The sequence below is a fragment of the Eublepharis macularius genome, chromosome 12 (genome assembly GCF_028583425.1).
Source record: "Eublepharis macularius isolate TG4126 chromosome 12, MPM_Emac_v1.0, whole genome shotgun sequence".
Classification (NCBI taxonomy): Eukaryota; Metazoa; Chordata; class Lepidosauria; order Squamata; family Eublepharidae; genus Eublepharis; species Eublepharis macularius.
The window spans coordinates 59,289,019-59,424,269 of record NC_072801.1 but is presented as its reverse complement, the minus strand read 5'-3'; the positions used below and the strand labels follow the sequence as shown (position 1 = coordinate 59,424,269).

At 45.7% G+C, this 135,251-nt stretch overlaps 5 protein-coding genes across 5 annotated transcripts in view; 2 read left to right on the top strand and 3 right to left on the bottom strand.

Moving 5' to 3' along the window:
* Positions 1-9,425, bottom strand: part of LOC129339507 (17-beta-hydroxysteroid dehydrogenase 14-like) — a 15,061-nt gene extending 5,636 nt beyond the window's left edge. The window contains exons 1-4 of the mRNA XM_054994086.1: positions 9,338-9,425; positions 7,568-7,612; positions 5,774-5,874; positions 4,292-4,358 (exon numbers count right to left, since the gene is read on the bottom strand). Coding sequence (XP_054850061.1) covers positions 4,292-4,358; positions 5,774-5,874; positions 7,568-7,612; positions 9,338-9,425 — 301 coding nt within the window. The remainder of the gene's footprint in view (positions 1-4,291; positions 4,359-5,773; positions 5,875-7,567; positions 7,613-9,337) is intronic.
* A 4,623-nt stretch (positions 9,426-14,048) lies between these two features.
* On the bottom strand, positions 14,049-64,939 carry PLEKHA4 (pleckstrin homology domain containing A4). The gene is made up of 22 exons (XM_054993274.1): positions 64,854-64,939; positions 40,988-41,096; positions 39,586-39,696; positions 38,016-38,088; positions 36,173-36,273; positions 34,777-34,892; positions 33,658-33,912; positions 32,950-33,514; positions 32,793-32,870; positions 31,889-31,978; positions 30,528-30,596; positions 27,187-27,267; positions 25,524-25,673; positions 24,947-25,045; positions 24,513-24,615; positions 23,168-23,250; positions 22,260-22,409; positions 21,591-21,702; positions 19,393-19,448; positions 18,915-19,076; positions 17,939-18,101; positions 14,049-17,025 (listed from the first exon to the last, which is right to left on the bottom strand). Exons 2-22 carry the CDS (start codon positions 41,069-41,071, stop codon positions 16,427-16,429), a joined length of 3,300 nt encoding a protein of 1,099 aa, XP_054849249.1. The 5' UTR covers positions 41,072-41,096; positions 64,854-64,939; the 3' UTR covers positions 14,049-16,426.
* PPP1R15A (protein phosphatase 1 regulatory subunit 15A) lies at positions 63,223-72,551 on the top strand. The gene is made up of 3 exons (XM_054993275.1): positions 63,223-63,442; positions 66,015-67,491; positions 71,250-72,551. Exons 2-3 carry the CDS (start codon positions 66,022-66,024, stop codon positions 71,520-71,522), a joined length of 1,743 nt encoding a protein of 580 aa, XP_054849250.1. The 5' UTR covers positions 63,223-63,442; positions 66,015-66,021; the 3' UTR covers positions 71,523-72,551.
* Positions 72,552-78,359: 5,808 nt separating this feature from the next.
* Positions 78,360-93,627, bottom strand: NUCB1 (nucleobindin 1). The gene is made up of 13 exons (XM_054995414.1): positions 93,552-93,627; positions 92,095-92,221; positions 90,487-90,594; positions 90,089-90,221; positions 88,223-88,326; positions 85,660-85,845; positions 85,481-85,571; positions 84,644-84,702; positions 81,954-82,046; positions 81,416-81,505; positions 80,014-80,184; positions 79,363-79,477; positions 78,360-79,072 (listed from the first exon to the last, which is right to left on the bottom strand). Exons 2-13 carry the CDS (start codon positions 92,200-92,202, stop codon positions 78,963-78,965), a joined length of 1,368 nt encoding a protein of 455 aa, XP_054851389.1. The 5' UTR covers positions 92,203-92,221; positions 93,552-93,627; the 3' UTR covers positions 78,360-78,962.
* A 17,969-nt stretch (positions 93,628-111,596) lies between these two features.
* On the top strand, positions 111,597-132,063 carry TULP2 (TUB like protein 2). The gene is made up of 13 exons (XM_054994085.1): positions 111,597-111,725; positions 112,960-113,116; positions 114,803-114,916; positions 118,139-118,246; positions 119,690-119,791; positions 121,667-121,846; positions 122,811-122,941; positions 123,288-123,470; positions 124,654-124,766; positions 126,406-126,520; positions 128,478-128,576; positions 128,661-128,832; positions 131,930-132,063. Exons 1-13 carry the CDS (start codon positions 111,597-111,599, stop codon positions 132,061-132,063), a joined length of 1,737 nt encoding a protein of 578 aa, XP_054850060.1.
* Positions 132,064-135,251: the final 3,188 nt, after the last annotated feature.

Genomic DNA, 135,251 nt, shown 5'->3' with positions numbered 1-135,251 from the left:
GATGAAATAATAATACACTTAAAAATACAATGAAGTATATTTTGCATGATGGTGTGATGCCTGAATCTTGGAAAGAGGCTTTTATAACCTTAATACCCAAAGAAGGCCAGGATCTGATTTAGTAAAAAATTATAGACCAATTTCATTGTTGAATAATGACTATAAGATCTTTCCCACAATCTTAGCATAAAGGTTTAAAAGATTTTTACAAGACTATATCCACGAAGATCAATGTGGTTTGTTTTTTTTTACCAAAGAGGCAGTTGAAAGATAATCTAAGAATTGTATTAGATATCTTAGAGTAGTTTGAAAAACATAATGAAAAACAAGCTGCTTTATTTTTCCTAGATGCAGAGAAAGCATTTGATAAATTGAACTGGAATTTTATGTTTAAGTTGTTGGAAAATATGAATCTGGGGGAGAATTTTATAAAATGAGTAAAATCAATCTATATTTTACAATTGACAAAAATAATTGTTAATGGGGAATTGACAAAACCATGTGAAATCCAAAAAGGCAAAAGATAGCGTCCTTTGTCTTCCCTCTTGTTTATTTTGGTTTTGGAGGTTTTGAATAGAGACATAAGACAAGATGAAAATATTGAGGGAGTGAGGGTTACGAAACAAAACTTCATATTGAGAGCTTTTGCAGATGACTTAGATAAAACTTTAGACAGTGTTTTTTTTCTGGGGGTACGCAGGGGTACGCATACCCCTAAACATTTTGTGAATCTAACGGGAGAAAGTAAAAATTTTAAAATGTTAGAATTCCTGCTAAACCAACTCCAACTGAGAGTGCCCCTAAACATTTTTTTAGAAAAAAAGCACTGACTTTAAAAGATCCAATAAAAGGAGTGGATATTTTGATGCATAAATTAAAAGAATTTGGGTCATTAGCAGATTTCAAAATAAATAAACATATATCAAAAGATTTTAACAAAAATATGAAATTACAAGATCAAGTTGTTTTGACAGGAAAAACTGGTTTTAAGATTGAAAAGACAGTAATGTATCTGGGTATTATGTTGTCAAGTATGAATTATATGTTGTTTCACAATAATTATGCTAAGATATGGAAAGATATTAAGGATTTAATAAGAAGGGGAAAACTATTGTTGGGAAGAATATCTGTAATTAAACAATGTCTTACCTGGAATGTTATTTTTGTTTCAAATAATACCAGTATTGACATCTGATATACCATTTAAACAATGGCAGACGGACATATCTGAGTTTGTTTGGTAAGGGAAGAAACCACGGGTTAAACTTAAAATATTGCAAGATGCAAAGGAAAGAGGGGGATTAGGTATACCCAGTTTGAAGATAAATTTTGATGCTTGTTGTTTGGTTTGACTGAAAGAGTGCTTATTGTTGAGAAGTGTAAGATTATTGGAGTTAGAGGGACTCTAAATATAAGATTATTGGAGTTAGAGGGACATGGTTTAAGATTTGGATGGCATGCTTATTTGTGGTATGATAAAGTTAAAGTAAATTTGGATTTTAAAAATTATTACATAAGATGTGCCATTTGGAGAGTATGAAATAAATATAAATCTATACACTACTTTGGATCTCACCTCAAGAGGTGTTTTTTAGGAGAGAAATGATATGGTTGACATATCAGGATATGTTAGATTTTCTGCAAGGTGAATGCAAAATGAAATTGAGAGAAGATTTGAATATACAAGGATTTGCATGTCAATGGGAGTTTTATACACAATTAACAGAGAGATTTAAAGTTGATAAAAAGATTTGGATTTGATCAGACTCTGGCAGTATTCGAAACTGAACTTTGTACAACTGTTGACCATGTTATTGCTAAAATGTATAAATGTTTGTTGAGACTGGATACAGAAGAAGAACACATTAAAGCATGTACGATAAAATGGGCAAAGAACTATGGATATATACAACATGAACAATGGGAGAAGATGTGGTTGAATGGTCTTAAATTTACGCTAAATTCGGGTCTGAATGAAAATTTTCATAAAATGATGTATAGATGGTATACATCACCAGAAAAACAAGCAACAATGTATAAGATTGTTTCAAATACATGTTGGGAATGTGAACAATTTTATCATCTTTGGTGGACATGTAACAAAGCAAAAAAGTATTGGAAACAAATGCATTCAATTATTCAGAAGATTCTAACGATTAATGTTCAAATGAAACCAGAGGCATTTTTGCTAATAGACAAACAGCTGGAAGGTAAACATGCCACAGTTTTGTATACGATAACAGCAGCAAGACTTTTAGATGCTTAAAAATGGAAAACTACAATATTACCTACAGTAGAAAAGCGGCTGGAGAAAATGATGGACTATGCCGAGATGGCTAAACTGATGTTGTTGATCAGGGAAAAGAATTTAGATAAATTTCTCACTATATGGAAGCCCCTTATAAACTTTTTGCATGAAACAGAACGTGATGAACTAAGGACTTGTGCTTTTGGAGAAGGAAGGAACATGTAGATGAAAATGCAAACTTCTACTCATTTCAGCAAGTCCATAAGACAAAAACAGCCACCAAATGAATACGCAAATGAAATAAAATGAACAAGAGAGTTAATATTTTTAATTTTTTGCAATCTTTTTCTATCCTAGTGACTGTCACCGGGGGCAGGGAGGCAGTTGATCAATAGATTGCTAGATCCCTAAGAGTATATAAGTGTGGTAAGCCATCCTTGTGAAGGAGAATGAAAGCAGAAGACGCATGCCTGTAAACAGCAATGTTCACCTCTTAGTGGGAAATACTCTAATCGACCAGCTTGTGGAAGCATAGACACCCAGAGAGAAGCAAGCCTCCCCACCCACCCACCAGAGTCAGGTGGGCTTGGGAAAGAACTGTGCCATTGGGCAGAGACCCAGGATGCCTGCTGAGCACCTCGAACTCTCAGAAGGCCCAAAGTGGAATGGTGCTTGCCGATCAGCAGGGGATTCTACCGCAGGCAGAGTTTTTAATGGATTTTATGTTTTTATGATTTTATCTTGTGAGCCTTGTTGAGCACATCTCTAAAACATATCCATGTTTTAAACAAACAGAAGAATAAAAATAATATTTTCTCCAGCTTTAAATTTTAGCCAAAGGGCCTCTGAAAAAAAACAACACAGCATCAGCAGCTTCTTCTTTTTTTATATAATTGCCAGTACTGAGGCTTCTAAATGCCAGTACTGAGGAGACCAAATAAACCTCCTCAAGCAGGGAGCTACACAACTTTGGTGTCACCACCAAGAAGGCACTGACAGCCAGCTGCAAGTTCAGAGAAAGCTCTCATATAGAAAACTTCCTTAGCTTATTCTATGAGGGGTGATATTTGAGAAGAGACAAAGTGCCCATGACCCTGGCTAGAAAAGTCAGAGGTAAGTCATGGACAGCAGGAGGAAAAACAGGAGAAGATAACAGATGGTAGTTAAACCCCCACTCTAATTCTGAGGCTATTGGGAAAGAATGGCAGAAGGCCAAGTGGAAACTTTTCATAAACTTGGAGAGGGTGGGTTGATGGTGACCTCTGGAGGAAGAAAGAGGCCATGCAGCTACATGCGGTTTATGCAAGAGGCCATGCAGTTTATGCAAGAGGCCATGCTACATGCAGTTTATTCAAAGCACTTGCAGCAACGTGGCACCTGGCTCACCGCCAGATGGGTGGGGTCGAGGCCAGGAGGCGGGCACTTTCAAAGCCCAGCCTGCAATGGGGGCAGTGTCGAAAAGGAGCTGGAAGAGCAGTGGGAAGAGGCAGGAGCTAGAGACAAGGGAGACAGCAGCTGGCAAAGGTGTGCCTGGGAGAAGGCACTGAGGCCCCAGACCCAAAGCATGGGCCAGGAGGGAAGTGATACACCCCAGAGGTCCGAGAGCGGCAAGTGAGGCAGGAGACAGAACTGACTGGGACCAGGTGGCAATAGCCAGCCAGAGCAGCACCTTCCAGCCCAAACGCCTGTCTCCCTGGTGCCTATCCCCGCCCCCTGCCCCCAGCCACTGCAGAATGATAGACTCACAAGTGAAGGTGGCACGGGGAAATAAGGAGGTAGCACCAGCACAGGAGGGCCAATGATGAGATAAGGGAGCAGCTGCCTGGAGTAAGAGCCTCGAACCTACTCTTAGGTTCCAGGGAACATCACAGTACTATTATTAGACTGGAATTTATCTTCTCTATAAACAACCACCCTGGAAGCTTTATTTTTTCTGTACTGAACAACTCTCTTTTGGCCTTGAACAATCAAGAAACATGATCACACCTAGGTGCACACATTACGTTTCTTCTCAGAGCCCCAAGAATTTTGCAAGTAACTCACGTTCTGCAGCATTGTTCACCAAGCAGTCCAGGCGTCCATAACGCTCTATAGTCACGCGAACCAACCTCTGCAGAGACAGAAATAAAAGAGATCCAAGGCAAGGCAAGGATAACAACAGAATCAAGAAAGAAAGAAAGAAAGAAAGAAAGAAAGAAAGAAAGAAAGAAAGAAAGAAAGAAAGAAAGAAAGAAAGAAAGAAAGAAAGAAAGAAAGAAAGAAAGAAAGAAAGAAAGAAAGAAAGAAAGAAAGAAAGAAAGAAAGAAAGAAAGAAAGAAAGAGCAACCAAAGAAGATGGCACATAATGGAATGGGGGACAAGGCCAGTTGTAGCTTGGGGTGGGTACTCAGGCACCATATCAATGAGGGTCTCGGAACTGTGTGTTGCCTCTAACTCAACTGGACTAGAGATGGGCACAAACAGCAATACAAACTAAAAAAACCCACGAATAGCCCAATCTGCTGTTTGCGAACAAGCTGTTCGTGAGGCCCCATTCTAAATGAATAGGTGGCCATTGCAAGCCTCCTTCGTTGCTGTTCCTTGCTGTTCGTCAAGCTAGACAGTCTGGCACCTGCAATCAATTCCCATGGCAACTCAGGCAGGGATTGTCTGAACTCTGTCTGAACTCCTGCTGTTGCCCTGGAAACCCCAATCTAAGTCCAATTTTGCTTGATAGGCAGGTCTTCCTTCCAAGTGTGGACTGGAGCTCCAGATTTGTTACAAGAGGAAAAGACCAGGGGGGAGGGGGGCTCCCAGCTCTGGCTTTCAGGGAGCGACCACTGCTGTTAGAGTGAGTGCATTGGAACTTGAATTTTCTTTGTGTGTGGTGGGATAGGGATCTACCCCTTCAGGTTCCAGGGCTGCTGCCAGGCTCTGGGGCCAAGCTATTATTTATTATTGGTACCTTTCCTGCTGCCTGCTCAGGTAGGGTTTCTGGGAGTGGTGCGGTAGGGATCTTGATGGCTGGAGGAGAGCCTACTTGCCCCCACAAACAACGAACAACGAACATGTTTGTGAACATGATCCTGTTCATCAGTGGATGGCAACAAACAGCAAACACCATGTTCGGGGTTTTTTTTTCTGTTCGTGCCCATGACTTTACTGGACCCAGGGTCAAGGTGGCAGTACTGCCCTGCCAATTGCCTGACTGCAAAAAGCTCTTGCACCAGCCATGGGAAGGGTATGCTATGTCACTGAGGTCAAGAAGCTTAAAGCTGATGCAGAAGCCAACAGGACTGAAGAGACACACAAAGCTGAATAGGCCTGCAAGCATATATGCATGAGACAAAATGTGCAGGAAAGCTATTGTGAATTTTCGGAAGAGGAGCATAAGGGGCCAAGAGAAGGATGTTATCACAGTTAAGATAACTGCAAATCAGAATACAGATAACCATTTTTCCTATAAGCAGGGAGAGGAAACAGCAGATCTTGGAGATGCCAGAGAAGCACCCCCAAATCACTGCTGTTACCCCGGTTCTGACCTACCTGAATGTCACTGTCAATGCGGAGATCGCAGACTTGGAAGTAGCCTTCCCCTGCGCACCCAGAATCTTGGATTTCTTTCTGAAGTACTTGTCCCTTTTCCGCTGCAAGGGAACAGAAGGGAGCAGTTGCAAACAGAAAAGGGCATAAGCCTTTGGTTTCTCCCTTAGTCTTCACTCCCAAGTGTGACTGGGTTCTCAGTACAAACAACTCCCCTCCCTTTGTCGTTTTCTCCATGGCCAGTTTTACACAGCAAGTTCCAAGGAGGCAGGGACCTGGGTTTTTGTGGTTACCTATATAACTAAAGACAACATACGGTATACTAAAAGAACCTGTACTGATAACAGCAGCACTGCAAGAAAGAAAAGAAGCACACACCTTTTCTGAATTACCCCATAGCATTCAAACTGCCTGCACAGGATTGCAATAAATCAACACACAGACATTCAGACGTTTTGTTTTCTACTAAGACAGACCTTTGGTCCATCCAGGTCTACACTGACTGGCTGCAGCTCTCCTGGGTCCCATATGGATGCATGGAATGTTATATACTGTCATACAGAAAAGCACATGCATATGTGCACATGCATATTATTTGTCTGTGCATATCATATACAAGTGTACATTCAGCAGTTGATACTCTCAAAGAAAATGCTTGTTATCACAGATCAGACATCATCTCAAATCTATTGAGAGCTTAAAGACTGAATTGTTCAGTAGTGAACACCTGTTGATTTTTTTTTTGCACTCAGCTGCTTGTTTACGTATTTTATACAGTTTGCAAATGATGCAATAGAAACTTAGATCTTGCTTTAGCCTTTTCTGTCTCTGTCAGGGCAAAAACTGTTTACCTTACACTCCTTTCCCTCACCTGCATACTTCTCTCACCTACTGGATTTGCTCCCACCCCTCGTATTCCCATGACATTAGCCAGACTGATAACATAAAGTTTCCAAGAGAAAGAGTTAACGGGATGAGGATTCCAACTCCAACCTGTGAACTTCGTCAGTCACATTATGTGTGTTCTCTGTTATGTACTGGGTTTAGAGCAAGGCCTCTAAAGTATTTACTGTATTGAATGTTATGCAGTGTGCTTAGCTTCAGGTTATGTCAAGGTTCCTAATGCCTGCATTCCCATTGGTTACATTTGCCTGCACTTCATATAGTTCATGCAAATGATGGCATTCTAAAGTACATGTTCCTATTGGTTAATGCCTGTTCTTGGGGTGGGATTTATGTGTATATATTGAGGCTTCTGTTCTGCTTAAGAGAGAGGGTCTGTAGTGTGTTACTATCTGCTGTCGTCTGTTCTGGCTTGCAATAAAGCACGTTATTTTGAGCTAAAATCACTCTGGGCTGAAGTCATTCTGCGCATTAGACTCAGTACATAATATTCTCCCCATTTGCACAGGCCCTGCTCTGGGTTGGGACCACCCTCCCCTCCCCACCAATGTTATCCCTGACAGAAAGAGTCATGGGAAGGGGGCAGTATTTGATCCATTGGAGAAAACCATGTGGCTATGTGTTCTTCCATAATGGACCAACTATTTTCTTCCCTGGACCATTTCTGTCTGGAGTAACAGTATGTGTGTGGGGCACAACTGAAGCTCTTTCTGCACTGTACTGTGGACTCAATCCAGAGTGGAGACTGTTAATTGGAAAAGAGGAGAACACACAAGTCACGTATCACTATGATGGACTCTCTACCCTATGAACTCCATCTTTTGGCAATTAGCCCCAAACATGTAGGGGGGGGGGCTGTCATCAAGGTTGTGGGGAGAGAGTCTCTAGTCTCACCTTCAGATTTTGGTGCACAGAATACCACCTTGGATCCTTGCCTAGCTGAGAAGAGGAAAGTTGAGGTTGGGGGGAATGAAAGGAAGACAAAAAGTTACACATGGATCTGCATCATTTGATTCTTTGTTTAAAAATTTATATTCCACCTTTCCTGCATTTACATCTTCTTAACATCTTACAAATGCCTTTTCAACAAAGTGGTTTTCAGTCTCAGTACAGGAAGAACTCCATAGGTAGTCCTTGTACTCTAGAACAAACCAAGAGTCTCAGTCTAACTACACCTAATGACTATCCCAAAAAGCCTGAACCCTTGGGCAGGATCCATTAACAAGGTGCCTGAAGTTGTGAAAGTGCATGCCTACCCGGAACCAAACACTCATACATGAACTAATTTGGCTGTGGTGCCTACAAGGTCTAGCCAGACATGTCCTTGGTGGCTTGATTTCTGTACACTCAGTAGTCCCTGGCAATCCAATTTATGAACGGATCCTTGAAAAGCACTGCGTTTCAAACAATGGGGTGGCCCATTTGAACAAGTTGACAATTGTCCTTAATGAATGTGCCCCTGGGAGCCAGCTTAGTACTTTGAAGAATTTCACAAGCAGCTCCCTTGCTCTATTCCAAAATCAGTTTTCACCCCCTGCAGCCATCACTGCTTACTCCAGCACAAGCCAGTTCAACTGGAAAACAAATCATCACCTGCTCTTGCACAAGTCGTACAGGATAGCCAGTTTGGTGTAGCAGTTAAGAGCAGCGGCACTCTAATCTGGAGAACCAGGTTAGATTCCTCCACTTGAAGCCAGCTGAGTGACCTTGGGTCAGTCACAGCTTCTAGGAGCTCTCTCAGCCCCACTCACCTCACTGGGAGATTGTTGCAGGGATAACAATGACATGCTTTGTAAACCGCTCTGGGTGTTGCATTAAGTTGTCCTGAAGGGCAGTTTATAAATCAAATGTTGTCGTTGAAAAAAAATCAAGGTGTGATGGGAAATTTGTGGACATCGCCACTTTCATTAGATGAGAACACAGAGATGTGCTGCAGCTCCTTCTAGCAGAACTTTCAACAGCAGCAGAGGAGGTGGCATTTGGAACAGCTTCTCTCACCCCCCCAAAAAGAAGAATCCCTCTGGATCACTCAAGATCCATCCAATCCAGCATTCTCTTCTCAATGCTGGCCAATCAGGTCACCTCAAGAAACCTACAAACCGGGCATGAAGGCAATGGGCTCCTTCACGTGTAAAAGAGGGAACTTTTCCACAGGGGCTTCAATGGTAGAAGGGTGTTTACAATTGCACTGCAGGTCTGTCCTTGTTCCTTCTGTTACACATGAAAGATTTATAGGCACCAGGGTCCAGTCTTCTTTCAAATCTGCACTTCCTATGCAAGTTTTTAACGAAGGTGGCTGTGCCCCTTTGACAGAGGCTCTGTTTGTTTTAAACTGAGCATTCCTGGGCAAATATTCAACAGCTAAACATTTCCCCATCACTGCACCCTCCTAGAAAAAAGGAGGCAAACTTATTCCTTAAATATATTCCGGCAGACTGCATCTAGGAGATGTTAGCAGAATACAAAAATCAAAACTATGCCACAATGAATTTTAAGATGCAACAAGGCTCCATTTGGTTTCTTCATATAAACAGCAGGTTGCCCTATCCTTAATTTCCCTGCACATCTGGACTAGGGAGCAAGTCTTCCAAAGCAGAAGCTTTGTCTTCATCATAGCACCTGTTTGCAAAACCTGCTCCATCCCCCCATTGCTTCCATTCTTACCAAATTCTCTGACCATGGCTGAACCAATGCCTCCAGTGCCCCCTGTCACTATGACCACCTTGCCCTGGTACCGCAATCCAGTTGTCATGCTGGCTGTTCCACACAGCTCCTCCTCAGGAATGAATGGAAACTGATGGCCCAGTTCAAGTTATTACACTGCTTTCCCCCACAGAGCATGCTCCACATCTTGAGAATGCTGGGAAATGTAGTCCTGGCCCTCTTGAGAACTCTGTTGCAGTAGAGTGCCTTTTGCCTAGGGAGGTTTTGTGCACCCCACCCTCCCTTGCCTAATTTCACGAGCTGACCATATTTCAAAGTCTCTGTCAAGAACAACTTGAAAACTCATTATGGATAGAACTTGTGCAGGGGGGAGGGGGGTTAATGCAAGGGAACAATTCCATGTCCCTACAAAAGTCCAGTTCAAATCTGTCACTCCTTTCAGGAAAATCGAAGAGTCCAGTAGCACCCAGACGAAGAGAACTGTGATTCTCGAAAGCTTATGCTACAGTAAAGTTGGTTAGTCTTAAAGGTGCTACTGGACTCTTTTCGATTTTGCTACTACAGACTAACACGGCTAAGTCATCTGGCTCTATCTCCTTTCAAGAAGGCAATCAGAGTATGTTTGCCAACCTCCAGGTGGGGCCTGGAGTTCTCCCGGAATTACAGTTGATCCCAGACTACAGAGGAAATGGTTCCTTTGGAGGGTGGGCTGTATGGCATCACATCTCTGCTGAGCTCCCTCCCCTCCCCAAAACTCTGCCCTCTTGGAGCACCACTCGCTCCAATCTCCAGGAATTTCCCAAGCCACAATTGGCAACCCTAGGCAGAGTGCCTTTATTAAATGACATTGACTTTAGCTGACAAGCAAGTTTTTATGAGATTAGGCCACCTTCAGATAGTTTAATTAGTCAGCATCAAAGACGCTGTGGTTTTATTACTTTATCATTAAATTTGCAACTTGTTTTCTAGCTTCATAATTAATATTATCAAAAATGAATGTGTGGGATGATTTTGTTGTCTTAACAAGTTTTGGGGTGTAGTACTTGTTTCGCCCTACTTGTGTCATGAACGAATGAATGAGTATAAATTATTTGTCCAATTAAAAAAATCCACTTGCCCTGACATGGATAGCCCAACTGAACCTGATTTTGTCAGATCTCAGAAGCTAAGCTGGGTCGGCCTTGGTTAGTAATTGGCTGGGAGACCTCCAATGAAGACCAGGGTTGCAGCGGCAGGCAATGGCAAACCACCTCTGTTAGTCTCTTGCCATGAAAACTCCACCATAAGTCAGGCATGACTTGAAGGCACTCCACCACTGCAAAAAATCCACTTAGCCCTCGTGCTGGATTTCAGTTGCAGACTTGGGGCATGTCTCATAAGTACATGAGAGCAGCCATGCTTGGTCAGACTAAGTGGTCCATCTAGAATCTGCATCACACAGTGGCAAACTAGATGTCCTCTGATGGTCTACAAATATAGCAGTGAGAGCCAAGACTGCTGTTAGCACCAGCACCGATATTCACAGGTTGACTGTCTCTGAACATGGAGGTTCCATTTAGGGCTGATTCACACATTTAAAAGCCCATGCCCCCCACACTGACATCATATGGATGTGTTCTGAGAGTTCCCAGTTGGGAATTTCATTCCCAAGCATGCATGGGCCTGATTAGAATCCTCCCATACAAGAGAAGGGGTTTGGGCTCAAATCCCTCCTTTCATCCCAAAGTTCCGAATTGGGGCCCTGCATGCCTATGAATTAAAACCCCACTTGGAACTCCAGGTACACATTGGTCCTAAAGTCTCCACGTGTCTGCCATAGGGACTGTGTACTGTATTAATTGGTTCTTAGTAGTCATCATGGCTGGTGGCCGTTGGTAGACCCGTGGTGGATCTATGAACTTGTACCCTTGGAAAGTGGGACACGTGGGTGTTTCTGAGCAAGAGAATGGTTCTGAGCATGCACAGGGAGCCCTTTACTCTCACCAGCAAGCCAGTCAATAAGCTTTGACTGAGATAGGGGCACCCAAACAAAATGCAGGTGCACCTCCTGCCCCTGAACTGATCAGTGCTGCAGCTTCTCCAGTACGTGGCCGAGAAGGGGAAAGGTGCAGGACCACAAACTGTTCAAGAGCTACAAGTGATCCTTGAACCAATGCAGCCAATCAGAGCTCAGTGGCTATGGAAAAAAGATTCTGGTGCTCTTATCTGTTTAGGAACACCATTTTACTTAATATTGTTCTGCTTGGCTGCTTAGATTGGCATGCTTATACTGACTGGTATAGCTTCATCTAACAAACTTGGTAAGAGATCAGGGGATTGACATAATGGGTTTTAATGGTCCTTAATGGCATAAGGTTTCTCTTTCTAGCCTTGATAATGTCACACTTAGGAAGCTTTTCTGGGGGTTAAGTTGTCTGAATTGGGGCTGTGTGCTGTATTTATTGTCTACATTATGTGAAGCATTACTAGAGACATGCACTCCACTTGCCACACATTATGGAGAGTTTGTGGGCTACAAAAGACCCACAGCCATTCAAAAAAGTTTCTCTGTCAGCGATAAGGATGGGAAACGAGAGCGGGTAATTACTCTCAAGCACACCCATCCTTTTCATGGTTCTCTCACACACCCAGTACTTAAGCAAATGGTTAAGCAAATGTTTCTGGCCTGAGGAGAACAACCAAAGATTCATCTTTCCAAGAATGAAACACTTAGGTGACAGAGACTTGTGGATGCCAAATGCTAGACCAGCAGGATTTCAATTCAGTGACACCCTAGAGGCCAACAAGATTTTCAGAGCAGGCTGTATCTATGACGGACCCCCCACCCTTCTCTCCCCCACTGTAAGGTAGATTTTCCCACCTAAATTAAAGTTTGCTCACTGTGGCCAAGCAGCCTCAAGTAGAGTGCCTCTGTTTATAGTTTAAAGTTCTTTTTGTCTTTTTGTTCTGAGAGGCAGTTATATTTTAGGCTTTTTAGCCTAGCCCAGGACCTGATAGAGGGAAAAACAGGAACCCCTCTTCCTTCTGTATATGAAATGGCGATGGATGCTGAATAATGTTCAAAAGAAACTTTATTGAACAGGCAGGGATGGAATAAAAGGTAACTTTAAGAATAAAGAACCTATCATAGAATAACAAGTTAGGGTATGTTGAGAGAAGGGACAGAGGAATGCACATATGCACATTTGTAACCTTGGCCATTTTCACACTGCTTACCTTCCCTCACGACGACTCGGAACGTCGCACAAAAAATGCAGAAGATCGCGTTTTCTCTTGCTCTATAGATGTGTGTGGACATTTTCTTGTTAATAAATTTCTTATTTTGAATGCTGGAAGTTTGTGTAATCACAGTAAGGCCCAATCAAACACATTATTAAAAAGGGTGCCAAGGGAAGGCAGGCAGTTAGTTTATAGATCACTCTGGGCAGCCAGCAGAAATACCTGAGAAAAGTGAAGAACCCCTCTGGGAGTCAGGTGGACTTAGGAAAGCAGTGCCCTCCCAGTCGGAGACCAAGGATAGCTACTGAGAGCCAAGCTACAAGTGACGCCTACACAGCTTGGACACTTGTCAGCTTACCTCAAGTTTTGATGGGAAATGTAGGCATCCTGGTTTTAAAGCTTGGCTCTCCATTACAGCTGCAAGACCAGGATGCCTACATTTCCCATCAAAACTTGAGGGAAGCTGACAAGTGTCCAACCTGTGTAAGGCGTCACTTGTAGCTTGACTCTGAAGTTGTCTCAACCTCTCAGAGGAGCCAAAATGGAATGGTGCTTGTAGGTCAGTGGGGCATCTTGCAACACATGACAGTGAAACAGTCTGCTTCCCTCCTCTGATATTTGTGTGCTTTGGTTTAGTCTCATGGGTGGAGTCCTTGCTCCTTAGTTTTAATTGTTAGTAAGAATAGTAGACTGCATGAGCTCTCTTGTCCTGCTACCAGTTGCTCCCATCCTTGTATCTCAATTCATGGATGTGGTGTTGAGTACACCCATCTCTGCTGTGCAAATCTAGAAGCAGGAACCCCAGTGAGTAACCTGATTTGCAAGCAAAAGGGAACATCACAGAGTGAGCGTGGAAGGCAGCAAGTTGTCTGAGGATTGTGCAGTTGTTGTTCTTTGTGGAAATCCAGAATGCTGGATTAAAAAGGCTGCTCCCAAAGTGCCCTGCAGGTAAACAGTTTTCATTGTAAACATATCCTCTGTTTCCAGGAATTTGATGACCTAAGGAAATGAAAGTCTCCAGTGATGCCTTTTGTAATTTTTTCCACTTGCAGAAACTCATAATTGGTGCATCATCTTTCCTCAGATGTAGCGGTTTTTCTCAGGTTCCCATTCTCAAATCCAGTGCTAGTTAAGAATAACCAGGGTGCCCAGTGAGCACTATAGCCTCTTCTCCCTGGCATTTTCCTGGACATATTTGGAATGAAAACAAAACAACAGAGTGGAATAGGTCAGGCTAGCCGAAATACCAACACTAGGAGATAGATAGCCCTGACCTGGATAGCCATGAGCCTGATCTCGTCAGATCTCAGAAGCTAAGCAGGGTTGGCCTTGGTTAGTAATTGGATGGGAGACCTCCAATGAAGACCAGGGTTGCAGCGGCAGGCAATGGCAAACCACCTCTGATAGTCTCTTGCCATGAAAACCCCGCCAGGAGTCGCCATAAGTCAGCTATGACTTGAGGGCACCACACACACACACACACACACAGGAGATGGGTAACATGAAGATTTTATTGAGTATACAACAACTTGGATCCAGCTGAACAAGGGAAGGGAGCAGTAGTAACTAAAATGCAAGGGAAGGTTGCAACTACCTCCCTGGTTACTCAAGTCCCTGTTCATACAGACGTCTCATCCCAAGCTGAGACGAAGCTGTGTGCAGGCTGCTGTTCAGAGATCCTTCCTCCAGCCTGCTCAGTCCTGATGTGTCTGAAACTGTTTGATCTCATAATTCTTTTCCTTTCAGAGCTTTGATTTCCCTGCATTGTTTGCTAAATCCAGATCCCTACTCTCTATCCAGGAAAGTGGGAAGCGGGCTGTCTCAGTGAAACTGGGGAAGCCAGTTTGGAGGATGGGTCCCTTCCAGAGCTATGAGAGCCCAAAACTATCCAATGTCCCTAGAGATGCCCATAGCTTTGTAACATCAGCAGTCCCCTGCTATCCCTCTACTTCTTCCTGAATTTCTCCAGCCACTGGCCTTCTCTCCGTCATTTCTCTCCCACCAAACCCAAAACCTTCCCTTACACGGATTCTCTTCTCCCCCCTCACCTCCTCCAATTGTCTCTCCTTCCACCAATTTTTCCCCTTCTTGATTGCCGCTCTGTGTTCAAGAGTTTGCTAGCACTAGAGGTTTTTGTGTGATTTGTTGCAAAACGTTAATGAATACTTTGGATTTCATTCATATCAAAGTTAATGCTTCATGTAACAGGCTCTAACCTTCATGCCATGTTCCTTGAGCATGTTTGGACAGGCATTCTGTAACTGTCCTGGCCACTGTCCCTGCACTATTGGAAGATAATTAATTTATTTTCCCCTTTGATATCACACAGCCTCAGTTACTTTGAAATCACAGTTTGCATTCCCTCTAATGTATGTGAAGGCCAACAATTATCCATTCACAATCTAAGTCAATTTTAATTTTTTTAAAAATTACATGATCAATTGAACAGTCTTGAGAGGACTCAAAATGCATTAGAGGGCAGCTGAGCCAAAGGAAAAAAAATTAACCCCCCAAACCATAAAAATACAGTTACAAACTGCTACTGAACCTTAATACAGTAGGCCTTTTTGTTTTCTCTCATGTTGGAAATTTACCATCTTTGCAGAAGACAACCACTGTGAAATCCTTTGCACATGCTTACAAATAGCCACTCACTTGGTCACCTATGGTAATTAATTAATTGCCTCCAGATGATCAAGCAGGGAATTTTTAGGATTTTTTTTTAGTAAGCTTTTTTCCCCCTTTAGGTCATTCATGTGCTACAAATGAACAACATCAGCATTTGTGGGTGGGAAGAACTATTTAAAAAATTCTATGATGCATAGCAGAATTGTCATGGAAGAAGACGCTGAGGTCGCATAATGGCTGAGAATGAGCTGGGAGGTCTCCAGTTCAAATCGTGCCTCTTTTAAAATTCTCATTTGATGACACTAATCATGTCACTTTTCCTCAGCTTCCTCCCATCAGCAGTATGGGGAATAATAGATACTGGCCTACCTTACAGACTATTGTAAGGATTCCCAATACGATAATGCACATGTGAAGCATTTTGGACACTTAAAGCTCTATACAAATACTATTATTATTATTATTATTATCACTCAAGCATTAATGTGTACCTCAGGAAAAGGTCTGAGTGGATGGGAAGGTGGGAACTTTTAAAAAGTAGGACCATGTTTGAACAACGATGCCCAATGGTGTGTTTGCACACCTGTGACAATGGATGTCTTATTCTTAAGAATCATAAGAGAAACCTTCCCCCAACCCTCTCCCTGCCCAAGGCCTAAAAGTCTGTAGTATGAAGAGGCCAACCCTTTGGCCTCCAACTCACTGCACAGACTTGGGGTTCCTTCCCTCCACCTGGAAAACAGGAATAACAGAATAGCAGGCAGTGAGAGGGCAGGATTCCCGGGGCTCCTGCTGCAGGGACATCTTGGCTCCGACATTAAGAGCCCCTCTCAGAGGGGTGCAAACACAGTTAGGGCTGAAAGAAAACTGCCTAGTAAAACATGTTTCTAAACTTGTGTGCGCAAATTAGTATAAAAGCAATAGGCTAGTGAACACTTGTGTCCATGTGGATAAATGCATGCTCAATAAAAAAATGGGGTGTGCGCGCACACACGTGCTTTCACGTGAGTGAGTATATGACAGCATCATTGGGTTTCTGAGACTGTACCTAGATCCTTGGGATTGAAACCAAGAGCTTTAAAGTGTGGTTACGAGGTGGTGAACCCTTTCGGGGATTTGAGCTCTCTTTGAGATGGCCACTGAATGAGCCTTGTCCCTGTCCCTTCACCATCTTTTTGTCAGATGGGAAAATACCGGAGTGTCGGGGCCCATTTCTTTATTCCTGCCATCTGCCCATTGGAGCTAAAAACTGGATTTCACTAGTGTGACCTTGATAGGCTGAGCAGTCTCATGAAGGTATGCTACCACCTGATGAGACTTATTCTCACCTCTCCACCTTGGGCACCTGCCATTGCTTGGGCCCTGATTCTGCACAAGGCTTTGCTCAGATGCCCACACTTCATAGTCCCAAAATGGAGATGGATCCCAACTGGTTGTTCTGGAGACAGACAAGTTCCGATTGGCTGATTGAGGCAGCGGTGCCATCAAAGGTGGACTCTTTAGAGACAGCTCCTCATTGGTAGATTCTGGATGGTGCAAAACAGACTTTGGAACCCTGGGCTGTGATGACACCCGATTGGACTCCTCTGGGAGAGGTAATGACCAATTGGAAACTTCTGAGGCACATGACATGTGATTGGATGCTTGGGATGAAGGCACTGTGTGATTTGCAGCTTTGGAGTCACCACCATAACTTAGGTTCTGGGTAGTTGTTTGGTTGTGCTTGGATGCCACACTGTTGGCTTCTAACTCAGAGTTATTGTCACTGGGGAGGTGATGATGGTCCAGGCTATCATGTGACCCAGGGAAATTGTCTAAGGAGGAGCGAGAGTTGGTCCTTCCTGTGGAGAAGGAAATGGGATTAGAAATCTCCATCCACTATCTAGACACCTAAATTCTAAGGGCAACAAACAGGATATCTTCACAAAAGGTTTGTGAACTGATGAATGATCCATAAAGTACAGAACATGGCCTAAAAGGCTGCTATTGAAATCCTGAGCTGTTATTCAACAGGCCCAGGGCTTAATCAATATTTATTCATTCATATTCCTCAAGCAAGTGGCTCATTCTTGCTTTAAAACATCAAGCACAATCCCATTAAGATACATTAATAACACCCCCAGGCCATTTCATGCTGGGAAAACAGCACAGGAGTTCCAGGGGATGGGGGGCACCAGGGAGAGAGTGCTTAGGGCCCTCCATGCCCACTACTAGGCTCCCCTTCTTGCCCTCCTACCCACATGCCCACACACCCTTTCCATGATGCTGCTGGGTAGAGAGTGCCGCTAGGAGTGCCCCTGCCAAGGCCACCAGGGATGCTGATGCTTTGTGCACCATAAACATGCTCTTCTTCAGCAGTGCTAGGCAGCATATGCAGCTGGGAGCAGAGGTGACAAAGCACTCACAAGCTGGGAGGACTTCAAGCCCCAGGTGGAGGTTAGCAACTCTGTCAGGTAAGCATCAGCTGCTGGGAACCAATCTCTCAAGTGCCACAGGGCCTGGTTTAGATTGGAATTGCAGAAGGGGTGGGAAAAAACAAGGCCTGTGTCAGCACAGCATGAGGTGGGGCAGCTTCCAGGGCTTGTGGCTTCTGGTGGGGCCCAATGCTGCTGACTGCCTACTCATGCATCTCCTCTGATGCTTGCCCTCAGCCCAGGTATGCCTCAGCTCTTACCCCCTTGATCCCTTCCCCAGAGCAGCACCTGACCTTCCCCATTCAGAGATTCCCAAAGTCCTACTTGCTTCTGCTAGTACCTGTGATGCGTTTCCCCCGCTGTGAAGCCTCTGCCGCCAGCGCGTAGGAAAGCTGGATTACTCGCTGTCGCTCCCACTCAGGGGTTGGGGGGCACCGAGGCTTGTTTCCCCCAGTTTGAACGCCCTCCTTGGGTGATGACTCAGGGGGGTTATTGGGGAGGGGCTGAAGGAGAGATTAAATCACTGGAGGGGGTGGGGAATGAACACAGAAGACAGTTCCATCCCCACACAACACCCCTTGTTACAAACCGAATCAGACACTAAGCACAGCAATAAAGATCTTCCCTGTGGTTTTAATTAAAGACCTGAATTATTCTTTTAATGGAAAAATGCCATTTGCTGGATAAAGCTGCAGGCTCCCAGGCTCTCCTAGGTAGAAACCTCTATATCCTATTAATTATCCTACAAATCTTGGGTCCCTGTGATCCCATCAATCCTATTCCTGTTTCAGAGGATCCGGAAGTACGAGCTCTACTTTCCCTGTACTAAGAGCCAAGCTACAAGTGACGAATTACACTTGCCTGGCAAGTGTACAGACTCATGTGTATTCCTCCCTGTTCACTTGCCATTCACTTGCACTCCAAGTGGAGCGCAAGTGAATGGCAAGTGAACAGGGAGGAATACACGTGAGTCTGTTCACTTGCTGTTCAAGTGTGATTCGTCACTTGTAGCTTGGCTCTCAATCATTAGACTCTCCCACTACTTTTCAGAGAAGAGTTCCATGTCTCAGCCATAATCTGCCCAACTGCCTGGCAGAAGAACCCAGGAGTTCTACCTCCTACCCCCCCTAGAACCGTCCACTAGAAACCATTCCCCACCCAGGGCACCCAGGTACCCTGGCTACCCTCCTTCCCTAAGCCCCGATATCGAGTCAAAGTCTTGGTGTCCCAATATAAAACTTGGCAGAGACTTCTCTGCTCTCCTTTGCTTCTTTCTGACGTCCAGAATCTCCCTCCTTGAAAGGCATTACACCCACCCGGCTAGACCCACGCTTGAGAGAGTCTCGCCAGTGACCCGAAGGGTTGAGCTGGGAGGCTTCCGATTTCCTTTGAGCTTCTTGGTTCCGTTGCATTCTGTCAAGCTGTTCCTGGGCACTCATGCGGGAACGACGGGGGGCAGTAGTATCAGAGGAGACCGCCTAGGAGAGTTGGGGGAGAGTTGGGAGAGTCATTGCCAGCATCTGTCTCCAGATCCCACATGGTTTCCCTGTTTATCAGCTGCTGTTAGGCTACTATTTAGCCACACTGGCATTCTACAACAGCTCCCAGCCATCTTTGTTAGAGTTTAAGGTGTGAATTTACCATCTTCTCGTCCTTGATGGCTTTGTTGAAATCCATTAGATTCATTCCACCCCTACCCCAAGAGTTCTTAAGCCCTAGGATTTTCCCCACCTTCAGCCTTCCAAGCTGCAAAAGTCTAGACTCTACTACCTGATCTTAACTGATCTCTCATACCTTGGCTCTGCTGTGGCCGCCGTCTTCACAGAGTATGTTGGTGTGGCTTCCATGGTCTATGCAGAGGGCAAGAGAAAACAAAAACAGGCCCTTCACCAGAGTGCCAATTTTGCTGCCTCTATATCAGCTTTTACTTCCACTGTCAAGGAGATGAACCCGCTAGTTACCCGGCACGCCAGGATTAGGAATTCCAGCTTGAATGGCTTCCTGTACTTATCAAGATGCATTTGTAAGGATCAGCGCAGGGCTGTGTGCCAGAAAAGCCTTGATACTTGGGCTTGCTGATCTTTTTCCTCATGCATCTTAAGCCTGGATCCTTCCCCCATCTTCTCAACACATTCCTCTCCCACCCCCAAACAACAGCCCTGTAGGAAAATTGCTCCTCTGGCCTTGCAAGGTTCAGGATCGAGTCTCCAAGACTGCAGAGGTGCCAAACTCTGTGGGCCACGCGGTTCTTTTGCTAGGGTGGGGGGAGGTGAGCAGAAATTAGCGTCCTGCTCCCTCACAACAGCACTATGGGGCATTTTTCCTTCTCTCTTATTATCCTGCATTCTGAAAGGAAGCTGGTGGCAAATTGCTTGCTTTCATGCAGTCTGTCAATAGGCAGAGGGAGAGCTGTAAATAAGCCATGTTTATTCTGCTTATTTTTGGCTTCTTCACCTTTGGGGGGGGGCGTGAAAGTGGAAACCCCTGGGTTTGGGGGGGGGGGGAGAGAAGTCCCTGAGTTAGTTTTAAAAGGTTTTCTTTTTTTCTACCTGAGTATGTCAAAGCCCTTGTTGTTCCTGTGTGTAGCTCCAGTGTGCAGATTTCATGACTGGCTGCCAACTCCAGGTTGGGAAATTCCTGGATATTTGGGGGCAGAGCCTAGGAGGGCAGGGTTTGGGGAAGGGAGCTCAGCAGGGTATAATGCTATAGAGTCCATCCTCCAAAGCAGCCATTTTCTCCAAGGGAACTGATTTCTGATATCTGGAGATCAGTTGTAATGACAGAAGATCTCCAAGCCCCATCTGGAGGTTGGCAACCCTGTAATTTGTATGACCTTCCCACTTTATTATTAGATACAGTGATGACAATAATTCAGCTTATTCACTATAACAGGCTGTATATATTTGGACAAAACATGTAGCCAAGATGAGACTAATGCTGAAAATAACAGCCCTACGCCGCCTCGTTTTCTCTGATGTTATCCTGTTGTCAGACCTTCCCTGTCCCACGGAGGACAGAAGAGGAGGAGACACAGGGCCACGGATGCTCGTGTGCCAGCGGCAATGAAATTCTACCTTCAATCTGTCATTCATTAGTATAAAGCCAGTCAGCTTTGTAATGCTGTTCTTAAGCTGTCGTGCTTCTGTTTCCAAAGCCTCCTGAACTGCTGGTGTCAATTACTCCTGCCTTTCTTCCTTTCCCTGGGAGACCCAAAGCATTCTTCGGGGGTAATTAGGGCCACTCTTCACAGTTTTAAAGGCCTCCTGTTTTGTTGGGCAATGACACAGGGACTCCTGCCTCAGATGTACAGTGGGAGTTTGCTTTCTCCTCAAAGCTAGGGCACATGGGCAGAAGTGGCAGCACAGCAGCCTCCTCCTCCCATGCCATTTTTACTTCCCCAAACTGCCCCCCAGAGCCCCGTATTGCCTCCGTTTGTGGAATCACATTACAGACATGGCCACATGTAAGTTCTGCAGTGGCACCAACACAGCTCCACAGGGCAGTTTGAGAAAAAGGGAAAGGCTGAAGGCATGTCTACCTGCACACTATAGTCACAAGGGGAAAACAGCACACTTGCGCCCAGACTCTCGTTAAATGTCTGATGCAAAGTCCTCGTGTGATCCACTAACAAAGATTTTGTGACGTGCAGATTGGCCCTAAAATATCCAAGTGAATGCAGACTTAAATTAAGCCTTGCCAATGGGCCAAAGGGTACATTTCCCTATCTGAGAGCTGCTGTAGCAAACTGGTTAAGTGGTCAAGCTGCAAGTCAGCACTCTGCTGGTTCAAATCCCACTCCTGCCATCAGCTCAGCAGGTGGCCTTGGGTAAGCCACTCCTCTCTGCCTCAACTTCCAAGCTGTATTGTGAGGATAATGATAACCCTGAACTTGTTCATCACTCTGAGTGGGCACTAATCTGTCCCGAAGGACAGTATATAAGCGCAGTTGTTGTTGTTGTTGCTGTTGTCATCATCATCAACATTTGACCCACCTGAACCAAGAGCATCTGTTTCCCTCGCAGGGCTCCTTTTCTCAATTTTCACTCGCTCACTGGAAGAATGCCATAATGCCCCCTGCTGCCCTCTGCTGGAAGAAGATGGATTCTGAGGGCAGGGAACACAAAAACATCAGTGTGGGGAACCAGAAGCCTGGCCATTGCTAAGGGCCAAAGTATAAGTTGCCATCAGTTAGATCTCATTTCTCCAACCCGACATTTAGACCCTCAGCCATGTTGCACAAGTCAGAACTCATTTCCCAAGTATACAGGGCCCTGATTCAGAGAAGGACTGTGGCATGAGGGAAGAAGGTGCTCTTTTCCCAACCCAAAATGGCCCCCGTTAGGGCCCTGCACACGTAGCCTATCAGTATATATGCAGCCACCCAGCTGGGCAAGTAGCACCCCCAGGAGCCATTTCAGGTCAGGAAAAAAGGCACAGGGGGAGGCTGAAATCTTCCTGGTGGTCCCAGTCCAAAGCAGGGCCCTGTGCAATTGGGAAATCCATGCTCAGCAATGTGACATGTGGCTGATGGTCTGAAAATCAGACTGGGGAACCCAGACCCAAACCATGAAAAAGCATAATGTCTAGTTTAGCTCTGAGGGGAGTGGGAACATCTGCAGAGGGGAACTGACAGAGATGCTTTTACACACACACACACTCACAGGCTGTTCTCCTCCACTGGGATTGTCCTGCTGCTTGCTTTCTGCTTGGCCCACAGTTCTGCCAGGCTCCTGTGTGACGAGCCCGTGGCTTGATATGGCTTCGTGGTAGAAAAGTGAGGATCCCGGAGGAGGAGCGGTTTCGGATTCTTTCTAGTTTCCCAGCAAGAGAAAGACTATAGTTAGTAACATATTTACAGTTTTCCTGTAAAGAAAATACTCAAAGCATGAGCCAAATAGATCAGCGGGGAAGAATTGCTTGTTCCTTTTGCGAAGTGTAGGGAAAGGATGCTCCAAACAGTGGATCTGACAACGGGTCTGACTAGCCCAGTTTCATATTTCCAGTAATGGCCAGGATGCCCATAATCAGGCCATGAAAATGACAGCCACTCCGTTTTTTGCTTCCAACCACCGGAGATTTAGAGGTAAACTACCTGGGAATATGAAGACTCCATTCCATCATAGCCAGCAGCACATAGACCTATCCTCCTGTTACCCTCCCCCGCACTATTTTTTTAATATAGTATATTTTTATTTGGAAAACCAGAATAGTAGAATGCTGGGATACAGAAAGAAAAAAGGGACTATATAACATAATTGTTATATAATCAGAGAGTTATATATAACAGAATATATAAAGCGCCAAGTATTTCACCCCACCATCCGCTCCATTAAATTTTTTGAAACACTTGTCGTTTTTTTATTTTTCCTTGTTTATCCATCATATATTCATAATTTATATGAGCAACGTCCCCTTTTAATGCCACATCAGCCTCCACAGAATAAAGAATAAAAGGGAGGAGACACTAAAGAAGCACAACTGGAGAGACTGGTATGGTTTAACTGGGCTATGCTTCCAAAGAGAGGGCAATTATCTAGCCTTTTCTCGTTCATGTAGATACCAACAATACCTCTTCTCCAGGACAGGGCAGCAGGGCATTATGGCTCATTCCCAGATGAGAATCCAGAACTGGAGTTGTGGCTGGAGATGCCCCTGCAATAGGGAAAACAAAAGATATTCACAAGGGCTCCTAACAGCCAGCAGCTGCAAAAGATCCCTTGCTAAATGGAACCTCCAAGTTCAGAGGCAGTCTACAGTGCTGACTATTATCAGGAGGCACACTGCCCACAGCAGCTGGCCTTCTGTTGGGCTGACTGACATTCCTGGTGCCCAGAGAAACAAAAAAAATACATTTGCAGAGCACAGAAGACTTGAAAGGTCTGCCAGAGCTTGGGAAATAGGGCATTCTTGCTTTTCAGTGGTTACCCATGCCAGCACCTCCACTGCTCCCAGAAGGAGCAGTGGGCACTAACACTTCTGACCTGCAGTGAAGAATAAGCCAGTGTGACCTCCACTGGTGGCTAGTTATTGCAGAAGAAATGGGCTAGTTTTAGCCACTGAGGCTTTTTTGCCAGAATGAATGGCTCACAAGTGTGACTTGGCACATGGAGACACTGCAGAGCTGGCTTTGCTGTCTGGGTGGGCATGTGGAGAACAGCATTGCTGTGCTGGAGACAGCCAAGAGCCTTATGTTACCAACCCCAGGAAAGGGTTATAAGTAACAAGGAGGTCCCCGTGAAATAGAACCATCCTCATTCTGGCATTAAAATAGTCACTTGTCTGCCTTCCCTGTCCCAGCACTATGGATGGTCCCTCTCTTCCACCATGCAGCGGGAACTGCTATCAGGGGGTGGAGCATCTGCCTCAATCATTTCTTGTACGCTACCACTCTGATCTCACACACACATACGCATGGGTTCCCCCAGCGTTGCCAGCTCCAGGTTGGGACATTCCTGGAAGTTTTGGAGGTGGAGCCTGGGAAGGGTGGGGTTTGTGGAGGGAAGAGCCCTTAGCAGGGTATAATGCCATAGAATCCACCCTCCAAAGCAGCCATTTTCTCCTGGGAAACTAATCTCTATGGCCTGGAGAACAATTGTAATTCCAGGAGATCTCCAGCCACCACCTGGATGCTGGCAACCCTAGTCCCCCCCTTCCTCTTTAGCACAACTCCTTCTCATCACTTGCAGCAGATTCCCCCCTCCCTCAGGCCTAGTGCTTCCTACTCCACTGTCCGGGAGAGCCAGGTTTGAATTCCCATTCTGGGTGAATTCAGGACCCCTCCAAGGGTCACCTACCTCACAGGGTTGTTGTTATGAGGCCAAAATGGAGGAGGGGAGAACAATGTCATAAGCTGCTTTGGGTCCCCATTGGGAACAAAAGCAAGGGAGAAATATCTTAGATAAATAAATAAGCACCCGTCCGCCTGCTTTCCAAGGTGAGATAGTTTGCTGGGCTGGCTCTCAGACCGGCTAGGATGTCATGTATCCTCCACAAATCTTGCTGAGCAGATGCTTGGTCCTTTAAAAAAAAAAAAGGATTGGATCAGATCAATGGAGCCAGGCTAGTCCAGTACCACGCCTCTGCCAGCCCAGCCGCCAATTGTGCCATAAGTTTCTGAAGCAGGCAATTCACCGCGAATTATATCCAGGGCTGTGGGTATTGTGCGAGACTGAAATCCCATGGTGCAAAATTCAGTAACCGAATGCAGAATTCAGCATCCTCTTGGCATTAGTTTATTTTAAAAAGTAAGTTTTTCAGCATGAAAGATCCTCAGCCCAAATGATGTCATGGTCCCAAAATGGTAGACCAAGATTTCAGTCTGACAGGGGGAGGGGACTGATGCTCTCACCTGGGGGTGCCCTACATTCCGGATGTGCTCTAAGGAGCCCTTCAGCAACTGCAGCTCACTTTCCAAGCCTGAATAATCTTCCCATGCTCGGTCACTGTCCTGAGTTGGGAAAAAAAGCCCAGAGATATTTATTCAGAGATCCCTCCCCACATACTGCAAACAGGGTCACACATTCACACACCTTACCAGACTATGAAAATCTTAACTAGCCCACAGAGGCCTACATCAGCTACTGGTGGCTTAAAAGAAGGGGGGGGGAGCTAACTTTTATAAAAATTCCATGACTGGTTGCTTGGGAGAGATTTTCTCTCACCATAGGTGACCAAACAAGTAGCTGTTTACAAGCTTGCTGATACAGCTGGGGTGGGTTTTTTTCCGATCCAGCTAATCATGGGTCAGAGCGCAAGCACTTTCTACAGGGATCCATTCAGCAGCCTGTAGGACGAGGTCAGCTGTTTGTATAAAGACTTTTGGCCTCCACCTCAAAGTCAGCATGTGGGCAGTGATGGCTGTTTACTCAGGGATTCTTTGCCTAATGCTGCTTGGCAGCTGCCTGGTAGGGTGAAGAGGCACTCACCAGCGCCAGATCACACAGGCGTGCTCGGACTTGCACCAACTCATCCTGCAGCTGCCGTTGCTGGCAGCAGATCTTCTCCATCGTTGCATCTTGGCCTTTAAATTCCTCAAGCCGCAGGCGCATCACCTCCAAGGCCTTTTCAAGACGTTCCTTTAGAGGAAGATTTAAAGATGAGATCAGTCCCTGGTATACTTTCCCAATGGATGATTCAGAGACCTGCAAGTGATCCCAGAGCGACCCCGGAACTCCAAGGCAGCACCACCAGGAACCGTTATAACCCAGGCCCAAGTGGATCGCCGCTGGGTATAGCTCTAGATGGTGTGAGAGATCACCCCCCAGTGGGGGCCATACAGACCCAGTCAAGAATCAGGGGCCTCGCCTAAATCTATTTATCACTTTGCTTATCCGTTCAAACCTTTCTCATCATCCATTATGTGTAACTGCTAATTCTGTTGATTTATGACAGGATTCACACCTCTTTCTACCTTTAGTACTCTCTTCTCCCTTTATATTGAGAATATATACTTGAAAGATTCATGGTGAAATTCACACCCTCTCTGCCTTAGTTTCCCCACCCCTGTAATCTTCCGCATAAGTAGGATTCTCAGTATGACTTTCCTTCCTAGATCTATATGAAGAAGTAAGCTATGACTCAAGAAATCTCATATTGAAATTAATGTTTTAAGTCTTTAAGGTGCCACTGGACTTTTGTTTTAGTTTGCTATGACAACATGTGCAAAAATTGCAGTTCTAGCCCATATCAATCCAGTCTGGCCTCTGTAATATAAATCCAGTCTGGCCCCTCCTTTCATTGTTTGTAGTAGGGTTGCTAGCCCCACACTGGGGTATTCCTGAAGATCTGGGGACACAGTCTAGGGAGGGCACTTGGCAGGGATGTGAGGCCATAGAGTCCACTCTCTGAAGCTGCCATTTTCTCCATGGAGAAGAGATCTGTGTCGTCTGGAGGTCAGTTGTAATTCTAGAACTCCAGGCAGGGTTGTCAGGTCCCTCTATCCTCTCAGCCGGAGGACAGGGGCCTGGAACTTACCCTCACGTGCATGCGTCAGCGCGTGTGCGCTCCGGCGGCAGCATGATGATGTCAATTCCGGAAGTGATGTCACCATGCCAACTGCATGGAGGCGTCACTTCTGTCAGTGACATCGTCGCGCCGGCCGTGGGAGCGCTCCCACGCACCAATTTGGCTGGTTTGGGGCCAAATTTGAGCACAGGGATGCTCCCACGGCCAGCGCAAGGGGTAGGAGCAAGCCCACAGTACGCGCTCCTGAGGGTGCATGCCAGTGGTGAGCATGCTCCGGGAGTTTGCCCTCTCCCACCAATCGCTCAGCGATTGGTGGATAAGGGGGCAAATCCCCGGGAGTTTGCCCGCCACTGGCAGGCACCTGGTAACCCTAATTCCAGGCCCCACCGGAAGTCTTGCAACCTTAGTTTGGAGCTTTAAGTATAAATGCATCTGCCTAATGGATGTACACTCCAATGCATCTGAAGACCTGAGATGACTCACAAAAGCAGGTACAAGCTGGAATGAACTCGGTTAGTCTGTAAGGTACCATGGATCTTCTGTTAAATAAACTGGAAGACTGGTTTCCTTGTGGGAAAAGGAAGTGCTGGGGAAGGGAGAGGAGAGGAAGAGCCAACTAATTACCTTTTCAGTCCAGAGGTGGCCTATCTCCTCTTCCAGACCACGAAGCACTTTGTCTTGGCCACACAGTTTTGTCAAGAGAGCCTAGAAGTAGAGTGGGTGCGAGAGAGAGAGAGAGAGAGAGAGAGAGAGAGAGAGAGAGAGAGAGAGAGAGAGAGAGTGTAATTCTATGAGGAACCATCAGAGGGCACTATGGCATAGACTCCTTCAGCTTTCTTAGGACCAAGCTAGACGTGCAAGTTTTAAAGAGTTGGGTCTGAGAGCCAAGCTACAAGTGACGCATTACACAGGTTGGACACTTGTCAGCTGACCTCAAGTTTTGATGGGAAATGTAGGCATCCTGGTTTTACAGCTTGGCTCTCCATTACAGCTGCAAGACCAGGATGCCTACGTTTCCCATCAAAACTTGAGGGAAGCTGACATGTGTCCAACCTGTGTCAGGCGACACGTGTAGTTTGGCTCTGAGTTCCCCAGACCCAACTCAAGTTCCGTACAGCTACAAAGCAGCTTTAAGGAGTAGCTGCTTAAAATAAAGAAGCCCCTTAATGGTCTCAGAATGCCTCTGAGGTAGGGTTGCCAGCCTCCAGGTGGTGGCTGAAGATCTCCCGGAATTACAACTGATCTCTAAACCAAAAAGATCAGTTCCCCTGGAAAAAATGGCTACTGTGGAAGGTGGACTCTATGGAAATATACCCTAATAAGGTCCCTCCCCTCCCCAAACCCCATCTTCTCCAGCCTCCACCTCCAAAATCTCCAGGAACTTTCCAACTCAGAGGTGGCAACTCTACTCCAAGGGGGGGAGGGGCTCCTCCTTTCCCTCAAGCCAGTTCTCCCTGTCAAAATAGCAGGGGAGAGACTCCCCCCCCCCATTTTTCTGCTCTGTGTGGAGTATTCTGTGCATGTGGAGCAGTAAACACCGGGGGGGGGGAGACGTATTAATCCTAGGCTTTCAGGTATTTCAGGACCCCTCAAGCACTTCAATCTTTCACCCCACTACAGCTGACAGCCTGACCCTGGTATGGTAGGTACTAGACCTCAGTACATAGCCCTATATCCATTTTGAGGGTCTCTTGAAGAATTCTATTCACAGAGTGCAAAGTGCCTTTAACCATTTGAGACACAGGGCACAGATAACAGTGCTTCAGCAAAAAAAAAAAAATGACAGGCCCCTAGTCCCTGCGGGGCCTCCAGACTAAAGCTTAGTCAGCCTTATGAATAATACAAAGGGGGGGATGCCTCCTGTGCTATTGTGACATGGGAAAATCGCTTGAGGGGGGAAGGAGGAGCCCCTCCTTCACCTATGGAGGCTTTCTGAGACCATTTGAGCTCTCTTTTATTTTTAAACAGCCATTTTCTTTTTGACTGCTGTATGGCTGTGGAAACCTGAGTTGGGGAACCCAGACCCAGCTCTTTAAAAGCCTGCATGTCTAGCTTGGCCCTAAGATCTTTGCAGTCAAGCAAGAGATACCCTCCTTTGGACCCTGTCTAATAAGGGTCTGGGGAGGTGTTTTGAGGAGGTTTGAGGCAGAGTTGGGTATCATTATTTATTTATTTTTATTTAAAGCATTTAAATTGCAACACCAGTAGCACCACATTCAAGCAATATCAAAACAAATGATCTACTACGACATTTCATTATTCTCCGCAAAAAAGGACCTTTAAAATAATATGGTTTTTATGCTCAGTGGAAGACAGAAAGCAAATATGCCCTCTGCACTTCCTCGGGCAAGTCCGGATCGTAATTACAGAGGCTTTATAATATTTGATCTAGCACCTAAGTTCTGGTCTGGGGCGGCCAGGAAGGCATGCCAATCGCCTAAGATCCTAGGGAAGATTCAGCTCCAGTAGCACCAGGGCTCATTTCGAGGGGGAACGCGCAGGAACGCAGTTCCAGCAGTTCCCCAAAGAGGTCACATGTTAGGTGGCCCTGCCCACCTGACTCTCGGCCATTTTGGGCCTGTTTCAGTCTGGATTGGGGCCAAAACAGCCCGGATCGGGCCTCTGACAGGTGGTGGATCACTCTCCCACTCAGCAGTGACCCGATCCTGACCATTTTAGGCCCCTATTCGGCCATTTTCAGTCCCTTTTTGCCATTTTGGGCCCAATTTCGGCCCTGAATGGCCAGGATTGGGTCCAAAGCAGCCAGGATAGGAGGTATCGGGGGGGGGCGTGTTGGCATATGCAAATCAGTTATGCTAATAACAAACTTCTGGTGATGTCAAGGGGCGTGGCATATGCAAATCAGTTATGCTAATGAGATATGCTAATGAGTTCCTCCAGCTCTTTTTCTATGAAATGACCCCTGAGTAGCACCTTAAAGACCAAGTAGATTTCCAGAGTATGAGCTTTCAAGAGTCAGAGCTAAAACCCTGGAAATCTAGTTGGTGCTACTTTACCCAAATCTTGCTCTTCTACTACAACATGGCTACCCACCTAAAACTAAGATCCTGAGGCAGCTTTCCCCCTTTCTCGTGGGGCATGAAGGGCACTGGGGGATGGCGGCTTTACATTGGCTCAAAAAGCCCTCTCAGGGGCTTTGGCTTAGGTTCATCACACTTGGGAAATCACCTGTTGACCTGGGTTCAAATTCCCACTCAGCCGTGATGCTCCTGACCTTGGTCATTCATTCTTTCTCAGCCCGGCCTATGTTAGAGGATTGTTGTGAAGATAAACTGGAGGAGGGGGAAACCATGCATACCACCCTGAGCTCCCAAGAGGAAGGGTGGAATTTTTTTTAAAAAACGTACTAAAGAAATAATTGGTGCTGTTAGGCCTCTAACCTATGTCTCCAACAGCGGTCCACAAGATGACCCTGGGAAGTTGGCAGGCTTCCCTTTTTGCTGGCCTCCAGCATCTGGTAGTCAAAGGGAGGAGCAGCATCTGCCCCCTGGAGTCGCTAGCCTATGAGAGAGCCATACCACCCGCACACGCCCGAATGTGTTTTCTCCTTGGTGACTTCACTAACCCTCCAGAGCCAGGCTGTAACCATCAAGTCACTGATGCCCTGTGTTTGCTTGCTTCTTTATTGACTGCATTTATCCCCTGCCTTTCTCCCCAGTGGGGACCCAAAGCAGCTTCCTTCGTTCTCCTATGCTAGGTTAGGGTGGGAGGGCCGAGTGGGGTCTCCCAGATCCTAAGCCAGCACTGTAAACACTACAGCACGCTGACTCTCCCCACCACACGTGGCTCTATGTGAGCCACGGAAGTAAGAACAGGCTTGCCGCTTTCTTTTACTGGTTTCATCTTCTAATTTCTGCAGGTCAAAGTACTCTGGGTGGCACCAGAGCAGGTCCGGCTGTTCCTCCCTTCCTCCAATAAACAAAACAGCAGCACAAGATGCTTACATCAGTGTCATTTTCGAATTGCTGTCCGCTAGCATTATGGATACTCCTCTCCCGCACCAGAGTTCGGCACTAGAAAGACAGGAAAGTGGTTGACAGAAGCATGAAACCAATAGGAAGAACAATTCTCCAAAGCTCCGCATTGTCCCTTAGGGAAGATTTTGTATCCTGCAGCATAAAAGTCAGAGCAATCTACACGTTTAGAAAACAGAAACAGAACCATTTCAGAATGCATGCCAGAAGAGGAGATCACGTGCTCCTCCCATGCCTTAAAAAAAAACCATTCCAACTCCCTGCAAGGAAAAGACTAGCACCTCAGGCAGCTGAAACACCTTTCCATGAGCTGCTAGTTTTCCATGGGTAGCGAAGCATTCAAACATGTGATGACCAGTTGCATTGCAAAGCAGTCCAGTCCCAAAGTACTAATTCTAAAGCCAGCAAGCAAGTTTTGCTAAATTAAACTCCAGGAGAGGAGACAGAGTATCATGGCTATGGAAAGTTCAAGTTTTACTGTGGACATGAACTCAGTAGACAAACTGAAATTCTTTCAGCTCTGTCTCCCATGTTGCCATATTCATAACGATGAGCCACCATGCAAGGAGTACTGAGATAAGGCATGTGAAAGGCTAAACGTTATTAGTAAGACCGTAGACCACGTAGACCATGGCCTTTTGAATGGTGCTTCACTGGGGCAAACTGAAATGTTTTATAGTGAAATCCTAAGCAGAGGTACTCCAATCTAAGCCCACTGAAATCAGTGGGTTTAGACTGGAATAACTCTGTTTAGGATTTCACTGGTAGAGTCCTTTAGTCTAAACACAGAGGCTGGTGTCACTTGCTAATGAATGTAATGATTCCTTTCCTTCACTTGGTGCCATCGGTATTATTTTGCCTGGAAATTTCACTGCAAAGGGATTATCTTTCCTGAAAGCAGAATGCAGCGCCTAGACCTATTGTTCAACTAATTAAAGTATTAAAGAATAACGAATTATTAGTATCATTAGTATTATTAGCAATATTATTATGCAGGCTGCAAAAGTTCAGTTGATTAATCAGCCAGCTGGACTGAAAGCCTGTCCAAAGTGCCCCCGATTTAATCGAGCAGAAGATTTAAAAAATTAATTCAAATGTAGCACAAAAACAGCTGGCAAATATTTTTCTCCTGCACATGCTTAGGATAGCATTTAGGATGCATCATTAAAAAATCAACGGGTTTTCTTTTCAAAATGACTGTACATGGTGATCGGACAGATTCGTTCATTGTGTAACACTCATACTATTCATCAGCGTGTTTTTTTGTTTGTTAAACTAAGTAATTGCTCTGACCCAGGATCTGAGAGCCAGGCAAGCACAAAATCACGTACCATGGTCCTTTTCCCAGGATTGGACCTGTTGGGAAGTGGGGGCAGGGGCGGCAGGTGAAGGTAGCTGGATGAAGCCGAATGGGGGGAGATCTGCAGGGAAAGGGAAGACAGTGTTAAGTAGCATAGCCACAGAAGGGTGATGAGTAGGGCTGCACATGTGCACCACAACTCCACAGAATTCCAGAAAACTTGCAGAACATGACATTGGTCACACTGTGCAACTTTCTGAAAAATCTCAATTTCGAGCTCTTAGGGTTGCAAAGATATGTTTGAAAGCCTACTGGCAAAGCCCTCTGCAATTTCAGAAGCCACAAGGGTGGCTAGACAAAGTTTCGAGTGTTTGGGGGAAGAGCGTCAGAGCCACAGCCTTTCCTCTTCTCATGGCTTGCAAAATCGGAATTGTGCAAACAAAGAACAGCAAGATAAATGATACAAACATTTACTTAGTAAAGAGTCCAGTAGCACCTTTAAGACTAACCAACTTTATTGTAGCATAAGCTTTTGAGAGCCACAGCTCTCTTCGTCAGATGCACTGGATCTATGAAACGTTTAATTGATTGGCATAATTAAGTTAATTTGGAGAATAGGGCTCATCACAGGCCTGGAGCTTCTTTAAGTCATTGTTAACCCAAATCTCTCCCATCGAGGCCTCAAAACTTTGAATTTTTTAAAAGCGCAGAATACACACAGTCCTGACTTAAGCAAGAAGAGAGACCTTCTAGCTGGCATTCTGAATGCCCTTTGAACCCATTTAATTTAAGGGTGTTACTCTACTCAGGATTGAACTATAACATTTTAGGCTTTGCAAGACACACACAGGAGGATGAGCAAGGTGAAGGAGGAAGAAAGACTATCGAGAAAACAGAGGTAGCCATGTGAACACACACGGGCACCTGATACTCACCAATCGGCCATGAAGCCGAGACATGACCAAAGTTCGAGATGTTCCACTGGATGGTGAGATGTAACCACGGTCTGCAAACTGGGAAGAAGGGAAAGGTTAATGCAGGGGTCAAAAGAGGACAAGCACCAAAGCCCAGGCCGCTGTGGCCTCTACTTACTCTGCTCTGTTGCTGTCTCCCTAAGGAGGGTGTTAGGCCTTCCTCACCCACAGGCCGGGCTCTGCTGGGATGAGGACTTCGAGTGTATCGCCGGCAATAGGGATCTTCAGAGGAAGGGAACACGTCGTACCGGTCGGCAGGAGTGAGAGCGTGCCCCCTGGTGCTAGGTGACAGAACAGCATAGGGGTTGTGGGGGAGGCCCTCGCTGGGAGCAATGTCTACCCTCCCCATGGGCGTGTTGGGGCGTGCGAGAGCCCTGTGAGCAGTCATAGCGGACAGGTCGTCGCACGATGCAGCCTGTGCGGCTGCAGATCGTGGGGGTTTCCGGCGGGCCCGAGGGGGTGACGAACGAGCGTCTGGTATCAGAGGAGATTCCACCGGAGTCAAGGGGAGAGAGTAGGAACGCGAGGAGCGAATAGAAAGCAGAGGGGAAGGCTGAAGGGTCCGAAAAGAAGAGGTAGGCGAGGGATTTTCAGAGGGGTGAGGCGGTGGGGACCGTGGCCGTATGGAAAACTTTGTGTGGATAAGGGGCGAGGCACATCCATCCGTCTGGGAAGAGAGGGAGCTGCCAATGGAACCACATAGGAAAGGGTTAATAGTGGAAAAAATTCTGTATCACCTCAACTGTACCCTTTTTACTAGGAGCCAAAGGGTCACCATTGACCCACCCTTCCATTATCCTTTACGCCTTCTGTGGGAAAATCTTACCTTAGATCTGGTTGCTCTATTCTTTCTTGAAGGTATCCCCCATTGAATGAGGCAGATAAGGAAGCCCTGCCAGGGCACGGAGATTCTTTCTGACCGACCTGGATGTTTTCAAGTGAAGAGGCCTCTGCGTCCTGTGTCTCTGATATACGGGCAATTTCTAAGGATTCGGCACTTTTGGCAAAGTCATTCTGGGTGAGTGTGCAGTCCTCATAGCTGGTGTGGGCAGACACGGACTGGTTATGGAGACTCCTATTGCTGAATGGAAGGAGAAGAGAATATCAGTCAGAAATATCAGTCAGTTTAGGAGCCAAGTTTCCATGCAAGTGTCGCACAGTATAAAATGCTGCCCACTCTCTCAAGCCACATGAATCTTGACACTCACTCTCTGTCCGTAATCATAGTTTCTGGCTGGTCGCCATGTTAGTCTGCAGTAGGACAGCAGAATTTAAGTCCACTGGTACCTTAGAGACCAACAAAATTTTCAGGTACAAACTTTCAAGAGTCAAACCTCAAAGCTTATACCTTGAAAATCTTGTTGGTGTCTAAGGTGCCACTGGACTCAAATCCTCCTGTCCCTAATGTAACCCAGGAATCCTGGTTCCCAACCACCTTTACAGTAAGCACACTGTATCCCAATGTCTCTGTCTCTCAGAAAAATAACCCTCCAAGATCTTGAAGCAGTTAAGAAAAAGAGCTATGACGTGGAAGGTTTCCTGGTTCAAATCTGACCACAAACCCAATGGGAGGCCTTAGGCATGCCACACTGTCTCAGCTTCTCCATCTGTAATATACAGATGATGACAATACCATACAAGGCTGTTGTAAGGGTTACAGAGAGGAAGTGTAGAGTACTTTGAACATTCATACAGGACTGTGTAGAGGCTGATTATCTTAATAGCTCGATTTCTTTATAAACTATAAGAAATAATAGATCAGATCCCAAGTTGTCCTTCCGGACCGATCCCACTTCCTAGTCCCTCCCTCTCATTCATTAAACAGCTGCAGAATCCCAGAGACCTGGCTTCCTGTCTCTGCAACCACTCTGAGCTCTCGCCCCATCACTAAACTCTGGAGCTTTGTATAGTCTGGTATGTACACATCCTCACCCCCCCCCCTTACTAGTTTCCATAGTCGCACTCAGCTGCAGCCGATTGTTTCATGGCCCAGATCCAGCTATTCATGTCCAACTGAGTTTCAGCGCTGAAATAATAGGTTCTCATGCCAGGATGTTCCGCCTGGAAAAGGTGCAAAAAATAGGTACTGGCTATAGCCTCAATATCCTCAAGGGGGCAGTAGAGATACAATAACTGGTTAACAAAGCCTGAAGAACGGACACATTAGCCCTGTTCACAAGTTATAGCGAACGTACATACAATCCATGTACTGTATATGTTTTATTTTTTTCTTTATGTGTACTGAGTAATTCTCATGTTACATTCAACGCATGTACAGCTAAACGTGATTGAAACCCCACATTTATGTGCATCCTCCTGACATCCTTCTTCGCAACACCATGAAACTGCATTGTACTTTAGCATCCTGATGCTTTTTTTTTGCAACACCCCTCCTGCTTTTTGACCGGGATATAAAGGTTCAGGGATCTCTATTTCTACTTGTATCTGATGAAGGGAGCTTTGACTCATGGAAAATCTTGTTGGTCTTAAAGGTGCTACTGTACTCAAATCTTGTACATTTATCCAGGTACTGGTCCCTGGTTTTATTTGTAAAGTGAACACGTGTTGGGTCTTTCTTACAAAGAGATGTATGTAGATAGATGCAGGATGTATCTGTGTTTACTGTAACATGTGAACAGGGATGATACAGTGGCCTCATTGGCTCAACAAAGATAGACTATAAGACTGGCAGTGAATCCGAAACAGAATTACTCCAGTTTAAGTGCATTGAAATCAGCGGGCTTAGACTGGAGGAACTCTGTTTGGGATTCACTGTAAAATGACACATGGCTAAAACTTCCCACAGTCAGAGCTGGATTTATGCACAAACTAAGTACTCTACAATTTAAGGTCTCCAATTATGAGGAGGCTCTAAATAGAAAAAAAAAACCAATTTACATTTTTTAAAAAGTAACACAACAGAGCATCTTAAACTTGACATAGTTTAGGGTCTCAGTATGCCTTAATCCAGTAACATCCATTTCTTCTCTTTATTATTTTTACTGCATTTGCTTTCCTCCTGTCACTCACCCAGGCCTTGGCCCTGAGCTTCAGCAAAGCAGCTGCTTACTTGCCTCCAGATGAGACCTGGGGATGGGCCTAACTTAGGGTTGGCAACTCCAGGCTGGAAATTCCAGGAGATTTTGGGGATGGAAGGGTTTGGGGAGGGGGAGAACAATGCTATGAAGTCCACCCTCCAAAGCAGCCATTTTCTCCAGGGGAACTGATCTTTGTCCTTTGTAGATTAGTTATAATTCCAGGAGTTCTCCTGTTACCACCTGGAGGCTGGCAACCCTAGCCTAACTACAGCATGAGCAGAGATACCAGAAACAATGACTGACCTTGAACACAAAGCGCCTGTTCTTTTTCTCCTTGGAGAACGCTGTCCGAATCTCATAGCTAGGGAGAGGGATGCTGCCCAAGACCATCTCTTCTCGGCTGTCTGGAAAACACGTATCGCACCCAAAGTGTACAGAAATTAACTCAGTGCTCTCTGCCAGTGCTCCTTCCCGTAGCATCCTCCAAAAACAGCAATAGAGGGTGTTGAATCTACATTTGAGGCCAGAACCCGGCTATTAGGGCTGTCTGTGCTCACACATCATACTACGGCCCTCTTCAGCCACCAAAGGGCACAGAAAGATCAGTTTCTAAGGCAGTACAAGGCCTAGGGTTACCAACAAGAAAGAAAAATGCCCTGTCCCTTTAACAGAGGCTTAATAGGATGTTGTGTACTAGTTGATGTTATTCATTTCCATGCCATGAAATGTTTCAGCTGCCTGTTTCCACACATTAAGCTTCTATCAATGGGACAGTTTTTCTCCTCGTCAGGTGGCAACCGTGTGGATAGGCCCAGTATTTAGAATTGCCAGCTTCCAAGTAGGGCTTAGTGTTGTTCCAAAATTATAACTGATCTCCAGGCTACAAACATTAGTTCCTCTGGAGAAAATGGCAGCTTCAGCCTTCAGAGGGCAAACTCTATGGTATGCCATAGATTCTAGATGAAATCCTTCTGCAAATTCTCCCCTCCACAGGCACCACCACCCCAGAAATTACCTGGGCTGCGGTTGGTGGCAGCCCTGGTGCTAGTTGTCTTGGCCTTCTTCCTTGGATTAGTCAGCCTTGACCACTGACCCTGGATTGCGTAGGTATTGCTGTCCTTGGCTCCTCCCTGCTTCTGAACCTAGCAATAAAGCTCTCTAAACTGAAGCCTAAGACAGGCATTCTTTAAATGTGATTCCTTATCTTGGTGTGTGTCTAAAGAGAATTAGCCCCCTAGGGCAGCTTTTTTCCGTTTCTTCCACACTCCAGGGAATGTTACCTCAAAAAGGAAAGACTGAAACTGTCCACAGAAGTAAAATACCTCACTCAGGCTTCATTGGCCGTCGTCACACGGGCCTTTATTTAGCGCTAAAATGGCGCTATTTCCCGGCAAACACCCACCTTATTCCAACACTGTAGCGATTTTCTCTCTTCTGCTTTGTGCTTGATAGTCGCGCTATTTTGTGCCTCAGTGTGAATGCCTCACATCGATGTATTTCGCCTCTCAACGTCCTATGCCCTCCCTTCAATCCCAGAATCCATTTCTTCCTGCGACTCCCCTTTTTTTATTTTATTATGTCCTTATAACGCCATAACGACATAACACAATGTGAACTTTCTGCTGAAGTAAAAATGACTCAATTGCCATGGCAGAGTCTTCAGCGATGGGGATCACGTCAGACAGGGAGTTTTCTGCGGGCAACGGGCTATTTATATAATTTCAAAGTTGGGAAAACAAAAGGGTCGTAATGTTTTGCTCTATCAGAATGTTTCTATGCAGTTATTCCGTTATAGCGGAATTAAACGCCAGAATAAAAAAAAAATAAAAGGGGGGAGGAGCTGCTTCTGCGTGGTTAGAGAGAACAGAACAGAGCGCTTCGGTGTGGACAGCTGGCGGCGCGAAGAGCCGTTAGGTGACCCAAAGAAACGTTACTGTGCCGATAACAGGTAGGACGCTATATGCTGTAAATTTAACGGAAGAGATGTCCGTGTGACGACGGCCATTGTTAAATCTGATATTTGAAAACCCTCCCTCTAGAAAAAAGCAAGAATCCTAGAGCACTACAAATTTTATTTCTTCCTTATAGTGCATCTTTTTATGAGAAGCCTGAAAAGGAACCACAAGGGGTGGTGGTCCTAAATTACCTCGATAATAGAAGAGGCAGTAATTAGAAAGGACAAACCAACGCCGTTTCCAGAGTTTAAGTCCAGAACTGTCCTGGGGGGAAAAACCAACATAAAAATTATGGCAAAAGAGGACTTTGCATGTGCAAAGGGAAACAGGAGACCTGGCTCCCAGCCCCCAATCTACTCCTACCCACCAGACCACAAGAGTCCTCCCTTCCTCCAGTTCCCCTTGTGCATACCAGCAAGTATCCAACCATTCACAGATAAGACAGAGCAGGACTTTTCTGATTCTCCCCTTCTGCTACAGCCCATTAAATCACCCGAATTTTGTTCCAGGAGGTCAGTGGACCCTCAGGAACACCACAGTCTGCAGAGGGAGGGACTCTTCAGATTGTGTGGCTGGATTAGGGTTTCCAGCCAACCAATGTGAACTGGCAAGAGGCTTGGAAGGACAGGGATATGCAAAACACCATCATTCAGACAGTGTGATATTACTTCTGGTGTGAAAATGGAAGTGCTGTAATTGTGTCAGGGTGGCATTCTAAGATTCTGCTCAAACTCTATGGTTTTACCATAGTGTTTCAGTGGAATCCTAGAGTGTCTCCCTGACAACACATCACCTCCAGGATCCCACCAGAACTGACATCACAGTGTTGTAGCACTGGTGGGTTTTGCAGCATTTCCCCCTCACTGCCCTACTAAAGCAGCGGCAGCAGTTGGGAGCTACTGGGCAGGAGGTTTTGGCAGCCTCACCTGGATACATGCCACTATCTAGCATTGAACACTGAGAACAGCACAAAAATTAATACGTATGTGCTTTATAAAATACTTGTTAGGCAAAAAAGTATCTTCAGGATCCAGGAAAAACCAACATTTAGCTATGCCCAGCATCATTTAGCACATATTCCTGAGATGACTGGAACAAAACTGGCTGAAACTGCAAGCCACCTGCCTCTGCTGGCTCACTGTGCTGCAAAGTGGCTGTAAAGCAACAGCTGAAGTACACAAAAACAGGATGTCTAAGAGCCAAGCTAGATGGGCAGGTTTTTTAAAGAGCTGGGTTCCTCAGACCCAACTCAGGTTCCCTGCAGCTACACAGCAGCTTTGGGGGGAAATAAAAGAGACCCTAAATGGCCTAAGAATGCCTCAGCAGGGGCTCCTCCCCCCTTCCTCAAGCCATTTCCCCATGTCAAAATAGCAGGGGAGGAAGGTTTCCCCCCCTGTTTTTTTCTGCTCCACATAGAGCATTCTGTGCACGTGGAGCAGTAAAAAGGGTGTGGGGGGGGCTCCTCTCCTGCTATTGTGACATGGAAATGGCTTGAGGAGGGAAGGAGCAGCCCCTCCTCCCCGGCAGAGGCATTCTGAGGCCATTTGGGCTCTCTTTTATTTTTTAACAGCCGTTTACTTTTTCACTGCTGCATGGCTGTGGAAACCTGAGTTAGGTCTGGGGGAAACCCAGACCCAAATCTTTAAAAACCTGATGTCGCAAAAGACGCCAAGTCCTACTTCCCACGAAGGAACCCTCCCTGACCCTTGGTGCCTCGTCCTTCAAGCTAAGGGATGCTCTTCATTTCTCACCATCATTTACCTTTTTATAAAGCCATCCCCGCATGATGACAGGCATATTAGGATCTCTCTTGATGGAATCTGCCCTCTTTCCAAAAGTGTGTACCTTTGGGATAGGCCGGGTTGTGTGTGGCTGTGAGAAACAAAAGAATAAAGGTCAAAAGTTGCAGCACTCTAAAAAAATATCAGAAAGTTGTGGATCAATGGGGCGTTGTGTCTTCTTTCCCCCCTCTACCTCCTCCTGCTATTAGGACAACTTTAGATGAGATCCCAGCTACACTGTATAGTCAATATTTTAATTTATCTTTATCTAAAGGACCACCATCCATATACTCCTACTCACTTGTTGAAATCATTAGTTCAGCTCTGCTCCAGGAACTTTTTTTGGGAGGAGGGGCTCTTCTGTGGTGGCACCTCAGTTTTGGAATACAAACACATTGGACTGGTACCAGCTCTGCTTTTGAGGTCACAGGCTAAGCCTATTTAAATCCCAATCTTTTGAGGAATATGGAATGGCTTATTTCTAGCTGCTCCCTCTTTGCTGCTGTTTTAGCTGTTTATGATTCCCTATGGTTCTTAACAAGTTCTGTTTTAAAGCATGCTTTTATATTTCTTTGTTGTATCATATTTGGATATAAGCTACAAGGTAGAAACCTTTTATAACTAATAATTAAATAATATACCAAGCTGCACAGCACTCCTGTATGTAGACATTTGCCTAATCACCAGAGGTGAATTTTTAAAAAATCATCTGCAGGTGACTAGGCACGGAGGCTTTTCTAAGCCAAGGCGCAGTTGGGTGGTTAGCTGAGACACAATTCCCCCACCCCAGGATAATGTCACAGAAAATTAACAATGTACATGAGGATTGGAAGGCTTTTAAAAATGCCTGTGGGCTAATATCTTTTGTGGACTTATTTGCACAACTTCTGTAGAATTCTGGTATTTTTATTTTATTTTATTTTATTAGAGAACAAAATTCACATAGCCTTGGCTATAGCAGTGCAGATGTCTCTGTATTATGCAACTTGCTATGTACATATTAATTTGATTTAATTAATTTAATTTAATTTAATTTATTGTATTTATATTCCGCCCTCCCCGCTTTCGCAGGCTCAGGGTCCTCAAATTGCAACCAACTTATGGCAGCCCCGGTAAGCCCTTCAAGGTAAGTGAGAAGCAGAGGTGACTGCCATTGTGTTCCTCTGCAGAGTCTTCCTTGGTGGTCCAACTCTCTGTATGTGAGAGGTAATTTTTCCTGCTTGACAATCTGTGGTAAAAATTACCTCAAAAATGCTTTACAAATAAGGCTGAGTGTGAATACTTCTGGGCACAAGGTGGGTGAAAAAGCCAGAAAGTGGGACATAGAGCTTATCTGTCCCCAGCTGCCATCATGAGGGCATCCGCTTGTTTTGATGCCTTACCTTTGTTCCCATGGAGACCGAAGTGATGGTAGCTGTGCTGCTTGCTTGACTCAGGCCACTTCTAGGCCGGTCTCCTTCTGACATAGTCACTACCTAATCCAATGCTAATCTGAAAACAGCAAAGTGAGTCTTTAGGTGAGGTGACAGCACCAGAAACACTAGTCTAGTGCTAGAGCACTAGTTTTGAATGTTTCCAATGAGTTTAATTCGTCACATGGTATCTACTTAGGGTTACCAGACTCCAGGTAGTGGCTGGAGATCTCCCGGAATTACACCTGGTCTCCAGTCCACAAAGATCAGTTCACCTGGAGAAAATGGCTACTTTTGGGGTGGACTCTATGGAATTATGCCATGACAAGGTCCTTTCCCTCCCCAAACCCCACTTTCTCCAGGTTTCACCCCCCAGATCTCCAGGAATTTCTCAACTTGAAGCTGGCAACCCTATATCTACTCTTTAATTACTTCAATCTACCTATCTATCGAGCCTTCTCTCTGTCACTATCTGCCTCCTTCTCTCACGAAAAGATTATCAGGAGAAAGTCAGGTCTTGATCTGGATGGCACTCAACAACCCACCAGTTGAAGACCAGTGATGTAGAGCACCATGGATTAGATTCAACTAGCCTTCCACTCGGAGGCTTCCTACACGAGAGAAAGAATTCCTTCCATGGAAGAGGCCTTGTTTAGCAAACCCATGCTGAAAATTATTAAAAAAGTGATTGAAAATAAAGCAGCCAATACTGTAATGCCCTTGGATAGATCTATGTTGTAGCAAAATTTGGAATGCCTCATGCAGTTCTGGTTGTCATATCTCAAAAAAGATATTCTAGAGCTTGAAAAGCACGAACGGATTAAGGAATTGGAGAATTTTTCCTAAATTCTAGGGTGGTGGTGTTCTGTTTAGAGAAACAAAATACAACTAAGGCAGGGCGCAGGCATGAAAGAAATTTACAAAATTATTCATGGGGTGAAGAAAGTGGAACAAACGAACTTTTTTCTCCCTCTCCCATAATTCTTCAAGGCACCCAGCGATGTTGATGAGCAATAGAATCAGAACAGGCTTCTTCACTGAGGTGATTAAATTGTAGAATGCAGTGCCAGAGGATGCAGTGATGACCACGAGCATATACGGCTTTAAAGGGAGATTAGAAAAATTAACAGAGGAGAGGTTCATCAAGGGTTCATTTTAGTTACCTTTAGTCATCCTAACTAAAGGATTAACCTCTCCTCTGTTACTCTTTTAGTCAGGGCTTTTTTTCTGGGAAAAGAGGTGGTGGAACTCTGTGGTGGAACTCAGGACCACACAATGACGTCACTTTGGGACAGCTGGAACAAGGGGGGAGTATTTTAAAGTTTAAATCGCCCTCGGTGAAAATGGTCACACGCCGGTGGTCCCACCCCAGTCTTCAGACAGAAGGGAGTTTAGATTGCCCTCCACACCGCAGCACGGAGGGCAATCTAAACTCCTCTTTGTCTGGAGATCAGGGGGCGGGGCCACCGGCCATGTGACCATTTTCAAGAGGTGCTGGAACTCCGTTCCTCCGCGTTCCAGCTGAAAAAAAACCCTGCTTTTAGTTAGGATGACTAAAGGTAACCTGCTTTTTTGGAAACAGTAAAGTTCTGGATACCAGTGCTACAAGACAACATCAGAGGAAGGCCTTGGTCTCTATCTCATTTCTTAGCCCTCCAGGGCAACTGTTTTGACTTTTGTGTGAAACAGGATGTTGGACTTGATAGACCAGTGGTCTGATCCTGCAGAGATTTTCTTATTCTATACGCCCCTCCCCTCCCCCCCCCGCCCCCGCCATTTTCATGCTTTCCGCCATGGTGTATTCCAGTTCATTGGTTTCCCTCCTTCTCTTCAAGATTTCTCTTCAGTAAAGCGTTGCTCATACTTGCACATCTATTACTACCTGATTTTTTTTTAACCAGCCCCTCACCCTACTCATGAGTCAGTCTGTGGTCTCTGCCTTGTCCAATCAGTAAACACCCCGAGAGGTGCAACATCATGTACAGAGGATTGTGGGCTGGCCTGTGCTAGACTGGGAAAATGTGATCACGCAAGGAGAAAAACAAATGGCAGTACTTAAGAGTTTATGTAATCAGAGCTTTCCCAGACTGGATTCCACACAGAAGACAATACTCAGTACAGAATAAAATAGGAGTTCAGTAGCATCTTAAAGACTAATGATATTTATTCCAACATAAGCTTTCTAGAGTTAGAGCTTGTTTCATCAGATGCAGTGGAGTCAATATCCATCAAATTGAGTTACATACAACAGAAGTGGGGGGCGGGTTACAAAAGAGAGGCCAGTTCTAAACAAGAATCAGTCCAAAGAGTAATCAGTTCACTCAGCATTGGTGTGAGATAAACCCAATGGTTGTTAGGCAAACTGTAAAACCTAGTGCAGGGCCATTTTCACACTGCTTACCAGCCATGGACCATCGCGCCAAGCTCCCGGAACGACAGCATCTTCCTGGTGTGAAATTGCGCCAGGAAGACACTGTCGTTCCGGGAGCTTGGCGCAATGTTCTGTGGCCAGTAAGCAGTGTGAAAACGGCCCAGGATTAAATGAGATAAGTAGATATACAATAGACTTTTACAGGAGTATGGCTGATGTAATTAACATCTGTAAGGGGTGGAATGCACAAGACATTAGTGAGTTATGAATCCCAGGACCCTGTTAAACCCAGGTAGGTATATTGTCCTGAATTTGTTAATGAATTTTAATTCAGCAATTTCACATTTGATTTTCCTTTTGAAGTATGTAAGGGAACTGTAACTTTGGGTCAGATTAAAATGTCCCCCTGCCCCAATTTCTACATATTGTGATTTTAATGTCATCTTCATGTCTGTTTATTCTTTTGTGCAGGGAATTGCCTGTTTTTCCAGGACTTCCTTTACCAATATTGTGTTGCTGTATTACTTACCTCCCCTTCCCTCTATCAAATTCTGCCAAAACCACCCCCCAAAAAACTGACAGAAAAATGTAGAATAAAGTAACTTTGTGCAAAATAAATAAATCATCATATCAGTCATTGCTTTGTCTAAGAATTTTAATTTTCTAAGCAAAGAATCCAGTTTTCTAAAGGCCAAAGAAAACACACATCAGCCCCAGTTAAAACTTCCTAGCATCAGCCCCAGTTAAAACCTCCTAGTATATTCCAGTGTATATAGAGTGCTGCTTATGCATGTTCTATTGTTTCTTATTAATCCTTGGTTTTATATTGATTTTCTGAATGGGGCTTTGTTAAAATCACTGGGTGGATCCGCCAGCACAAGAGGGAGGGGCGGGCCCTTAGTTTAGGCCACTGAAAAGGCTATGCTGGGGACCTGGATAGACAAAAGCCATGTGGGACAGGGTCTGCAATGAGAAGAGAAGTCAGGTAAGCCTAAGCAGAAAAACTGTTAGGGTCCAAAAATCACCAAACCAGCTCCCCTGTTTAGTTCTCAGCAGAACTTCCGCCCAGTTATTTTTAGACAAAAACACCTGGCAAAAGCATCACTTTACAGAGAGGGTCAAAGTCTTGGTTTGATGGGAAGTTCAAGTTCCACCCCCTCACTTGGCAGAAGGAACCTACAATTCATCATCCCTTTGTTCTGAAGCACCAGAACTCATTTCTTAATATCAAAGGGTTTTTTTCAACTCCTGCTGGCTAATTCTCATTCTCTCTTAAACAAACACATGGAACTCAGCAGCACTCTCTGAGGACTGCTGTATAGACATTATGATTAGCATTCATCTTCTGTTTCTGTAAATAATTCTCATATGAAGTACTGATGTGGGATTCCTGAAAGTTATCCTTTAAAAAAAAACTTTACGATCACAAACAAAAATCTGCTTCATATGGTTGTGGACATCTATTTCTCTCCAGCCAACTCTAAGGACTCAAATATTTCAAGCTACTTTAAAAAGGGAACCAGCGAAAGGATCTCATTATTGCGAAGGAAAGCCTGGTAGTTAAAGAAAAGTTCCAAAGGAGTAACCATCGCAACAAACACTGAGTTTTGACACTGAGAGATCTCTGTCTACACCTCTGAAGATAACAGTCACAGCTGCTGGCGAAACGTCAGGAACGACAACGCCAAGACCACAGCGATACAGCCCGGAAAATCCACAACAACCATCGTTCTCCAGCCGTGAAAGCCTTCAAAAATAAAACACTGGGTGTTTGTGTCTGGAGATCCCAGTTCTTTTTAAATTCAGTTAGCAGGTATACACAGCCCGGATACAGGTACTTGTATATTTGACTGCAATGAAGCAAACAGCGGCTCCCTGGAGCTCCCATCAACCATGGTATGCCTGTGCCATAAAAGGAGGGAGTTATCTTAAGTTTGCATACAAGTTACAGTTACATCTAACACCAAAAACTTTGTGATTAACATTTGAAGGGGGAGGATCTTACATTCAGGGTTGTCTTCCTTTCCCGTAAATACAGTAGATTTCTTCTAGATACAGGGAGCTACTTCCCTCTAATTTTCCTAAGGTTACAGAAATTTGCAGGGATGTGGGGTGGAGGCACAGCTGCAGCTACGGAAAAGCTCAGCATTCAGCAAGTCTGTGAATTCTCTATGGTTGAAAAAGAAATCAACATTCTGGGGCAAGGAAAGCTGAATTTAGTGATCTGTGTCCCTTGTGCAAAATAAGTAGATTTGCACATCATTTTGTTTTGGCTAATGATGGGCAGGAGACTAGTTTCTTGGGGCCAAAGCCACACCCTTGACTGGAAACCTGGCTCAGCAACAATGCACACACATCCACACCACTCCTGAGATTTCATCAAGCGTTGTTGCATTTTTGAGCATAAACAGGGTTCAGACTAGGGTTGCCAGCCTCCAGGTAGTGAAAAAACCAACAAACCGGGGAATCACAATTCTAGAAATTAATTGTATATATTTTTTCAAAGTGCAAGGTGCAAAAGTGCTAAATGAGTTTAACATGCATCATAAATACATTTACAAAATACAAGGTCCATCCGATAGAACATCAAAATCGTCACAATTTCAAAATCTCAAAGTCCATCCATTTATAAGCTGAATCTTCACCGTCCGGAATACGTTTGAAACTTTAAAGTGCAAATGCTGGGTACAATGAAAAAAGCCGGTGGGAGGGGAGACTTGTGCAAGTTGTTTGTTCTTTCACGGTCCAGAGTAGGAATAATTATTTAATAGACGCCGACGGGAGTTTGCAGGCAAATTGTTATTAACCCGTTTCGTGAGTGGAAAAAACTCACTTCATCCTGGGCATAAAGATAATCAGACCGGAAGCACTTAGAAAGAGAGACGTTGCACAGAATTGCTCATGTTGCAAATCAGCAAGAACACATTTAAACTCCAATATAGAAGCAGAAGTTGGTTTCCAAAGTTGTCAAAAGGCAAAAGGCAAGAGGCAAAATCTCTATTCCCAGAGGCAAATCAGTTAGGCTTCTTAGCACAGCAAAATGGATGGGTTCATGTCGTCCATCCCCAGACAGAGCCAAAGTTTGAGGCACTGAGCAAGTCACAGTATAACCCACACAGATCTGTCCACCATTATGGATAATGAGTTTTTATGCCCTTCTGGTACCTGAGTGGGGAGGGCCCTTCAGGTAGTGGCTGGAGATCTCCCAGAATTACAACTGGTCTCCAGGCCACAGAGATCAGTTCACCTGGAGAAAATGGCTACTTTGGGGGGTGGACTCTATGGAATTATGCCATGCCAAAGTCCTTTCCCTCCCCAAACCCCACTTTCTCCAGGTTTCTCCAGGTTTCACCCCCCATCTCCAGGAATTTCCCAAGTTAGAGCTGACAGCCCTAGCTCAGACATCAATTCTACCATTCTCCCATGTCTGTGGGACCTCCATGGCAGTTCCTTAGGCTGGGCCAGCTGTTGTTTTTAACTGTCCCTCCTTACCCATGCAATGCCTCTGGTTCTCATCATATCTTCCTGCCTCAGTTCTGGGGGGGTTTCTTCTTCTTCTTTTTAAAATACAAAAGTACCCACAGGAAGATTTCCTAAAACATTTGGAATCCTAGAGGGATGGCTGGTGAATTTCAGACCTGGTGAGGCTGACTGCATGTTAATTATGAGCTCATTTGTGCACTACAGTATACCTGTGCATTTTCCTTATGTTTGCATGCATGCATACACATACTTCCTCCTCCCATACAGCCACTCCTACCCCCAGTTTACCAGATCAATAGCTGGATGAACATTATCTGGAATCATTCGTGTTGGAAACACATTGCAGAATGGGTGTTGAATTTGCTGATTGTCCACTGATTCAGAACTGCACAATTTTCCCGTTAGAAGGGCATGAATCTGATTTACAGCTACACACTTGTGTGGAATGCACATTGAGAAACATCTGGTCCTGACTCAAAATTTCCCCCTTCTCTAGCATTCCAAAATCCATTTGTTTTGGGGAGATCACAGAGAACATTTATAAAAGGCTTGCTGGATCAGATCAGAGTTCCTTTTAGTCCAACATTTTGTTTTTCATAGAAGCTAGCCAGTCTCTGTGAAGCTTACATTAGCAGGAGATAAAGGTAACTGCCCCCCTTCCATGCTGCAACTCTTATTCAGAAGCATGTTGTCTTCTTGTGATGATATCTGATTCCTTTTAAAACCATCTAAGATAGTGGCAATGGCATCTTGTGGCAGTGAATTCCACAAGTTAACACTGTGTCATGTGACTGTTTCTAACATTAGTTTTCATACATGTTCACACACCCTTCCCCCCTACTTAAAAAGAAGTTCAGAGAAGCTTTTATGAAATTCAGTTCCCTTTGGAACAGAGGGGGACAGAGGACTGAAAACTGAAGTTGGAATAATGTGGTGGGCTGCATCCACAAAGTCAGGAGGATTCTCGCTTTTCCTATCATTGTTGCCACAAATGCAAAGGTACTGGCATCTAAGTCTCTGACGGCAGTTTTGTGCATGCTCTCCTCCACCAGCCACCATTTTCCCTATGTGTGCGTGCACATATTCACACACACAAACACACAATGCCTCTGGAGTGCTTTTATAGGCCTTAAAAAAAACAATGGTAATTATTATTGCAAGATTATAACAATCTAGTATTATAAACTACTAGTTCCTCTGTCTGAATTCATGCTGCAGCTCATTCCACTGCAATTAGGAACCCAAGGTAGAGAAAAACCTTCATGTGGACACAGCCTTGATTAACAGATGCACCAGTTAAAGCAAGCATTGCTGAGGGTCACAAAAGCAAAGCTAATCAGAGCATCCCAAAATCTGAACCATTTTTCTGCTAGCCAAATTTAAACAGCTGTTTTTGGCTCTCCACATTCACCCTCAACCACTACTAGAGAGCAATCCCAAGCAGTTCTACATAGAATTCTGCTCAGAGCAATTCAGTGGGGCTTATTCCCAGGATAGTCTTAGGATGGAACTGTTAGCCTCCTCCTATCCTACAAGCTGGCATGACTCACAGTTGGATACCCAAAGGAGCCAGGGTGATCAACTGCATTGATTGCCCATTCATTGCGGTCTGCCGACCCTCATCAATGACCAGAATGCGCCCCAGCTTAAAATGAGTACCATATTGCTGAACAATACAATTCACAAAGGGATAAAGATAATGCATTTCCAATGCGCTCCAACCAAAGTTATGTGTTGATGTAGAAGAACTCGCTTTCATCTGAGACTAGGAATACTGTTTTGTCCCCTGATCCCACAGTTATAAGGCATCTCCATAATTCCCTGGTACATTGTGCCACTAGCATTCCATTCCTCCCACCCTCGCAATGACGCCAAGCAGATAAATGGGGGCATTGATGCTGCCAGGATCCCCCCCTCCCAACGCTGAACTGCCAGGGGAACATTGCAACAACTGTTCATAAAGGTCCTTATTCAACCACCCACATGGGGTTCAAGGATCACAACGTCACTGCTTTTGCCTAGACCGCCCCCCCCCCACCTCTGAGAATTCAGGCTGGGTTTGAGAATTTCAGTGCAGGCATATCGTAAGATGTCAGGGCTACAGGAGAAAGACACAACCCTGCCTCCTCTCCCAAAAAACTCTGCCCCTCTGAAATAAGCTACCATCTATTCCTGAACTGGGCAAGTGTATGGATTGCACGAGGAAGCTCATGGTCTGATTGAGACCCATATTTAGATTCTTTATCTCCACTGGCTTATGATCAGAGATGATTCTGTCTTCCATTTGAAAATGTTTTGCTTGCCTCATGTGTACAGTTCATTGGGGTAGCTGCCGCATACCTGTCCACTGCTTAAAGCGTGTAAAAGTTGCCAACTGACTAGAAGGAAAAGGAGGTCTGGCCTGCTCTTGTGCCTTTGACAACTGCTTGACTGGCAGAACTCAGTGAGGCAAAGATTGCTACAGCTTGATTACTTCCTAATGTCTGCAGATCAGGCTGCTCTTTAAAGGCGCAGGAGCAAGTGCAAGATTCATTAGGTGGCAAGCCTGTGTGCCCTTTGGCTTGTATGGGCAAAATACCTATCACTGTGTCTACACTGAGCTCTGAAGTCCCCAGTTCAAACATCACCTCAGCAGGGCTTTTTTTCTGGGAAAAGAGGTGGTGGAACTCAGTGGGTTGCCCTCGGAGAAAATGATCACATGGCTGGTGGCTGACGCTGGCCCCGCCCCCTGATCTCCAGACAGAGTCCAGTTTAGCCATGGTGTGGAGGGCGGGGCCACCAGCCATGTGACCATTTTCAAGAGGTTCCGGAACTCCGTTCCACTGCGTTCCACCTGAAAAAAAGCCCTGCACCTCAGGAACATATCAGCTTATCTTAGGCAAGCTGCTCTCTCTCATCGTTAGGGCCAACTTGATGTGACTGCACCAGGAAGCCATGGGCCAGAGTCTGGTAGTTGCCAAATCCCCACAAGGAGGTTTTAACGAGTAAAACGAATTGAGTGCTGAATCCATTAGCTGGATCTGGGAGACCTAGCTTGGAATCCCCATGGAATTTTGCTGGCTGACCCTGGGCTAGTCACACACTCTCAGTTTAACCTACCTCACAGGGTTGTTGTGAGGATAAAATGGAGAAGAGGAGAATGATATCAGGGGCTTTGGGTCCACTTTGTGAAGAAAGGAGGGGTATAAATGAAATCAAGGAATAATTGATTGTAAAGGTCCTTTTTCTTTTTGTGGGGCTTTTGTGACTAAAAGTATCCATGGCTGAAAAAATATCTTTTTAAAAGAGGTTGTAAAGGAGAAAGTGTGAGTGAGGAGAAAGGTTCGGTTACCCCTTCCAAATTCTACACCTCACATTTGTGCTCCCCAGTTGTAGGGATTTAGCTTGACTGGGTGATGCCACAACAAATGCCACAATAGTGGCCTACGTGAAGGGTTATTGTAAGGATTACTGAGGTAACAAGTTGATTTGAATCTTCAGAAAACACTAGAGATAGGCTAAGAGTTAATATTATTGACCCTTTAAAGGGATTACTGAAGGGCAGATAGTCTAGCGTTTGGGCTGGGGATGGGAAAAGTGGGACTAGTTTGGCATTTATGGCAATGGAATGTCCTTCCATCCCTGACTTGGGCATTGTGGAATTGCCCACAGTGGTGCCCTTCTCAGACCAGGACGCTAACTCAAGTTTCCCCCACAGTAGGCCCCAACGGAAATGCTGAAATGCCCCCACATCATGGCTTCGCTGCGGCACTTTGCAGTTTGGCCAAAGGTCAGGGTGAAATAAAGTGTTTTTTTCACGGCAGAATTAGTTTTTGCAGCTGTCTATTTTAACCCCTTCCGCAGCAGCTTCTGGAAGGGCAACAAGAGAGCAAAAACAGGAACATTATTTGGAAAAAAGCTACTTGCAAAAGGAAACATATTTTTAAAAACCATACATCTGGAAAATCCTAATACAGAGTGACACAATATTAATCTGTTCCCTTGCTTTGATTCAGTTCTTAGGAAATCCTATGATGTGATCCAAACCTACCAACACTAACACATCCCCAGGCTCACAGAAAATCCCTATTCTCACAGCCCTGTCTCCACCATCTTGTGTACCCCGATCCGACTACTTGAATAACAGTATTGTACAGTGGTTAGAGTGGTGAACTAGGATCAGGTAAGAATCCACACTTTTTTTAGAAGCTCATTTTATAACCCTGGCCCAGTCATTTTCTCACTGTTGTAAGGATAAAATGGAGGAAGGAAGAACCATATTGTAAACCACTTTGGATTCCCACAGGGGACAAAAGTGGAGTATAAATATCTAAATGCATTAAACAAAGCTCCATCCTGACATTTGGCACAAAGAATCAGATTGCAACCCTTTTCTGTCCTTTCCTCAGTTGTTCAGATTCCTCAGATTCCTCCCCATCATCACACATCCTAGGATACTCCAGTGCCAAGATATAGTTTAAAATCCCATCTGCATTCCATCATTCCAATTGATCTCCAGGTGACAGACATCCATTCCCCTGGAGAAAATGGCTGCTTTGGAGGGTGCATTCTATGGCATTATATTCCACTGAGGCCCTTCCCCTCCCTAAACCCCATCTTCTCCAGGCTCCACCCCCAAAATCTCCAGGAATTTCCCTACCCAGACCTGGCAACCTTATGGCCTCTTCCTGTTCACTACTGGAGGATGGTGTAATAAACATGCCATAATCTGGGAAGTCTATGGCTCAAATCTCACCTCTTCCATGCACTTACTAGGCATCATAGAGTTGGAAGGGGATTACAGACCATCTAGTCCAACCCCTGCCCAATGCAGGAACAGCATAAAGCATCCTCCATGCCTTAGGAAAACCATTATCTCTTAGCTTAACCCTTTCTGCTCTGCTTGTATGGTAATAATAGTGCTGGACTCCCCTGTAGGCCTCTTGTAAGGATTATGGAGTCTGTGATGTGCTTTGAACACATTATATAAATGTGACATATTATTACAACTGACTTGATTCTTCAAACAAGCAGTTATAGGGGTGCTATTGGGGGCTGTCATACAACTCCAAAATCCTCAACAGTCAGGAAGTAAAAGTTAAACCTGCATCCATGAGATCCTCTGCCAGCCTTAGTTATCTGGTCAGCTTAATAACAGCAACTCTGTCTTCACTGGAGCCTTAACACCAGATATGGACTAGGGTCTCCAACCTCCAGGTGATGACTGGAGAACTCCCAGAATTACAACTGATCTCAAGGCCATAGCGATCAGTTCCCCTGGTGAACTGTTTTGGAAGGTGGACTGTATACCCTGCTGAGGTCCCTCCTCTCCCTAAACTCTGCCCTCCCCAGTCCTCCTCCAAAATCTCCAGGAATTTCCCAATCCATAGCAACCCTAGCTATGGTATATACCTATCCACAGAGCACCAAGGTACTATGGCATAACACCTAACAATCCACAATATTTAACTTGATATTATTCTGAAGATGACTTAGTTCATCTTCCCAGCTGCTGAGAGATATTCTAATACTGATCTCTTCAGATGGCATTCTCAAAGATACATGGAGAGCAAAAATATTTGACATTTTATAGTACCATATTTTAATATTATCTCTGTAACCTGCTCACTTACTGGAATTCTGTTCTGCTTATAAGGGCTGCTTCACTTGTTACCAAATTCCTACACAGAGGCCACTTCAGGATCAAGAACCAAAATGATTCTTATATGTAGATTAGGTTAATCTGGCACCAGCAACCCTTAAGAATCCTGCCATGAAAAGTTTAAAGTACACCAATTCCAAATTGGGACAAGAACAGGCACATGTAACAATCCTACATACAAGTAAACTGTATATACGTATATTGGGAAGGAGAGAGCAGCTGTTTATACATAGATCCAGAGGAGTTAGCTGTGTTAGTCTGTAGTAGCAAAATGGCAAAGAGTCCAGTAGCACCTTTAAGACTAACCAACTTTACTGTAGCATAAGCTTTCGAGAGCCACAGCTCTCTTCATCGGATGCAGGATGCATCCGATGAAGAGAACTGTGGTTCTCGAAAGCTTATGCTACAGTAAAGTTGGTTAGTCTTAAAGGTGCTGCTGGACTCTTTGCCATTTTGCTGCTTATACATGCAACTATTTATGGTCTGACAATGGGAATCATGACTTTCCTACAATGAAGTAGCTTCATGTAGGAATCTGATAAAAGTCTTGAGTGAAGTGGCCTTCAGTTCTAATATATTCATAACACTTATTTTACTTAATGTTAATGAAGTTTATTTAAGCTACAGCTGAGTTTTGGCTATCAGCTTAGCTTAGGGTTGCCAGCTCCAGGTTAGGAAAGTTCTGGAGATTTTGAAAGTGAAGCCTGGAGAGGGTGGGGTATAATACCATAGAGCCCCCTTCCACAGCAGCCTTTTTCTCCAGGAGAAGGTGTTCCTGTGACTGGAGATCAGTTGTAATTCCAGGAGATCCTCAGGCACCACCAGGAGGTTGGCGACCATAGTTTAACTCCAGTTTAGTAACACAGCTCTTGCAAAGCTTATTTTACTTACCCTATGACATACATAAGTGGTTTCCATGTAGGAATTTAATAAAAATCAGGTGTGAAATAGCATTCAGCTTTAATGAATTTGCAAAGCTTGTCTTGCTTATATTAATGAAGCATAATTAAGTGGTGGAAGAGTTACATTTTGGCTTTGGCCTAGCAGTACAGCTCTTGCAAAGCTTATCTTATTTGTTCAGGAATATTATTCAAGAAGTTACTACAAAATAACTAACAGTTTGAGTTAATGTAAAGGTAATATTCTCCTCAGCAGGAGACCTTTAGGAATACTCCCATAGATAAAAACATGTGGAAAACATTACATCAGAACTGGTCATTCAAAAAGATTGTAAGCCCGAAAGGTCTGCTTACATTCCACATGCTCTGACTCATTCCTGAAAAATCCACCAGATCAGTTCTGTAATGTTTTCCGCATGGATTCCTCCACAGGAATCATTCCAAATACTCTCCAGTAAAGAAAAAAATTAAAGAGGATCTTGTTTAGGTCAGAGGACAGTTTCTCTTTAAAAATTATTGTTGTTGTTATTAAAATCCAAAAGGTGTGCCTGACTGCACAAAAGGCAGAATTGAACACTTGATTCTTGCACAAATTGATTTGCAACTTAGGGTAGATAAATACAAAATTATTTAAACTGCAAACTATTTGTTAGCTTTGCCTACAGAAGGAGCAAGAAATCAATGACATTATTAATCTTCTTAATGCAAGTATAGGGTGCAAACTCCCCAAATGGCACCTTGTTGGAAGCTGATGGTTGCTCTTACATGCAGTTATTCATTATTACTATAAAAATAATTCATTATTCCACAAAATCACTATTATTGTTGTTATACAACAGCATGGCACTTTTCAGAGTCCAAAAAGACAGCTTCCTACATCAAGGAGCTTATGATTTTAAAGAAGGAGCTGTTTGCATCTACATATCAGAAGGAGCTGTTTGCATCTAACCCGCCCTCTCCTCTCCTCCTCTATATCTGACCAGTTTCTTTTGGCCCTCCATGCATCTGACGAAGAGAACTGTGATTCTCGAAAGCTTATGCTACAATAAAATTGGTTAGTCTTAAAGGTGCTACTGGGCTCTTTTTGATTTTGCCACTACAGACTAACATGGCTAACTCCTCTGGATCTATGATTTTAAAATGTAACATAAGGGATAGAACAAAGAGAGGTGGAGGCTGGTATAAATAAGGGAAGAATTCCAGTTAAAGGGAGGCATTGGCAGAAATCATACGGGCATTGTGAAGAGTAAGAAGGTGGAGATTAAGTTGTAAATCAGGTTCCTTGCATGCCATGGGACTGGCATCCAGGTGCAGGGACATTTAAAACTGCCTTTGGTTTTAGCACACATGAATGCCAACCTCAGCAGAAGGGCTAAAAAAAGTACTCTAAGTGGCAATGTCTAAGTTCAGCCTACATTTCAATGGGGAATGAGGACTGATAAAGCTGGATTCACCCAGGCAGAAGAACAAGGTGACAATGAGGGGGTAGAATGAATTTAAGATTGCAGATGAAGAATCACTATTTTGGAAGGATCACTCGAGGTAAAAATAGTCTGCAAATAGAGAACCAGCGAGCAAAGGAGTCCCCCCCCCCGCCCGCCCTATGCTAGCTTTCTATTTGCATTGGAGCTCCTTTGGAGGGGGGCAGAAAATGAAGAATCAAAGCTAGAATCCACTGCATGGAATCTAGTGCAATCCATTCTACTGCCACAGGATCCACCACCCCATTGCTGCTTTATTCTCCTGAATGTAAGAACCAGACCTAAGAGTTATCACCATGATCATTATAATTAAGTCATTTCAAAAGCATCAAACTTGTTTCTGAGTACCATACAAAAACAGATTTTAACACACATTCCTGCCCCCGAAGAGTTTTGCCATTCCCACCAAACAGGCCATTCATTAGCTTAGCATATAGAGCAGAAGAAAAATGCAAAACCATGTTTCAATTTCAAACTATCTGCTAGATTTGTTAACAGATCAGAAAGTAAACCCACCTGCACTTTTCTTTTTCATCAAATCTGGCACAGGGAGGATATAAGGTCAGCCAAAGATGCCCCAAGGTGTGCCAGCTCCAGAGGCAGGAAATCCTAATGTTGCCCCTCCAATAACAGCACTTGGAAATTTGTCCCTTGAGCTGTTTCACATCACCTGGCTTGATGGAATCCCAGCATATGCATCGCAGCCTGAACACTCCTGGCCTTTTCTAGTGTTTGTTGAAATTTGTCAATCTCACTGATTAATCAGGGAGCCAAGCCTAGCCTGCAGTTCAAACTTTAGTTGATGAATTACTGATTTCACTGATTTAATCTTGCAGTCCTACTTTAGATTAATCCGATCAAAGCAAGGTCACTAATTTAAGCAGGTCTGTAAAAGTGACAGGAGACTCATCAGTCTGCTAAAGAGAGGGCATACCCAAGAACGCCCAAAACCCAAGCGCTGAACTAGACACAGCCCCATCCCTTCCTCTATAAATGTCCAAACCCTCTTACTTAGCTCTGATGGACGGGAGGCCAGATTATGGTTGCGGATCCCTGGCAGTGTAAAGCCTGTGCCTATATTATCCCAGGGCTGGGTGGGGTGCAGTTGAGGGGGAAATAGCTGGCAATACTTTCTCAGCCATTGGATCCATTTCTTTATTCATCCACTGGCATTTGAACGCAGCAGCTGAGACAAAAGGAGCCGGGGCAGCTGGTCGCGGGGGCGAAGAGCATATTTTGCATCAGTCACAGGGGTTCGTGTGTCTGCATAACCCCGTCCCCACCCAGAAGTCCGAGAACTTTCCTCAGGCGCTTTAACCCATTCCAGCTCAGAAGAGAGGCCCAGCTGTAGGAAAGCTTGTAGACCCCCCATTTAGGGTTATCCATTTTTTAAAATACTAGCCTTGCTCCTGCACTGTTTGGCATGCAGAATTTAAGCAGGTGAATTCCAGGCCCTCTCCAGGCCAGGAAAAACTTGACTTGTTTCAACAGTGCATACTTGGATATTATTAAAAGTGAAAAGCCTGTGGAAAAAAGCTGGCAGTCCTAGCCCTAGAGGCGCCCATGAGGGATGTTCACTGTGTGTGAAAACTTGCAGTCCCCCAAGTGCCTGGCTTGGGGCCATTTAGGTGGAACAGTGGAGAGAGGCTAGAAAATATTCCTGTGAGAAATCTCAAAGCACCCTGTTCTCAAGGCACTGCCGTGAAGAACATCACAGCCTGCGATCACTTGGTTCCTTATTTTTTAAAAATGATATCCTACTTTTCTCCCTCCTGAGGATCCAAAGTGGCTTATTATCACATCATTCTCCCCTCCACCACCTTATCCTCACAACAAGCCTGTGAGGTAGGTTAGGCTGAGAGATGGAGACAGGCCCAGCAAGCTTCCATGCCAGAGCAGGGATTTGAACCCAGCTGTCCCAGGCCCTAGTCACCTCTAACCACTATGCCATGCCAGCAGCGCCTAATTAGCTAGACCTTAAGGACACTGGTGGGGCATTAGAGTCCTGCTCTTAGCACGGCCAGAACTAGAGGGTGGGCCAGTTGTGCCTTGGTCTTGAGCCTGCCAAGGCATGAAGGAGCAGCTGGGATGTGAGAGAACATGGAAGAGAATTTACTCCACAAAAAGAAAATCAAACGCAATCGCATTCTCCTTTCCTTCTAGGCAAGCACCTATCAGCTGACAATGTACCCATTTCAAGGAATGGATGGGATGCAATTCAAAGGGTAGAGGGTAGGAGGTCCTCAGATAGCCCTTTTTCTAGGACCACAAAAACCTGGAACCAGCCCTGGATCCCTTAACATGCACCCCCAGGTGCAAATAGATGGCAACACCTACAAGAAATGGGGGGACGAAGAAGCAAATTTGGAGAGCAAACCTGCTCCTCTCCCTAGAGCTTTGAGACAGAGCCCAGCCCAACCAGAAGGGATGATATTAAGGTGATGTGATAGAAAAGAGCACTTACCTGGTTCCTGTAGATTACCTTCCTGTGGTCTAGGCAGAGTCAAGATAGCAAGAAAGAGTGGCTCTTTAGCAGTCACTCACAGAAATCCTAATTTCTTTCTTTCATTTGTTTTCTGTTCAGGATTCCTACCCGTGGCATCTACAGAAACTCAGGACACAGCCTTCTCTGGTTTTCTGACTCTGTACTTCACGGTCCCCATCATGCGTCCCGCCTCCCTTATCTGCCTCTCTCATCTATCTCCCCACCCACTGGAACCCTCATCTCTCTATCTCTCTGCTCCATTCCTCCTCTCTCCCTTGCACTCTCTCTCTCTCTCTCTCTCACCTACATAGAACGTGCTTGCTTAGCTACTTCGGCTACTGTTGCCCAGATTCTCCCTTTGCAATCCTTTTATCGATCTATCTCTTCCCTGTTTTTCTCTTGCTCTCTTTTTCCTTGTTTCCCTGCAGCTCTGAGAGAAGAATAAAGAGGCAACGATATTGAATTTCAATCCTGACCCCTACTCCACCTTTCTGGGGGCTTGGCCAGAGAAGGAGGGTGGGTAGATAGGAATAGACAGAGAGAGGACAGGGCAGTGGGTTAGTGTTTTGTGTGTGTGGTGGGGGGATAAGAGACAGAATTCCTGACCTTAACTCTGGGAGAGGATTAGCCACAAAGCATTAGAAAAACAGGGATTTGGGACGCTGACGAAGCAGAAAGATATTCTTTGACTGGCGTGGTGCTCTATTGATGTCTGGTGCCCCCCAATGGTTGGATTCCCCCAGAAATTTGGGAGTGTCTCAGCTTCCTATTCCATTTGCCAAAAAAAACACAACCATGTGTCTGCCTGGGATACATTACTACTCGCTAGGATCAAATGGAGAGGGGGAGAACCAAACCCAGAGTCTCATTTCCTAGATCTACACCTCCCAGAGCCCCAGCAGTCCTGCTAACAAATTTGCCAACTGACCAGAACAATAAACACATGAGTGGGATAGTTAGAAGCCTCAAAGAGAGAAGGGGGAGAGACATCTCAAAACCACATTAGAAAACCGTGAAGACATCAAGCAAACAGGAAGATAAGAAGAACAATAAGTATGATGTAAACTATTAAAAAGTCACCCTCCAGAATGGGTTAGTTGTGTTAATCTGAGCCACAACCATCTAAAACAACTAGTTGTAACCAGCTATGAAATGTTGTATTTTTTAGGATTGGTTGTTAACACCCTTTAAATAAAGCCTGGAATTTTAAAACTGAAATCAACATAGACATTTTCATTTAGTGCACATGCCAGAACTGTGCACACTCATGAGGTTGATGAGTTCAGACCTAATGCACCATTTCATGTTCTGTTGAGGTACAAGAGGCTTCAGTGTGTGCGCACTCCTCTCCGTAGCCCTCCCTTTGCACAGTCTTTTGAGTATAGTGATTTCACCTCTGTTCGTCTCTTGCCATGAAAACCCCACCAGAAGTCACTGTATGTCAGCTATGACTTTACGGCACTCTCTACCACCATGTCAGGAAGGCCTGTTGTCGCTTGATGTTTGTTCTTTCTGGGTGGCAGCATTGAGACACCCCGCCCCCCCCACACACAAAAGGTGTGGACTTGCCCATTCCTCTTCCTTCTCATGGCATACCCAACATCAACACAGAGAGAGTTGTTGGCTCCTCCACTTCCTCCCTGCCTCCTATGTCAGAAAGTCAGAGGGTAGGCAGCAACAGCTACTGCAAGCTGTGTCACTGTTCCCTCATTTGCCCAGGTGAACAGTGAGGGCTGCTAAGAACAGCAGCTGCCACCCAGAAGGAGAAGACAGGTCAGTGAATGGGGCACTTCCTCTAATCAGAAGCAGTGGCCTGTTCGCCCAAGAGGGAAAGTGAGAAGGCACGGAGAACTGCTGCAGTCACCACTGCCTGCTTGCCTTCCCTCTCTGTTTGGGTCACTCCTGCATATGGGAAGTGGCTTGTTGGACAGCATCTTGCTGAGGGATCCTAAACCCAGAACCAGTTGTGGTCTTAGGAGACAGATCTTATTAAGATAGCTAATGAGTTCGTCAAAGGAGTATCAATGAGAAGAAACACATTCAATGTCAAAGAATTCTGGTCCTGTGTATGGAGAGTGACCTCAAGTCGTAGCTGATGTGTGGCAGCCCCTTGCAGGGTTGTCATGGCAAGAGACTAACAAAGGTGGTTTGCTATTGCCTGCCTCTGCAATCCCAGTCTTTGTCAGAGGTCTCCCATCCAATTACTAACCAAGGTCAATCCTGCTTAGCTTCTGATATCTGATGAGATTCAGCTTACCTGGGGTATCCAGGTCAGCCCTATGTACACAAGGATGTATTTCTTCTAACTGATACTCTACACAGCTCTAATAAAAATTGTTTTAAATTTATACAATCAAAATATGTTTTTCTTGGTGTATTTTTGAACTGTCTTTTTGGGATCTCAGCCCCATCCCTCTCCCACCTTTGACTTAGCCCCTTCCCTAGGTTTGCTCCAGCCAGAAAACTGAAAAGTCTGCACTGCTGAGCTTGCCATTATGGCAAGAGGCCTGGGATAGAGCACCAGGGCAGCTGTGAACCTTGTTCATCCAACCCACTTCTCTGTGCAATTCTTTCACTTTCATCTAGTAGTAAAGAGCAGGATCAACCCATCTTATCTGCTCACAGCAACCAGAGGAGCAATGTGAAAGCTGCTACAACTACTTCTGCTTCTGCCAAAGTCCACTAAGTTCTGCCCAGAATCTGTCCCAGGTTCTCCCTTGACCCCATCCAGGAATTCATAGAGAAAAATCCACAGAGGACAGGTCTATCAGTGCCTGTTAGCCATAACAGTCCATCTTCACGCACACAGGCAGTGTGCTCCCAGATGCGAGTGACAGAAAAGGAAGAGTTTTTGCTGTTTCCGTCTTGTTATGGGACATTTGGCTGCTGAACTAGATGCTTGTTTGGTCTGATAGGATTGCCAAGTCTGGGATGGGAAATTCCTGGTGATTTGGAGGTGGAGACAAAGGAAGGGACCTCAGTGGGTTATAATGCCATATAGTCCACTGTCCAGTGCAGCAATTTTCTCCAGAGGAACCGATCTCCATAGTCTGAAGATCAACTGTAACTCCAAGAGATCTCCAGGCCCCACTTGGAGGTTGGGAACCTAAGCAGCATGGCTCTTCTCATGCAGTTAATTTTCTGAAACCCAAAGCTGGTAACTTTATCTGATATCTTCCAGCCCTCCACATTACCCTGCCTTAAACTACTAAACAAACCCTAATGTTATCCTATGCAAACCCACCCTGGCACCTGGCCCATCTGCCAATTACCCGGCCAGGACCCTTGATTCCTCCCTCTCCAATTGCACATGATGTAATCCAGAAGTATTTCCCTCCTGCAACTGAAAAATGAATGGGGGAGAATAAAGAAAATGCAAAGTGAAACTGAATAGAGAACATCTCTTCCCTACAAACTCCTCAGGTTTCCTTTCTGCTTACAATAATGCAGGGGTGGTCTTAGTGATCCTGGAGCCCTGGGCAAAAATCCAGGATGGGGGTCCAGAAGCATTGCCACTGCGCTTAGGGCCCCTACCCTGCCTAAGCAAGAGGCAACCTTTGTGCCATGTGAGGCAGCCTGGAGCAGCTGCCCTTTTGCCCATTGGTTAAGCACATCTGTGCAATAATGTTGCACACGTGTGCATGTGCTCACGTACATCGGATAACTTACCCCATAAAACTGTTATGGAAATAAAATAGGGGTCAGGGCATGTTCACTGTCTGCCCTGAGCCCCTTGAAATATGGGTGGAATAAAAGTCTAGTCAATAAAAGTACAACATCATGGGAGTAGTTAAATCATGTTACATGGCTGTGAATACAAGTCATCAACTTTTTTTTCTGGAAAGGTCCATATGCCTTTAAAAGTTGTGGGCCTTGGCAAAGTTTTTTCCTCCTTCCATTGCATCCCTATGTCAGAAAAAGCTTCACCTATTAGATTTCTGCCTGTTCATCTGCAGCCATTACAACCACAGGAGTCTTGGTGGGGAAAATAAACTGGCAGGGTTATCCACTCATGCAGGGCTGCCAACTTCCAGGCAGGTCCTGGAGATCCTCCAGAATTACAACTAATCTCCAGACTACAGAGATCAGTTTCCCTGGAGAAAATAGCAGCTTTGGAGGCAGAACTCTATGGCACTACACCCCACCAAGGTCCCTTCCTAGGTTCTACCTTCAGATCTCCAGGAATTTCCCAACCCAGAGTTGGCAACCTTATCCCAGGCATCCAACTGTGACACTCACTAGGCCTAAATTAAGGGGTTGCCAGGTCTCCAGCATCCCTAACCCAAGACTCACCAGGTGAAGCCTGGTGATGTCACACTGAATAGTAATAACTACAGTAGAATTTGTACAGGTCACAAGGAGGAACAGTATCACATGGTATCCATGCACGTGTGGAGTCATCACCATGGGCTAATAGCATACACAAGTGTGCTAGGCAGAAAATGAAGCTGAGCTGCCCCTGGCAGATTACTGCCTCCCATTTGGAATGTACATCAGCAATAGATACCACAAGCAGGCATGCATAGAAGCAGCAGCCTGATGCTCTTAACAGGTCAAACCTTTGCATGTAGCTCATTTTTTTACTGCTGCCGGGTGGTTTTGGTTTCTTTTTATTCACTGATTTCATGGACATCATGCCTTGAAATAAAATTAGAATTAAAATAAAATTAGAATTTAAAAAATCTCTTATGTGAGAAACTTTTCTCCTGTATAGTGTAGTGGTTAAAGTGCTGGACCAGTACCAGGGAGAGCAGGGTTCGTATTCCCGCTTGCCATGAAACTCACGGGGTGACCTTGAGCTGCTGTAGCACAGTGGTTAAGTGGTTGCGCTGCAAAGCAGCACTCTGCTGGTTCGACTCAGGTGAGCTCAGCAGGCGGCCTTGGATAAGCCACTCCTCTCAGCCCCAGCACCCCAGCTGTATCGGGAATAAGGGTAACACTGGCTTTGCTCAGGGCTCTGAGAGCCAAACTAAACGTGACGTCTTACACAGGTTGGACACTAGTCAGCTTCCCTCAAGTTTTGATGGGAAATGTAGGCATCCTGGTCTTGTAGCTGTAATGCAAAGCCAAGCTGTAAAACCAGGGCGCCTACATTTCCCATCAAAACTTGAGGGAAGCCGACTAGTGTCCAACCTGTGTAAGACGTCACTTGTAGTTTGGCTCAGAGTGTGGCACGAATCTGTCCCAAAGGGTGGTATATACGCACATTGTTGTTAACAGCCTAGCCTACTTCACAGGGTTGTTGTAAGGATACAACAGAAGAGACCAATCATGCGCGTTGCCACCAGTTCCTTAAGAGTATAGCGTGAGACAAAATCGCACGAAAGTCAGAAAATGATAAAAACGTCCTAAACGCTGTTCCTTAAAGAGCGTGAAATACACTAACAATACAATCCTTTAAAAGAGTTACTCCAGTTTAAGATCACTGAAATCAATGGGATTAGTCTAGAGTGACGCTTCTTAGGATTGCACTGGAAGTGCTATTATACAAATATGCGAAAGTTACTTCCTGATCTCGGCCTCGGTTGAGTTATGGTGTTTCTTTTTCGATACAAAATAATAATAGCATAGGGGTTTCCATCGAGGTGACGGCGGGGCAAACGAATGAATTTCACGAATAAGTAATTTCCAGTTCCACTATTTAGGACCAGAAAGCCTTTTCGCTCAGCGGGAATTACCACCTCGTTTTCTCCAGTTACTACATCACAAAGAAGCGGGCTTTCCTCTTTTCAGCTTCTTTCCCCCTCCTTCCTTGCCCCTCCCCTATCGAGCTCTCTCGATCTTTCACGTCCTTCGCCCAGGCCACGCCCTCCCCTTCTATGACGTCACCGCACGATGACGCGCAGCCATCGAACGCCGGTTATATAGGCTGAGTGACGCAGCCGCTTTTCGAAACATGCCATTTTAATCTATTCATTCTGAAAAGCTGTTGTATCGATAGGGAGACATGGACAGAGCCGTCGCGAACCAGCCGAGTTGGGTCAAAGCTGCCTTTCACTTGCTTCCTTGCGCCAGCCCCGAAGCTGTCTGCTGGAGCGAGCTGATCACTGGATAAGACCCCAGAGGTAAGAGATCCATTGGCCTGGATCCCCTTTCCGAGCTAGGAATTCTGCCTCCTGCTTTCTCCGCTCCGCTAGATCTCATGTCGACAACCGCCACCACCCTTTCAAGCTCCTGTCCGGGCTTCCTTTTCCTTCTACTCTCAACCTACTCCCTGCCTAGGAATCCTCCCTCCCCAATTCTCGTTTGCTTGACCTCGCCCCATACCTAGTTCCAGAAAACCTAGTAGTCTTGTTTCCCAAGAGGAACGCCCGGTTCCTGGTTTTCTTGTTTATTGTTTCGGAGAACCCAGGCATCCTGGCGAGCACCCCCATCCTCTGGCTTCCTCCCTCCCCCCTTCCCTCTTCGCTGTACGCTCTCCCGGCCCCCACCCACCAGCTCTTCCACAGGCATCCACCCCTAACCGTGTGCCCTCCCGATTGCTAGTTTCGGTCCTTACTCTTGCTTAATGCTAGGATCAGAATGTGGTTGGGTGATTTTTGGCGCTTTCTGCTAGAACCGCCAGGTAGTACTACCTTCCTACCAAACCTCCATCTTGATCCTAACCCCTGCATGGGGATCGCAAATATCCCTTTCATGTAATCTCCTTGAACTCATCCAGTCTGCCAGAGATCCCATTTTTACCCCAAGTCTCCCACCTGGCAAAAAAGCAAACACATCCTTTATGTTTTATGTTAACCAGCCGAGTTAACATAAAATATAAAATAACATAAAATATAAAAGATCCGCATTTCTGCACATCTTCCCCTTGCCTGTCTGAATTTTATCTCTGCCTCCCCAGCTCTTCTATTTCCCTAGCATTTCCTGTTTTTCTTCCACTCCAGCTTCCTCCTCTCCAGTTGTATTAGACCTCTTTTTCCATCCTTGCCCCCCCCACTCACCCCCCCCCCCAACATCCCACCTCCTTGGTTTTGCCCTTTCACTTCTCCCAAATGTCAGATTCCGGGGGAAGACCAAACAGAAATGACTCTTAATTTCATCTTGACTCCCCCCTCCCAATATTTTTAGGAAATTCCTTTGTCACAAGGATCCCAATCCTGCCTTCTGGTACATCACTTGCTCACAAGGTGTCATTCCCAAACTTGCCACCCCCCTTTCTTTCTCTAATATTAGTCTACCAAGCATTAAGAGGTTTCTCAAATTCAGCTCTAGGGTAACTATGACAATTTCTTGCATTTGGGGACAATATATTTCAATGAGGAATCCACCCTTCTTTTGGAGAGGGGAGGCTGATCCTTAGGGGCTTCAGGCTGTCAAAAACTCAGTGCTCTCCTAGCAACCACCCACAGTCACGCCTCTCCTGTAAATTCTGTTTCCATGCATCCATTTCCCTTGTGGTGTTTAAGATTCATAAAAGTAATACTCCCCCTCCCTTCTCCTAACCTCCTCCCCCCCCTTTCCCCTTCCAGCTCTAACCTGTTGTGGTCAGAAACTTGGTTTTTCTGCCTCTCTCCCCGACAGCAGCACACGGGATCCAACCGGTTGTTGTGTGTAGATGTGAATGGTCCCCCCTTCTGCTTCCGGACTGGGGTGTTGCCAGCGTTCCAGGGGCACTTGCTTGAGCTTGTTTGGGGCGCGCCCAGGATTAAATCAACCTACACATCTCTGCCAGGGAGACAGTCCCAAGCAAAATGAGAGAGACACTGAGGCGCAGATCAGGAGAGGAATTCGGCAGGAGCTTGGGATATGGGCCCAGGAATGCTGACTTCTCGCCTCTTCCTCTCACTATTCTTGCTCAAAAGATCTGATTGGCCCTTCCTAACCCATTTCACTACTTTTGAACGAAATAATGTGTGTCTTTAACCAGAGTCCAATCTGTCTTGGACTCCCCAAAAAAACAGGAGTCCTGACCTTTCCAGTTGCCATAATGCAGCTCAAGGCTTAACTTGCCTTAGGGCTCAGGCAGATTCCCTGAAGAGACAACATAAAAACAGTCTAAATAAATAGGGCTGAAATCTATTGTCAGTATCAGGGCTTGGTTCTGGAGTATAATAATTCTTAACAGTGCCTCTGAGCATGTGCTGAATGTCTTTTCCTAAATAAACAGAGCCTGTACTTACACAGTTAGGATTAGGAAATAGGTGTTTGCGATAGCCATGGACAACATGTTAAACTGCTTTATACCAGATCATAGGTCCATCTAAATCATTGTTGTCTACTCTGATTGGCAGTGGCTCTCCAGACTCTTAAGCAGAGTCCTTCCTATTAGAGATTCTTTATTGAAGGATTGAACTTGGAACCTGCAGCATAGTGGTTAAGCGGTTGGGTTGCAAGTCAGCACTCTGCTGGTTCAAATCCCACTATTGCCATGAGCTCAGCAGGTGGCCTTGAGTAAGCCATTCCCTCAGCCTCAGCTGTATTGTGGGGATAATAACAAAACTGACTTTGTTCACTGCTCTGTCCAGAAGGTTGGTATATAAGTACACTGTTATTATTATTATCAATGCAAAATACATCCCCTACCAACAAGTTTGCAACAAACTGCAGAATTTTGGAATTCAGTCCTCTGGACTTCCCACTACCACTTTCCTATCGTAGAATCTAAAAACTTATGGCTTATTCTCATTTTTTTTTCAGGTCTAAAATGCCTCCTCACATGGCCAGCCACTTGGCCTCACACCCAGAAAGCAAAAGCTTGCCCTTTGTTTGCTGTGATTGCTTTGGACGCAGGATGTCCAAAATTCTACCTCTGGAATCGAGCAGGTCCCCTCCTGCTGGCAAGTTTGACAGTACAGCCATGCTACTTGGACGTATGACTTACCTTGCTATGCACTGGCTGAAAAAATGGTTGCGCCTTTTGCAGAATTTCTCCAGAGCACTGATGAAAGCTATATTGATGGGCATTGCTAAGGGGGCAGCTACTGCTGCCCCCTTAGAGAAGACAAGAAGACCCTGGGGAAGGGAAAAAGAACTTGAAAGAGGTGAAAGCGAAATAGAAGATGGAGAGAAGCTAAGCTTTGACATTGATCATCTGGGGTATCCTGTCCTGAATAGCCTAGAAAGCTGGTCTCAAGAGGATACAGAGAGTGTGATAGAAGATGGACATTTTGGAGAATGCCCAGAATGGTTTTTGAAAGTCTCCAGTGGTGCTAAAGTGGATAAGATGCATTTGGAAGACAACACTGCACTGTGTCTGATACACCATTCCATCTCCTTTGACTTTGGAAATAACTGGGAATGTTCATCGGACGAAGACTCGGGACTGGAAGATGGAGAGAGTCCTAGGAGTTTCCCCCCAAAATCATGGGAAGACTGTTACTATCCTCAAATGTTTGCCAAACGTTTGGATATTGGGGGATGTTTTGAGGAGAAAGCGAGAGATTCCTGTCACCCCCGAGAAGAGTCTGGGGATTTTGAAAATGATTTTGAAGGGGGTTCTAGGCAAAGTTTGGAAAGTCCCTTTATTTCCCAGGAGCGCAGGGCGAACGTGGAATCTAGTGGGGATATTGTGATACCTGAAGAACAAGGCTTGAAGAGTACATCTAATTCTTCAAAGGAAGGGGAATACCTGGTCAAGGAGAACTTGGGAACACCTTCCATCTCCCATGGCTTCAAGAGTTCCCTTGTACTCTCCTTATTCTACAGTCCCTCAGAGGAAGATGATGATGATGATACAGAAGACTGGTCAAGTGAAGATGAGATGGAAGAAACAATTCAATCATCTTTAGATAGTGTTGTTTTGGAAAATGGGGATAATTCAGCAGCAGATAGCTTTCAACACCAGAGTTTTCCTGAGAACCTCGGTGGATGCTTTTTCCCCAGCATGGACCCCATGCATTCATTCTCCTTTTCCAGAACCGTTCAGCCAGTCACTTGCGCCCCACCTGAATCCAAGAACCACGAGGAAATCACAGTCTCCTTTTACTTAAGTCAACCGTATTCTATGCCGGAGGAGACTTGTAATCCTCCCAAACCACCATCCCATAAAGACCCAAGATCTGCCCCGGGGCATCCACCTCACCAATGCTGCCAGCTGCAAACAGAAAGAAACTGTGATTTGGTCACTACAGAAACCCCGTTGGTTTCCCGGAAGGCCGGCCAGCTGGCTAAGAAGGTGAGTCATATTTAAAAATGTTTGTGGAGTAACCCAGGTTCCTGCATTTCATCTGTGGTTTTATGTTGCTCTGAAATTAGTAGTAACACCCTTGATTCTGCCCCTCACGATCAATAATTGGATGAAAATTGCCTGCTTTGTTCACAAATATTGAAAAAGTGTGGATGTTCGTTGTGATTTTTAGCGCTCTTGCTATGGTGTTCTCACCATAACCACCATTGCATTAATGTGCAGAGCAGCCATGCTTTTAATAACAGCACAACGAGCAGGACAAGAGTGGGATCCCAATATGAGGTGTGCTCAGAACGGTGGTATTGACGCATGTGTCAAAACTGGGTGGTGAGTTATTTGGTGTGGGGGGGGGGGGGAATTGAGGTGCCTGGAGTCTAGACTGGCTTTCCCGGCATGCTAGTTCCCACACACAGTGACTAACTATTCACTTTGAAGTTGCCAAAAAGAGACTCTCTGTGTTAATTCTCTAAAATTACTACATGGGAACTAACATTACAATTAGGGATCTGTGCATATGCCTTTTTGTATGATGCCCTTGTGGGTCTTTTTGTTTCACCTGTTTTCATCACAGGCACTGTTTGCGGGTTATATGCCTTTTTATGCAAAAGCAAGAGAACCTGTTTATGTGTGACAGGAAGGAGAAAACAAAGTGGCGTGAAAAAAGAAACTTGTGGGAGAAACTAGAAACGAAGTGGAGGAGTCAAAACACTGGGGTTGCTTGGTTCAGTAACATCCCTGAAATAAAGCGCCCCACAGAATTATTCACAGGGTGTGAGCTTGTAAGGGAGAAGCCGTGGAAGGCAAGTTGGTGGGCTATAGAGAAGCCATGCATTTTGCATTGAGAAGGGCCTTTCATCACAAAGGGTGATCTTCCAAGCCTCCTATTTCTCATTTTAATGTCCCCCCCCACCATTCCTGCCTTTCCAGTCTCAGACCTTATTCCCTGTTCTTTGTTAGTTCCACCCTCAAGTTTCCTTTGGCTTAGTTCCCCTCCCCCCACTCCAGTCTCACCATTCCGGAAAGATGAAAGAGCCTGAAATGTCTAGCCCTCCACTCTGCAATGCTAGACTTCCGGCAAGGAAGTGGATGATGTAAGGTGGTGAGATTCCTGAGCCAAGTAGGATGCCCTCCCCCCTTGTGAAGACCTGTCATCCAAACCACTCACAGATCCATTGTGCAAAAGCTGGTAATCTCAGAAAGCAGCATTTTATCTATTTTTTGCTTAATAGCACCGTGTACATTTTCTGCCCAGAGAACTACAGCACTACCCCAACATTCCCCAGGGCAAACTGTTGTCTCATATTGTGTACACCTAGGTTTCTATTTGAATTGGGTCACGGCTCTGGAATGTGAGGGAACAAAAAGCATGCCTCTGAGCATGGAAGGAATGTCTTTTTCCTGATTTCTGAGTTGCCATGGCCAGTCCACACACACAGAGCAAACTGGAGAAAATAAAAGATTTCTAACCATAAAGTGTGACTTCAGAGGCCCAGAATCTCTTAAAATTTGAAATCAAGCACCTGGAGTGGGAGGAGGCACAGAGTGCCCTTTGGTAAAGGTTGGTTAACTCGTATCGGACAGGGAGGGACTGTGCACTCACGGATTACAGTGAAGGGTGGCCTTCAGTTTCTCTCTTGGGTGTAAAACAGCAGTCCAGTGGCACCTTGAAGACTAACGCCACTTATTCTTGTGAGTCAGAGCTCACTTCATCAGATGCATGGGAGTCAGCGTAATTCCATCAGGCTGATTTATATTCACAAAAGAAAGCAGTGGGAGAATGTTACAAGGAGAGACCAGTTCAAAACAAGATCCGATCCAAAAATCTGTTCACTCAGCATGGGTGTGAGACACTCCCAGCTTTTGTTAGATAAGCAAAACCCAGTGCAGGATGAAATGTGATAAGGAGATACAATGGAGAGTGCCGACACACCCATGTTGAGTGAACATTCGTTTTTGGATTGGATCTTGTTTTGCACTGGCCTCTCCTTGATAACACTCTCCTACCTTTCTGTTGTTTGTATAAATCGCCCTGGTGCAGGGCCGGATTGAGGGGGGGCAGGGGGGGTAGTCTGCGCCGGGAGCAGCTGCCAGCTGCCGGGAGCACGCGGGCAGCCTCGCAGCCTCCCATGCTGCTTTTTGCCTGCCCCGCAGGACAGGGGGCAGCCGGATTGCTGCGTGCTCCCTGTCCTGCAGGGCAGGCAAAAGGCAGCGTGGCTGCTCGCACCATTCGCCTGCCCCGCAGGACAGGGGGTGGCCAGGTGGTCCCTGTCCTGCGGGGCAGGCGAATGGCACGGGCGGCCTCGCAGCCCCGTGCGCTGCCTTTTGCCTGCCCTGTGCGGGGGGCTGCGAGGCCGCCCGCGCCATTTCAACCCTCACCAAGAGAGGAATGGCATAGCATGGTAGCTTTTAAAAAAACGGAGTTATGGATCTGGAAGTCATTCTTTAAAATGTCTCCTCAGCCAATCAGGTGGCCTTAAACACACACACAAACAAAGCTTATGGATAATAATAATCGTCTGTCTTACATGGTTGTTGGAAGGATTACAACAGTGTCATGTTTGTGGGGAACTTTGAACGCTTTAAAGAGCTATCTAAAGTATTAGGGTTGCTAAATATAAAGTATAATAAAGAGAAGGCAATGGTGTAAAATGTAGCAATGGCCATTTGTTTTGACAGCTTTAAAAAAGCACTAAACTTTTTTAAAAAAAATTAATTGTAATAAAACATAACATTAAAGAGCACTAAACGAATGGAGGGTGGGTGTATCAGCAGCCTGTAGCCATGAAAGCAACATGGAACCTCTCAGAAGCAGCGCCTCTCTGAATACCAGTTGCTGGGGGCAGTGCAGTGGTGGTGATGGGAGGGCTGTAACCTTCTGATTCAGCCAGCCTGTTTTTTTTTAGTGTGCGCTTAGAACTGGCGCCCCTGTTCATGTTCTCCCCCACAACTCTGTTTGGCTGGAATGATTACAAGAACGAAAGTTTATCTGTAGGTACCAGATTAAAGGAATTTGGTTTGGTTTGCTAAGAAAGGCCATGGGACCTGGAAGTGGAGGCATTGCAGTATAGCAGGGAGGTCCTGTTTTGAGGAAGGCTTTGTGTACTATACCAATAACAGGTTAGAGTTTGTCCATGGAGCCATTTTAAGTGGAAAAAATTGAAGGAGTTTTCTTAAGTACTAAAAAAGGGGTGTTTCCCCCTCCCCCAGAGTGCTGAAAGGCAATATGAAAGAGAGAGCACTGCTACTGGTTATAAATATTCATTCCACATTCATCCCTGGTAAACCAGTTTGTGTTTTGTTTCAAAAACATATTTGACAAGAGGTGACAGGACACACCACCTCTGAAAAGCAGTGCCACTCAAATCATTTTAAGCCATCTCAAAAACCAGGGCTGCTTTTCAGCGGGAATGCAGTGGAACGGAGTTCCGGCACCTCTTGAAAATTCTCGGCAATAGTGTGTGAAAATAATATCATTTCAAAGAATCCTGCGTGTTTCTTCCTCACTTCCCTCTTGAGAGTTCTGTCACTTCTTTTCCCAGGAAAAAAAAGCCCTGTCAAAAACTATTGGGCAATAGAAATTTTTAGCATTTTTTCCACAGAACAGTATTGAGCATAGAGAATCCATCCCACAGGATTTCTAGTTCTCCCTTACATGTTTACATCCATGCTCATTGTCCACAGCACATAATTTGTTCTCCTCCAAAAATACCATTCATAACACCCTTGTCCTATCTCCTCATCTTTAGGTTCGATTCTCTCCTGAGGTCACTGTACACACACTGGTGGTCTGGGATTATGCTTCCCGAGCAGCTCGCAGGGGTCCCTGGGAGGAGATGGCCCGTGATCGTTGTCGTTTTCAACGCAGAATTGCAGAGGTGGGAGCCATCTTGGAGCCCTGTCTGCAGATGGATCATCGTGCCAGTGTTTGGAGGAAGACCCACGGGGCTCTGCAACTTGAGGAGGAAATTGGTGACAACACACTCCCCAGTTTGGCCAGTCAAGAGAAATTGTGTGCCTAAACAAACTTGTGAATTAAATGGCTGTTCAAGGTGGAGCAGTCTATCTGGGCAGAAACATAGATGAAGGGTGACAGGATTTTGATAGCCAAAAGTATGGAAGTCTAAATTCAAAATTGTTAGCATTTCCTGAGGGGGAAGCTGTCCTCTGAATTGAATGGGAAAGGGGTCACAAAACATCCCTACCTTGCATGCACACAGTTGTGCCCATCAACTCAGGACATGTCAGTTTTTAGCCTATGTGTAGCAAGATTACCAATTCATCTGGCCTTTTCTCAAGTGGGGCCCTGTGGCTTAGACTTGGGGGATGGGGCTGGAAGCAAGATCCTCTGGGTTCTCTTTTTTGAATAAACGCACTGATCCTAAATTATCATTGCTACCTCTGTTTCCTACATTTTATGAGCTCCAAATAAAACAGAACCACAGTTGTCGTGACTCAAATATGTGTACAAGGTGAGGCCCCTTACGTAATGATGCTGGATTGTTGCAACAATAAGCAAGTCCTATGAAATGCATTTGCAGCAGTGAGGTGGCCCATTGGCATTCCTGTTTATGGGCAGGGGAATGGAAACTGAAGGAGGTCTGGAGAACTTATAGTTGGATGGGGCTTTGGTCGGAGCTCCCAGTAGTTCTGAATATTGTTGCGCAATGCTAGATTTAAACATGACTCAGCAGGCTAAAATGCCTTAGTCACATAGTATTCCATGTAGCTGGCTGTACATTAAAATTGGGAATTTAGCTGCAGTATTTGCAGCATCAGAATGCTATGTGTATAGGCCCTTCCATTGGGGTGTATAACCTGGAGCACCATATGGGTTGGTTTAAATGCATCTCTCTCCAACTGGTACCTGGCCTTTGAGACAGCTGTAGAAGCTGCCTATTTTCACGGGTTCTTTTTTGAAAATTTTAAGTTATTGGCATGTTTTAAATTATTGTTGCCTAAGACACTTGATTAATCTTTCTATGTCATATATAATTACCTGTTTTTATTTTTTATATATATAAAATTCACTTTTTTTTTTATATGGATGAATAAAGAAGTTGCTGTTTCAGTATAATTTTTAAGAAAAGCTTCACCCACCTCTTCTTGCTGTTTGTAACTTATTAAAAATGGAGAATAGGCTATTGTTTATGCAGATCTAGAGCTAAAATTCAGCAGTGGAAGGAAATCAGTATTGGTCTGTTCAGTATATGTGCAATACCCTCCTGTATTTAAAAAAAACGAGAATCAGACTTCTCTTTGTCTTAGTGTAAAAATATAAGAACTTTGCTGGATCAAAGCAATGTCCATTTAGTCCAGAACCCAGTTTCACAGTGTGGCCAGTCATATACCCCAGAAGACCAATGCACGGGGCACAGGAAGCAAAGCTGCTCTCCCCCACAAAAGCCTTGGTATTCTGGTATATTCTGCTTCTAAACATAGTTTCATCATACTTAAAATGGAATGTCGGTGATATGTGTCTTATGCTAGTTTAATCGAAACTACTGGCCATCTACATCATGTGGCAGTGAGTTCCACAAGTTAACTGTAGTACAAGAAGAAATACTTTTGCCTTTTCTGAATTTATTGGCCATCAGAAAGTTCTCTACCTACATTCTCCACACTTATGTCCTGTAAGGAATATTTTTTTCAGGCAAGTAGCAGAGAGAGGGGTTAACCTGATCTGATTCTCCCCCTGGTCACCTTCTTTAGCTTCTAGTTGAGCCCTTAGGATTTGAAAAAAATAATCACAGCAAGAGTAGGTGTGTTCAGTGGTAGCATATGAAAGGAATCGAAACTATTCCAAGGGAATTATGCTTGGAAAAACAGTGAATATTGGAAAGTGACAACTATCCTCATTTCTATAATGATTCACAGACATTTTCTTGGCACATTTGACAATTCTGTAACAAAGGCAGGGGTCAATTCGTAGAAAAAGAGTTGGAGCATAAGTCATTAGCATATGCTATGCCCCTTGCCATCATGGGAAGTGTCATTAGCATAACTGATTTGCATATGCCCCCCCTAACATCTCCTATCCTGGCTGTTTTGGACCCAATCCTGACCATTCAAGGCCGAAATTGGGCCCAAAATGGTCAGGATCGGGCCGCTGCTGAGTGGGAGAGTGATCCACCACCTGTCAGAGGCCCGAGCTGGGCCTTTTCAGCCCCAATCCAGGCTGAAATGGGCCCAAAATGGCAGAGAGTCAGGTGGGCGGGGCCACCTGACATGTGACCTCTTTGGGGAACTGCGTTCCTGCGCATTCCCCCTCGAAATGAGCCCTGACCCAAGGTCAGCACTGTCCAGATAGAACGCAGGCTTCTAAAACGCAGGAAACCAAATAATCCAAGAATCGCAGAACCATGTTCCCAGGAACTTCTTGTTTCTCACCTTTCCCCTTTAGTAGAATTTAGGCCCCAAGTCTCAACTACCCTTTCCGGAAAGAAAATAGGGCCGGTCACTATTATAAACCACTATCGTTGCAGTTTACTCTTCTTCCTGGTAAGGACTCAATTCTCCTCTGCCACCTATTGTCACATAGCAGATGGGGAGGAGGACTGAGGCTAAAAGAGCAACTTGCCTGGCGCCAGCTAATGTATTCCTAGCTGACTTGAGTCTGCAACATCCTGACTTAGTAACTTTGCTATGCCAGCTCTTCAATACTTGCGAGCATTTTGCTGAATTGCACCTAAAATATTCAAGGAAGCAGCCTCAGTGAAAAATGCTTAAAAGCTGAGAGAGCAGTATGGTAAAATTGTTAAAAGAGTGTAAGGCCGGGGTTCAAATCATAGGGTAACTTTGAACCAGTTACTGTTGTGCTCTGAACCTATTGCACAGCTTTGAATTATGGATAAAACGGGCATGGGGGATGGCTGGGGACTTTGTACGCTGCCCTGGGCTTCCTGCAAAAGCAAAACAAAAATCTAATAAATTCAACACACCCTACACTGATAATTGGCTTGAAGAGGTGAAAGGAACTGGGTATGGGCAGCTCTCCACTTCTGATTTTTTCTCTCGCAAGAAAAATAATCAGACTTTAAGCCTGCACTGCAGGCACAGTTGTGGCCAAAAGGAAGGAAGGAAAGAGCCCTCAGGCTGTCAGTGACTAACATGGTCAGAGTCACATCAGCGGTACACAAATAGCCTTGTGATAATGACTGAAACAACGCAACGTGTCATGTGCACTGCCTGTTTCTCATGCATCAGGAATGTGGTCTCGCATACCTAAAACAACTGACTGACAAAGTTCTTTTGAAATAAATGACGGGCAAAATTAAGTCAGTGTCCATTTTATGGATTGCCTTGAGCACCTGTCCTAACAGATGGAGTCTGGAAAACAAAACCTGACAGGAATTACAATTAAAGCTTTAATTAGGTAAGCAATGAACCAAGGGGTGGTGCGTTGAGGTAATGCACTGCTTGGCCCAGAACAAAGCCATAGGAAAATGGGAGGATAGTTCTGGGAAGCACAGACATAAGCTATTTCTATGGGGACAGAAACTTCTAACTTGTTCCCAAACCACCTCCCCACAGGGAACCTTTTGACATTGAGACAGCTCGCCAAGGAATCTTGTGTACCTCAAAAGCTTCACGGCCTGTTCTCGGGGCCTCTCTGTTTACACTGGGTGTTGATCAGACATGATAAACCTCAGGCCTGCTGTGTGTAAAAACTAAGGACAAACCAAAGGAGCTTTGACTCTTTAGCTCACATCCAGGAAATCTAGTTGATCTTTTAAGATGCTGCTAGACCTGAATCTTGCGCTTCTATTGCAGACCAACACAGTTACTACCCACCTGAAACTAAAAGCATGGATGTTACTGAAACAGCTGTGTTTAAATTCCTCTTCCACACTAAGGCACCTCATCAGTCCTGTTACTATATTTTCCTAACTCCATCCAGCAGCAGTCATTTGTGGCAGAAGTAAACATACCTGTAATGCCTTGACCTGGGTAAAGTGTCCTAGACAGATGGAGTGGAGTGGAAGAACTAAAAGCACAGCGAGAGTTTTCAGCATTTAATGTGACACGCAATAGCAGCCTAAGAGGCTGTTATTACTTCAATTGCCAATGTGATCTTCTCCTCCCCCAAGTTCTACCAACACAGAAGCAGCCGGCTGTGAAATTTGAAAACTTGCACACAACTGGCTCCCATGTCTCCCCCACACCGTGAAAGCTCACCTAAACAGAACTTGGTAAGAGCCGTCAATCTGAAACTCTGGTCACCAGAAACGTTTAGCTTGTCTGCAAAAGCAGCCAGCTAGATGGGGATTATACTACACACCGTGACCTGTTCATCTGCTTGGAAATATTCCAAAGGTTCAAACTTTAATCAAGCAGCAGAGAAGGAATTTTCCACTCACTGAGAAAAATGCTTTCCCTACAGTGGCTGTGTTGCACATTTTACCAGCTGACAAGGGGGTGAAAAACAGATCTGGTCTTTTTTGATCCAAATGCTATTTCTTCCCCTAAACAGTACCCTTCCATTTGACCGGAGAACAAAGAGTGTACATTTCAGATATCCAACTGTTATGTGCTTTAATATGTAATAATGTGCTGCACAGCAGGCAACACATTTTTGGGAGACCGTGATAGCAACTACTGACCATTACCACGTGACTCCCCCGGGTTCTTTAAGTACAGCAAATGCTGGAAAATGGACAGATCATTCTTACTTCATATTGAGCTTTGGCTGCTTGCAGACATTACTGCAAAGAAGTTTGTTTGCAAGGGGGACAGACAGAGCTTGGTGCCATGGTTCTATTCCTTTGCTCTTGCATCTTAGTTTTGCAAACCTTGAATCAAAGTCCAATTTAACCGTAACTTCTACAGGGGCAAAACTGGGAGTTTGTTTCCCATCCTTTCTTACCCCACCCAGGTTTCTAAACTAGTATTCAACAGAAGTATATTAACTCAATTGTTGTTGGTGGAACGAAAGCCAATTTGCGTAGGCACCTGCATTCAGACATCATGCAGAAGCTTAGCACGATTCTAGATTTCTCAACTGCAGAGGCCTTTAATTATACACTGCATAACTGAGGAGGAAGGGACTGTGCAAGCACTGTAACAAGATGCATTTGTGCCCATCACAGACAAAGCTGTTAGTCATGACACTCGACTACAGCCAGTGGCACTCATGAGGTGCCAACAGGAAACTTCTCTCCCATGTCCTGCATTCTCTGCTCATGGGGGGCAAAATCCATTTCTGCCCAGCAGGAACCAAGAGATCTCCCTTGAAGAAACAGCTGTCTTGCTACATGTCAGGCAGGTGCCAGAAAAAGCTCCATTACACATGCTAGTTGCTCAAAGCATTTCTCATGTCATTGCAGCATCTCCATCTAGTTTGGCTCTTTCCCAGTTCTCTTTCACATACTGGTATCACACATTCAAAAACACACACCCCAAAGGCGGCGGCGGAGTTATCCTTCTCAAGAAGGCATATTGTTATTGACAACCTTAAAGGAATGTGGGTGGAGCACACAACAGGCTAAGCAGCACATGACAGCCCTGGGCTGATGTTTCCTTTCACTTGCTTCTTCTGCCAAAGCTGAACCAGTCATAGGCATTGGCAGCCAACTGCTACAAACATTTTTCAAGCACATGCAATGCCTGCTGGGGGCTGAATACAGCTTCCTTGCTAGAAGCCGTGATGGGATAGGCTTTTCCTGCATCTATCACACATCCAAAGGGCAATCAATGATTCTCTGCCAGCATGACTGGGTAAAAAAAAGCTAGCTCAGTTTTCAGCAGAACATTTCAAGCCCAAAGTTAAGGATTTCCTTGAGGGTTTGTGGGGTAGGTTTAGAGTTTTATGCATTTCAGTGAAAGCTAACAACAGAGCTTGCACCTGAGCACCATTTTATTTTTCCTCTGTGTGTGTTTTGTGCTGTCAAGTCGCTTCTGACTTATGGCGACCCTATGAATAAAAGACTTCCAAAAGTCCTATCATTAGCAGTCCTGCTCAGATCTTCAAAACTGGAGGACGTGGCCTGTTTATTGAGTCAAGCCATCTCATTTTGAGTCTTTTTTTTCCTACTGCTTTCTACCTTTCCTAGCATTATTGTATTTTCCAGTACGTCTTGTTTTCTCATGATGCAATCAAAGTATGATAGCCTCAGTCTCGTCATTCTAGCTTCTAGGGAGAATCTGGGCTTGATTTGATCTAGAGCTCACTTATCTGTTTGACAGTCTTCTAGTCATCAACAAAACAATAGAGTTAAGGTAGCAATCACCGTCCTCCCTCCCTTTAGGATTATACCACCCTCACCTCGACAGCATCTGGAGCCACAACCGGGCGAGAGAAATGTTACTTCCATTTGGTGCTTATGTTCAAACAATAAAGGGAGGGAGTACCTGGCAGCACCAAAAAAATTTTTGCCCACTTTCTGTAGTCTCTCTCACCCAGGAGCAAGGGGTTCTATTTATTTTGCCAGTGCTGCATTAGTTTTAGCCACCCCAGTCTAATAATGGCTACAAGTAACACCCACGATACCCAGAAATCCTCTCGGGGGGGGGGGGGCTCCCCGCATATTTACCAGAAACATGATTAGAACAGGTATGTGGCTACTATGCTCCAGCAGCAAGACACCTATGTTCCTGCATCCACAAAGTGTATCCCAACTATTGCCCCCCATCAGATTGGTGGCGATAAAACTGTAGCACTTTGGAGAAAATGGCTGCCTGTGGCATGAAAATCTAGGCCCACCGAAACTCCCAGCCCCTTCTTATCCAAGCATGTCCTTTCTGACGGAAGGAGACAACAAAATAATAAAAGAAAATAAAAAGGAGACATCATAATGCTGAAACAGAGCCTCTGCAGACAAAAAAAATGGTGGGAATCTATGCAGGAAAAGACACCGGGGTGGGGTGTTACAACTTTATTAAATAAAAAGGACTCAAATAATTCCAAAAACCACAGCCAAATTTCAGCTGTTCCATGGCTCTGTATTTTTAAAAGGTGCAACACTGCAATTCCATTATGAGAAGTCAAAGTCAGGGGAGGAGGAAGGAGGCACAGCACAGAATACTGAATAGCAACTTCATACCTCCCACCTTTTATTTTCCTCAAGCATTCAGAACCCAAGGGCGACATTCAGGGCAGAGGGGGTCACTTCACCTCCCCCCTCCCCTTCTAAATGGCAAACACGCCCCCACCTCCCTCATTAGAGCCCCATCCTGGGCTCCCTCAGAGGTTTATTCTGGTTAGGTAGGAGGGACAGAGCCCTGTTCAGTAAAAAAAAAAGGTGGAGAGTTTTTAATAAGCTCCTCCCATCGTTCAAGATTTTCGCTCTGCCACAGGTCTCGATTAGATATTACAGAAAAATGAAGTGACAGAATTCTGAGGAGTTAAAATGGGCTGTACCATTTCAGGCTGCAGGTGAGGGGGGGCACACTCTCTTAATTATTTCCCAAACAGCAGTCCCTGAATAGTAAGGCTTCAACAACTCCCTTCCTGCTCCAGCGTTCTACTGGATCTCAACTTCAGGGTGCTGTTGGCTCCGAGAAGGTTCTACTTGGTTCTGTTGAGGAGCATGGTCTGGCGCTCCAGGATGGGAATCAGGCAAAAACTGGTGGTCTGCAAAGAGAAGACAAGAGTTTTGTGGCTGCTTCTGCACTAAGGTTCTAGTATTCACGTTCACTAAATCAGAATCTCTCCTCCACCTCGACACGTGCACTTAAATTGCAACAGAAAATCCATCTTTGTACCTTTGCAAGTGTGAGTAGGGTGCCTGAAGTGCTTTTAAATGCAAACAAACTGCGCTGACCACATAGCCAGATGCTAAACCCTCCCAGGAATAGTCAGCAACTCTGTTCCCTAAAGAGACTAAACTCCATTCAGAGAAAACAGGGAGTTTTGGCTCCTACCTCCTGGGGCTGCATGGGGAGGCTGCGCTTGAAACTTCAGCTCACCCCCTGGTCCAGCTGGATGTCCTTGCTCAGGCTGAGGCTGGGATTTCCTCTGTTCCATTTGGAGCACAGCCTGCAAGGGATATAAAGTTAAACAGGTTCTCACTCACTGCCAATGGTAAAGGCAGGAATGGTAGGAAGCCCAATATGCCCTCTCTCTCTTTCCATCCACATGAAGCAGCAGTAACTAGGAATTGTGTACAAGGCACAACTGGAGAGACTGTGGCACAGTGGCAGAGCATCCATTTTACATGCAAGTGGCTCCAAGTCCAATCCCTGGCACCTCAGCTTAGAAGAGGTACAGAGAAATACTGTTTTGCTTGAAAAACTCAATGGCTGCCAATCAAAATAGGATCCATATTCTGACTTCATATGTCTTCCCATTAAGAAGTTTTTGGTTCTCTGCACACCCGAAGCCTTGCACATACATGGGTAAGGGCTGAAAGGCAGGACACTGCCAGAGATTTTGACTTATTAGGATACATCAGTAAGATTCAGAAGTGACCATCTATAAAAAGATCATCAGGAACTTAAGGGTTAAGCAAAAGTACACCAGGTGTTTTTCCCCCTACCCACACAACTAGAAGTGTCCTAACCGATGCTCCCTACCTGCTGATACTCCTTCTTCTGGGCATCGAGCTGCACTTGCCGCTGCTGAAGTTCTTCATGCTGGCGGCGGAGCTGCTCTGCACGCCGGCCTAGCTCCGTCTCCTGGGCCACTAACTCTGCCTCAAAGCGCTGAAGCTCTGCCTCGGAATAGACCTGCGTTTCTTCCACTGTCTACATGGAGCAGGAGGAGAAGAGAAAAGCAGCTGGAGTGGAATGGGTTTAGATATCACAACAGGGCTTCCTCGTGATATTTTTCTTCTGTGTGCTTGTTTGGCCTTTCCTCTTCTATGTCATCCTGGCTGCCTACTGCCAGATTCAGCTCCAGCTTTCTAACTAAATGCTTGAACGGAACGGAACTGCAACTGCAAAGCAATGATGAATTTCTGCTCACTCTCATTTAGAAACTGGATTTCTACTAATTTAACCATTTTTCTTCAAAAAATTGTTTCTGGATTAAAAAGGACTCATAAACACTGGGACGGTACCCGAGGTTTAGGCATTAACACCTCCAGAATTTTTCCATAGGGAGCATGACATGAATCCACAAATTAACCTTAACACACCATTTACTTGGGATCTTGTGAATCACCCTTGAATCAGGGTGATCTACAAGATCCAAACACAAGAACTCCTGTACTGTAGTCGACAACCTGGACCAAGATAAAAATTTTTGCCTAGAGGCAAGAAACAGGTGCTTTAACCCCTAGACATGTAATATTTAAGGCAAATGTCCTGCCCCAACATAATTAGCTTGATACAAACTAAGCACTGTATACATACCCCACCCTCCACTCTCCAAGTCAGATGCTCTTTTCTCTAATGACTCACTGGAATGACCAAGGAAGCACATTACTAGCAACAGGTCATTCATTTTGTGCCTGCAACTAGTGTAAATCATTAGGTTGTTGCAGAACAAAAACAGGGAAACTAGCTGCTATTAGCAACGTGCTTACTCAACCCTTGAATAGTTTATTTTAAAAATTTATTTACATTATTTATAGTCTGCCTTTCCCCTTGAGATTCAAAGCAGGTTACACAGTGTAAGTCAATACGATCAACAGCAGGGACACTCAATAAACAATGCAATAGGGCGAGCAAATGTGAATTTGCAGAGCTTTCAAAACAAGCAGAAATCTGATGCGGAGCAGAAACAACGCTGAACCAGAACATAAGCAATTCTAAACCTATTAAACAATGCAGAAACTAGCCAGTAGTATCGTACTTACAGCAACATAGTAGTATAGTCTATATTCCCTACTCCTTTACCAATGCATCTCTTAAACCACTTCTTTATAGTATAGGTCTCTTATCTGCATAAAAAAACATTCTTGAATAATTCAGTTTTGTATAGTTTGCAGAAAGCCAGGAGAGTAGGGCCACACATTCCAGTCCCTCAACGCACCTTCCATCCATCAGCTTCATTAAAATCCTTCCTCTGCGTAGATTTGAGAAACTCATCCAGGTTCACCAGCCTGTCCTTATTAAGATCCACCTGCAAGGAACGGAAGTCATGTAATGCCCCCCACCTTCAAAAGGCTCCATGCAATTCCCGCCATCTCCCTTCTTTCAGACATTTTTCCGGACAAGTCTATCAGAGCTTAAGGCTTTGGGAACAAAATGGGTAAAGGATCACATAATTATACCACCTTTGCCAGCAATCCTGTGAAGGGCAGGATTCTCAAGGGCAGGATTCTCACCTGCATAACGCAGACAGGGATTTGGCAAAGAGACCCCGAAGGCTCTTCCAGCAAGTTCAGGTAGAGGCAATATTTGAGCTGAGGCTCTCCCAGTACTAAGCACCAGATTTCTGGACCCTTCTACCACCACCGCCATTCAAAAACAAAGCAAGCCCCATCTCTATCTACCCTCCTAACCAGACCATGCAACGTGCTGCTGCCCTGTTCCCTCCAACACACACATCCATTCTCCCCTTTACTCACATTTTTCATTACATGCTCACGCATGCGCAGTCGCTCTTCTTCCATTTCTAGCATGTCATCTTCCTCGTTACGGGGATCATACACTTTCTCCAGCTGCAAGGCGCAGAGAAGGGCAGGGGTCAGATCCCAAGAAATTTGGTCATTTCCCTTCTGCAACCCACAGTTCCCCCCACCCCAACACACACAAAGGAAGTAGGCAGCCTTGGTTCAGAAAGTCTTCTCTTTGAGCCTGCCCATCAACTGTGATCTGCTGGAGAGGCTGTAGGGCATATGCTTCCACCTTTGGAAGTAAGGCGGGAGAGCTCTAGAGATAGGGACTTTTCTGGAATGCCTCGTATGGCTTGGCCTGATTCCTACCCTTTTGAGGTCTGGATACCGTTACATGATTCTTCTGAAAATTTACAATTTTGACTTGCTGTGTTTTGCTCAGAAGTCTTTGATTTATTTTATGATGGGATGTTCAATATCTTTTCAAACACCTGAGCTCTGCGGTTTCAGTGCAGTTCCCCGACTGCACACTGAGTTGGGCCCTACTACTCTTTCACCAAGTGTGTAGCACAGTGGCAAACTGGCTGGGCTCCAAATCAGCACTTTGCTGGTTTGACTCCACTACTGCCACAAACTCTACAGGTGGCCTTGGGTAAGCTCCGCCTCCCCAGCTGTATTATGGGGATATTAATAACACTGACTTTGTTCACCACTCTGAGTGGGGCGCTATCTGTCTAGAAAAGTGGTATATAAGCACAACTATTATTATTCCTCCAAGGAGAAAGTCTGATCAGAGACAGTCGTTGAGTTCACAGGATCCAACATATTTTTCCTAGTATTATTTATCATTTTAGCCTAAGCTCCACTGAAAGCATCGTGCTAAGAGCCGGATATAAAGAAGGCCTACATCTCGAGTTGGCTCACAAACATCAGCCTTACCCCAACTATCTTTCTTCAAGCCAGGGCCCATCATTTTCTTTACAGCAGTGGCTTGCCTCAAGCTGGGAATGAGCAGTTGCTTCAGAAAGCATGACATCTGTCCTCAGCCCTTACAGAAAATCATGACACACTCATGCAGGAGCACCTTCTAGTTTCAGAATTCATGTCTAAAATGCACACTTCCTAGTAGCAATGTGCTTTGATGAAGCCAATAAGCTACTCAGCCTGCTACCACCTCAGGCTTCCGAATTGCTCCTCCAACTCTGGTGTTGTAATAAAGTAGGCAAGGCCTGCGACTAAAACAGGCAGGCACAGCCCAGGACACTTTGGTTGAAAGCCCCATCCACAGGGCATGATGCCATGACTTCACATGAGCGAAGCATGAAAAGTAATGCAGGAGGAACTAATTTTTATTTACTTATGTCATTTATAGTCCGCCTTTCTCACTGAGACTCAAGGCAGATTACGTAGAGCGAGATTAGTACAATCAGTATCAAGGATGTTTCCATAAACAATGCCATAGGGTAAATAAACACAATTTTACAAAGACATAGCATTAGTAAGAATCCAAGACAGAGCTGAAGAAAAGCTTAAACAGAACGTAAGCAATTCTAGGGCTGACGTTAGACCACATGAAGCACAAGTAGCTCATAGGAGCACATATTTAAGACAACAGGTAGTACATAAGGCAACATAGTGGTGAAATCTACGGTCCTTAACTCATTAGCGAAGCATCTGAGAGCCCCTCCCTACAATACAAAAGCCTTTTTGAATCATTCGGTTTTGCATCGTCTGCAGAAAGCTAGGAGAGTGGGGGCTCTCCTGACCTCCTCAAGCAGGCTGTTCCACAGGGCAGAGGCCACCACAGAGAAAGCTGTGCCTTTGGGGACTACCTCCTTTCCCAATTCCCATATTGCACATGGGAACTTGGACACACACAGGCATCCCATAAAGCCTGGAAATGTGCAGCCAGGCTCATGTATCCCCCTCTTCCCTTCTCATGCAGAGCACAATGAAAAAAACTGGTTTAAAACTAGCTACCTGTAACAATCAAATGCAAGTGCACAGGTTAACTGGAGTTAGTCCTACCCCTTGCCATAAACCGAGATTCTAAACCAGGGTTTAATCCTGGCCTGGAGGAGGAAAATCAAATCCAGTTAACCCACATGCTTGCATTTTGTATGTTATGGGTAACTGTAGTTTGAAATCAAGATCTCTGCCTTGCGCTCTGCACAAGAAGGGAGGACGGCATGCAAGTCTGGCAACAAACCAAGTCTGGACACATTCAGGCTTAATGAGATGTCTGAAAGCAGCCAAACACATGCCGAATTTCTAGCATTGCAGCACAAAAGGCCTGTGTCTCGAATTGTATCATGCCAGGGCCCAGGGGGCTCTCATCCTCCTGAAGGCTCCTCAGCATGAAACATTCCCTCCACAAAAAGGGTGCCTTCCATGAAGATAGTTCATGTGGGTAGCTCCGTTGGTCAGCAGAAGAGCAATATCTGAATCCAGTGACACTACAAAGCTCATGGTATGAAATTTCGAGTGTCAAAGCTCTCTCAGATACTGAAGAAGGGAGCCATGACTCAATAAGCTTATGCTCTGAAAATCCTGTTGGTCTCGAATCTTGCTGTCCTTCCACACAGAAAACTAGCTCGTCAAGGAGAAGAGTCCAGACTCCTCTTTGCTAGGCTAATTTTCTCTGCAGTGTTTTGTACAAAGAGCACTCAAACAAGTAAGTGAAAACTCAGCCAAGAACTTACCTCCTTGGTGAAAAGAGCCTCTAACTCCTGCTCGTCCAAGACCCCATCGCTGTTGGTATCTGGAAGTGGGAAAGGGGGGGAGGGAGGGAGGGAACTATGTTACAGGAACAGCCATGAGCACCCCAGACAAGCCGCTCTCTGGCCTTAATCCTTTGACCTGCAATGGGGGTAACAATACTGGCCTCCCTGCTATGGCTGTTTTAAAGACGAGACTATAGAAGGGAAGTGCTTTATATAAAATGCATTATATGCCAAATTTGTATTGGCAAAAAGGGAGGATGGTGGGAAAGAGGTATTTGGAAGCAGCCGTGACAGCATTTTCCTCCTCTAACCAGTAGAGGGAGATACAAGCCCATCTTATGAGTCCTCTGCATAAGAACAGGATCTGTTTATAAATTATATTTGCTCTTTCTGAGCCTTCAGAACAGGGTAAAGTTGGTGTACATAAACATACACAGATAAAAATATCTGTGAAAATATTACTTGCCAGCATAAACATTTACCCATCAACCCCCCCATTCCAACATACGGACACACACACGTACACATTACCCATCTAGGGGCTTAATGGAAAATTTAACAACTGACTTCTGCATTACTTCCCTGAGCACCCAGAGGTAATTCATTACAGGCAGCTAAGGAACTGGTTATTATAAACCCCAACGAGTTCTTCTTAAGGAAGGCAGTGTTACATAGTGGTTAGAATGTGTAGTAAGATGGGAAAGATGCATGTTGAAATCCCAACTCAGCTATGAAGCTCACTCAACCTAACTTCCCTTTAGACACTGTTAAAGTCAGAGCTGAAGGGTGTCTGCCAGGAGCACATTCCTTCATTACCATGCAAGTTGAAGAAGGTCTTGGGGTCGAACTCATTGGGGTCTAAGCCATCGGTCTCCTGCCAGACCTCCTTGAGTTGATCTTGACTTCCCTGTATAGGGTGATAGATACGGTGGTCAAGACATATTGAAAGAATTTGCCACATCCCCCCTCCAACAACCCAAATAAGTTCTCCCTACTGGGGCATTGACTTTCGGGTGCTCTTTGTGTTTCTTCTTGAGCTCCTCGAAACGCGCTTCCTCCTCACGACGCTTCTCCTCATCCAGAGACTTCAGGTACTCTCGCCGCTCATGTTCCTTCATCATCTCATAGCGCTTGAACTCATTGTGGTGGTCCGCATCGAAGTTCTCTAGGTGCTTAGTAGCCTGGGAGGTGCAGAAAAAGAGACAGAGATCCTGGGCCATCAGGAAGCCTGAAGCTACCACATATCCTGGTCTAGGCCATACATTCCCATTCCTTTCCCAAAGAATCCTGAAGAGCCAACTCCTCCGACCACTGTCCTACCTGCTCCATTCCTCTGGACATCAACTCTTTGTTAAAACAAGGTCCAGATGCTGAAAGAGCTCCTGTGCCTTTTTAACAAGTCACACAGAAGGGAACATTCTTCCAAGTTCAGCTGCCCTTATCACTGTGACAGGAACAGCTACTCCAAGCAAGATCCCTTGCCTTCTTACATCCCCGTCCATAGGCTCAGGCTGCAAGAACAACCCTGCTGGGTCAGGCGAAAAGACCATCTAGTCCAGCCTCCAGATATCTCCCAGAAGCCAAAAAGCGGGGCTAGAAAGCAACAGCTTTTGCTGCCATTCCTCCTTCCAAGCAAAAAAAATAAAAAATAAAAAATCTGATATTCAGTGGCATATTAACTTTGAACTTTAGGATTCCATTAAACTAATATTGATAGATGTATCCTGCATTCAGTTTTCTAATCTTCAAAAATCATCTAGCTGCTATCACCACATCACTCCACTCACAGGGTTGACCTACCTCACAGGGTTACTGGGAGGATAAAAGAGAGGAGGACGGAAGCATGGGTGCAAACCTTGAACTACTTGGAGGAAAGGAAGGATAAAAATATGTCACCTGTTAGTGGCTGATCCTGACGTGGGCTAGCCTGATCACATCAGATCTCAGAAGCTAAGCAAGTACATGGATGGGAGGCCCCCACCCCCAAGGAAATCCGGGGTTGCTACACAGTGGCAGGCAATGGCAAACCACCTTTGAAGTCTCTTGCCTTGAAAACTCTATGGGGTAGCCACAAGTCAGTTACAACTTGACAGCACTTTACACACATGCGCGCGCGCGCGCGCGCGCGCGCGCATGCACACAAACACACACACTAGTGGCAGAAGTTAAAGCTGGAAAGTGTTCCCCAAGAGCTCCCCACTCACTGCCATATAAATTGGACAAAATGTTCTCTAGTCACTTTCTCCATACCACAATCTTATAAAAATCCCCATTGTGCCTCCCTTATCAGTTTTTTCCAGAACTAAAAAACTCCAAGTACTTCAGCATTTCCCCTTGTTTACTCAAGAGTTTAATGTTACTTTCTCCCAAGTGAAAGTAACAACAACAACTGCGCTTATATACCGCCCTACTGGACACATAAGTGCTCCACTCAGAGTGGTGAACAAAGTCAGTGTTATCATTATCCCCACAATACAGCTGGGGAGCTGGAGCTGAAAAGAGTGGCTGGCCCACCTGATGAGCTCATAGCAGAAGTGGGATTCGAACCAGCAGAGTGCTGATTCACAGTCCAACCACTGTGCTACAGCAGCTCAGGAGTCTGTTCAGTATCTGGCAAGGCTGCCCTGGTTGACCTCAGACTTGCCATCTGCACCCTTTGAGAATACAATCAGAATAAGCTGGATGTGCATTCAGACTCAGAATGTGCTGTGTTTATTTAGGCAAATGGTAAGAAACACACAGTACAATACAAGCTGACAAGCTGGTCAGAAAATGTTCTGCTTTGTAGATAAGCAGCTATTCATGGAGGAGGAAGTAGAGAGACATTTTAACTCCCAGAAGAAAACATGCGTGAGAATTACCGTGCAATCCTAGGCAGAGATACTCCACCCTAAGACCACTGAAAGCAATGGGCTTACAATGGGGTCACCCAGAAGACTGTGCTAACAGCATCTGAGGAGGCTGCTGTTCCAGAGGAACGGAATCTCAACAACGTGCAATGCCCTGAAATACTCAGGGAATCTCTTCCTCCATGGCTGCACCCCCATGAACAGAAGGGGGGAAGAACATGAACACTAGGGACATCGGCCAAGTTACCGTCCTGCCACAGTTTCCAACTGATCAACCAGCCTCTGCAGCTGTTACTTTTCAAACACTAGCTTGATAACGTTCACCTCTAGGCTGCAAGCAGCTTCCCCTGCAGCTTCCAATCAAGCTGTGCAGCTACAGAGGCTGGGTGACAAGCTGGCAATCCCGCCAGCAACACTGGCCATGCACATCCCCTTGCAAGCACCCAGAATTCAGCACCCAGCACACTTCCATGTTTCTGCTGTCGCAAAACTAGAACTCCAACACCTTCAGTGTGGAGCAAAGGTGCTGCACAGAGGGGTGAAGCAAAGGCACGATATTGGGCCCTTCCTTAAAAAAAAAAGAACGGTGGAGCATTTTAGTTGCACCAGACTGGACACTATTTGCACGTATGAAGCAAGAAGCAAGTTAGCGGTAGACAAAAACAGCCTGGCTGACTTTCTGTTTTGAAAGAAGCAGAATGAGACATACAGTCTGAATAAGCAACTCCAAGTCTCGCGCTTCGAACGTGTGCTGGTTTTGAGGGTCTAGATGTTCAAACTGCTTCAGTAAATTCCGGTGATCGATCTGAACATCTGGGAACAAAAGAGAAGACCCACTGCTTAGGGATACAATTCTCTATCTGTAATTAAAGCAGGTTACAGGGGACAGGTTTATCAACAGTAACAGCAAGAAATGGATCCTTTGCATTCAGAAGTGGTATGTCTTGAATTAGAGATTATATAGTGCAATTCCCGTTAAACCTGCCCATAAATTAAAGTCATCCCTGGAGATCTTGCTCCATGTGTCCCCAGATCCTTTTCTGCTGTGGCCCCATGGCTCTCAAGCTCCACCCCCCTCCATCTATCCACTGAGCACCTAGTCTAAAGTTTGGGGCTAGTAGCTTAGATCCTATGATACAGTGCCCATCACCCTTTCCTCCAGTTACTGCAGAGGCTTTTCTCCACTGTGGTGCTTGCTTTCTTTTCCACTTGCACGTGTGCAAGGGCTCCCTGAAGAACTCTGATCCTTGTGCACATGGGAGTTCTAGCAGAAGAGGAAGCAAGCACCACAGTTGGGGAAAGCCTCTGCAGTGGCCAGAGGTAAGCATGCGATAGGATCCGAGCCAGGGTTCCTACCCTGGTGTATTGGTCATGTGCATTTCATTTGCCCCACCTTTAATACCTAAATATACTAGGCCAATAACACTATTGAATTTCTTTGTATGCGTTGCCATCTTACACAGCTACAGTTCTTGAATTCCTAAATTATTGCTGTGACTGAGTTAGGGGCTGCTGGCTCTATGGCAACAATTTATTTTCTGCTGCTTATCATACTGTATGATAGGAAGTTTGTAAGATTACGTACGGGGAGGTGGAAGTGGGAGAACTTTTTCCTCCTTCTCTCATAGTACTAGAACTTGGGACACTCAATGAAGTTAATAGGCAATAGGTTCAAGATGAAGGACTTCTACGCTCAAATAGTAATTAACATGGAATTCCCTGCCACGGGATGCAGCGATGGCTGTGAATGTAATTAGCTTTAAAAGGGGACCAGACAAACGCATAGAGGATGAACCCATCCATGGCTATTAACCATGACCGCTAAATGGAGCCTCCATGTTCAGAAGCAGTCTCCCTCTAAAAACCAGCTGATCTACAATCAGAGGGGGAATCCCTCCCTTCTTTAGGGAGGGCACCTGGCTGACCAGGGTGGGAAATAGGATACTGGGCCTGACAGATCTGCCCCATCAGGAATGTTATTGACAACCTCAATATTTTTAACACTATTGACTGTTCCAGATTTTAAGAGTGCCGTGATATTTTTACAGCAACTGCAGTTTTATAATTGGAGATTTTGCAAGTTGCAACTATGAGCTGAAGGTGCAGCGTATCTGCCTTTTAAGTACTATAGTACTTTAAAAGAGCCCTGATCTGTATAGCCCAGGTGAGCCTGATCTCGTCAGATCTCAGAAGCCAAGCAGGGTCGGCCTTGGAGTTGGGAGACCTCCAATGAAGACCAGGGTTGAAGAGGCAGGCAATAGCAAACCACCTCTGTTAGTCTCTTGCCATGAAAATCCCAGCAGGTCACCATAAGTCAACTTTGACTGGAGGGAATTCTCCACCTTCACCACTTTGAAAGAATTGATTCTGTGAAAGAGTAACATCAAAACTGTCTTTCCACCTATTACATTAGAACCCAGGTCCATTACACTGCATCAGACCCACCGGCAACAGCGCCAGCGCCAGAACCCAGAACTCCCTGGTGCAAACAGTCCTTTCCAATTCTTAAATCTCCACTCCAAGCTTTTCCAGGAGCTCCACCTTTCCCACAGCACTTACTTCTGTCTCAACTCACCTTGTTCCATGTTGGCATCCATCTTGGCCTTCAAAAGCATCCGGAGCCGGGACACTTCCTGACGCTTCAGTTCATCCAGTTTGGTGCGGACGTGGTGGCTGACAAAATCCAGCTCTTTGCTCAGTTTCCCACTCTGAAAGAGAAAAGGAAAAGATAGAGGGGGCTGTTCTCAGTGTTTCCTCAGAGTTTCACTGAAGTTAACAAGTCCCCACATAAGCAGTGGCAAGAAACATTCCAGGTCAAAGGTTCAGGGCATCCACCACCACTGCAGAAATCCTCATGTAGGAAATGCCATATTTCACTATCTACCCAAATCCTCAGGCTGCAGATCAGAAAAAAAAATCTGCTCTCACTAATACCACCAAATCCCAAACAGTCATTTGAGTAACCCAAACCACCTTGATGTCCTCAGCATTGGCTGCCTGGAGCTTCTCTCGGAAGTGCCCATCCGTTTCCAACACGTTGATGACTTCCTGAAGGTAGCGGTGGTAAAAAAGGCCTGTGTCCTGTGCAAAAACAAAGAGGAAGGAGTCAGGTTAACTGGGTCCCAACTAGAGAGGGGCCTTCACCAAGTGATACCACAGCAAGCAGGTCCAGATAAAAAGATGTCAGGTCACAGGTACTTGGAAAAATCTTTCCTCGCCTGAGACTTGGGAGAACTACAACCAATGACTGCAGGTTTCTACAGGCCCTGGACTTACTCGCTTCTCCACTGCAGCTCCTTTTTCTCCAGCCTCCCCTCCGCTCCCCCCACATGCAGCTACGCTGAAGGGAGGGGAGCATGACTCTTTTTAGCCCAACACCACCAGTCAGGACTCCTCTCTTTCCAAGTACTCCTCTTGCCAAAGGAAAGCAAAGTTTACCCAGAATCCCCTGCAACATCACAGGCTTTCTAAGGCAACCTCCTATTTCCTTTTTGGAAAAGTATCTGGGGAGGTCATGGCCGTATTAACCCATGGCTGGGCCCCTAGGCTTTCAGGTATTTTGGCCCCCTCTAGCACTTCCATCTTTCACCTCACTACAGCTTAAAGTGTGTGTGTATATACTCTCATAAGTATACTCTCTCTCTCTATACTCTCTCTCTCTCTCTATATATATATATATACTCTCTATATACTCTCTCTCTATATATACGAGAGAGAGAGAGAGAGAGAGAGAGAGAGAGAGAGAGAGAGTACACTTATGAGAGTATATATATGGATAAATATATATGTACATGTATTGCTACAGCGCAGAGTGCAAAGTGCTTTAACCATTGGTGCCCTAGGGCACAGGTAACAGTACCTCAGCAAAAAAATTGACGGTCCCCTAGTCCCTGCAGGGCTCCTAGGCTTCAGCCTAGTCAGGCTTATGAATAATACAGCCCTGGGAGAGGCAGTAAAACGTATGATTGTACAGAGCTCTACTAGTATCCAACCAACTCCAAACACTGCCAATCAGAATAAACAGTAGAGAGCTAGAAATCTGATTTTGCAGGTGCCTCTCTTGGTGTCTGTTTTTTTACCCTGTTATCTGTTCACTTACTTAGCATCACCAGTTTATCAAATGTGTCTGAAAGGTCTCCATCAGTGGATAGTTTAGTCAATTTAAGTCCCCATGCCCCAGGATAATTTGTAAAAGGATGAGATTAGAGGACCCTATGAAAAACTTTTCTATATAGCCCATGATAGAGCTAGGTCTAGATGTTGATGCTATGAAGGAAACATCATCTTAGCCATGCACTTTGAACATGCAAACTGTGAAAGAGTTCGGTATGGCTAAGTAGTACATCAGTTGTTCTAAATGTTGCCTAACTTCCTGTATTTGTTTCTGTCAACCAAGCCTTCCAGTGGTGTAGGATCATCCATTAGAGCAGAACAGAGGTAACAAAAGCTGCACCAGTAAAAATCAGGCAGTACCCAAAACTGGAGGTACCGCCCAGCAATCCAACCACTGACATACTTCCCTGGCATGCACAGAAGCGTCTAAAGGATGCTTTCCCAGGGGGTGGACAGTACCGCACTTACTGACGGTTCCGGGGGAGTTTCTTCCTCTTGTTTCTCCTTGGGACGTTCAATGGGCACACAGGTTGCCAGTCCCAAAAGGGCAGCACTTATGAGCCACGTCAGATGCATTGCCTCCTGTGTCTATAACCTGCAATAAGGACATAAGGGTTGGGGAAGAGTTCCATCACTGCTGGAAGTGATTTAAATTTGGAGCAGCCCCATATCATAGACAGTAGAATGAGATGGTTATGAGATATGAGATAGCAGAACAGACTAACAATAAGTGAGAGATCACACCTTTTCTATTTCCCCGTGTAAAAGGAAAATTTCTCTCTAAGAAGATTGGCACAGGATTGACTAGAAATGCTTTACGCACAGCAGCCAGCGTGTCACTGATTCTAGTTGCAGTGGGTAGCCATGATGGTTATTGAAAAGACAGGTTTGAATCCCCACTCTGCTATGGGCACTTGTTGGGGGATCTTGGGTCAGTCACTCTCTCAACATAACCTACCTCACAGGGTTGCTGTTGTGAGGATAAAATTGAGGGGAAAAGAACATCATATGCTGCTTTGGGTCTCTCTGGTATAAACATTAGAATACATAAACATTCAAAATGACATCTACCTCCGAATGCTGCTACCTCATTCTATAGAATGTATATACTAAGCCACAGTAAAAGAGGAAGGAAAGACCCACACTGGGTAACGTCAGCAGTGTAGACATCAGAGAAATTCCGTGGAAAATGTGAACTGTCACATTTTACTCACACACTATTAAAGGACAGAAACAGAAAACGATAATAGAAAAAAAGACTCTTCCATCTCGTCATGGAAACCTAATATATGAGAATAGCAGGGTTTTTCTCCAGATTTGGGGAATGCAGCCTAGGGAAGCAGGGTTTGGGGAGGGGATGGACCTCAGCAGGGTAGAATGCCATACAGCCCACCCTCCAAAGTAGCCATTTTCTCCCAGGGAACTGAAACCTGGAGATCAATTGTAATTCCAGGTCTCCAGCCACCACATGGTGGTTGGCACCCCTAAAAAGCAAACGTATAACGTAGGGTTGCCAGGTCCAGGTTGGGAAATTCCTGGAGATTTTAGGGGTGGTTACTGGAGAGGGTGAGGTTTGGGGATGTAAGGGGTCCTCAGAATAGCATAGTGCCATAGAGTCCACCCATTTTCTCCAGGGGAACTGATTTCTATCACCTGGAGATCAATTGTAATTCCGGGAGATCTCCAGCCGCCACCTGAAGACTGGCAACCCTAGTATAACGACAGGAAGCAGGTAAGCTTCTTCCCAATAAGGCTCAGCCCCATGGGCTAGAGAGCCGCAGTAAAGCCACAAGGCTGAGTCATGACAGCAAATAACCCCGGGGACTTGATCAGTCATCACCTGGAGGTTGGCAACCTAGGCTTAACCTTAGCACTCAACCCAGACCCCGGGGAGAGGGTCGACCCGCGCATGCTCGCTGACTTACCTTGGACTCTAAAGCAACCCGACTATTCCACCACCTTCCCCGCGCCCCGAAGGCCACTTCCTTTCGCTATTCCCCGCCCCTATATCTGCATATTGAGCCCCGCCCTCTTTCCCCCTGTTTCAGACTTCGCCACCTTCGCAGTGTCATGTCCGGCGCTCCTTCTCGCGTCATGGTTTATTTTTGCGTACGACGCTACGCCTTCTCCCCCCCCCCCGCCTCCCCCTTTCCACTTGTCCAGATTTTTCGTGTAGGCGGCGGAGGAGTAGAGGTTGGGTTGCTAACTCCAGGTGTCGCCTGGAGATCTCCCTGAAATACAGCTTACCGCCAGACGAAAAAGAACAGTTCCCTTGGAGAAAATGGCTACTTTGGCGGATGGGCTCTATGGCATTATATCCCACTGAGTTCCTTTCCCTCCCCAAACTCTACCCTTCTCAATTCTCCAGGAATTTCCCGACCCGAAACTGGCAACTCCAAGTAGGCGGAGTTCATTGGCGTCCCGGATCCTGTTAAAATGCAATATGCTGGCGGCAGGCGTGTGTCTAGTAAATGAGAAAAGGATGCCTCTAGCGGGGGAAAGTGCATTCTTTTTACACAGGAGTCACGTATTTAAGGGAATTTGCATGGCAGAAATACAATAAAATGAGGCTGCTGGGAACCACGCTGGTCCAAAGTAGAAGGGGGGGGGACACCCAAAGCCACTTTAATCCTTTTATTAAGGTGTCATTTGGATTAGTCTTCATCAAAGGTATTTGCATGGCTTAATAAATGTATTTTTAAAAAGTATTAAGTGGGTTTTGTTTTTAGAAATTCAACATTTCTCAGCGCTGAGGATAAAAAGCATAAGAAGATCAATAACTGGATATTCTTCCTATATAGAAACATAATACTTTTTTTTAATAGGGTGGAATAGATTTGTATTTGGAAATGCTGCGAGCTTCAAAACATTGTTTCCCTAATAGAGTAAGAGCCTGTAATGGCTTTGCATGTTGAAATAAAGGCATCTTGCAAATTTTGCAACAGATTGTAAATCTGTTGAAATCCTAGATTAAGCAGGATGTTTAGGCTATAAAGCACCCCAAAGAAAAGTTTCTTTGGGTTGCTTCATTCCTAAGGTACATGGTTGAAACCTGTGCTAGTTTCTATAAAAAAAAGTGGAAACGTGTTTTAACATATAATAATAGTTCACATTTGCGTAGCATTGTCAGTGTTCAAAACAGCCTCTAAAACATTTATATGCCACCTCTCCATTCTCTGATGCCCTAGGCAGCTTTATGTGTATTATCTTGCTACAACAATCCTGTAAGATGGACCAAAATCATCCCGATATTGTGGGTGAATGGGGTTAGAGAGAGAAAAGGTAGTTTGCTTGAATTTGTAGCAGAGGCAAGATCTGAAACAGGGACTTTCCATATTACAATGCATGCCCATAACCACTGTGGTACACCACCAACTGATATTTGGAACTTTCTCCAATTAAGCACCATTTTTACATAAAAGACCCTTTCACTCACTTCCTTAAGTACATGATGAAAACAATGCCCATTTTTTACAGAAAAGTATTTTTGATATCTAAAATACAGGGTTTCATGTGATTACATAGTTGATCTTACTCAGGTCAAACCATTAAAGTCCATTTCTCCTGCCCCCAAATCACCAGTTTCCATCTTTATGGCAATTAGGATAACTCGTTAAATTTAATACTGCAGGACCAAGCATAAGTGCAAAGGGACGGTACCCCTTGAGTACAGCTACCAATAATGTGAATACTGTTGCAGAACTGAAGAGATTATTCAAAATGGCTGTTTCCTCAAGTCTTGGCTTGGTTGGGCCACCTTTTTGTGTAAAAAGGCCACTAGGAATGTTGTGTTTACCTGGGCTTTATGTTTGTCAGGAGGCCAAGGAGTACAACAGTCTGGATTTGACCTGAGAAGGAATGATATGGTCTCCGCATGTTTATTCCCAAGATAACTGACATGATGAGGAACCACTGTCTCCCAGTTATCTGTATTAAACAAGGAGGGAAAAGAAAGAGCAGTCAGCAAAGAGACAGGTGAAATAAGCAGGAGAATGGAGCTGAGGAAACTTAACCCAGAAGGGTAACACTGGCACATCCCTTGCTAAGGTAGAAGCTTCATGTCACAGTCCTACTTGGTATCAGAACTGGCATCCTCAAAGTAGAAGGCCCCTAGTGAATCCCATTGTTTATACATTCTGGAATAGAACACCTTTTATGCTAGGTGGTCATGCACTGCCGTGGCTAACCATAATCCATTCTGAAAACAGCAACCTGTTTGGTGGTCTCTATTATAAGCACCAAAGGAATTAGGATTTTATGCAGCTGCCGAGAGTTGCTATTGTCACGTTTTGTTTTTTAAGAAAGAATTCCCAGCTTTTCTCCTGTGGTTGAGCCACCAACCTCCATTCCCAAGGGGAATTTGCTCTTTGTCCAAAGCAATGCTGTCCGAGGCACTGTGGTGCCCTGGCAAAGCCTGAATAGGCTGCCCCAAACAAGCTCACCACTGCCCACACAGATTCCTAAAGAGGATGGAGCATACATGCTCAGTTGGAATAATGATTGCAAATGTGTCGGAAAGAATGATGTCTCCTGAGGAGGTAAGAGAATGAGAGAAAGAAGAGTGCATCCTGTGGATTTTGAGCTCACTTTTTCATTTGGAGGGAGGGAGATGATTATGTAGGGCCAAGATTTATAAAACCACAAGCAGCTTTGAGAAAATGGACAGAGAGAGATTTGTTTCTCCATGTTCTCCTCTAGAACACAGGGGCACCTGATAAAATCCATTGGCAGTAAGACAGAGGTTTGTAGAAAAGGAAATCCTTGATGCAAAACAACATGAACTTTGAGGATTTGTTACTTCAAAATTTGATGATGGTTGCAAACGTGGCTGTTTTTTTTAAAGATGGGATTAATTTATCAGCCTTTAACAATGAAGCCATGATTGCTGGATGCAACCTCCATGTTATAGAGGCATTTAAGCTTCTGAGTAGCAGGTTTTGAGGATAATGGGAGCGCCTGGCAAATTTGTGCTCTGCTTGTGAATCACTGGAGGTGAACTCTGTGAGAAGAAAATGCCTAGATGGGCCTTTGGCCCTGACCCGGATAGCCCAGGCAAGCCTGATCTCATCAGATCTTGGAAGCTAAGCAGAGTCAAACCTGGTTAGTACTTGGATAACAGACTTCCAAAGAAAACCATGGTCACAATGCAGAGGCAGGCCATGGCAAGCCACTGTCTCTTGTCTTTAAAAACCCAGCAACGGTTGCTATAAGTCAGCTAGGACTTGACAGCAGTTAACAAGACCGTTTTATCACAGACAAAGGAGGGAGAAAGCACATAGGCAAGAAAGGAAAAGCATGGATGCCAGAGGAGATTCCTCCATTGGGACAAATGGAGCTTGGCCCCTCCAAGATAGAAAAAAAAGAAAAATACACATAAAAAACTTAATTGTATTAAATCGCTCAGTTAAAGATTTCTACGTGACCAAGGCTAAGTCCCTGACTAATTCTGATATTCTTCTTGTGGCTCCGCTGTCATGTGAGTCTCTAGTTTCAAGTTGTCCTTTCATCGCCATGGCAAGGGGAAGGGGCTTGCAAAATTAGACTTCCTTGCAATAGTTCTTAGGACAGGGAAGACCCATTTGCTTTTTTCACTTTTGGGGCCGCCTTCTCCAAGCTTTCAGCCAATGGCTAATAAGGCTGCCAGCTGTTGTGGGGCTATTTTTTACTCAACCACTTAAATCCAGGGAGCCTTAGGTACGGCAGTCCCCTCTTGCCACCACTTCCTTCCAATTGGCTGGTTTTTCTCTAAAAGGGCAGGGCCATCTATAGGAACCAGCTGCTGTATGAGGGGGTAAAAGGCTTAGCTCAGAAGAGTACATCCCCCCTCCTTTGGAAAGAGGCCTGGTTGGTTCTCTAGTTCTAGTTGCAAGAGTCATGGTTCCTGGTTGGTGCAGGGAAAGGTAGGCACCTGGCCTAGGCTCTTATGGGTAAATTTGCCCACAGTGTAGGGTTGCCAATCTCCTCCAGGTGAGGCCTGGAAATCTCCAGGAATTACAACTTGTCTCCAGATGACAGAAATCACTTCTTAGGGTCCCCAGGTCCCCAGGCAGGGAATCCCCCTGTTCCCCACTGCCACTCACCTGGCTGGCAGCGGAGGGGAAGGCCTGGGGAACAGGCCCAGGAGGCAAAAAACTTCCTGAGCCAGTGCGCAGTAGACGCACTCTCGCCAGGCGCAATGATATCACTCCAGAAGTGAGTTCATTGCACCCAGTAGAAATGTGTGCACCCGAAGGCACCACCAGTAAGTTCTAGGTCTCCGCCACACTGGGAGGGTAAGTGGAGGACCTGGTAACTTTAGCTAAATCTCCAGGAATTTTCCAACTTGGAGAGAGAGAGGTGTCCCCCTCCCTCTCTCCCTCCCAGCAAGGAATTATGTTTAAATCTCTGTCTCTTTCCTCCAAGGAGCTCCAAATGCCAGATGTGTCATCCCCTCTGAACGCTCCTTCATCTGGCCTAATTGACTGGCCTAATCTAGCTACATCTGAAATGATCATTATTAACTCCTTCTTAATAGGTAGAAACGGGGCTTTTTTCAGGGGGAACGCGGGGGAATGGAGTTCCAGCACCTCTTGAAATACTCGGCAATAGTGCTTGAAAATTATATGATTTCAAAGAATCCCATGTGTTTCTTCCTCATTTTCCTCTTGAGAGTTCCGCCACCTCTTTTCCCAGAAAAAAAACCCTGGATAGAAAAATGCATGGATGTTCTTAAAGTATACATTAGTGCAGTTTTGTCTGTCCTCTAAGATTGGTATAGAGTCTCCGTGGAATTAGAATTAATCTCCAGAAGATTGTTGAAAGCAATTGTGGAGATTTTAATAGTTTGGTAGTATGTAAAAATGGTTGTTGGGGGTTTTCCGGGCTGTATTGCCGTGGTCTTGGCATTGTAGTTCCTGACGTTTCACCAGCAGCTGTGGCTGGCATCTTCAGAGGTGTAGCACCAAAAGACAGAGATGTCTTTTCTCTGTCTTTTGGTGCTACACCTCTGAAGATGCCAGCCACAGCTGCTGGCGAAACGTGAGGAACTACAATGCCAAGACCACGGCAATACAGCCCGGAAAACCCCCAACAACCATCGTTCTTCGGCCGTGAAAGCCTTCGACAATACAGTGTGTAAAAATGTTTGGGGGATGAAGAAGGGCTTGTCCAGGAATAACTTCCAAGTGAGCTTCCATATTCTTCACTGAGGTCCTGGGAGTGTTGCCTTTTTATAGTTTCCTCACACAGCCCCCAATATGGAGACTATGATACTGAAAGGCACTGAGCAAGAGAAAAGTTACAATAAATATTCTCCACATCTGAGGAATATGTGAAACAACACAAACAAACAAAACCACTCATTTCCAGGGTGGCGGTGTTTCTGTAACTTAGTAACAGACAAAATGGTTGTGTCTGTATGTTCTGTATGTTTATTTTGCAGGAAAGATTTTACTATGGAACTGGTATTGAGTTCAGGGAATGTTTCTCAGTGCTCAAAGTGCTTCACTGGTATAATTTTATTAACTATGATAAAAGTAATGTAACATAGGTTACTTGGGGAAATTGAGCGAAGTGATATCTGGTTGGCTTCATGCTAGGTTCTTCACAGTCAGTCAGTCAAGCAAGCCTTTATTGGCATATATAAAATATAAAATTTTAAATACAGAGACTTCATACAAAATGAGATTAAAATACGGATAGGAGCAGGGCAACAGTGCAGCAAAACCAGTACAGAATATTCCTTGTCAGGGCGTATAGCCATGGCACTTTAGAGAAACTTAGCTACTATTTCAGTTATTTCCCCATCTGGGTTGTCAAGCAGGAACTGAACCTTAAGGGTTCTTCATACAATCTTTGTTGCTTTGAACCTTTAATGTAAAGAGACATCTTCATCTTCTTTGGGAATTTGCAGTTCCAAAGGTATGTTATAGCCTCGCTTCAGGATGCTTAAATTAATTTACAAAAATGTAAATACGCAAAAGATAAATATCAAATCTAGTGTGATAATGCTAGAAGTTAGTATCAGTTGTCATTTGCAAAGTGGCAGGTAATGCTTTTGAAAAATACATTACAGGGGAAGCGTCAGTGAAGGGCTTCTGTTTGGTATTCAGTGTTTATGCAAGTGTGTGCACGCACACACAAGAAATGTATCTGTGTTGAACACATGCATCACTATAAGTGTTAGAGTGATGCACACTATGCATTAGCAAAAGAAATCGGTCCTACCAACTCCAGACCTCACCACCCGCCACTGATGGATGCGCTAGAATAAAGTATAGCCAGACAGATAAGTTAACAATCACAATGTGAGCTGGCAGACAAAAGACGGAAGAACCGTTAAGGAGATGGGCACGGAAATGGTTGAAAGATGAACAAGGAATGAATGAAGGGACCAAAACTGGACTGATGGAATGGTGGGCAGATGATAATCACTAATAGATAATTTTTTTGAATGCCACAATTTAGAAAAATTTATATTGGCATCTACCAAAAATTGTTAACATTGGTGGTATATGTCGTGGGGAGATGTATTTTCTTGTGTGCAAATTCATATCTGGATAGCTTGTACACCTACATATGTATGTTTTCATTTGCACACATGCTTTCATAATAGGTATTTGCATGCTGCTTGTGCAGGTAAATCTGCAGCTTTCCCTACTAACCCAAGTGCTTACACACTTATAGTAGGTACTTGATACTCAAATATGGGCCCTTAAACCACACAGCCCTGTAACTGCCTTGATGCCCGAATTCCTACATCCACTCATCCATGCGCACAAACGGCAACTTGTTTCTTGCACACATGAGATCATGTACATTGCTGTTTGCAAGCTTACTGGTTTATGCACATTTATGTGTCCACTGACCCACTCCCTTCAGCTGCTGTCACATATGTACAGTTTTCCTCTTGCTCATCTGCAAGGGTAAATATACACATGGTGCTCAGTATCACGTATAGCTGCTCACATGCCCCCACTCCAAGAGTCCCCATACATAATGCACCTTTCAAAGCAGAGTCTTAAGACAGGCAAAGCTGATTAAGACAAGAGACAATCTGATGCTTTTGGAGGTGGGGGAGGAGGAAGACCTGACTTGCCTCCAGCTTGCTTTTGCCAGCTGCAGTCTGAAGGCAGCATCCAAACTGCAGACAGAAGGCAGGATTCAGCCTGATACCTTCTGGTCTTTGAGGGGCTAGAACACCTGGGTTCACTGGGAAGAAGGTGAGTAAAGGAGGAAAGCCAGGATGCTTTTGAGTTCTTATGTTTTTAGGGTCTACGTTTTCTCATATTGATTGTTGGTTGCCCTGTTAACGTGTATCAAAAGGTAGAATTATCAGCATTTTAAACAAAACGTGTCTTTTAAAGATTATTCTTGGAAGTGCCTTTGGACATCTGGATTCGCAGTGAAGCGGGGTTGGTGTTAGGGATCTGTGGCAAAGAAGAGGGAAGCGAGGGTGGGGGGAATGCTTTCTCCAGGGGGAGAATTGAACCTGGTGGTGCTATTCCCTACAGGGGTGTAAAAGCAGAATTAGGACAAACTCACATCAGGCCTCTGTTTCCTTCTGCTTGCCAGATGCAGTTGGATCCTGCTCCAATGCAACCATCTCCCAGACCTGATACGTAAGTTTGGGAGCTGTTGTGCTGTATTTGTATGGGCTTGTGTGTGAGAGTGTGCTTCCTTTCTTCATAATCCCTATTGAGCTAATTCTGTCCTGCCCATCCTGGAAGGGCAAGAAATGCCTCTAGGTGGTAGCTATCATGTTTTTAATCCACACCCTGAGGTCATTTGCGTTGAATAACACACTTGCAAGGCTGCTGTCAGAAGACCTGTCTATGCAGTTCTGGCTTGTCCGGAGTACCCAAGGAATAAATATAGCTTTGTAGCAGGCGGCACAGATAGTTTCTTACAACTGTTGTTCTGATAGGGACACACATAAATGAAGCCCAATCTTGGGTGATGGAGGGGAGATTATATGCCAGCCTCCAGGTGGGGCCTGGAGATCCCCCCCCCAAATTACACTCAAATTCCAGAATACAGAGATCAGTTCCCGTGGAGAAAATGGCTCCTTTGGAGGGTGGAGTCAATGGCACTATACCCTGCCGAGGTCCTTGCCCTCCCCAGACTGCATCCCCCAAATCTCCAGGAATTTCCCAACCTGGCACGGGCAACCCTTGGTGGAGACCATCTGATTTTGTAACATCTATTCCCTCCTGTTCCCCCAGTGAAAATTCAGCATGAGGAAGAATCCTTTATCATTCAAAAGTTTGTGATTATGTTATATTATTACATTTTTACAAATGCATGTGTTGAGTTGCCAACCAGCTATGAGCCCTTGAGCGAGTATCATTTTTATTGGTCGAGCTTTTTTGTCTACAAGTGTAAACAAGTGCACAAGTGTCAACCAATGATCATGGCAGCTGACCTAAAAAGATCTGTTTTTAAAAATGGCTGTGGGTGTTTCCCCAGTGGATGATGGTCTCCTGACAGCTCTTACGTTCTTGAGTGAACGATCCAAAACTGAATCGTTCAAGAGGGCTTTTTGCTCAGATGGGAGGGCTGTACTATAAGGAAGTGGTCTCAAGAGATCCATCAGTAAAGGGACAGGGAACTCATCAGTAAAAGGATATGAAGGGACCAAAGACTTCACTACTATTACATTGAGAAACCAAAGACTTTACAACTATTACTATAAGTATGATCCTACTGATAGTTCCTGTGTTGGTATTTGCGTATGCTCTGTTTCAACATTGTAAAATCTTTCTTTCTCTTTAAATCTTGCAAAATTGCATGTATATAACAATTACATGTATATTGAAATGGCTTTGATATTGATTGTACTGACTCACACTGGGTAATCCGCCTTGAGTCTCAATGAGAAAGGTGGACAATGAATGACATAAATAAATAAATAAAGATTAGGTTGCAGAACATGACATTCCTTCATCTGAGGAGGGGGGCAGGGGCGTGTGTGTCCATCAGAAATAGCAGGACAGCAGTTTGGGAGAGAGAAGGCTGTAAGTTGGCCTTGCCTTGGGTCTTTGTGAGAAAGGTGGCCTGTCAGTGAATTAATAAATAAGTAAAAGTTGAAGTATCTTGCTGGTAACAAAGAAAGTTGAAAAAAAGAAAACCTTGTATCTAGAAATATCAAGGTATAAGTCCAAAAAAGTAAGAAAACTTCCAAAACTTCTTTAATTAATTTTAAATATTAAAAAGCATGTGTTTAAAGTCCATCAATTTAAAAATATATTAATAATTATTATACACGTAGGGATGTCTCATGTTAACAGAGCAAGATTTGAGTCCAGTAGCATTTTAAATACCAACCAGATTTCCAGGGTAATGAGCTTTCAAGAGTCAGAGCTCCCTTCATCAGAACTTTGACTCTCAACAGCTCACATCCAGGAAACCTAATTGGTCATTAAAGTGCTACTAGACCCACATCTTGCTATTCTACTACAGACCAACACGGCTACGCACCTGAAACTATCTGCATGTTAACAGAACCTTTCCAATGAGCAGATACAATTATTTGTAGCATAAAATACATGGATACCAAACCAAATGTATTTCAGCCTTCTTCTGTGATTAAAATTTTTTATACTAGACATCATACAATATATTTGTTAAAATTTTGGATTGAAATTGTTCCCCTACCTTGTTTTTGTCTTTGCTTTGTGCCTTTTAGACTCTACCTGTCCTCTACTCATACTTCTGTAAATAAAGTAAAAAGTGCAAAGTCCCCTCTCCCCCCAACTCACCTTCCTTGAAAGGCAAACCAAACCCAGGTTAGCACAGCCCCAGGGACTTCTTGCCACTTGCAAAAGGGGGAATAGGACCGCCAGCCTCCAGGTAGTGGCTGGAGATCTCCCAGAATTACAATTGATATCCAGGTGGCAGAGATCAGTTCCCCTGGAGAAAATGGCTGTCTTGGGAGGAAGACTCTATGGCATTATAGCCAGCTGAAGTCCCTCTCCCTCCCAAGCCCTGCCCTCTCCAGGTTGTACCCCCCAAATCTCCAGGGATTTCCAAACCAGGAGGTGGCAACCCTAAGGAGGAAGCATATAACAGCATAACAACAGTCCAAGAAATAGTGGTTGTCAGTCCTTGGCAAGTAAATCCCCAGGTTCTCCGCAGCAATCACACAGGTGAAATGGTTGAAGTAACTTTTATTAGAGATCTATTAGGTTCAAGGTGCTCAGACAGTGGGATTGACAGAAGTGATGAGGTTAGAAGCCCCTTGAAATTCTGGCGTGAACGGCAGAGACAAAAAATATCACAGTTTAGGCTACATCTACAGCATAAGCATGAAATCATCCCTGTTCTCAGGAGAAGCCTCGTTTGTGTTAAGTGCAGCCGGCCTCAAGGCCGTTTGCTTCAAAAGCGAAAGTCTTTTGCTTCACTGGGAGAGTGTTTAACTTCAAAGCAGAAATAACACACTGAACCTTCAAATAACAGGCATGGAAGGTACTCTGAACTCTCCATAGTGTCAGAGGATCAATGGCCACACACAACATATTCATGCCATGTATTGCAGACACATGACAGTGGATAACAATTAAGAGTGAAGGGAGCACATTTGAAGCTGACACACCAGAGGACATGGTAGGAGCTTAGGGCGAGGTGTAAGATGATCCTCTAGAGGGAGAGGAGAGCAGTTTTGTGAGTTGTTGCTCATCCATCTCTTGGCAATCCCTTGTCTGTGCTGGGCTGACCCTGCTAATTGACAGGTCTGCCACCGTTTGTACTAGCAGGATTTTACACTGTCCCTGTATGTGAGCATTGAGAGCACTGAGTTTCTCACTGCAAGAACAGAATTGCTTCCGCCAGTGTTTTTGTCAACAAACGTTTAGGGCTGGCGTGGCAATTTGAGAGCCTTTGTGTTTTGATGGAGTGATCCACCTGCACTGTTTCTTTGCAGCCCCTTGGTATCCTCGTGTAACAAACCCTCATCTGCACCTGTCAGGTAAGAAAAGAACCACAAGCAGCTATTCATCTTCGTTCTTCTGTGCCTCCACACATGGGGACTGCGCAGGCGCAGGCCAGCCGCCGGAGAATTTTCTAGAGCTTCCATGGCTCCGAAGGGGCCGTTTGTCGCGCGCCTCAGCGACCGTTTTCCCGCCCAAACGGTCACGTGATCCTCCAGCGACCAACGGCCCCTTCCCTCAGTTCTCTTCTTGCCGCCGCTTGGAGAGAACGTGAGCTTCGTTGCTCTGTGCTTTTGTGCTTCGTGCTTTATTCTGACTGATTGCTTGGCTTTTGACTTCGGACTTCGTGACCTCGACTATTCTTCGGATCTCGTTTGGACTTTGTTGTGGACTCGGTAATTTGACTCGGACTGTTTTTGACCTTCCTTTCGCGTGCCCCTGAAGATGGCCTCAAAGGCTCTCTTCAAGCATTGCCTCCAATGCCACACTAAAATGGCCAAGACCGATGGCCATGAACTGTGCCTGTTCTGTTTGGGGGAGACCCATAATGTAACGGCCTGTAAGATTTGCCAGGGCTTCACCAGCAAGGCCCGACAGGAGCGCAAGGCCCGTCTTAACTCCTCCCTGTGGCAGAAGGTCATGTCCGGAGGCGCCCCGTTGCCCTCCTCCAAGGCCGGCCCTAGCCCCTCTGCCGAACGGCATTCCAGAGCTGGCTCAGTGGCCTCCGCGAGGTCGGGGTCGAAACCGCGTCCCCCGAGTGCCTCGGCGTCGAGAGCGGCCTCTCCAGCGCAGGGACCGGTGCGGCCGCCCCGTAGCGCATCTTCCACAAGGTCGGATCCGAGACCGACATCGGAACCGAGGATCCGTCTACCGAGTCCCCGATCGGAACCGACGACCGGGTCGATTCCGGTAAAACCTAAGAGGTCGAGGCCGAGGTCCCCTTCGGAGGCGAGGAGCGCGTCGGTTCCGAGGTCTTCTTCGGAACCGGCGAAGAAGAAGAAGAAGACCAAACATCATCGGTCGCCGCGTCCCGCTCCCCAGGAGGAGGTCATCGTGCTTCCTCACACGCCTTCCCCTCATCTGGATTCCCCCGAACCAGAGGAACTCGCCGTGCCGGTGCCGGATCCGATGGCCTTCGAGACGGTGCCCGCAGAGTTCTCGTCGGGGCCGGAGCCGAGCCCGCGCCGTCGGAGCCGACCATCGCCTGCTCTTCGGTCGCCGAGGCTGGAACCGAGCCCGTCTCCTCGTCGGAGCCGTCCTTCCCCTGCCCGTCCATCTCCACCAGCTGTTGGTCGTGAGCGACGTCGGTCTGGGGACAGTGTCCGATCGGCCCGGTCCACTGCGTCCCAACATCGACAGGCCTCCTACCTCCCCTCGCCATACCGTTGCCAGTGGGAAGGGGCACCTGCGGGTTTCTCCGTATCGGAACCGAGGCCTTCGACATCGAGGTCGGCGTGGGCTCCCCCTCCGCTCCAGGTTCCGGAATCCCAGCTCGGTTCCGATGAGGAGGATGTGGAGAGCTTTGGCGGCTACCAGTCGGAGTCCTGGTCCGAACCATCGCCAGCTGAGGAGCTGGTACCATCTGCGGACTCGCCATTCGAGGACCTCCGCATCTACGCCGACCAGATGGCAAGGATGGCCAAGGCTCTCGAGATGGACATCTCCTCGGCAGTTCCCCAGACCAAGGACAAGCTCCTCAAACGCATTTACGGAGACAACCCGGCGTACGTTGGCTTCCCCATGCTCGAGGGTATTGAGGAAATCGTGGAGAAGGTATGGCAGGTGCCCTGTGATCAGCCTCCAACATCCAAGAGGATTGAGCAGCTCTACAAGATCAAGCAGGGTACCTGGCCGGCGCTGGTGAAACACCCTCCACCTTCCTCCTTGGTCACAGAGGAGTTCAACCCCAGGCGATCGGGTCACTCCTCGGTACCTGCCGATAAGGAGGGCAAGAAACTGGATGCCATGGGCAGGCGCCAGTACATTGTTTCTTCCCTGGGTCTGAGGATTGCCAACTATCAGACCATCATGGCAGGGTACCAGCTGTACCTCTGGGAGAAGTTGGCATCCTATACACGAGACCTCCCTCCTGAGCAAAAGGCTGTGGTGTCCCTGCTGCAGACAGAGGCTGTGAGGCTGTCTAAGCAGCAGATGAACGCTGGGAGCCACGCTGCTGACACTGCTGCTAGAGGGATGGCTTCGGCGGTGGTCCTTAGGCGCCACTCCTGGTTGCGGTCTACGGCCCTGTCTCAGGAGGTGCGTTCCAGGGTGGAGAGCATGCCATTTGAGGGGGACTCGCTGTTCTCCAAGTCGACCGACGAGACCCTGAAGAAGAAGAAGGAGGACCGGCAGACAGCGCGGTCTTTGGGTCTGGCTCCAGCGGACAAGCCCTCCTCCAGGTCACGGTACGCTCCCAGGTCTGGCCCTTACCACTACCAGGGCAGATACCAACAGCAGCGGCCGGGCTACCATCAGTATCCTGCCTACCAGCAGCGGCCTTACCCTCCCGCACAACAGCAGAGGAGGCGTCGGCCCTTCAAGCCTCGTCAGGCACAGCAACCGGCCCAGCAGAAAGACCAGCAGGGCGCCGGGAGGCAGTACTGACGGGTCGCGCCAGCCGTATCCCCGAACTTTTCGGACAGACTTAGTCCACTCCTCTCTGAGTGGGAGTCAATAACATCTGACTCATGGGTCTTAACTATTGTTGAACTGGGATACGGGCTGGAGTTCATTGAGCTGCCTAGATGCAGTTCACCCCTGACAGCTGTCAATAACACTATGGCCGAGCTGGATGCGGAGATCGTGTCGCTCTTGGCCAAGGGTGCTGTGGAAGAATTGCCCTATGAGGACTCTGTAAAGGGTTTCTTCTCTAGGTTCTTCCTGGTACCTAAGAAGGATGGGGGTTTACGTCCCATTTTAGATCTGAGGGGCCTTAATGCCTTCCTCAAGGTGACCAAATTCAAAATGGTTACGTTGGCGGCTGTGATCGCCTTACTGAAGCAAGGGGATTGGTTTGCGGTTCTTGACTTAAAAGACGCATACTTTCACGTGGGCATACGGAAGGAGCACAGGAAGTACCTGAGTTTTGTTTACCGGCAAAGGGTTTTCCGGTATAAGGTGCTCCCCTTTGGCCTGTCCACTGCCCCACGAGTGTTCACTAAATGTGTGGCCCCTGTGGTTTCCTTCCTACGGGAAGAAGGCTGTACCATCTTTCCGTACCTCGATGACTGGCTCATCGTGGCTGAATCAGAGCCTAGATTGGTGCAGGATATTGGCTTGGTACTTAGCACTTGCCAACGCCTGGGGCTCCTGGTGAACTTGGAGAAATCCAAGCTAGTGCCCAGCTGCAAGGTGTCCTACATTGGTGCGCTTTTAGACTCTGTAGAGGGTAAGGCCCTGCTCCCCTTGGAGAGGGCTCGGTCCCTAAGGGGTCTAGTGTCCATGTTTAAAAGGAACCGGTTCCAGTCTGTGCGCACTATCCAGTGCTTACTAGGGCATATGGCAGCGGCCACCTCTGTGGTGCCTTTCGCTAGGCTGCGTATGCGCCCTCTCCAGAACTGGTTTGTGCGGAGGTATGATGCTCTACTGCACCCTCCGTCCCTCAAGTTCTCTATCCCGAGGGTCATCCTCTCCTCCTTGGACTGGTGGCTGTCTGATGACAACTTGTTTAGAGGGACCCCTTTCGGGTATCAACACCATGACATCACGGTTACCACTGATGCCTCTCTGTTGGGATGGGGGGCTTACTGTGGTGATGTGTCGGTGCAAGATGTCTGGTCTGACAGGGAAAAGACCCTCCATATCAATGTGCTTGAACTAAGGGCCATTCGTTTTGCACTTGTGTCTCTTACAGCACTGCTGAGAAATCGTCATGTCCTGGTGCAGACGGACAACACGACTGCCATGTACTACGTGAATCAGCAGGGGGGCACAGTGTCCCTGGCCCTGTGCCGGGAGGCCACACTCACTTGGCAGTGGGCTATCAAGAACGGCGTGTCGCTCCGTGCTATACACGTGGCTGGGTCAGACAATGCCCGGGCAGATGCCCTCAGCAGGGCCCCTTTACTAGACCACGAGTGGGAACTGAACGGAGAGTGCATTGGGCCGATCTTCCGGATGTGGGGTCATCCGGTGATAGACGTGTTCGCCACTGCGGCGACCACCAAGGCCCACACGTTCTGTTCCAGGGCAGGGAGCGACCCCCTCTCTATTGGGGATGCCTTCCAGTTTACGTGGATGCAGGGCTTGCACTACATGTTTCCTCCGTTCCCCTTGATTCCCAGGGTCCTGTGCAAGATAGAGGAGGACGGGACGGACTGCATCCTGGTGGCCCCCTTTTGGCCACGGCAGGTTTGGTTCCCGAAGCTCCTATGGCTGTCCCAACGGACATATGTCAGTCTGCCCCCTCGGCAAGACCTTCTCCTGAACGGGAGCCTAGTCCACCACGATCCCAGGAAGCTGCACCTAACGGCTTGGCGGATCGTTCCTCCCCGATAGGCTTTACTGACGAGGTGCAGAGGGTCCTCCTTAATGCTCGTCGGCCATCCACTAGGCGCGCTTATGCGGCCAAGTGGCGCAGGTTTGAGCTCTGGGCACTTGCCAGAGGAGTGGTGCCCGAAAGCAGTCCCTTGGGGGTTGTGTTCGAGTATTTGTGCCACTTGCGTGGCCTGGGCTTGAAGGCTTCCTCCCTCAAGGTCCACCTGGCAGCGATATCAGCTGCTCACGCCCGAGTTGAGGGTGCTACGGTGTTTTCTCACCCACAATCCCGCCAGTTCCTTAAGGGCATGTACAATCTTTACCCACCTGTGTCAGCGCCAGTGCCTCAGTGGTCGCTGTCCTTGGTGCTCTCACGTCTCATGTTGTCTCCATTTGAACCTATGGCTACATGCCCCTTGGATATGCTATCCTACAAGGTAGCATTCTTGGTGGCCGTCACATCGGCCAGAAGGGTCAGTGAGCTGTCTGCACTGCGGTCTGACCCTCCCTTTCTTGTGTTTCATCCCAACAAGGTGGTCCTGCGTCCCTGCCTCGGGTTCCTGCCCAAGGTGGTGTCCGCCTTCCACCTCTCGCAGGATATCTCACTGCCTGCATTCTTTCCTCAACCTTCCTCTAAGGGGGACAAGGCCCTCCATTCCCTAGACTTGAAGAGGGCCCTAGCCTATTACCTTGATAGGACAAAGGAATTCCGCACCTGTCCTCACCTGTTTGTATGTTTTGGGGCCAAGGACAAGGGTAACAGGGCTTCCTCGCAGACCCTGTCTAGGTGGATTGTGACGGCCATTAGCAAGGCCTATTCCCTGGCAGGGGTGGCTTGCCCGCTCCATGTCAGAGCCCACTCCACGCGGTCCCAAGCATCCTCTTCCGCACTCCTCAGGGGGGTGCCCCTGGTTAACATTTGTAAAGCCGCCACATGGTCCTCTGCAGACACCTTTGTCAGGCATTACGCCGTTGATGTCAATGCGGAGCAAGATGTATCTGTGGCCAAGGCTGTCTTACACTCCCTCTTTTCCTGAGGGAGTTTTGGGATGACTTTTTTGGTGTACCTGCTGGGTACCCTTGAGTGAAAAAGTGTATATATGTACCTTGGGGTGTATATATGTAAATATTGAGTATTTATGTGTCCTTACACAGTATTTTTTACATAGATGCATATCTATTTATTGTTGATCTTGTTTGCTTAATAAAATTGTGTTGGACTTCACCCCCGCCTTCCTTATTGTGTGAAGCTTGGTACACTCCCATGTGTGGAGGCACAGAAGAACGAAGATGAAAACAGGGTTAACATACCTGTAACTTATGTTCATCGAGTTCTTCTGTGCTGACACACAACCCTCCCTCCTACCCCGCTGTGAACTCCAATGCACAATACTGTGATGGCTGTAACGGATATTGGTGTTTTTAAGGTGTTACGGCTGAAGTGTGTTGGTCAAGCGGCGGCAAGGGAGAACTGAGGGAAGGGGCCGTTGGTCGCTGGAGGATCACGTGACCGTTTGGGCGGGAAAACGGTCGCTGAGGCGCGCGACAAACGGCCCCTTCGGAGCCATGGAAGCTCTAGAAAATTCTCCGGCGGCTGGCCTGCGCCTGCGCAGTCCCCATGTGTGTCAGCACAGAAGAACTCGATGAACATAAGTTACAGGTATGTTAACCCTGTTTAATCTTCCATGGGTTGCACGTCAGTTAAACTGACATGGCTTCCCCCAAGAGCTCCTGGGAGCTGTATCGAGGGTGCTGTGATTTGCCTATTGGAGATCTTCAGCCCCTCTTGCAGAATTCCTGCAGCTCCCAATAGAGAAGTCTATGGCAGGTAAAAGGCATCTTAGGAGGGAAAGAGCAACTGCCAACATTTATTTACTCTGAAGCTTTTAGTTATTTTTTAGTTATTTTTTAAAACGAGTGTTCCATTTTTGATTCTATTGCATTTGTAGGCCACCATCCATTTTGCTGCCCATTTATCTTTTAAATGCAGTACAGTACAGTGGTTAGAATAACCTGGGAGACCCAGTTTTAAATCCTCACATATGAAGTTCACTGGGTAAGTCGCTCTCTCTGTGTGTCCTCCCTCCTCCCACACAGTTGTGTGGATAAATGGAAAAGGTGAGAACCTAGTATGCCCTGACCTGGATGGTCCAGGCTAGCCCAATCTTGTCAGGTTTTAGAAGCTAAGCAGGGCTGGCTCTGGTTAGCACTTGGGTGGGAGACCACCAAAGAAATCCACAATCGCTATGCAGAGGAAGGCAATGGCAAACTATCTCTGTTTATCTCTTGCCTTGAAAACTCCACTCCTTCAGTCAGAACAGTACAGGAATTCAAGAGGAATTATGGACTTCAAAGTGGGTATGCAAAATCAAAATTGTGATTTGTGTGAAGGCGGTCCAGAGGTGGAGGGGGATGCCTGTCCAAGCACCCTCCCACCCCACCAGTGGCTGCCTCTTGGGGCTTTTGTGAGGTCACAAAGTCCCTTTGGTGCTATGGCATTCAGAATCCCCAGGAAGGAGTGATCCCAGTGAGTGGGATACCTGCAAGTGCAGGTGCCCCAGAGCTGACAGACTGATGGCGCATCTCAGAATGTACTTGAATTGGTACCGCCGCCTCCGTTCTCTCCCCAACTCACCGCCTGATGTCGACACCTCCTTTTATTCTAGAAACAGCAGCAATGAGGCGACATCGTTTCGGAAGCAGAAATTGGAATTCCAGGTACCTTGGGAGGGAAGGCTTTCCTGGCTGTATTTTTGGGGCGAGGGCAGCTCTGAGGGATGCATCTCTGCCATCCGACACTCGCCTCAGTGTTTTCTGAATGTGGCAGGGTAACGCAACTTCCATCAGATTCAGGATTTTGGCATCTGTGGGCCTTTGTTACAAGCGAGGCAAAGAATGGGCAGAAGTTACAAGCTGGGGAAGAATTTTATCACACCCCTCCCCTGCCTCAGAGAGTTCTCTAGCAACCACCACTCCAAGAATAGGGCCAAGCCAAGGCTCTTTGGCACCCTAAGCAAACTATAACTTTGGCGTTCCCCCTCCCAATTCAATAGTAAAACGAGAAGTCTAGAATGAATGTTTTACTAGCTGTGTGTTTAAAATGAACAATGTAAAAAAGAAAGAGCAGCTTTTCAGAAGCCCTCCATCTTCCATCATGGCAGTTATAGGAGACCAGAGTCAACAGTTATGGAGATTCTAAAAGCCAGTTAATGCCAAGGATCTCTTTAACGCTGTAGGGGAGGCTTCCCTCAAAATCTAGTGCCCTAGGTAATCGCCTAGGTTTGCCCAGCAGTTCCCCAGCCCTGCCAGGGAGATTCACACAGCTACTGCCTGTCCTCAGAACCTAGCATGAGGTGAACATGGTGGCGGGAGCAGGCCTCTGGGCTGTGGACTTTTTCCTGTCCTTGCCAACTTCAGGCACTGTTGCTGGGCATAAAGGGGAAGGGCCTTTGGGGATGAGCGTTGTCTGGCTCAGCTCAATTTCCCACGGTCCCAAGCACGCCTCAAAAGGATTTTCCAAGGCTCGCTCTCCACTATAGAAATTGTCTCTCTCTCATTGACTTGCTGGCATGGTAAAATGAACTATATGAAAAGCAATGGCATGGAAAAATTTAAGATGACATTGGAGAGGTCATTACATATCCCGGGTGGAAGATTGTAAGAGCTTTAGAAGTGCCCAGTGAGATCTTTGACATCCTCCCTTTGAAAGGGGGACATCTTCATTCCCCGCCCCCGGCCCCACATGCCATCTGTTTCTGAAAGTGCCCTCAGTTTCAAAACCAGTTCCGGATGGGTGGGAAGGGATTCCTCTTTGAGAAACACAAGCTCAAGACCTTCTTGGGCATGTGCAAAGTATTCTGTGGTTCTGGACTCTAACCTGTGTGAATTTGTCCTGGCTCAGTGACAGCCACGTCCCAATATCCAACTGACCTTCTCTCGATATCCCTTTCAGCGCCGCATCATTGAAAAGAAGCAGCGTCGCAAGCGCCAGGAGCCGCTTATGGTGCAGGCCAACCTGGACTCCAAGGTGAAGGGGCGCCGTGGGGGGTACAAGCCCGAGGAGTGTGTCCCACTCATGGAGTCTTGCAGCGAGCACAGCCTGTGTAACGGTAAGCTAGCTAACCCACTCTCCAGGGCCCAAATGCCATGCAGTCTAGTCCATTCTGCGATAATTGCTCCTCTTCTAATTAGAGCGACCAAAAGAATAATGAGAGGCAGAACATGGAATTCCAACCAGTGAAGAAGCATTCTTTTTTTTTCTAAATCAGCCTAAGCATTAGGCAGTAAGTCAGTATGAATTTGCATGCACATAAAAGTAGTAGTGCACATAAGCAATAACTTTCCCCCCTCCAAACTGAGGGAATTGTCAGTCCCAAGGAAAATCACATTTCACTTGGCCACCTTCTGATGAATTATATCTGATCCTAAGAACTACACCCTTGTAAGCCCATGGAAGTCAGTGAATGGGTTTAGAAAGGTGTAGTTCCACTTAGCTTGATGCTGTTAGTTTTCAGACGTCTTGAAGTAAACGTTCCCATGCTGCAGAAAGCAGGCATGTTTTAGCATATTCAGCACACCTGAAGAATTTTCTGGGAGAGATGAAGAATTTCAAGGAACAATGTCGGCAATGGGCAACCTTGGCAATGAACACCATCAATGCTGTGGGGCATATGTGCTCTGACATACATAGCCGAAGAATGCCCAATGACAGTGGAAACACATGAGATGAATTACACGTGAAGAGCACGGGTTGGGTTGCCTAAGCTTCCCTGGGAGCAGTAGTCTTCTCCTCCCCCCTCTCCAAGCTCCTGGAGGAAAACTGAGCTAAGTGAATTTTCTTACAAAGAGCAGCCGCTTTACTGGAGAGAGTCTGTCTTTCAAAAATCCAGTTGTTTCGGTTTTCCTTCAAGAGCTCAGAGATGGGGCGGCAGGGGAATCTGCCAGGAGAAAAAGAATGAGAGGAACTGGGTTTCTCTCTAGCTCACAAAACACCTCTGCTTTTTTCCTGCTTCTAGTTATGTCATTCCCCACCCCCACTCCCATCTCAAAGAGTGTGTGTGTGTGTGTGTGTGTGTGTGTGTGAGAGAGAGAGAGAGAGAGAGAGAGAGAGAGTCCCTCCAGTTGCGATTCTCCCCAGCTGAGAATCACATTGAGTGGCTGGTTTTTTGTTTTTTTAAGACTACATTTCCCAGGAATCCTTGCAGGATCCTTGCAGGATCCAGCACGCGCCTTGTGTCTCATGTGGTTCCACCCTCAGGGCCAGTTCTCCATCCAAATTGTCCTGCTGCTTAGGGCGGTACAAAGAAGAGGACACTGCTGCACAGCAGGGGCTCAGTTGGCTCTCTGACATCGGAGTCATGGACTCATGTTGCCTTCTGGGTCTGCACTGCTAGGTACAGGAGATGACGAGTGTATGTTGTTTGAGGTGATTAAATACATTGAACCAGCCCTGGTGAGGCCTTATTTGCATATGCAAATTGCAGGAGGAAGCCCGTTGTAACATTATCATAGGCTGTTAACTCACTGTACTAAGCATCTCTTCCCTACACACACACACAAACATTTCTGAATTCCCTTAACCAATATGATAGTAAAAAAAGGTGGCACTGTTATTGGCAAAAATTGCCCCAGTGCCATGGAAAGCCCCCTTTTACTCCATGCCACTGCCTTCATGAGATTGCACTGTAGCTGCCCCACTGCAGTTGGCAAGTGTGAGCTGGACTTGGATCGCAGGAGACGTTGGGTGGGTTATACACACAGCTTGTCTAACTATCCTTCCATCTCTCCTTCGAAAGGTACAAACAATCCTTTCCTTGTGGAATCTGTCCCAGAGGCCCACGCTGACACTCGCCCATGGGGCAGCTCTAGGCAAGTGAATCGGATTCACAATGGCCAAGGAGAAAGCGCAGGTAACAGAAAGTCCTAAGCGGGTGACCCCCCCCCCCAACCCTACAGCTTCTTCCACAGATTCTTCTTCATGATGATCCAATCCAGTACGGGTACTGGTCAGGCTCTTCAGGTGAGTCATGTAGCCCCCTCTGCTGCATCAAGAGTTACACGAACACTTGAAGCCGCCTTGTACTGAGTCAGACCATCGGTCCATCAAGGTCAGTATTGTCTACTCTGGCAGTGGCTCTCCCGGGTCTCAAGCAAAGGTCTTTCACATCACAACTGGAGATGCCGGGGACTGAACCTGGGACCTTTTGCATGTAAAGCAGAGGCTGTCCCCTGAAACACGGCCCCTCCCTCTAGAGAGCTGCCATTTTCCTGCTCCTTTTGGGAAGGACCCTCGTGTAGAGTTAAGATGTTCCATACCTCCTGCCTGTCTTCATGCACATGCTGAAAGGGGTGATAGGACAGCGAGGCAGGATCACACAGGGAGAGGATCCCTTTTAAGCACAACAAGTTCAGAATCCGGTTCACCCCCGCCCAGTTCTCCCTGGCTTTCTCTCTCTTCCTCAGTCCTTCAGTGCTCCATGTGCACTGCATCATTTAGGTCATAGCTCTGGCTCCTGTCCTTCTTGTTGTGCCTCTGACATCCCATGACTTCCTATCTCTTGTTTTCAGCTTGATGAGTCCCAAATCTAGGGTTGCCATCCTCCAGGTAGTGGCTGGAGATCTCCCGGAATTACAACTGGTCTCCAGGTCACAGAGCTCAGTTCACCTGGAGAGAATGGCTACTTTGGCAGATGGACTCTATGGACCTATGCCATGCCAAGGTCATTTCTCTCTCCAAACACCTCTTTCTCCAGGTTTCTCCAGGTTTCACCCCCCAGATCTCCAGGAATTTCCCAGCTTGGAGCTGGCAACCCTACCCAAATCTGAAAAAGCTGAAGACTGCAACTCTTAATCCTCTAGACTTAGTTTTCTTTAAAGAGCTGAGGACCCGTATTCTAAGCTAGCATCTTATACGGAACAATAGAGGAACCCAAATTTGCAGAACAGGAGAGGACTCGGAAGATGCAAGGGCCAGAGCAGAAGTTCTTGGCTGACAGTTGTGTGCTGTATCAGGCAGCTTGATGAGAAGTGTAGCTGGGGGCGGGGCGTTGTGGGAATGGACTTCATAAGCATGTTTCCTTCCTTGGGCCCCAAATTCCTCTCAAAGGGCTTGCTGGCACCCAATCCTTTTCTTGACCTCATTAAATTCCCAGTTGATCCAGTGAACTTCAGACATCCTGATGGAAACTTGGGCTTAATTTTAAGTCGAAGAGCATCCCTTTCCCCTGTTGTCTTTGCCCCGAAGCTTGCTTACAACGGCAGAGTTTAGCTCGTTTAGTACTGAGGGCCATAGTAGATGTTAAGGCTGTCAGATGATCACCACGGCGACTTGTAGCAGGATGCCAGCAAGAATGGTTACCTGCATTTCTTCAGCTCACAGTTAAGTAGACTGTGCTATGAAAGTGTAAAAGGAACAGTGAGTAAACTGTTTCCCTAGTTAAGTGTAACAATTAATTGCAAACATTGAAAATTGTTAAACTTAACTAGGGAAACAGTTTACTCACTGTTCCTTTTACACTTTCATAGCACAGTCTACTTAACTGTGAGTTGAAGAAATGCAGGTAACCAGGGCTTTTTTTTCTGGGAAAAGAGGTGGTGGAACTCAGTGGGTTGCCAGCACAGGAGGCAACTCCTGGCAGGAGGTGGTGACCCTGGTACCACATGCGCATGCGCAAAGTGCACACACACTCCCAGGACCGCACAATGACATCACTTTGGGTCAGCTGGAACAAGGGGGAGGTTTTTAAAGTTTAAATCGCCCTTGGCAAAAATGGTCACATGGCCGGTGGCCCTGCCCCCTGATCGCCAGACAGAGGGGAGTTTAGATTGCCCTCCGCGCCGTGGCGTGGAGGGCAATCGAAACTCCCCTCTGTCTGGAGATCAGGGAGCGGGGCCACCAGCCATGTGACCATTTTCAAGAGGTGCTGGAACTCCGTTCCTCCGCGTTCCAGCTGAAAAAAAGCCCTGCAGGTAACCATTACAACTTTGATCAATCCATACCTGAAGAAGTTTTCATCAAAACGTGGTTTATAACCAGAAGCACGCTGTTTATCTGTTACTGTGGATTGGATTGGTTATATGAATTTATATTTGATGTGAATTTTGCCAATAAATTGTATTTATTTTGGATTGCATATGTATTGATTGTGTGAACAGTGGATTACATATGCTTCTATGGGATACTGACAGGATTGTTACTAGGCAATTATATGATGACTACTTACCTTATGCATTGTTTGTAAATTTTCTTATTACACGGTTGTAGTTTTTGTTAGCCTGACATTCAACACCATGGTCCTTCCACATTGCAAGGAGGAGGGGTTCCTGCCTCCTCTTGTGCCCATTTCCTGACCTGAAACAGCACCGGAGTGGGTGGCATTATTTGCCTTGCTGGGAGGCTGTATGTGCAAGCATATGCCTCCAGTGGGGCAAATAACATCCCTGCCCACACTTTGAGGCTGGGAAAGTGGTGTGGGGGGACAGGAACCCCTCCTCCCTCTGTGATGTGTTCCCAACCAGAATAGGGCTCTTGCAGCATTTCTCAGTCAAGTTCTTGAGGTGGGGTGGGGGTCCACTGTCACTTGACTGCCAGTTCTCATGGCAATGACATAATGTGCAGTATGGTCCTAATAATATAGTCTAATGCAGAACATTTCTGACCATAGAAAGAACATACTCTCCACATCAACGAGTAATCACAGTTCAAATTCACACCAGGAGCAGGGGTTTCCGATCAGAGGAAAATGTGGTATGAGCAGGGCTTTTTTCTGGGAAAAGAGGTGGTGGAGGTGGTGGAACTCAGTGGGTTGCCCTCGGCGAAAATGGTCACATGGCTGGTGTCCCCGCCCCCTGATCTCCAGACAAAGGGGAGTTTAGATTGCCCTCCACGCTGCTCGGCTGCGGAGGGCAATCTAAACTCCCCTCTGTCTGGAGATCAGGGGGTGGGGACACCAGCCATGTGACCATTTTCAAGAGGTTCCGGAACTCTGTTCCACCACATTCCTGCTGAAAAAAAGCCCTGGGTATGAGCTACAGCACTTCTTTCTAGAGAAATTAAGCACCGGTCTTGATTTCCACCACTGGTGTGTCCTCTCCTTCAGGACTGGTCTGTCTTTTTTGTTGTGCCTGAACAGATTTCTCCGATGAGATGGATCTTGAAGAAGCCATCTTGGAAGAAACCCAGCCTATCAGCAAGAAAGAATTAGAGCCCAAGAAGGGCTGGCAAGCCAAAAAGAGAGACGGTGAGGCCAGGGATGGGCTCAGATGCTAGACAACCAGCATCTCTGTGTGTTTCTCCACAGCTAGGCTACTGCCAGGCAACTGCATCCAAGTGTCTCTTCTTTGTGTTGGATGGAGGATAAACTTCTCCTTTAGGCAGCAAGGTGACTGAAGTTGGATACCGTGCTCCAGAAATGGCCTCCCCTCTAAAGTGGGCCTGCAAAGTACCAGTTCTCCACTATGCCGAAATAAGAGTCAAAGTAGACAGCAAGAAAGCCATGAATGGCTATCCTGTGTGGCTTTTTAAGGCCTAAAAGCAGCTGGGGCAAGAGAGGTTGATTCAGATTAGGGCTGGATATGTGGGAAAACATAAAGGGGGATCTGCAACAGGAAAGGGAAATGGTGGCAATTGTCATGTTCATGTGCATCCGACCCCAAACCTGTCTGTTTCCCCCATAACTTCTGTTCCCAACCCCCCCCCCCCCCGCAACAATTTTCCTGATACTTACACTCAAAAGCGATTTGCTTGATGGGAAGAATACAGGCATCCATCCTCAATTCAGTGGTCCCGGTCTAAATTGTGGGATCTGTATAGCTGTTTTTAAAAACCCTCACATCTCATTTGGCCACGAGTGGGGAACTAGGCTTGGATCCAGGCTAAATTTTTCATATGTGTAATGGGACTTTCCTACCTGTCCCTGTAGGGCATTGATCTCCATGAAATGCTACTCCTGGAGGAAAGGGGATCTTGAGGCATGACATAAAGGGGATCTGCAGCAGGAAAGGAAAAACAGTGGAAATTGCCAACTTAGTGTGGATTCGCACTTAAACCTGCATTCCCCATAACTATTGGTGGTGCTTGAGCTTTTGGTTTGGAACTCCAGAAGAGTCATTTGACCCTTAAACAACAACTAGGGAACCCTGTCTGTCCAAAGTGCTGAGGGCCCTCCTCCAAATTACTCATCTGTAGTTCCACCCAGCTGCGTCATTTCCATGTTATTTGGCCCTTATTGTGCTGAACAGGCTCAATGAGCGAGTGAAAGTGAAAGGTTGCACGATTTCTTATTGGCAAAGCCGTGTGCATTCTGTGCTTCAGCATTCAATCTTTTCTTCTGAAGGGGGAAAAACAAGTTTCTAGTCCTTATTATGAAAAGATGAGTTTTAAAAGGTTTGGACAAAGTCTTGTGCCATTGTAGGAACCATAGAGGGGGACGATGCAAGACTTCCGGTGGCCGAAAGGAGAGTTCAGTGCTTTGCATAGTTCCTGTATCCTTCTCATGACCAGGCAGAAACAGCAAAAATTGTGCAAAATATTCAGAAGTGGTTGGTTTGTCTAATTTATCCACGTTACATAATTTTTTTTGAGAGACAGAATTTAGAATTCTATGCAGCCCTGAACTTTAATCCAGAGCTGCTAGGCATCCATTGCCATGGCATAGACAATTGCTCACCTTTGCCATCTGCAGGGCAATCCAGTGCCCAGAGGCATAGCCAGGCCTCCAGATCCGAGAAGGAATCCTTATTCCCAACTCAGGAAGTTCCACCGTCTGTCGTCATGGACGTGCAGGGTGAGATTCCGGGGTGTGGATAACAGCCATTGGGGTTTGCATGAGCTGTGCATGGCTGTACAAGAGCCAACATGGTGGTTAGAATGTCAGACTGGGGTCTAGGAGGCCCAGATTCGAACCCCCACTCTGCCGTGGAAGCTCACTGTGACCTTGGGCCAGTCACACTGCCACCTTAACCTATCTCACACAGCATGAGCAGAAAGCGTTCACAGATGTGGATGTCTGCTGCTGCCTCCCTTTTTCTCAGATCTATGACTAGATCTGATGCTAGGAGTCGCAGGTGCTTTATAGATAAAATGCCACATGAGTTGGTACACTGCAGTGAAAATGGGGAATTGGGTGAAACTGCCATGTTCCACCAAGGACTGGATTCCACCAGGGCTGGATTAAGACGTGCTGAAACCCTAAACTATGCCAACTTAAGCGGCGCCATTGCATTATCAAATGCATGCATACGATTCAAATATTGAAATTGATTGTGTGTGTGTGTTTAGAGGCCATCTTCATCATCAGGAGCCCTAAGACGTAGCTTGTGTGTAAATCCTGCTCTCCCTGCATCAGGGGGGAAATGTGCTGGCCGGTGGGGTGGTTTCCCTTGATTCCCCTTCCTCAGTGCAGCCCCTGTGGCATTTTGTCCACGGGCTCTCACATCACCTTTCTGGAGGTCTCAGAGAGCTGCTTGGGTAGAGGAGAAGGGAGATCTACGCATATGCTTGGTAAGATCCAACCCACTGAGCATGTGTGAGCCTGCGCACATGTGCAGAGCCTCTGTTGGCTCACAAAAAAACCTCTTCTGCATTTGTGTAAGGCACATAGGCTTTAGGACAAGGCCTGTGCATCAGGAATAGGTGGAAGTGGGTGGAGAAGCTTAATGGGACTGGCTTGAACAAGTTAAGCCTGGGGGTATGTGTGCATGTGCCAATGAGCGTGAGGAGAGAAGCACAAAGACAGCAAGGTATGTTCTGTACTTCTCACGTACAAGTTGCATGCAAAGAGCATCATGTGGGCGGGGTCAATCCACAGGTTGATAGGTTGCAGGTTTTGCCCCCCCAAAATCAGTTGGTATCTGATCCTTACTAGGCTGTTTCTACATTGCTGGAGAAAATGACCTTTTCTCTAGGTAAACATTCATAAAGTAGTACAGATGTACTCAGATGAAGCAGTGATGTAGAAGCCAGGGCCATTTCCACAACAGTTATCTGCCCTGGGTTCAGTGCTGTTGGGAAGCATCTTTTCCTGCTTCCCCCACAGTCTCATGGTGCATTTGTGCAACTCCCAGGGTTTACCCAGCTTTTCTTTGCCTGCTTTGTGGCAAAGTTTTGAGAAAGATAGTCTGTAGATCCTGCTTTCCTGGAGATATAAGAGGAGAGGCATATCTCTGTAATGGAAGGGGCTGGAGACCTCCTTTTTTAAAAGAAAAAAGCTTAGAATGCATAGAACTTGTTACACATAGTTTTATAACAATATATTGATATGAAACTCTCAATTTTTAAAAAAATTGGAAAAAGTCCCAGTGGCCCTGGGAGGGCAACTGGTTCAGGGAAAGGGGAGAACACGACCGGCCACGTGGAAGCTCTGCTCCGCTGCAGCTGTGCTGTATTAGCCCTGGAAATGGGGAAACCTGGGCCGATTTCAGACAACTAACCGGAAGGCGCTTCATGCCACCATGTTCCGGATCGCGATGGGGGAAACGCGAAATATCGCGTTTTCTCGCGCGAGTTTGGCGCGACGTTGCGATGATATTTCGCATTTTCCCCGTCGCGATCCGGAACATGGCGGCATGAAGCGCCTTTCGGTTAGTCTGGAATCAGCCCTGCTCCCATGTGGAAGTCACCCAGAAATGTTGTGACTGATCCTCTGTGTCATTCCGTTTAGATTCCAAGGACAACCCCCAGAAAGAAGGCCCAGAGTCTCCAGACTCTGAGGACGTTCCTAGCGAACTGTATAACACCTACTCTCTCCAAAGCAACTCGGAAAGCGAGGAATCATCCCGGGAACTGACGGTACCACCCTCACCCATGAAGAAGCCCCGTGAAAGGATGCTTGTACACAGAGGTAAATTAGTCTTCCAGTTAAAAAAAATCATCAGCCAATCCACTCACTGGCTGGCTGCCCTTGGTTCAGTGCATTCTGGAAATATGGCTGAGAACTAGGGTTGCTAACCTCAGGTGGTAGCTGGAGTTACAGCAGGATCTCCAGTCCACAGAGATCAGTTCCCCTGGAGAAAATGGCTGCTTTTTTGGAGGGTGGGCTCTGTGGCATTATGCCCCATTGAGGTCCCTTCCCAAACCCTGCCCTCTCCAGGCTTCATCCCCAAAATCTCCAGGAATTTCCCAACTTGGAGCTGGCAATGCTACCAAAAACAGCGAAGCAAAGCAGCAAAGACATTAGAGACAGTCTGTCCCGATTACAGCAAGAGAAAGAGGGAGGGAGGGAGGGAGGAAAGGACAGGTCACACAAACCAGGGGGCCCCTGGGACGAAAATGACATGACCTCCAGTGTTCCCTCCCCTATACTGAGGGACCACTTGTGGTGTGAACTGGCCCTGGGTTTTGAAATGCTTTGTTTTGTAATTGAAGCTCCTCCTGCAGTCATGGTTTCTCACCAAGGCACACAGAAAATAAGCGTAGAAAGAAACATGGTGAAATCTGTAGTTTGATGAGGCTACTAGGTCTTCATTTTTGGCGGGGCAGGCTGAGCATATTTTACTGTCCTGTGTCCATGCCACCACCCCTCTCTAAGTCCTGGAGCCTGGCGTGGAGGACAAAATGGATTTGTTGTTAATATACGTTTATGTTTTTTTAATTTCTCATGTGATAGATTAATTTTTTAAAATTAAAAATTAAGCAGAACAAAGTGGCCTAGAAGCCTTAACTTGTGGCTTGACAGACTGGTGGGTCTGCCAAAGGATCTTGTGGAGGAACCAGAAGTGTGAGACAATGGATAGAAGAGGGAGTGGTTATTTCGTTTTGTTTTGTACTGTCCGCCCACCCTTAGTCACCCACCTGCCTCTTCCCAGGGTCTCTCACCAATGGGACAAGGAGCGTGAGTGAGGATGATGAAGATGACGCTGAGAGTGAAGATTTCAAGGAGGATCAGGACATGCTGTGCAGTGTCATGTATACTCGCGAGGAGACTGGATTGTCTGATGTAAGAGGCTGAACGAATATCACACAGGAATTGGTGGCTGCATGCAGGTGTCCTCGTGGCGGGGTGTGTTGTTGTTGTTGCGGAGCAAGCTCTGCTTCTTCCTGCTTTGCTTCTGCAAAGACGTATGTACAGCCTGTGACTCTAGCATAGTTTCCCGCCCCCCTGTGCTTCAAGCATGCTGTTTGCTTCACTTCTCATATTTTTCAGTCACCTGTACATTCAGTCAGTTAGGCCCTTACGTCCAAGCAAGGGACGCATCAATCACATCAGGGAACAAGCTCTCTTGAGAGAAGTTCCAAAGCTCATTCCATAATGGCCAACCCATCTTTTATTCTTACCCCAACAGTCTCCAAGTGCGGAATCGAGCTTCCCACTGTCACTCAAGGTGGACGACATAGAGGCATTTGTTCTAAAACCTTCTCCTCAGGGGAGCACAATCCAATGCCGCATCACGCGGGACCGGAAAGGGATGGACAAAGGAATCTTCCCCTTCTACTATCTGCATCTTGAGATGGAAAATGGAAAGAAGGTATCAGCCAACAAGAAATAATTCTGGTATTTTTTTTAATTCACAGAAAACCTGTTTTCTGCAGTTGGAATCAATTCTTTCCATTTACTTATTTGAGTTCATAGCCTGCCCTATCTCAGATATTCAGGCCAAGTCATCTGATATTTAAAAATAGTAGAGCATGTTAAGAGGTGGCCCTCTTAATCTCTGCCATCCAATTATTGTCTTTGTAATGTGCTTATGCTCGAATTCTGGTGAACCTTCAGGAAAAAGAAATACAATAAACATAGAAAGTGGCCTTATATTTGTTTATTTGTTTACTTGCATTATTTATAGTCCATGTTTCTCATTGAGACTCATGGTAGATTACACAGTGGAAATCAGATAATAGATCCATCCAGTTCAGTATTATCTTCTCTGATTAGCACTGGCTCTCCAGGGTCTCAGAAAGAGAAATGTCTTTTCCAGCACCTGCTAATTGAGGTTTTTTTTTACTAAATGTATCAGAGATTGAAACTTGGTACTTTCTGCATTTAACACATGTGCTTTACCACTGAGAACCAAGTAAGCTGTGATGGGGGAGGGGGGCAGCGGAAATTCACATATTTTTACATACATGTCTGTCTATTCATGTCTAATGTACGTGTTTGCAGGGAGGTCTTTTTAAAAACCAAAATTTGTTAGGTTAAGGGGAGCTGACCTCTGCCCTTCTCACATCTTGTCATAACACACTCCATTACCATCAGCACCTGGGTTCCAGACTGGCTTAGATACCAGAAGTATGGGCTGAAAATAACAGCGCACCTATGGGGCATGATACAGAAGGAAAGCAGGGTTCTTGAGAGGACATTCTTCTCATCCAATTTAAAATGGTGGCACAAGATCATGGAACAGGAAAGTGTCTTCATCAGAATGTCTGAACTGGCTCAATCTACTGCAAATAAATTACTCAAGTGTTGCAATCCGTCCCAGTTCCCATACTCTTGTCATTGCTTGGCAGTCCACTCCTAGGTTTGTTTGGCTTGCTTGTTGTTTTGTGCTGAAAGAACCCCAAATTATTCTGTGATTAATCTGTACGGGAAAGATGGCTCTGGGAAGGGATTCCTGTTAGGATTAGAGGGAGTTGCAAAAATTGGCAGATAAGCCTCAGAAAGGGAATTCTGCCAGGGATCTCTCTTGTTGACAGTTGGGCATTCTTCTTCAGCGTTTCCTCATGTCTGGACGGAAGAGGAAAAAAAGCAAGACTTCCAATTACCTAATTTCTCTGGATCCCATCGACCTGTCACGAGGCGGTGACAGTTTCATCGGAAAAGTCAGGTGTGTCTAATTTTCACCCTTATGTACCTGAGGCGGCTGCATCTCTCTGACAAGCAGCTGGTGGGGGAGGGGGACAACACAAGTCATGAGGCACCTTAACTAGCAAATGTACTGTACTGTGGGCTTCTATAAGCCAGAGAGTATGCCTTGCAAATTACCTGGGGACGCTCAAGAGTGTCAGAACTGTGGCTAGATAATGTCCTTACTCCAGACTACCTTCTGCAATCAGACAAAAGCCCGTTGTTTTCAAAAGTTTACTGAAGAAAGAATTCATTATAGTCCACGAGCCTGAATACAATATTCAGGATGGTACATGTGAATTGTTACCAATGACAGGCAAAGCATGAGGTACAGAGTAACAGATCCCAGCAGACCCAACCTCCCCCCATAGTTCTCATAACAATCCCTTTGAAGCTGAGAAAGTGAAAGTTCTTCAAGGCTGAAACAGCGGTAGCCAAAACAATCCTCCTCTGTGGGATAGCTGCTTGGGAACATCTTGGCACCTGTGAAGAAAGCACTCATAACACTGAAAGGATTAAAATGGAGTCTCTTTGGTAATAGCATGCATGAACATGACAAAGAGCAGGATTTTATGTGTGGTCTTCAATTCACGCGCAGGCTGTTCTTGCTCGGTGCTCGTGCGTGCTGCTTTCATGGGAGCTCCGTTTGTGCAATTGTCTCTGCAAGTGATTCTGGAGGGCACAGTGCCAAGTCAGCTCTGTTTTCACTGTGAGAACAAGTACTGTAGGCTCCTTTGACTTGCCCATTTGCATTTCTTTTAAGGTGTGAGAAACTGTCAAGATTTGCATTTCAATGAATGGATGTGGGAAGTGGGGGAAACTGGGATACTTTTCGCAGTTGAGGAGGAACCGATATTGAATGTGAGCACATTGAAGTGTGACTGTGCTAGCGAGTGTGTGGGAAATTGGAGGGAAGACATGTGAAATGATGTTCACTTGAGTGTCCCTAGGTACTTCGTAACTTGTAGAGAGACAGTGTTACAGCTCAGGTGCTGGGGCTATCTTGGTTCAAGGGTGTGTGTGTGCGTGGAAAAAGCAAATGAGGTGATGTTTTATTGGACCAATAAAACATTAATATGCTGGAAGCAGTTTTCAGAGTTAGACAGTACTCTGTAGCTCTCTACCTGTTGAAAAACAAATTTTCATACAGTGCAAGAAATGATTCTTAGGCTTTGAAAATGTTCACAACTTTGTTTCTGAAGGTTTAGGAGACCAGCCCTCTCTTCAACAGCATAAGACAGTTCTTTTTTTAAAAATATATTTTTTACATTTGAATCCTGCCATTGGTCTAGGAAACTGCCTCAGGGCCAAATTGAGACTGCCCAAGACAAAGAGATGCAATTTTAGTCTCCCCTGATGGGACTGCTTGGATTTCTTTGTTAGCCATCACTAGCTCTTTCAGAGAACTACATTTCCCAGGGTTCTTTGAGTTGGGAGTCATGACAGCTTAAAAAGTTTTGTTCTGCACTTTTTTTTTCTTTTTAGGTTCCTGGATTTTAGTTTGCATTTTTCCAATTTTTTTTTAAACCATCATCTTTTTTGGAGTGATTGATTGCTTTTTTAGAGAATCAAATCAAAGGAAATAATACAAATTTTGAAACATTTTTTCCTGCTTCTAGATCAAACGTGCTGGGAACCAAGTTTACTGTGTTTGACAATGGAATCAACCCAGAGAAGAAACCTTTTGTTCCAGAGTCTGCTGAGCTGCGGCAAGAGCTGGTTGCCATCTGCTATGTGAGCTTCAGTCAAAAGAGGGCGCTATCAGGACACAACATGAGGACTTCGTATCACAAGTGCGATGCCTTTCAGGCATTCGCTTTTTTCAGTTTGCACACTGGCTTTTTTCAGTTTGCTACTGCACCAAGCAGGGTGAAGGGGCTGTACCCTCCCCCACCCCCGTCCCCATACTGCTATTTTTGCCATCCCCAAACAACCCCACGGAGTCGCTACTGGCTCCATTGCCACTACCTTGGTTTGTTTCCCTTGGATGGGAGAGAATTAGGGACTTGTGGGGTTCCTGTAATATTAACAATTGGGAAGGCAATGCAGGGGGGAATGCTTAAGCACCCTGCCCCTCTGTATGGCATTTGGGATCTGAATCAGCCCACATGTGCCTGGGAATTAATTTGCCACCCAAGCATATTTGATTGCACAGAACTTGAAAGGATACAGGGAAAATATGGTGTATTTAGGCCCATGGGAGGGAAGATGGCATGGTATAGCCCAATCTCATCAGATCTCAGAAACGAAGCAGGGTCAATTCTTGGATGGGAGACCACCAAGTAAGACTGCAGAGGAAGGCAATGGCAAACCATCTATACTTCTCACTTGCCTTGAAAGCCCCAGCAGGGGTCTCCATAAATCAATTGTGATTTGACGGCACTTAACACACAATTAGGCCCATAAGTATAGACAGGTATTAAAAAACAATAGAAGCTGTTTTATATGGGGTCAAGAAAAATGATCTGTCTAGCTCAAGACCTCCTGCTTTGACCAGGAGAGTTTCTAAAGCAGTGTGTCTTCCAGTATCTCTTGGCCTCCTCCAAGAAATCAGTTGCCATTTGTGCAGGTAGACTTTGGCCTTTGGATGTACCGAATTACCCCATACAAGTGGCACATTGCTTCTGTAGATTTTTTTAAAGAAATGGTATTCTCCCTCACTTTCAGTGGCTGAAAGAAGAGGGAGGAGGCAGTTGGGGGGAGACAGTAAAACGTTTAAATCGAAATGATGGCTTCTATCTGTGTGTCACATTTTTATCTCACCCTTCCTTTGAGAGCTCAAAAGGTGTCCAGGTCTCTCTCCTCCATTTCATCTCCACAACAATCCTGTGCAGCAAGTTAGGCTGAGAGGGTGAGAGAGAGAGCTCATGTGACGGACTCAAAGTCTTCCAGTGAGCTCTATGACTGAGGCTGGAAATAAACATTACGAAGTACCTAGGGACGCTCAAGTGAACCTCATTTCACATGTCCCCCCTCCACCTTCCCAGGCACTCGCTCTCACGGTCAGACTTCAATTGACTCCGCATGAATACATTCACATGTTCGATATCAGTTCCTCCTCAACTGTTAACAGTATCCCAGGTTGTTTACAACTGCCAAATTCCCAGTTTTCCCCAGCTCTCACATCCATTCATTGAAATGCAGATCTTGACAATTTCTCACACCTTAAAGAAATGCAAATTGGCAAATCAAAGGAGCCTAAAGTACTTGCTCTGCAGTGTCCATCCCTGAGAGTTCTGACTGCAAAAGCTGAGCTGAATTGGAGCTCTGCCCTCCCGACTCAGTGGTGGCATTTGTACTCACTCGCAAATGCAGTCACACAAAGGGAGCTCCCATGAAAGCAGCATGCATATGTGCCGAGCAAGATACAGTCTGCTCGTGAATTGAGGACCACACATAAAATCCTGCACTTGAGTGTCCCCAGATAACTTGCAACATGTGTTTCTCCTCTGAGTGGAGATTTTAACCTACAACTCTCCAGTGTTAGTCTGACTCTCTAACCACCACACCACATTAGTGCAACTGCATTAAAAAGATGTAAAAAGTGCTCACCACCTGCGTGCTCACGCCGGGCACAGAAAGCCAGTTTGCAGAGCACTATGTAAACCAATGAACAAGTATGAGTAACAATTCAACAACATGTTTGTGGAACAAGATGCCAAGGTTAACACATTTCTTCCCTCTCCCCTAGGAAACAAATGTCTTGGGCTTCAGGGGCCCAAGGAAAATGACAGTGATAATCCCTGGCATGACCTCAGACAATGAGAGGATTTGTATCCGGCCTAAAAATGTGAGTGGGTCCTTGCTGTTGGCACACTTCTAGGGGCAAAACTGTCCAATACAAAACACTTGATGTGTACGTTTGTGCCTACAGGAACATGAGACCTTACTGGCTCGGTACCAAAACCACAACATGCAGAACCTAATCAAGCTCCATAACAAGATGCCAGCCTGGAACGAGGAGACCCAATCGTATGTCCTCAACTTTCACGGACGGGTCACGCAGGCTTCCGTGAAAAACTTCCAAATCATCTCAGAAGACGACCGTGAGTGGGCGGGCAGGTTACAAGGGTGTCATTTCCTGGGAAAGGCGTTATTTACTTGGAATTAAGTTTTGTTGCTTTCAGGAGGACTTACTTACAAGGGACTCAGGCAACCTGTGAAAGGGGCCCAAAAAACAGACAGATGCCCCTTTTTTTCCTTTGTAAACCCAGAGAGGGCCTTTCTAATTGGTCAAAGCACATGGAGGAAAGAAGTTTAAATCCCTTTCCCCTCTCCTGGTCTTGATATGAATCAGGGCCAAGCACATCAGAAATTTACATTAAAAAGACATTAGGAGAAGCTGTGGGCCGAATCCACACTCACCTTTTTCCCGCTTTTTAAACAGAAAACTTCCATGTGTTTCCCATCCGCAACTTTCTCCTCTCCGTTCACATTCAGGCCTTAAATGCGGTTTTCTTGTGTTATCCGCCGTTCACATTCCCTTTGGAAAAGCCGTTTCGGGGGGACGGATCTGTTTCTCCCTGCTCCTTTTTTTATTATTTTTTTGTGCAGTTTTCCGTTATTTCAATGCTTCCATATAAAGAAAATCATGCAGAATGCATCAGCTCCAAGTACAGTGTATTCAGTAGTCAGGGCATGTTACTTAGCAACACAAAATAGTCCTGAATAAGGAGAATAAACAAAAATTCCTTCCATGAGCTGGGCCCTGTGTTTGACTGCGAACTATACTTGATCAACAAAAACTTTCAACTACTTTGTAGGAGAATGAATCTTCCTGTCCTGAAAGACGGCCAATTATTTTCATAATGCAAGCAGTTTTGGAGGATGGGATGTATGGCAATATACCGTACTGAGATCCCACCCCCCTCCCCAAACACAGCCATTCCCAGGATCCACCCATAAACCTCCAGGAATTTCCCAACCTGGAGTTGGTAACCCTAACATTACTCTATCCTCTTATTCCAGACCAAATTGCGTAAGCAGCCCCATGCTTTTAAGGGATCACAAACCAATCAGATTTGACTGACAATGTTATTGCAGGCTAAGATCTAGAGGAATGTGCCGTTTTGGTCTGTGGTGGAAAAGTAGTAAAGAGCCCGGTAGCACCTTTAACAAACTTTATTGTGGCACAAGCTTTCAAGAGCCCCAGTCCTCTTTATCAGACACAGTGTAACCTTTCGAGAACTACAGCACTCTTTGTCAGATGCATCTTCTGCTTTCGAGAACCACAGCTCCCTTTGTCAGCATCTGATGAAGAGAGCTGTGGTTCTCGGAAGCCTAGACAACAATAAAGTTGGTTAGTCTTAAAGGTGCAAACGGACTCTTTACTATTGAAGACAAATGAAGGGACACGTGCTGCCTTGAAGTTCTTTCTGGCAACATCACACAAGCCACACACAAAAAATAGAATAGAAAATCCATTTTAACAAAGTGGTGTCCCTCCATTTCCCACAAACATCCCTAGGATGAGAAGTTAGGAAGCTAGGGTCCAAGGACTCTCCGGCAGACAACACACCTTAACCGTGCACCGGCCAAATTTTGATTCCCTAAAAAATAAACAGTTCTGTGATTCGGCGATGCTCATTTTTGGTCAGTTTGCTTTTAGCATCCTTTGGTTTTCTCGATTATTTGGTATAACGATAATATGATTAGTAGAAAACAATAGATTGATTGATATCGGGTTCCCCCCGCACGCAGCGGTCTTGTGAGGTCACAAAAGCAGCCGAAGAGAAATCTTTAACTTGCCCATCTCATAGAAGAGACGTGGTAGTGGGGGTGCCCATGCAATGTTGAAAAACCCCTTCTTACATAACTGTCGTGCATTGTTGTTGTGAGATAGCCAAATCGTGCTCTCTACCTGTCAAAGGTTAGATGCCATACCGCACAGCGGCTACATCCTCATTATTCAAGAGTGCATTTGATGGTGGGAGACCTAACCACAGGGGGGGGGGAATTGCTTGCAGTAGCATCAGTTGCTATCTTGTGTTTCTAACCGTTTCCTGGCGACTGGGTTGTGGTTTGTGATGTGACGCACAATTTCCAGAGTATCTTTCTGGTGGAAGCGTCGAAGAAATACATCCTACTTTCACATTCGTGCATTTGTCTCTTTTTGGAAATACCAATTTATCGTTACACGGAAAGATAAAAATTTTGTGGGGACATGTCATTTCGTTCACTCTATATAAAGAGGAAATTTCGAGAAAAACTTTTCTGAGGCATAGCATTACATCGTGAACTCTAGTAGTCGTTCTCACTCCAAAAATTTATAAGAAAAAAAAAGAATACTGCAAGCAAATTATTACCTGTCAGTCTTCAACCCATCATAAACTGTCAAGGGAGTGAGTTCGTGCGGAGAAAGTGAGAAGCCGCTATATGTGTCATTGTAATCTTTATTCTGATAGAACATCACGGTGGAATTTCGATATGACATAAAAATTGGGAAAAAAATTTTAAAAAATAATTGAGGGTGTGAAAACCAGCAACAAGGATTGTTTTATCAAAACACATTAACCCATGAACTAATTACGAATTTGGAAGCGTCCGATTTATTATTGGAGCGGAATTAAGCAGTGGATGGGAAATTGGCATTCATGGACTGCAGAGCACTTGGGAGGAGACTTAGCCAATAGGAATGCTGGGAACGGCCAGAGATACGGAAGTGGGGGTGGTTTAAAAAAAAAAGGCGCAAGATATCCGCCTCAAGGCGTTCACGTCCCCCGTGAAAATTGCGCAAGAAATCTGTAAAAGGAAAACCGAGAGGAATGCGGGAGAAAATCGGAACGTTAAAAAGGTGGTGTGAACGGCGCTCAGAAATGCGCAAAAACGGTAGGGAAAATGTGAGAGGAAAGCTGTAGTGTGGATTCGACCGTGATCTCTGTCTTATCTAGTTTGACTCCATGCAGTAGACAAGAGGTCTTTGGATAACCCATTGCCCTTGATGGATCAAGGGTTTGGTGCAGAGTGTACTAGCAACATAGAGAATTAACTGGGTTAGGTCAAGCAAATGCTTGTCTATGTGAAAAGAAAATGGCGGGCACGTTTCTGAGGAAACCTTAGTGGAGAGCTAGGTAAAGGAATGCAGTTTTGTTATCTAAACACCATTCTTTCTCTCTCATTCATCTGTTTCTCCTCAACCTACAGCCCAGTACATTTTGCTGCAGTTTGGCCGTGTGGCACCTGATGTATTCACCATGGACTACCGCTACCCACTGTGTGCTCTTCAGGCTTTCGCCATCTGTTTGTCCAGCTTTGATGGGAAATTAGCTTGCGAGTAGAGGCCCAAGCCAACTGCTGACCTCCAACCCCTGTGGCTTTGCTCCAGATTGTTTCCTGCTGTCTCGTAAAACTGGACATCATCTGTTTCATTTTCAGTATCACTCACCTTTGACCTCGGACCTCATTTTTGTCAAGATGGACCCTCCAACCTATTACTTCTAAACTGTCTTCCCCTTGTTCTGTCCCATTGACAAGAACTTTCTCAGTTTCCTGTAACCCACTCACCTTCTCCCTTTCATTTATTCTGGCAACCAGATTTCTGATTTGCGTAACTTCACCATTGAACATTATCATATTGGTTTAGGCCTCAACTCAGTTCCTCCATAACTGCCTCATAACTGACAACCCACCTATGCAGGAAACAGACCGCCTTGCCAGATTCAGACCAGAGCTCCATTACTGAAGAAACTGCAGATACTGAAGAAACAGTACAGTCTGTCAGCTTCATGTATTCAGAATGAGGAAAGGAGCAGCCATGCAGAAGGGGAATGGCAGCCATTTTAATATGACAAACTGAAGCCACATCCCCACCCACCTTTCGTTCTCTATAAAATTGGGTAATACATTGGAAATAAAATTTACCCAGAGACCAGACAGGCCTGTTGACTGGATCCTAGGAGTAGATTGGACCATTTCGATGACCGCCAGCTTTGTAGGCAATCAGATGTTCAGCTGGGAACCCTGTGAACTTCCTTTTATTAACTTTCCAGTCTTCCTCAGATACAGAGCCTCTGCTTTACAACACAGCCAGTGTTCTACATCAGATTGTGGAATGTGGCTTCCAGAATATTATCTAGCAGAAATGAAATCCTGCCCTCAAGTCATAGTTGACTTATGGTGACCCCTGGTGGGGTTTTCATGACAAGAGACTAACATAGGTGGCAGAACCTGCATAATACCATGGGGGAAAGGGTTCCTAGATCCCAGGATAACTTTAACAAGGTTGATAAAAACCCAGAGACTAGGGCCCTGATCCAACTAAAGTTGGTCATGACAAAGGATGCAATCCTATGTGGAGTTTAAACCTTGTTGAAAGTAATGGGACTTAAGTGAATCATAGCTAACTTATACTTGGTTTCCATCGTTTTCATAAAGTTTTCAAAGGGAGGGAGCAGGGTGCCATATTTATCATTCATTTTTAATATTTATATTTAGTTATATGTTTACTCCTGGATTTTCTCCCCAACGGGGACTCAAAGCAGATTACAACATTGTGTTTCCTTACACAATTTTATCCTCACAATAACTACCCTTTGAGGTAGCATAGGCTGACATGAGTTACTGGCCCAAGGCCGCTCAGTAAGCTTCAGTGGCAAAGTGGGGATTCAAACCTGCATCTCCTAGATCCTAGTTGAGCACTCTGACTACTATACCCCACTGGCTTCAACATTTTAATTAAGCAAAATCCACAAAGTGATTCACAAAAAAACAGATTAAAAAAAACAGTTTATTAAAATCAAAACCTGCAAAAGTACAAAGAACAGCCAGAATTTTATTTATTATTTATAGTCTACCTTATTCACCAGATCCATGGTGGATTACAGTGCAGTCAAACAGCATAAGATGAACAATGTAATAGGACTAAGATTACAAAATTAGAGGTCAGTACAAACAACAAACTGTCTAAGGCAAGAATAAACTGTGTCAGGAGCAGATCAGCCAAATCATCATCGGATGATGGAGAGACCTGTGTAAAAGGCAAAAATACACACACACACACTCATCCTCCTGGTGAAAGCACCTCTTTTAACTTGGCGTCTAAATGCCATCTGAGAAGGAACGAAGATGATCTTCCTGTGGAGGAAACCTACAGTCTGGGTTTTCATGTTGAAAATGTATCCCATGTTGTGAGTCACCAGACTTCTGACAATGGGGGAACATGAAAAAGGGCCTCTGAAAAATATTTAACATGCAGGAAGGTTCCTAGTGGAGGAAATGGCCCTTCTCAAGTATTTGGGACACAGAGGGCAGCAATGGTTAATTTGGGCCCTTAAACTGAAGAGCCCCACTGCGCAGAGTGGTAAGCTGCAGTACTGCATCCCAAGCTCTGCTCACAACCTGAGTTCAATCCTGGCGGAAGCTGGGTTCATATAGCCGGCTCGAGGTTGGCTCAGCCTTCCATCCTTCCGAGGTCGGTAAAACGAGTACCCAGTTTCCTGGGAGTAAAGTGTAGATGACTGGGGAAAGCAATGACAAACCACTCCGTAAAAAGTCTGCCAAGAAAATGTCATGATGTGACATCCCCCATGGATCAGTAATGACTCGGTGCTTGCGCAGGGGACTACCTTTACTTTTTAAAAAACAAACTGACAGCTAATAGGGATACAGAAATGGCATATTCGATCTACTGACTCTGCTAAGTAGGGAGCCTTCCACAATCAGAGGAAGGATATTCCCAGAGCACAGGGAAGTCTTTGTACCCCTGTAATGTGAATTAGAGTTGCCAACTCCAGTTTAGGAATTTCCTGGAGACTTAGAGGTGATTCATGAAGAGGTCAGGGTTTGGAGAGAGCAGGGAGCTAAATGGTGATGTGATGCTATAGAATCTACGCTTTGAAGCTGCTTTTTCTTTCAGGGGAACTGATCTCTGTCCTTTGGAGATCAGTTGGAATTTTGGGAGAACTCCAGGCACCAATTAGCCAATTGATCTAAGTAGCTTGCCATATTCTGAACCCTATACTCTTTAAAAGACCACCCTACATCAGTCCTGAGCAATATTACAACAGTAGTTGAGTAGGCCAGCCCCAAGCCACCCACTTACAGACTTTTCATCAAGTCCTCACTTTGCTACGTGGAGTCACTAGTATCTCACCACCAGCTGCCCCATTTCGTTTTGATTTGATGCTTACATCCTGCTTGCTGACTTAGAAAGCAGTTTATGACATCACTTAAAACGGTAAAACAATACCATGGATAAAACAAGCCACAAAGTGGGGTGGGAGAAGGACAACACTTGCATGAGCCTATATTGTCAGGGAAAAATCAGTTCCCTCAGTATTACAATCTCCAGACTACAGAGACCAGTTCCCCTGCAGAAAATGGCAGCTTCAGAGGGCAGTGTGTCTATGGTATGCCATAGAGTGTAGGAGAAACATAAGTATCTGCACAGGTGCCTCCTCCAAATCTTCAGGAATTTCTCAAGCCAGAGTTGGCAACCCTTTGGTGGTGGTAAGTGCTGTCAAGTCAT

Bases quoted from the DNA above. Each gene is read 5' to 3' on its own strand.
- PLEKHA4 (XM_054993274.1), bottom strand. From the start codon at position 41,071: ATGTCAGAAGGAGACCGGCCTAGAAGTGGCCTGAGTCAAGCAAGCAGC. The intron at 30,597-31,888 runs GTACGTGATTTT...CTGTCTTTCTAG, and splicing joins ATCCTGGGAAAAGGACCATG to TGCCGAACTCTGGTGCGGGA. The intron at 27,268-30,527 runs GTAAGCATCTTG...CTCTACTTCTAG, and splicing joins AATTCGAAAATGACACTGAT to GCTCTCTTGACAAAACTGTG.
- PPP1R15A (XM_054993275.1), top strand. From the start codon at position 66,022: ATGCCTCCTCACATGGCCAGCCACTTGGCCTCACACCCAGAAAGCAAA. The intron at 67,492-71,249 runs GTGAGTCATATT...CCTCATCTTTAG, and splicing joins CCGGCCAGCTGGCTAAGAAG to GTTCGATTCTCTCCTGAGGT.
- NUCB1 (XM_054995414.1), bottom strand. From the start codon at position 92,202: ATGCATCTGACGTGGCTCATAAGTGCTGCCCTTTTGGGACTGGCAACC. The intron at 90,595-92,094 runs GTAAGTGCGGTA...GTTTTTGCACAG, and splicing joins AAACTCCCCCGGAACCGTCA to GACACAGGCCTTTTTTACCA. The intron at 90,222-90,486 runs GTGGTTTGGGTT...TTTCTCTTTCAG, and splicing joins CCAATGCTGAGGACATCAAG to AGTGGGAAACTGAGCAAAGA.
- TULP2 (XM_054994085.1), top strand. From the start codon at position 111,597: ATGTACTTGAATTGGTACCGCCGCCTCCGTTCTCTCCCCAACTCACCG. The intron at 123,471-124,653 runs GTATCAGCCAAC...ATTCTTCTTCAG, and splicing joins AGATGGAAAATGGAAAGAAG to CGTTTCCTCATGTCTGGACG. The intron at 128,577-128,660 runs GTGAGTGGGTCC...TTGTGCCTACAG, and splicing joins TTTGTATCCGGCCTAAAAAT to GAACATGAGACCTTACTGGC.